At 30.3% G+C, this 120,929-nt stretch overlaps 2 protein-coding genes across 6 annotated transcripts; one reads left to right on the top strand and one right to left on the bottom strand.

Annotated features, from left to right (window-relative positions):
* Positions 1–8,455: 8,455 nt before the first annotated feature.
* Oga (O-GlcNAcase) lies at positions 8,456–49,038 on the bottom strand. Of its 4 annotated transcripts, none has more exons than XM_087163463.1 (15): positions 48,734–49,038; positions 47,111–47,162; positions 44,011–44,108; positions 41,447–41,577; positions 39,716–39,884; positions 37,552–37,650; positions 36,195–36,476; positions 33,847–34,758; positions 29,861–29,914; positions 26,656–26,741; positions 23,274–23,378; positions 22,230–22,321; positions 20,978–21,176; positions 17,209–17,371; positions 8,456–9,672 (listed from the first exon to the last, which is right to left on the bottom strand). In XM_087163463.1, the coding sequence occupies exons 1-15, from the start codon at positions 48,813–48,815 to the stop codon at positions 9,536–9,538; spliced, it is 2,661 nt and encodes an 886-aa protein (XP_087019589.1). In that variant the 5' UTR covers positions 48,816–49,038; the 3' UTR covers positions 8,456–9,535. The 4 variants fall into 4 exon arrangements, with proteins under 4 accessions (XP_087019589.1, XP_087019592.1, XP_087019590.1 ...); XM_087163464.1 differs by having other exon boundaries at positions 8,640–9,672; positions 26,656–26,729; XM_087163466.1 differs by lacking the exon at positions 29,861–29,914 and having other exon boundaries at positions 8,639–9,672; positions 26,656–26,729.
* Positions 49,039–54,626: 5,588 nt separating this feature from the next.
* LOC107442616 (uncharacterized) lies at positions 54,627–107,290 on the top strand. Of its 2 annotated transcripts, none has more exons than XM_071184850.2 (2): positions 54,627–54,840; positions 99,534–102,544. In XM_071184850.2, the coding sequence occupies exons 1-2, from the start codon at positions 54,756–54,758 to the stop codon at positions 100,127–100,129; spliced, it is 681 nt and encodes a 226-aa protein (XP_071040951.1). In that variant the 5' UTR covers positions 54,627–54,755; the 3' UTR covers positions 100,130–102,544. The 2 variants fall into 2 exon arrangements, with proteins under 2 accessions (XP_071040951.1, XP_015911711.3); XM_016056225.4 differs by lacking the exon at positions 99,534–102,544 and adding an exon at positions 106,034–107,290 and having other exon boundaries at positions 54,651–54,840.
* The last annotated feature ends 13,639 nt before the right edge of the window (positions 107,291–120,929 follow it).

Below are 120,929 nucleotides of genomic sequence, written 5' to 3'. Positions count from 1 at the left end.
GTTGGCATAAAAAATTCGTGGGGAAATTGTGAATGTTTGTGAGCATGCAGGGAATGTTGTTTAAATGATGCTTCAATTTTTTTGGTTCACCTTAATTCAGGGCTCGAAAAACCACCCGTCCACGGCTGTCAAAAATTCCCAGCGGACAACAAATTTCTCGAATCCGACGTCCGCGTGGACGGCCATTTTCCCGTTAATGTTCGTGATACATTTTCAATTTTTGTTATCTTACAATCTTTTTTGAAGGAGAAGATAAAGAAAACTTTTCTCAAGAATGGGTGTCATTAAAATTTAAGATACACAACATTGTCAAACACCAGAAAACTTCAGCCCTCAGAACCCAAGCTATTTATAAAGACCTAATGCAGCAAAATGACCCACACAGCAACATACTGCGCATGGTGGAATTGATAAACAAGAAGCGTTAAACGCAATTATGAAAATCTACTTAAATGGAAAACCCCTTTCAGATTTCTGTGCAGAAACCTCTGTAAATCATTGGCTTGATTGTGGAACTGGCAAACGTCATATTTGATTCATTTAAAAAACGCAGTACTCTCGGATAAATTGAAATTCCAGATAATTTGACCTTTGTCATTTAAATTATTTCATACAAGAAATAAATTATTTCATAAAAGAAATACTAGGCTACCATTAGTAACCAAGTATTTCTTTTATTACTGTATAATGTAATCCTAGTAACTACTAATTCATTGTGCAATTTATATAAATGTTTGTAATAAATAAGGGAAAATTATATTTTTATTTATTTAGAAGCTACGGGTTAGTTTCAAAGGAGGACGGGTACATTGTTGGACAAGCCGTCCTCTGGGACGGGAAAAATTTCTGAGTTTTTTTCGAGCCATGCCTTAATCTAAATATTTCTTAATACATAACAAAGAGTAAATCACAGTGCCAATAAACAATCAAAAATATTAAAATTCAGAAAAAATATATTTATTTACTAGATATGCTTTTCTTGCGCCTCCTAATAAAAAAGAAAAATTCAATGGCGATTTTCATTAAACACCCATCAAATACAATGCATGTCATTACAAAAGGTTACATTAACAAACTAGACAAAAGAAATTTTTTTTTTTATAAAAAAAAAAGTACACAATCAACAACAAAACATAAAACTACAGACTAGAATAAATATTTAAAACATTAATCAAAATAGCCAAAAGTAGAACACAGTTTGTTAAATTTTTTTGTTACAAAAAGTCAGTCTAACTTAGTAAAGAGGGACACGACAAAATATTTTCAAAGGCATAAATAATATTCTTTTTTCTTCCAATTAGTTATTTTGTTTCTTAGGTTTTAAAAAACTCTGTTAAATGTATTTTAAACATTATGTAAAAATCATAAAACATATAATTGTTGTTGCTTTGGTTTTTGTCTTATTAAGTTTAAATACTAAATGAGTAAATATAAGGTTAAAATTTAAATATAAATAAGATTGTTAAAATTTCTTAACATACATAAAACATGTTAACACATCAATTAAAAATAGTAGTTTTTTAAAAAGTTGTTTTTTTTTTTGCAATGGAAAATTTGCAGATGTCGGCAATATTTTGCAGAAACTCGAAAGTTATTTTTAAAATTCAGCAACTTTTTCATTTTGATACTTTAGTGTCAAATATTTTTTCTCTTTGGTGTTTGCCACATTTTACTATTTAAGTCAGATCCCTTAGTATAAAAAACAACTTGCTAATTCTTTTAAGGTCAGAACATCTTCATACTTTTAGAAATAAGAAAAAAAAAGTTTTGGGTGCACCAATTTATTTTACCCCAAAATAACCCCATGGTATTTATTATTAAAAGAAGAAGCTAAAATATTGCGAAAATTAATATTGGGATACTAGGATAGAGCTAAGGGACTACATTAGGTAAACTTATCCTAAGAGTAATTCATGCATTAGTAAACTTACTTATTCTTTCCACATTAATGAACTGAAAAATAAGCACATTTACTCAATTGATAAATAATTGCCAATAAGGAAATTTTTTTCCATGCAAATTGCTGATTAATTCCATTTTCTTCACTTTGCTGTGTTCCATTAATTTTACAAGTAGTTTCAAAAAATTCAATTTAGTTTCCATTAAGATCAAAGTTTAGTTGGATTACAGTGAAAAAAAGAAAGCTTTAGTTTAGGACTTAGTATGATTAAAGGCAAACATTTTGAAGTTTTCAAAACTTCATAATCGAGCTGTATAAAACAAAAATTATGAAGTGACCTAAATTCAAATCACAATTTATAATAATGCTAACAAATTACTGTAAATTTTTTTCTAACTCGAATATCGCTAAAATTATTCACTAAATTTCAGTAAAATAAGTCTCCATTACTCAGTTCGTCCTCCATTTAATTCCATTTTTTTAGCATTAAGTTAATCGTTTTTTTCAACTGAAAAAAAGTATAAATAAATTAAAAAATAAAGTGACAGCAACCATAGAGGCAACAACCATTTATTTTTATTGCAATCCATGCACAATCACCAACTGCTCAGAAGAAGTCCAAGAGAGTGAAAGAGACAACACCCGAGAGTAATGAGTAAATACATCTTTTTCTTAAAGATTGATTTGCATTGGTGCATTGTTGCAGATGCACACATTCTAATGAATAACATTCGTTTCAAATGTACAAAGTTCTTTATTTTTATTATTTGCTGTTAGAGTTTGAGTCGAAGGTAAGTTTATTGCCAAAGATGTTTAAGCATTGAAACATTTTAATCCTTTATAAAACTCAAGAGAGGAAAAATTATTATACGATAGAAATCTACGAATCCACCAACAAAAAGAATAATGGCAAGTCAAATTTTCGATAAGATGAAATTTTCTCTTGGTGTTATGTGAAAAAAGCAATCATCTTGCAATCTATTTTAAAGATGAAAACTAAAATTAATGGTGAATTCAAGTTTCTATAACGCAATGTTTTTCATTAGTGTTAAAGATACAAGTTATTTGTCAAAAATACAATTATAATTTTAAAAACAAAACTAATGATAAGTGAAATTTTTGATACGACAAAGTAAGCATAGGTTTTATGAAATGAGAGTAATTACGAAGTGACTGTAGTTAACTCTTTTCAAGGAAATTACATGCAGCTATAAAAACTTAACTTTATTTAGTATTACAGCACACTTATACATAATTATTTAAATCAATTAGATATATATATATATAATATTAACTTTCTGCTTGTTATTAAGTTAGAGACTTTTTAATTTGTAATTTAAATAATAAACACATCATTTTAATGTAAAAGAAATTTTTCAATAGCATGCTGAGGTGAAAATTACCCGATTACTATAATAAAGAGAAAAAAAAGGGATGCAAATCTGTTTAAGATATTTTTTGATAAAAAACAAAATTCACAAATCCAAAATTATAAATTTCAAAGAAATAAACATCGTGGAATGCAAATCAATATTAAGGAAATGAGAATTAAGTATTTTTTAAAAATAATTTAATAGTAGATTCTTGTCTGTTATAACATACATGATTTTTTGAAATCGTCTAAAATTGATTAAGATTTGAGTTAAGATCCAGGCCACAGGTTTTTAGCAAATAATAAATAGTTCAAGCTAAAAAAAGAATTTTGTTCCAACTTTATCCAAAATTTCATAGAAGGAATCTATTTGTGACATTTTCTATTTCAAATTGGGCAAATACATTTGGAATAATATATTAAATCAATTGATGTAATAACATAATTGTCATTTAAAGAGTAAATAAGATTGTTTTAAATCTCATGACAATTATTGCTTAGCTGTAAATATGCAATGCAATACAGTAATTATTAACATGTACAAAGCAGGGCATATTATTTTTAACACAATTTATTAAAGTTTGGATTTAATACAATACATTCAGGTCAGATTTAATGCAATACAACAGTTCTGATGTCATACAACATTTTGTAATGAACAGTGAAACAATTTAAACTTTATTTTCATAAGTATTAATTTTTTAAAAAAAATCAGCACAACTTTAATTTCTAATATTCAAATTGTTTAGATTTTAATTTTCTAGTAGGATCAATGATGTTAACTCTATTCTTTAAATTTGCTTATAGGATCCTTATAGCTAAGGGCAGATTTAGATGACATAAGTATTTTTTTAGATCATTTAGGGCACTTTTTATGCACTTTTGTGAACTCAGTAAAAAAATTTTTTTTTTTAAAAGCAATAATTTGATATCTATGTACATATATAAGAGGTTGGGAATAGCTACAGGGGTTGGACAAAATAATGGAAACACTTCTAGGCTAACACATTTTTTGATCTTTCTCAAAAAATACTAAGAGAATCATTTTACAAATTTAGGAATGTTTAGGATATGTGATTTCACATACTTATTAATGAAGCTCAGGAATGTTTAGGATATATGATTTCACATACTTATTAATGAAGCTCAAAGCTTTTAGACGTTTGAGGGACCAACAACAAATTACAAACAGAAAATAGTGCTTTTGAACACCCTATGTCAAAAAATGTAGCCGTAAATTAGTAACTTCTAACAAATATTTTGGTTATTATATGTAATAATTGCAAAAAAGTTTGTAAACCTAGCAAAAATATTTAAGGATATATATATATATTTATAAAAAAAATAAGTTTTTTGTCCTACATTTTTGTTGCTATAACGTTAAAAATAGTCAATAAAAAGAAACAAAATATTTGTCGTAATTTAAAATTAATTGAAAACTGCGCAAGATATGAGTAATTAACGTAATTCTTTTATGCTGCGCATGCATGAGAAAAATTTAAATTTGTTTTCTTAATTTTGAAGTAAATTGTATTTGACAACTAATAAAAAAAAAGTCCTATTACGATATCTTAAAAATTTAGTAAGTTTCAAAAAATTTTCTAACTAGTTTCTGTGCTTTAAAAAAAAAAACTGAAAATGAAAAGAGGTTTTCTAAATTTTATTTCATAATATTAAACAAGATTTATTAAAATGAAAAATGACACCTGCATCATTGGGGATCAGCCCCCATAAAAGTATCTGTTGTTTTGCATGTTTTCTTTCCTCACACAGTTTTTCAGTGCATAAACATTTATTGCAAGGTTTATTTGTTATTTATCTTATGATACAAAATAATATCTATAGAAAACCCCTTATATCATTTTGAGTTTCTTTTAACAAACACTAAAGCAACTTAGAAAATTGCTTAAAACTATTAAGATATTCAAACCGAATTTTTTTTCATCAGTAACCAAATACCAGATTTCTACAAAATGATAGGAAATTTTTTTTTTTTTTTTCTGCACATATGCAGTATAAAACAACTACTTCAATACATATTGCACAATTTCAACAAATGTTTTTTAAATTTTAAAGCAAACATTTTGTAATCAATTTTAAATTGCTCTGAACATTTTATTGAGTATTTTAAAGTTATAGTAAAAAAGCATAATACAAAGAAATTATAATTTTTTTAATAAATTATCCATATTTCCAAAAATATTTAAGTTAGGCTTGTGAAGTTTTGGGCAATCATTGCATATAAGAACCAAAATAATTGTTACAAGTTACAAATTTATTTAAAATTTTTTTGGTATATGATGTTCAAAAACACGATTTTCCATTTGTAATTTATTGTCGGTCTCTTGAACCTCTAAATGCTTTGAATTTTATTGATAAGTGTGAGAAATCAAAAGATCTAAACCCTTTTGAAGTTATATAATTATTCTTGGAATATTTCTTGAGAAACCGAAAAAAATATATTAGTGTAGAAATGTTTCCATTATTTTGATTTGTTTGATTTATTTATTTGATTTATTGAATAGTTTTTGTCTAATTTAGCATTTAACATTTATTCTAACTTTAATCAAAATTTGTATCTCAGCTTTTCTTAACATACATATTTTAATTATGAAGGGTTTTGCTAAAAATCTTGAGTTAAGGAATTTTTTTTTGTCACCAAAAGAGAAGATGAACTTATAGCAAATAATGGAATATTTTAATAATCACATCTTAGCATAAAGGCAATATTAAATACAGTTTCATACAATGGACTTAATGGAACTAAAGAGTATCTATGAACTCAGATTATAATATACTCAAAACTTTCAAATATCAGAAGATTTCAACAAATTCTAATTCACAATAATGCAAAGATAAATCGGACACTACAACGTCACAATACTAATAAATATATTGGCACCTTGCTTATTAGATGTTTCATAAAAGTAAATATCAAAATTTCAACAACTCTCAGATATTTATCTTATCCATAGCTGAGAAATGTGTAGCTGTCTTGTTCAAGTTGGTAGTTAATATCAGGAAAAATAAAAGTTATTTTGCAATGAGCTGAAATATTATGATTAAAGTATACACAATTTATACATTTATATACAAATGTAAGATTTAACATTAAAATTGCAACATTGCTTAGTTCCAGACAAAAAAAAAAAAAGTATATTTTAGAAATTGCTGAATAAGAACCTGATAATATAATCATAAAAGACAGTCAAACCCATTTAACTTTAAAAAAAAGGTTGAAAATTTAAAACTAGTCTATAAAAAATTTATTAATGAGAAATATGAATTAAAAATTGCGAGATTATTAAATATGTATAAGTTTAATATGCTATTTTCAAAATATTTTATAACACTCAGAAAAAAAATAAATTTTCACACATTTCCATGCTTAGTTATCTAGATTTTTGTAAAAGAAGGCATACATTTTATGAATTTTTTAGTTTGCCTTATTCTTATACTTAAAATTTATTGCAAAACACTCATATTTGTTATCAGAGTTGAAAATAACTTTTTTCTTTTTTTTTTATAAAAAATAATTATTACAAGACCGATTTTCTTTGGGGGAAAAATATTGGACTTTCTGGTACCTCAAATTTAAATTAAGCATTTTCTCTGACCCTTGATATTCCCCTAATTTTTACAGATTGATAAATTTCCCTAACTTTTCCCTGTTCTGTGCCTACCCTAAATATTTGAAAACATTTCTGAAAAATTATAATATAATAAACAAAAGTGTATATATATGTATACACACACAATGGAAAGTCCTGCATCTGGAATTGGCAACACTTAAGCAAGTTTGGACAATAGATTCCCAACAAAAACTAAGGTCTGAGTTCAAAACAAGTTTTGTACAATGAAAAAAAAAATATAATGTCAGAGGTTTTAGTAGTTCTATTCCTCACTTTCTGGTGATTAGTGGATTCAATGCATAAATCACCAGAAGCTAGAATTAGAGAACATATGTCAAATGACACTTGGTTCTCTCAAAACAGCAAGTACTTAAAAAAATAAAATTTTTATCTTTCTTCATTTTTTAAGGAAAAGGGGAAGATGTTTGCTCATTTTGATTGTTAAAGAATATCCCAGAAATATACATTTCCGAGAAAGTATTGCCTAATTAATTCTCTTCTTCAATCATATATATTTTGTGTGTTCACTTTTTAAAATAATCAATATGACAACAGGAAAGTCAAGCTCAGCTAAGTATAGTTTTCAAAATAAAAGGATGATATTAGAGAACAATTTCATGCATATATTTAATAACAGTAGCTGCCATTAAAAGAATCAGCTCCCTTTTAACACATTCATTACAAGCCTACTAAATCTATCATTAAAATGTGGTAATCTGTAAAAATAAAATCAAAGTGAGTTTTTGTATTTTAACAACCACTTTAGTTTTAAAATTTTACTGTCAGCTTATTTTAATAAACAATATGTTATTGAAAAGAAATAATTATTCTCAATAATAATTCCTATTTCATTCCATGAGACAGTCTTTTGATGTTTTTATGAATATTCTTTAGCTAATCAAAATCTGAGCTCTATTGACAGCAAAAATCTCAAAATAACATACAGCATATGTCTCGGTACATAAATTGACCAGTTGTATAAGCCAAACTTCTGTTTTTGATTACAAGATAGTAAATTTCTGGTATGTTTGGTGTATAAGTAAGCCGTTCCAAAAGAAAGGATTAAAAAAAAAAAAAGAGAGAGAACATTTTCATTTAATTGTAAAAACTTTTTGAAACCTTTGGATAGGGTGAAGTCATTGAAGAATATTTTTTGAGGTGCTTAGCCGGTGAGGATAAAGTAGAATCCATTGCAGAGTGGAATCTTTATGAAGGCACAGCTTACATCATGGAATCTGACACTGATGATGTTTTGAAAGTTTTCATTGTGCTGTATTTCGCTAAAATAATTTATTCAAAAGTATTTCACCTTTATTTTTAATGCAATTAAAAGTGTTGTTTCTAAAAAAAAACCTTTATGTGCAAAGAAATTATCAGAGAAAATGTAAAATTAACTGTATATATATATATATATATATATATATATATATATATATATATATATATATATATATATATATATATATATATATACAGGGTATCTGCTACAATATACATTTTCAAATCTATGACTAATTCCAAGAATTTTTCATGACTTAAAGAAGTTATTATTTTCCTTGACAAAAACACAACAATAAATTTAAAAAAGCATTATAATAGCATTAATTGAAATGATAAATTTAACCAAAACTATTATACTCTGTATCTTCATAGTTATAGATTTTAAATTAAAAAAAACAGAGTAAAGAAAGAGTTGAAGCAATAAAATAGCATAAAAAAATATAAAAGCAAATTATTTTTTTTTTGTAGAATTATATTCTTAAGACACTTTTCCATAATTTTTAAAAAGCATGATATAAACATTTTATATTTTAATAAAATATGACTGTGAGTAGAGATTTTGTTACAAATTCTGATATTCGGAACACCATGAAATTAGGATGGGGGGGGGATTCCATTTTAAAATTTAGATTTCTCGTAGGACCTAAATCCATGATTTTTTTACAAAAAAAATTAGTTAAAATCATAACATTTCATGACAAATTTTGTTCAAAAATCGAAATCGATGACTTTCTAGGTGCATGGATACCTTGTATATATTAAAAATAGTTTTTTTTATAGGGGTTAATTGATACGAAATTATTCTTATATGTTTCAATCTCTATAGTACCTTAATATTTCGCAATCCACGGATAACCAACTTTATTATCTGTATATAAATTAACCCTCCCGATTTTAGTAAAAATTTAGGTGTTTGAATACAAAGTCAACTTACACACCATGACGTATGGTAAATTGGTGAATAACTATTAATTTATACAAGCTTTATATTAAATGAGTTCGACTGTGGAGATTTACAGCATAAACGACAAATGATTCAATCAACATAAATTAGAAGATAGCAGATCCTTCTCCAATAGCAGCACAGCCACTAAATCAACAGCAAAGATATAAAATATTCATAAACAAGTTTAAAAAATGCACTCATGCTAAAGTTTTGTAGTGAAATAAAATATTTTGGTCCTTCAAAAATACAATATTGTCCTATTCGATATCCAAATAAATTACTTCCTATTTAGGCATTGCTGAAGGATGCGCAGACTTCCTTTCAGATTGTCTTTTGTGTGTGGTTTTTGTAAAATGAAGGCAGTGGAACTTCAACACAGCCATTTCCATAAGTAATGAAAAACCTCAAAACGTTCTTCCCATATAAAAAACATCTTCTACATGGAAACCAGGATGTGCGATTTCTAGGAAACCAAGCTTGGAAAAAAAGTCAACTATATTTTTATCACCAACAGTCACATCTACAAAAACACCATGCGAACCTAAAAAAGAATTTGATAAATGCTAAAATATGACATTCTATAAATAGCAAGCTCTGACAATAAAATAACAAAATACAGAAGTTAAACAAAATAATGTTAAATAATGCTATACCAACTTTATTGAAACAACTTTCTATAAAGTTGTTTTCATAAAGTCAGCTATTGTCACAAAGTTTGTAAATACTTCAATCACGGCTCAAATTTTATTAATATTTCAATGAAGAAAGCCTAGGAAAAAAGTTACATTGCGAAAATATGTTACTTTAAAAAGACCAGATTTATCTGAGCCATTTATTCCGATAAAACGATTTTTTACGATAAATATAATATTATTATAATGTCTCTGTTGTTGTTGTCGTGTCTATGCTACTGAAAAGATTAGAGTCCTCCAAAAGTCTTGATAACAAGGTTTGCAAGTTCTGGAGCCTGATGGCCATGGAGAATTTCGATGGGAGGTGCTCCAAGTTGAAAGAGGGAGCCGATAATGGCCTGGCAGACAAAAACATGGTCTGGAGTTAGTTGCAGATGAGGACAGTACTTGCAGATGGGATAGAATTTTATATGGGTGCATGAGATCTTCATGCCCTTGAAATGTCCAGTACGTAGCCTAGCTATTGTAGAGGAGAGGTTTCTTGGGCAGTTTAGATCGGGGATTGTTGCCTTGCTAAAAAGCTGGTTGTATATCATTCATCTGGCGACAGCATTCGCATCTGCACAGGTGACAGCTCGAGGTTGATCTTCGTCGCGTGCTTTCTTTGCAAGGGCATTTACGCATTTGTTCCCCTCGATTCCAACATGAGCTGGGATCCACTAGAGAGTGCAACGGATATTTAATGAATGAAGAAGGGTATTAAATTCTTGCGTTATTGATGCTTTACCGTTATGTATGGCTTCGAGTGCTGATTTTGAGTCTGAGAAAATCACAATTTCTTTCATTGAGTCATTTAGAGAATGGGAGCGACAATAGGCAAGAGCCTCTTTAATAATGATTAATTCGCTGGTGAAGTTCGAAGCAATTTGGCCAGTGGGTATTTTGAGTTTGACGTCATTTTCTAAGGGGTAAGTGATGGAGATGCCAGCACCACCTCTTATATAATGTCTCTCTAAAATGTATTTATAGAGATTTCATACTATAAGATTATATTTTAGAATAAAAAACAAAAATAAAAAAATTTAATCAAAGTTCGTAAATTGAAAAAATTGGGAAAAATTTAAAATTGGTATTTTGTCATTTAAAGTACGTCACAAAGAAAAAATAAAATGTTAACGATTTTTTCTTGATTTTTTAGGGTGTAAAAAAGAAGAAAATTCATTTAGAAATAGCGTGCACCCCCCCCCCAAATTTTTTTTGGCCGCCTAATTGGCGTTTATTTGTAGAATTGCTCATATTCTCTGTTGATTTCGTAAAAGACACTACTGGGACAAATTTAGCGAATGGGTTGATACGAAAACAATGTCTATGTACAGTCAGCAAAAAAAAAAAAGATATCACCCTGAATAACTTTTGTTATAATGATCGGATTTTCACGATCTAAGTGTCAATCTTAATGGTTCCCGGGGGTGACCTCAAATATGCTAATTAATTAGTGCTAACTATTAATTAAGTTACGAAATCTGACACAAAAACGTACTTTCTCTGAATAAACATGTATTTTTTTTTTACATATTTGGATTCCTAACCTTCAAAATATAGGGGGTAGCCGCAATCTGGGAAATGTGGTCCCCATAGTTTGGTCAGGAGAGCGATCCAAAGTTCGTACCCCTTAATGTTAATTTCGCTTTTTGCGTTTTCAGTCATATTTTCAAAACTAATGAAACAATTCAAAAAAAATTGCACCCACTCATAAAACTCATTTACCCAAAGATAATTTCATGAAAAAAATAATTTTTAATAATTATTAATTATTTTTTATTATTTAATTAAAGTGAGGATGAAAAAATATTGAATTATAAGGTATGAATTTTTTTATACCATAATAATCTACATATTTTTCAATAGAAAAATCTAAAGTTTCAACTGTTTTTATTTATTAGAAGCTGAAAAAAATTAAAATTAATTATTTTTAAAAAAATAATTTGGCGACAATAAAAAAATGATTAAATGGGGCGATTAATATTAAAATGTGATAAACTTGCGAGGAACTTGACTTCGCGCGCGTAGTGTAAAATTTCATTCATATTTTTTTCGCTAATAATCGTTTGCTAATCTTTTTATTTTTATTTCTTTCAAACTATAAAATACGATGTTTCTTTTTAGTCATTTAATAATGTATTTGTAATTTAGTAAAGAAATTATGAATAAAACATTTTGAATAAAAAACACTTTATTCAACGAATGTCTAGTTTTATAAAGGCGTGCTTCTGATAGAATATGATTATGCACCAGATTGTGCTTACTTAATGTGATTATTTTTTAATTTTTGATTTTCTTTTTCAATAACTGATACAATTTCAATAATATACACACGTATGCATAGATTTGGAATAATATATTTATCAATTTCTTGAATATATATTTTATAATTATTAATACGAATGCGTAGTCAACATTTTTAATCATCTTAAAACTTCCCCCGGTGGCTGAGCGGTAGCGCTTCGCCCTGTCGTTCCTCGGGCCGGGCAAGGCTGACTCAGCCTTTCATCCCTTCAGTGGGTCGATAAATAAGTACCAAGCATGATTGGGAACTAAACACTGGGGGTTCCGCGTTCGGCTGACCACCTGACCGGAACATCTGCTCCTGCACCCCAGAGCCCTAGGTCCAGAAAACTGAGATGGGCATAGTAGGCCTTGGCCCTCCATGGGCTGTCGTGCAGCTGAGTTTAGAGTAGAGTTTTTTAAAACTTCTTTACATCTTATATATCGGCTTAATCTTAAAATAAATTTGTAAATTACCTGTCTATGCGTGTTTCGCAGAATTATTTTTCTAACTTTTTTATTGAATTTTAATGCAATTTTTTTAAAAATTCTATTATGAATATTTTTTTCCAATAATATACTATTCAATTGTTTAAGTACTTTAATTTATGTTTTTCTTTAAAATAAAATTACTTTTTAAATTATTGCTAAGTTCTTATTGAAAGAAAACTTAAAATTATTGCCAGCTATCTGAGAATTAAATCTTAAGAAATTAAAAATATTCTACTGATCACACTCAATATCATTCGAAGCAGAACAGCTGACTATTTACTAAAAATACTACTGTTTACGAAAAATGAAGATAAATTATTAATTTAATTTTTTTTATTACTTCTTATTTATTCGAGAAATGAAAAGTAAATGCGTATGTGCGCACAGGGGAAAAATTTAACAGATTGTTTTGTTTTTTAAATGAACAAAAAACTATGGGCATGCAATTTTAATTCAACATTCAAAGTTAATCTTGTGCGCTAACCCTTTTGTCTTAAAAAGTTGAAAATATTTTCTTTAAAAGTTGTTTGTATAATTTCTCAACTTTTGCACAGTTCAAAAAAATATTGCTATATCAGGAAAATGTTCGATATGCCTTGTTTTGTTAAACAACTACTAAAATAAAAAATTGCAAAAAGATTTGAAAAATGTGCTATTTTTAGAATCATCATCTCAAAAATTGTTCTTTTACTCCATTTGACTTTTTTCTTCTTAAATAACTTATAATCATAGTTTTAACACACGTTTTGAAGAAATTATGTATACAAATTTCTCTTAATATTTCGTAATAAAAAAACAAGAATATTAATGATTTATTTATACAGTGAAACCTGCCAAGTTGACCACACTTGTAAGTTTTACACCTGAATAAGTTGACCTCAATTATCAAGAACGGAAATTTTCCTACATAATAAAGAAGCAAAACCTTTGTAACTTGACCACCTGTCTATCTTGTATGTTGACCACTGAAATAAGTTAATTTTGTCTAGGAGTATTATGAAATTCTATTCTAAAACCCTCATAAATTGACCAGAAAAAAAAATTCAGAAAATTTTCTGTCATTTCGCAATGTATGTTAATATTTCACTTGTTTGGTGAAACAGTGTAAAAAGCTAATCTAAACCTTTTTGTGAGTTGACCATCTGGGGAAACTGTAGGGAGTCAGCTTTTGACCATTTCTTTCATTCATTCATTGAAAACAGGTGTGTTAGTTGAAAAGTTGCTCTTCCAGTTGCAATAGTGAGCAAATAGGTTTGTATGCGTAGTAATAACAGAATAAATTTTAAAGTGTTAAAATAATTTTGTTTTGTTAAAGTTTTCAATGTTTTCGTGTTCTGATATTTTAAGAAATTATTTTTATTAAACACTTCACATGCATAACTAACAAAATAATTTTTTTTTAAAAGTTAGTTAAATATTAAAATTATTTCTGTGTAACAAATTGAAGTTCGTTTAGGTTTAAACACATTTCTTGAGATATTCATTTGGCCATTTGCTAAATCAAATTTTTAAGTCAAGTAAAAAAAAAAAATTTTAATGTATAGCAACATGTAGGAAACGAAAAAGTAAACAATGTCCCACCCCTTCTATAAGTTGACCACTTGTCTACGTTGGCCACTAAAACAATGCACATGAAGTGGTCAACTTACCCAAGTTTTACTGTAATTGTTTCATTGAACCAGAGTAGTTAATTGTTTTCGTAATAATCGGCCTTACAACTATTTAACTTAGATTCTTTGGACTAGGCGTCACTTCATGCATGTCTTTCGAGATTGAAATTTCAAAGATAAAATGTAAAAATTACAAGAATGCGAAAGCTGGTTTCAACTAACAAAAAAAAGGGACAAAATCGTTGGCAAAAGAAGTTATCTCATGAAAAGAGTGTCAGAGTTGAAAAATTATTGTAAAAACTGTAACAATTGTTACTCTTGTTTAATTAAGGGTATTATAAACCTAATTTTCGTTTAATCATGTTTTTTTAAAGAACTAACGAAAGGAGTGTGTAAATAACATCAACTCTTTTTACTGCAAACTAAGTTTACTTAATATCATTTGCAAATATTAAGAAGTACAAATTCTTGACTTGCTCCTTAAAATAAAGTTTTATTTTAATCGTAGTTGAAGAAGTACGGATATAGTTAAGGGAGGTATGCGACATTCGGAAAAAAAAGTCGTATGATAGAGATAGTTTTAAACAGAACGAATTAGTTCTTTTAATTGAAATGCTGACAATATCATTACAGCATTTTGGTTAACAAGTGCCATGAAAAAAGGTTCTGTACTTAAGATATGGATTTTAATATATTTTCCTATTTACATACCTCCTTGATCTCCGCACCGTTTTAATATTCTGTAAAGCATAAAATGAAATAATGTTGAATAAAAAAATAGATTTCAAATGAAATATTTTATTTTCCTTAATACAGGGTATCTGTTACATTTTAGATTTTCAAATTCATAACTTTTCATGTCTAATTCCAAGAATTTTCATGATTTAACGAAGTTACTATTTTCTCCGATAAAAACAGAATAATAAATTCAAAAAGCATTATAATCACATTATATAAAATAGGTATAACCAAAACACTGCAGTAAGAACGCACTTTAATACAAAACCCCTCTATTTAAGCTTTTAGCTCAATTTCCGCTTTTGGTTTCATATTTTGTAATGTGGCAATCTTTTTCGAAAATATTTTAAATAATTCTTTAAAAATTTCACGTTCATGTAATAAGTTCATTTGAATTCGCAGCTCGCTTTATAGATTTCGTTTCATGTTTTATTCTGTTTCTTCTTTATACTTAATTTTCTGATTTCGCTTGATATTTTTACTTATTGTGTTCCATTATGTTTGTAATTTTTTTGTAAAATTTTTTTGAGTGCTTCTCAAACTATTGCATTGATATATTTTACTTTGGCTATATTGATACAATAATAGAAAGTACTATTTTTTTGCTGATATAATCGTGTAAGCTGATGAAAAGATTATATCTTTTATTTTCCGGATATTTTTAGAATTTTTTTTCCGGTTTCTTGCTGTTTTATTTTTTATTATTATTTTTCTTCCCCCCTTTTTTATTGTTCCGTAATTTTTCCCAAGTTTTTTCTACATTTTGAACTTATTTACTTATTTTATGAGTTCTATTTACTTGCAGCTTATGCGCAATAAATAAAACTTATTATTTTTCGTAATTTTCTTCGTGTTTTTTTTGTTTTTATTTATTATGATATATATATATATATATATATATATATATATATATATATATATATATATATATATATATATATATATATCAAAATGCTTTTAAAATACCTTATAACATTTATTAAGTTTTACAATTTTATCGAAAATAAATACCGTGATTTCTATAAAATTTTGCGATTATGCATCAGAATAGCTATCTTTTTTCAGGTCCACCTTTGCTTGATCACTTTTTTTTCCTTTCCTAAGAAACTCGAAGTGCGGGGCTAAAGCATTTAACCCTACAACTCTTCATAAATTTATGATAACTTATGAAAATTTGGTTTTAATTCAAAACTGTCATACAAATTACATTAAAACAGCTTTACAAAAATAAATAATGTCAGATAAAAATTCAAAGATTCTATAATCTTGGAGAATCAAAAATAATTTATTAATTTATTTAAATTTCCTTTTTAAAGGAGATTTAAAAAAAAAAAAAAAAAGCCCAGAAAGCAACGTGAAAAATTCCTTTGGTTGCTTAGCAACGAGAAGCACTATCTTTTCCCATCTTGTCATTCATTCAGTTTCTTTATGGTTGTTATAAATTATTTCCCCTTCTATGGCGAGGTAATTTGGCATATTTTTAAACCATCGCCAGATATATAAATCCCTATTGCGACCTAATTTACAACCCATTTTTTTCGAAATTTTGTCTACCCCCCCTATTTTAAGGGTCAGGATTCCAAATATGTAAAAAAAAATACATGTTTATTCAGAGAAAGTACGTTTTTGTGTCAGATTTCGTAACTTAATTAATAGTTAGCACTAATTAATTAGCATATTTGAGGTCACCCCCGGGAACCATTAAGATTGACACTTAGATCGTGAAAATCCGATCATTAGAACAAAAGTTATTCAGGGTGATATCTTTTTTTTTTTTGCGGACTGTACTACATTTTGGATCAGTGTTCCCCCAAACTGCACGGGTTGATACGAAAACAATGTCTATGTACTACATTTTGGATCAGCGCTCCCCAAAACTGCACGGGTTGATATGAAAATAATGTCTATGTACTACATTTTGGATCAGCGTTCCCCAAAACTGCACTTAGTGGATGAATTTATTAACCAGATTTTTTGTTCAAAAAACTTTGGTTTTACCTTCTTTAAAGACATAAATTTCCATCTATCATAATTTTTATTTATTGACTACTAAACACTTAAGAAATTTTTTTTAGTACAAATTTTTTTTTTTTAATTGCACAGGTGTTTCATTCTTTTCTCTTTTCTTTGTGCAGTGTTAATACAGTGCTTTTAAACTGGACATTTTTATAAGGAGGGAAAAAAAAGCTAAGAAGAAAAAATTATTTCCTGAAACATAGAAACTACATGTTCATTAAAAATTGGATTCCAGTTAAAGTGCAATGATGAAATGAAAATTACCATTTGCTTTTAAAGTAGATAGTATACAGGTGAGCATTCTCTTAGGGACACTAGAGTCACTGACTGAGGGTAATATGTTCATTCTCAAGATGGATGGATGATGAAGATAAACAACATCAGGTGGACCATCTTTTTGTTGGTTGTAAAAAGAAGCTATGATCTCCTAAACAGTCAAATGTAAGAATTATTTTAAATGCATCAATCAATGGTGTAATCATTAAAGAATATAATTTATACATACATGATAACTTATTATAATTTTCATGAAGAAATATGTAAACACAGAATTTGGCAGTAATAAATTATCACCACACCACATAGAATGAAATAAATTATCCCCACATACATTAATGTATGGATTACACTTCAAAAAACAATGTATTTATTTCTAATTTTAATATCTTTTTTTTTACTCATAAATAGATCCAAAGCATTGGTATTTTCAGCCCTTTTGTAGTAGCTATGTAATATGCTGATTCATAAAATTTCAATTTTATTATTTTAAGAAATACAGTGAAACCTCCTGTTATGGACACTCCTGCAAAACGGACGCCTCTCAATAAGGACATATTTTTAATTCCCCGGAAATCTTCTATGAATAAACCATTATGTATATTCTCCACAAAACGGACACTCCCGTAACCGGACGCGGACAGTTATTTTGGCAATGAAACGTTATTTTCTATCTCTTCAAACCGGACATTACTTTTTCTAAACTTGAAAAAAAAAAAAAAATATATAAAAATTTTTTTAATTGCTAGGGAAAAAAACTTTTCGCCATTTTTTAAAACATGTAAATTTTTTGCCTTTTCCATAACTAAAAATATTGTTAAGCTATTTCACTACTGATCAATCTTTCTCCTGTCACCTTGCCTTATCGTTGTGAAGAAAGGAGATAAAATGATATTGCTCTCCTGAAATGATTCCGACAGCTGCATCTTTTGATCTGGACCACACAGGTTATGAGACACCTCAAGTTGAAATGACATCTTGCTTTCAATGCTTCTCCCCCATTGAAAATTTCTTTAATTTTCTTAGCAATTTGAAGACTTTATTTAACACAGCTGGGGTAAAAAAGAGAACAGAAATATAATCTTTGATGTGTTCATATAAATGAAATGCTTATTCAGACACTTGATAGATGATCAATTGTGAATAATTAACTCCATAGGTTCTCATTACTTAACTGTGAATCTTGGAAGGTTTACTTTCCAGAAGGTATTAACCATGTTCCCTATCAATGTAAAGGGATGTAAACTTAATAACTGAAACCGAATGAAGACTGAAAGCTCCTATTCGGTATCATACGTCTGACTTGAGTATCTATGCTAATCGGTAAATTATATTCATTTATCTGTAGCTACATCTAGAATTATGTATTTATATCAAACATATATTCTTTTTTATTTTTCCTAAAGTTTAAACAAATATCTTTGTTGATAGTTATTGTAAATTATTTAATTATTTCTACATCTTTGAAAACATTCTAAAAGCAATTAACAGTGTTGAACTTCGTTATTAGGGTACACTTCCCGTAAGCGGACAACTCTCATAAAAGGACAATTTTTTCGGTCCCTTAAAAGTCCGCTTAACGAAAGTTTCACTGTATAAAGATATATTGATTAGACAAATACTTTGAATTATAAAAAGAGCTCCAGGTAATTCTTTTGAATTTAAAATATAAGATTTTAGAAGAAAAGTTATAAGAATAACTACTACAGTGCCTGACCATGCATTGAAGTAACATTCATTCTGGGAGCATTAGATCTTCTAAAGTGGTTGATTTTATAAGCCAGTTAACCCATAATTGAAAAAAAAAAGTGGTTTTAAAATTAAACTTTAAAAATAAAAAAAAAGTTAAATTAATAACTACATTTACATTTTATTTTTAGTATTATAATTTACATTTATCATTTTGATTTATCATTCACAGACAGGTTTTAAAATACTGCCACATTGAAGTTCGGTTAGCAAAAATTGAAATTATAATACTCAACATTACTTGAATGATTATAAAATTTTTTCCCTTTACTACATCGAATGTCAAGGATAAATTAGAAAACATTTTGAATTTATCATAGAACTCAAATCTTTCCATTTCAGCAGGATGTCATTACTTAATTATAATGAAATTATTTAATTATACTGTTAATTATTTAATTAACTTTTATTCAGAACTGAATCATATTGGAACACTTCCTTCTCAGGAGAAAAATTTCAAAATACACACATTTATAAATCAATATTTTAATTACCACAGATAAGATAAATTTCTTTATTACAAATTACCAAAACCAAAATAAATAATGAAATAGGAGGAGTGATTTACAGCCAGGGCTCACGCCAGTATGGCGACATTGTGACAATTGTCGCCAAATGTTCTTAGAATGTTGCTAAAATGATAAGCATGGCGACAAAATTTTACCTTGAAATATGTTTGAAAATTACAAAATAGTAACTAAAAATATTTTTTTTTTTTTTGCATCAAAATCCATGTATTTGAAAGAAAAGTTGTTGTACAAATTTTATTCTATGCATAGGTTAGGTTTCAGTTTAGGATTTTTTTCAAATGGAATAACTGAATGAGCCTGGTTCAAAAAATTTAAATGCAGAAATTTTAAATTTACATGTTGTGCTGTGCTTTGCATTTATGTACTGATAGTGTAATTGCTCACCAATAAAACATAATTTTTGGATCTTTTAAAATTTACTTTATTCAGAATTCTTAATATATTTTGCTAGTTTTCTCAGTTTTCCTCATTTATTTATTTGGTCTCAACATTTTTATCTGTATGTTGAATCTATTTACTAACATTATTTAAAGCTTTTTAAAATTTTAATAAATTCTGATCTTCAATCATTATGGAATAATGAACCAAATTAGTTTTAGAGTGTTATGGATAGCAATTAACCCCTTAACTGCCGCGGGCGTATATATACGTCTCGGCCAGACGATGTGCTAACTGCCGCAGGTGTATATATACGCTTTCCCGAAGTACCATGCTTTGCATTGCGCTGCTATAAATAGAACTACACCCCCTACTTCAGAATGCAGTAAAATGGCCTTGAAAGTGTATGCTTTGCGAATGTATTACTAATTTCGGAGGAGGGGGAATGGGAAAAGGATGTTACGGAAAAGTGATATCGTATTAATCGCTTGTGTGTATTTATTTGAGTAAGGTCGGGTTTTTTTCGCTTTCGTTTCCCGTATGTATTTGGTGCTTTTTATTCTTTCCATCAACGTCTTCAAAGAAAAATGCATCGCAAAAATGTGCTGCTTGTTCAAGAAAAAAAAAAAAAAATCCCGCTATCAGTGCGATGAATGTGATGTTGATTTATGTGTCCAACCATGTTTCAGGATTTATCATACAACAGCTAAGTTTTAACATCTTTTATATTGTATTTTTATCATTTAATTTAAATTTTGTATTTTCTTTCTTTCCTTTTTCTTGTCTTGTAAAAGTAAATTGTTTTTAAATTGCAAAGCGTGCATCATTTTCCCGCACCAAAACACCGTGTAAGAAAGTGCACTTGAGCGAAAAACGCTGGCACTGGGGAGTGAATCACGTAAATTTTACTCGGCAGTTAAGGGGTTAATAAACTTTCGATGAGTACCATATCATGAATTATGCAAGTGTAAATTTTTTCCTTTAGTTTGTCTGCCACATTAACCACAAATTTTCACTAGTGAGAACCTTATTTATAACAGTTAAGTAACTCATAAAAAAGATAAACTCTTAGTTTCCAAAAAAAATTTCTCTTTTCATACCTCTGCCGGAGTAAGCATCTCTCCATTTTCCTTTTTAGGAGATGGATATTTTGTTTGTAAAGTAGGAATCCAGGCAGTCTCACATTTCTGTTTGAGCTGTCGTGCATCTAAAGCTGCCAAAGCATAACCACATATACCAGTTTCATCTTCCACAACAAAACAATATTCAGGACTTAAGCATAAGAAGTGGCCCACTAACCTAAGGAAAATTCAAAATTAGTTAGGATAATATCCATGCTTTAAAAGTCCCCTTTCAACAGAAAAGAAATTTAACCTACTAAAAACAAGTTAGATTAAAAATCCTTGGAATTTTTATTTATTTATTTTTTTTGAATATTTTTTGTTTTATTTTGAACTGAATGACCAAATTTTAAATTTAACAATATTATTATAATTTAGATTTAATTATGATCGAGGAATGTCTGACTTTATTACCACTGTATAAGTCGATTTACACAATGGGATAACTTGTTATTTCAAATTAGAGCTTTGAAAAACCCCTTTATTGTATAGTTTAAATTACTATTAATTCCTCTAAAATTTGTTATATGTTTCTTTTTAACTCAATTTTCGTTCCCCGATTTCATAAAGAAATATTTCAACTCCATTAAATATTCAATTTTATTTACTTAGAATAATTGATTTTCAAAGAAAGATAATAAATATGTAGAGTTAAAAAAATTGCACATCTAGGAAATGCTTTAGTGAGTTATCTCACAACAAAAGCAAGAGAATAGAATTGTGAGAAACAAAGCAATAGAAAAAGTATGATTTGCATTTACAGTTCATTTTTAGAGGCTCTGATACCCGATGGTCAAGATACTCAGTAGACACGTACTTCATATTAATGATAACAAACTTGTTCAGGAAATAAAGTCATAGAATCAGGTCATATTGCTCCCATCATGCTGATTGCGCCTAGCCTCAACATCCATGATAACAAATAACTGTTACAAGACTGCTTCACTTTTTATTTTATAATTAAAATTCTAAACAGCTCCCTCTTTATTCATTATATATTTTTTATTCTGCATACTTCATCTTGTTATATCGTACAGCATAAATATGGCTATATTATGGAACACAAAGATTTTCAAGGTAGATAGTTTGAAAAAGAAAAATTAAATGGATTAAGTATATGAGATATAGTTGAATATGTATTTAACTTGCATTAAAAACAAAGAAATATAAAAGAATTAATAGCTTCAAACGCATAGTAAATATAGAATAGATTAAATAATTAAACACATACTTATCTCCTATTAAATCAGGATATTCAGGAAAGACTTCACTTCCATCTAAGCCATCATCACAAGTTTTTCTGCATACATCATAAACTTGAGACTAAATAAAAAATAAAAAAACTTTTTAGCACAGAATCAGAAAAACCAAAAACACTGTGTAATTCCCATATCTAGAACTAAATAGATTATGATGAAAACTAAAAAAATAAATTGTTCAGGATAAGACCTCAACAAAAGAGGATCAATTGTTTTAAAATAAATCCTGTAATTGTAGTTATAACTCCTGGATATAACTACAAAAGGAGGTCAGGGCAGGGCCCAACATGGGCTATCAAGAAATTGTGGTGAAAAAAGATCAAAACACGTAATTCAATAGATAAATAAGTAATAAATAATAACATCATAAATGAAAAGAATGGCAGCAGAGATATTTAGGTAAAAACTAAATGATAAATCGGTAGCATTACAAAAGAAGAAAAAATAGTTTCCCAGTTCAATTTATTATTAATATAAAAAAAGAAAAATAGTTGAAAAACATTTCATTTTCCTAGAACAGTCCTAAAGTTCATTTTTTTTTTTTTAGAAATCAATAGTATTAATTTTTTAAGTATCAATAAAAACTAATCAATAATTTAGTTTTCAAGTTTAAAATTATAATATGGTTTTTAAAAATATAACAATTAAGTTTTAATAAAACTGCAAGAGATCTTAATCAAATTATGATAATAATCAATAATTGAATAAAAAAACTAACTTTTTATTCTAAAATAATTTCAACTAGAAGTTAAACAATAAAAATTACATTTCTCAAATTAAAAAAAAACAAACAATATATAACTAGACTACTATAACTGGATGGTTATAGTAATTAACTGGAAAATTAGACAGAAAATTTAAAATCAGATTGTGTAAGAAACTTAAGATCAAAACTTATGTAGATTAAGAAAATATTAAAACAAAAATTTCAAACTTTTAAAAGGCAAGAAGATTAATATGTGTTCAACAATGTGTTAAAAAATTATTTCTTATATATATATTTATATTTAATTTACCTCATCTGTCAACAAGTAAGGACGGATAGTATAAATTCTGTTGTTTGGAGTTTCAGGTGACTTATACAGAAACAAATCATTCACACTTTCCAGGGGTAACAAATGCTGAAAAAGAAATTCAATTACTACTGAACCAATTTTAAAACTGATATTTATTATTTTTCAAAGCAATTCATCTCATGCTTCACACAAAAACAATTAATTGCACTTAGACTTTCTAAGACTTTACACGATCATGATAAAATAACTACTTTCTGCCAAAAAACTCTTTTCTTGATTATATAAGCCACCATAAAAACAATTTATACATAATTTCAAATATATTCAATATTGAGTGGCTTATTATATATTTTAAATTATAAATACTTAAGGGGACATGGGACCTTGAAATCATAAAATTTTCAAAAAAAATTTTTTTTGTTAAAAATATAAAGATAGTCAGCCTGAATCACGTGTTGTTCAAATTTTTTCGATACGATGATTTTTTATGATTTTATAGCTATTTTTCTGAAAAGTGGGCGTGGCACTTTTGACGTTCCATAAGCTGTCTGTTTGTTTACATTGTAGTTATCAAGCTTATTTTGATTTTTTTTATGTTCAAATCTATATTTCTATAAAATATTTTTTAATTAGTATAGCATATAAATTAATTAATTAATATAGCATTAATAAATTAATTAATTAATATAGTATTAATAAATTAATTAATTAATATAAAGCATTAGTATATAAATTTTCTAGCATGTTATCGAAATTCTGCAATATGCTTTTCCTATGTCAAAGTCAATAATTTTTTTATTTATCTGGTATCAAATATATTATTTGTTTTATTAAAAATTACAGAGAATAATGTTTTTAGTGTAATTTTTATGCACACAAAAATAATCTTTTTTCTTTGTTTCAAGGTTACATATGACATATTGATATGATGCATAACGAACAATATTTTTATGTAAAAATCGTTTGTATTGGTAAAAATTTAGCATTTATTATATTAAGAATACACCGGAAGTTCTTTTTAAATTTTAAGCATGATATTATAGCTATTACAGTGAGTTTTAGTTAATTTACACAAAAAAAGTAGTTTTTCTCCGTTAACTTTTTTTGCATAATTTACATCTATAATTTGTCCCTTGTGTCTGAATAATTGAAAATTTTGCCTGAAAATTTTTCATATGCTTCATATGACTGTTATAAAGACAATGTAGCATTGTTTTCACGAAATATTAATTATACAGTTTTTTATACAACTTTAACTGTAGGAGGAAATGAAAATTTTCGAAAAAAAAGCGTCGGAACTAAAAAAAATTTTTTTTCTCAAAACCTTTTGAAGTGAAACAATAACTGATGCTAGAGAGTCTTTATATCATCATTATCTATCTATAGAAAAAATTTTAAATTATTTGGATGAAATTTCAGACACAAGGGACAATTTTTGTATTTTTTAAAATTTTCATATTTTATTAAATTTTTAAAAAAATTTTTGACCAAAATTGTTTTTACTTGGCCTATTTCCTAAAATATGCTAAAAAATAAATAAATTATGTTCATAATAGTAAAATTAAATTAAAAAACAAGTTTTCATAACTTTTCATTTGAAAGGTCCCGTGTCCCCTTAATTTAGTTAAGCAAAAAAAAGAAAAAATTCAAAATTATAATTAATTTAACTATAATTTAAAAAGGTTATCGAGTGTATTTTATTTTAGATTTAAATAAAAGTTATTTATAAAGCTAAAAAAAGCAAAAGCAAAAAAAGTTAGGCAAAAAAAAATAATAAAAATTTCAAAATTATAATTAATTTAACTATAATTTAAAAAGGTTATCGTGAGTATTTTTTTTAAAGATTTAAATAAAAGTTATTCATAAAATCATATTCAACAAAACGTTAATAAAATTAATATTATTGATTGGATAGACAGAGATCTGTCACTTTCGAATTGCAGGCTCAGAGGTTAAAATAATTATTTTAATTGCATTTATTAATAGGCTGCATTTTTGTTGACAAGCATGTAGCAAATTGCTTCTTAAAATAATTAAATGCTATTTACAGAAAAACAAGGTAGCAAAAACTGTTAGTAACCTTTATTGTCTTAGGCTAGAGACTGAATGGTCTGCTTGTGCCAATTGTTTTTTAGCATTTATTCTTTTTTCCTGCCATTTCTGTATGGTTTTTCAAATTTTAGTATTTCAATATGACACTATTACGATATTAGAATTGGTCCTTTTTGATGTGCTCAGTTTATAATGATCATGCTACAAATCATTTTTATTTTAGATAATTTTTTTGCCACTTCTATATGATTTTCCAAATGACTTACTCGTAATTATGACTCAAGGATTTCAAATTTTAGTTACTACTGGCTGACAGATGAACAATTTGCAACGGTTACATTATAAATTCACATTGTTGTATAGTTTTATCTAATTGTTTTCGCACCAGATATATATTATTTGGTCGGAGTAACCACTTTATGTTGTAAAATTCTTGTTTTATCAAATGTATTAAATTCAGTGCATAATTTTAATATAATACAATAGTAAAAAGCAGTTTAAACTTTCATAATGAATAAGCATTTAAATTATTTGTTCAATAACCATTTTATATTGCAATTCATCGCACAATAATAACTTTGTTGCATTTGTCACTAGTATAAAACCTGGCTTTGCTACTAGCATTTTTTAGCAATAGCAAACTCAGCTGCTGATTTTGAGAAATGAAATCCTACCTTGTTTATTAATATCAGTTAAAAAAAAATCATAAATTGCATTCTAACTTTGTAGTCACTTGATGAACTAGACAATTGTTATCAAACAACTTTATAGGTAATTTTTTTCAAGGAAATGTAAGTTTAGCAGTCTCTCTAGTTGGAAAAGCAAAACTTTATTATAACGTGATAGTTTTCTAAAAGCTCTTTTTAAGCGACCACTTCCTAGTCAATTCCTGCCTCAGTATTAAGAATTTTTTTACTGTTCCATAATAATAAAACAGAATAAATCATTTGCTGTTGTTATAATACAATTTACCGAAACATGAATTCAGAACCTAATATAAGCCTGAAAAACTGTGAGCCATTTTCCTAATTGCTGAATTTCTTTGCTCCACCCCATAGCCTTTCAAACAATCCATTAAAGATTTTCAAATATTCCATTAAAGATTGTTTTTTTCCTATCAAGAGGTAAGCATCCTAAAATTTCAAACTTCATTCATATTTTACCTAAACCAAAACTTTTAAAACAACTTTCAGATTTTTATTCTATATTCCAAATTCCTATTTGTTCCATAGAAAAAAAGATATATATATTATATATATATATATATATATATATATATTATTTACAGCTGTAGTAGATAAATTATAAGAAAAAAAGTTTTGAAACTCACTTGAAGTTCAGAAGTAAGGCCTCCAAGGAATGACCAGGGTTCCTGATCGCCACTCATGAATGCTTCTTTATAACCTTTAGAAAACCCTGTTAGTCACAAAGCATAATATCACTACGCCAAATACAGTGCATGAAACACCAAAATATATACACCAATACAATCTAAACTTTATTTTTGTAAAAGTCAATTTTTAAAAAGCACAAAATGAAATCTTGTGCAAGCAAAGATTCACAGATATAAGAATTATTTAAATTTTTTTTTAATTCCTTATGCCATACCAACTCTCTAAAAAAAAAAAATTCTTTTACATTATATATAACACAAATAACTTCATATGATAATTGTTTATATATTTGAATACCACAAATATACCAGTTTATTCCAGAATTGTGTAAAATCATATGAATTTCTTTCATTTATTTATTTTTCAAAAATTATTATTACACAATTTTAACAATGTACAAATTTTACTTCATAAAAATATTTCTAAAAAGTTATAGAAACTGAAACAAAGGCCATGATTTTGACAGGAATTTCAACCAAAATTAATACAATAAATGGGGAAATATTAAGCTATGAGAAATTTGTGCAGTCTTGGTTAGTTTGCAGTTATTGATGCAATACCCAGTTATGGATACAGTGCTCAGCATCATTCGTAAAGGAAAAATTTGATGGCAAAAAAAAGAAATTAAGAAAAAAAAAATCAAAATTTTTTCCAAAATATTTTTTTTTGCGACAAGAAACTTTGCTAGCACAAGAGCATACACTTATATTTAAAAATAAGACAAAGTTATATTTAATAAAAATTATCAACCAATAATAACAACGTAGACAATTTCAAATACATTAGTATGCATTTGCAAAATGTAATCGAAGTTAAGATCAAATCGAAATTTAGGAGCTGGCAGTCTTGAGTAAACTTATTGGTGTGATTCCTAAAATGTTCGCAATGGAGAAATTAAGCAAATTAGTATATCCATTGACTTATTCTATAGGAAAGAAAAGTTCACATTATAAAACCATGGCTTTACTGATATTACAGAAAAAAAAACTTCATACCTTAGAACAATTACACTGATTTTATAACTTAATTTGTTTACGGGGTTGGAATTATTGCTATTCCTAATAATTGCAATCTATTCATTCAATTTCCAAGAAAAACAAAAAGGAAGAACCACAAATTAAGTTTTATATTTTACAACAAAATAGCTTTACAAAAGAAAAAAAAATTTACGTACAATAATGTTGAATAATTTAAATTAAATGAAAAAGAAAAAAAAAAAACAATTCAATATTTCTATATATAACAGGGTTGCCACAGAAAAAAAATGAACAAAATAGTTGCTTTTAGTAGCCTAAAGCACGAAAAGCTGCCTAAATGAAAACAAAAATTTATCAAAAATATAACTATAAAATTATTAAACGACTTAACTGTCATATACCAGGATTCATTTAGTCAAGTTGGAGGCAAATATGTTAATTCTTATATAAACGTTAGTGTTATAGCACTAAATTTTTATAAAAAAATTTGTATATTTGCAGAAAATTAAATACTTTTAATAATTAGAATTCATCCGAAAAAATACTTTTTAATTAAAAAAACATAATTTTTCTAAAAAATTCCCCCATTTAACAATAATTGATTCAGCAAATGTATATATATAAAAACATATATTGTAAAAAGTTATTTCTTTAACTCAGAATTTCCGCATAGTAAATATTGAATAGAAAATTCTTTTCTTTTTAAAATCATGCAGAATTTTGTAACTATAATAGTGGAAAAGGCGACTGAGAAACAAAAAAGCCTTACAGTGGGATCTGGGCAAATTGAGTGAATTAAAAAGTGATGACTCAAATTTGCAAGTCGAAATTTTTTATTTTTTAAGAAAAAAAAAATTCATTGTGTTCAGAAGCTTTCGCAGGTTGCAAGTTTTCAACTCAATTATGCTAAAAAACAGCGCTAGGAGTACAGAAAAGTCTCTCAATAGTCTTCTTTTCCTGAAAATGTTTGCATTTTTAGGCAAAAAAAAAGTTGCCATAGTCGCTGCATGCCGAAAATAGTCACATTTTAGTCACCAGTTGCAGACCTGATATACATGTATATGAAGTTAAAGAGAAAAAGTTTGTTCAACTGTTAAAAGAACCAATATTTTTACTGAATTTTAAATTGCTTAATTAGCAGCTATTATAAATTACACCGTACTAAATATCGTAAGTTTTTATTTTATTTCTTACAAAATGCTATAATTTTTATTTTTGCTGAACCTAATTTGTACTACTAAATCTTAAGAATCATACAACTAAAAAAAAGTATATTAATAACCATCAAACCCAAATATCAGTGCAAAAATGTCTATGATAACTGCTTACAGTAAAAAAAAATCTTCTTTAAGAATTCAGTCAAAAAAAATCCTTTACAACCATGGATTTACAATGAGAATAAAATAACAGATTTAGAAACCGAGACTCGTTTTCATCTCCTAAAGAAGCAAAGTCTTATTAGTATATTGGGTTTTAAATAAATCACATAAAGATATACAAAAATTTTCATAAATAAGTAAAACCACAATGGCAGTAATGATAACTAGCAATTTTTCATTAATATAATTTTTTTATTCTAAAAATTATTTATTGTTAGTATAGTAGGGCAAAATTAATAGTCGCCACTGGCCTTGGGGTGTTGAAATACGAGTGGAATTAAAAATTGGTCTAACAATCGCCACTTCTTTTGTTGAAAATGCATTCCACGTACATTTTATTACTTTTCTTTTAATGAATAAGGAATTATTATTAATATTTCATAATAATCTGAAGATTATTTTATTTCACCCATGTCTCTTAAAATTTTTCTCCATTTTGGAAACGAACCTTGTAATGTTCAGCATATTTTGAGAAATGCTTCAAAAGGAATATGCCTGACATTATTAAGTTATTTAAAACTTTTGATTTTGGAAAAAGTGGCCACTGTTAAAAATGGCTAAATGTTAATGGCCAGTAACTAAATTTTATAATTTTGCCCCATAATTTTTTAGGAAACCAAACTAAATTTGGAAGAAAATGAACAGGATCAAAAACTTGTGTTGCAGAGGCAGAAATCCAGATTTTGAATATTTTCACTGCATAAATAAAAAATTGCTGTTTCTAACTGTAAAAAAGTATTCTGTTACCAAATGAAAGCCTAAAATACAAAAGCAGGGATGCGTACATGTGAAAGGAGCGGAAATGAAACTTGTCACAGGCAAAGGAACACGCCGCAGTGCTACAAAAATAGAAGAAAAAAAATGTCATTATAGAAACTTGCCCACTAAAACAAAACCATGAATGAACAGATAAAGAATGAAGAAATAAACATTAAGATGGCATGAAAAGAAAAAAAAACATATAAAGGGTCAGAGGCAATATAATGACAAGTCATATTTTTCTTATTCTTTGAGGTGACATTCGCTTTACATCTTGTTAGTGGGAGAAGAATTTACGGAGGCAACCTGCAGCACTGTCACCATCGATGCTGATTTGCTTGTAACTCTAATGAAGTCAGACAGTGATTATTGCTACAGTTCAGCATAATTTAATTAAATACAAAAACTTTATGTTGTTTAAATTCAATTTGTAAAAGAGAATAGCGAGGATCATCATTTCAAAAATAGAAATTAATATGCAGATAATGCGACAATCAGCAGCAGTCGCAACAATGCTGGAAAGATTCCAGTTCCAAGATCATAGCGTTTTTGAGTATTGTTTTCAGTTAGGTATTTCGCAAATTTCAGGAATTTTCATTAGAAAACAACATGACAGGTAGAAGCATTTTATTAGTTACATGGTAACTGACTAGGTTTTTAATCAGCAATGCTTTTTCGAACTATTAAAAATATAGCTAATCATTATATTGCTCAATGATTTTCATAAATAAATAAATATATATATATATATAGACAGAATAATTATAAAATAAATTTGGAAACATGAGATCCCTTGCCAACCACAAAGAAAATGGGCACAATTTTTGTGTTTAGATTAGTGGATAATCAATCAGTTCTCATGATTATAGAATTTCCTTAATGCATGTCTTTTCTTTCTTTCAAAATATGATCTCTAAAATAAAAAACTTAAAATGGAGTTAAAAAAATATTATTAGCCTTAAAAAAAAAAAAAAAGAAAAAAGAAAATGGTATATACATATTACCAGTTATTTTATACGGTATAAGCTAATTTTTATATTTTTTTATCTAAGCGATTTTTGTTAACTGATAGATTAGTCTACCTAATTTTAAGGCATTTTTATTTTATTTTACTTCATATAGGTTTACAGGTTCGTTTTCTGATTTTCTACTTTCCTCTTAAACTCATTTTCAATTGCATTTTTTAAAATTTTTCAGCAATGTAGATACATTATAAAGTTTGATTTTCATCTCTGGATAATTAGTCTTTAGTTCGAAATACCACAAGTCATCATTGTAAAGCAGTGTTTTCTAAAGTGTGGTACGCATACCCCCAGGGGTACAAGAACAGTTCAGCGGGGGTACGCTTTCTTATGCAAAATATCTTGCAACAAACGAAATTTTCAAATTTTTTTAAATTTAAAATCAAAGCCAGCCATGAAAATTTACAATTACTTATTTTTCTATTGTCAATTTTTTGCAGAGTTAACAGTTAATAATTAGTGGTGTCAACAGCTAGTTGTCAATTGCACTTTTGTGCAATTTTTTTACAGTAAAAAATCTATTCATTTTTTTATTAGTGGTACATAGCGTTATGAAAAATTTAGAAAGGGTACATAAAAGTCATAAGTACGGGAAACTCTGCTGAAAGGAATGCGTTCTTAAGAGACCTTTATGTTTTCCCAATAAAAATTTTTTTAAATTTTATTTTTATTTTCTAATTCTATTAGATATATATATATATGAGAGCGTGCTGAAAATATTAAATAAGTATTTGATTAATTAATCCACCAAAAATTTCAGAGTAAAATTTTCTATTTGAATTTCTTTACAAAATGTTTAAATTCTATGCAGGTAAAGCTACATACTTGAACCATGAATATAATTATTAGGGGGTTCTTAAGTTCGGACCATTAAATTTTACCATTTTTACAAGCATTATTGAGTATAATAAAAAGATGCTGGATTGAAAATACAAATCATTTGATTTTTCAAATCAATCCTATTAGAATTCACATTGTATTCTCAGAAAATGAGATCTTCTAAACACACTCAAAAATCAGGAATATCAGGAGAAAACAAATCTGGATAAATAATTAGATAAATTTTTTTTAAAATAGAAAATCATGACAACTATGGACTCTGTATAGTCAATAAAATAAAAAACTATATTACAATGGAAACTGTAAATTGCCTATAAGATTTTCCATTTATGATTGAAATTAAATGAATTTGAATATAAATATTTTTATCAAATTTATAGAACTCATAATTTTGAAGAGTAATAAATATTGCATTAATTTTAGATAGTTTTATGAACTGCAGCTTTCGTTGAAGAAAGGAAAGCTAAATGGAACTTACTGCATTATTCAGAAGTAAATGTTATACAGTGAAACCTCGGTTAGACGGACATTCTTGGGACTGACAAAATTGTTCGCCTACGAGAGTTGTTCGTTTACGGGAAGGATACACTAATAACGGATTTTAAAGCCATAAAGTTTTTCTACAATAGTTGTACAGATATAAAAATAATTAACTAATCTATAATTACTATTTACATTAATATACATTTTAAACTTTAAAAAAAATACTTTTTCCATGCAAAAAGAAAAAGTTTGATATATGTTCATAATTTTAGATGTAGTTACAGATAAATGAATATGTTTTTCTTTTTTACAAAGACATTCATGTTAGTCATATAATACCGATAATTTTAGTCATATGTCACTTTCTCATATTATTAGGTTAACACTCCTTACATCTCCCAATCACTTGATAAGAAACTGTGAAAAAACATCTAGAAGGTAAACCTTCTGTCATGCACAGAAAAAAGAAAGCAGCAATACATACCTGTAAGAATCTAGGTCTTATGAAGAGCTCTAATATTCACAATCATTATCAGAGCTTAATTTTCTATTGAATAATATTCACAATCACAATAATTCATCAAGCGCCTGAATAAATGTTTGATTTATATGAACACCTCAATGACTAGATTTGATTTTGAACCCGGCTGAGTTAAATATAGGAGTGAAATTGAAAGAAAGACATTTTACGTTGGGAAGAGGAATTTAAAGTATTTAATGTGGCATTTCAGTTTGTGATGGGGTCTCTTACAACTTGTGTTGTTCTAATGAAAAGATACTCCAACATATTTCATATACACAGTATCATTTTCCCTTTCTTTGCAAAAATAAAGGAAGAGGAGAAGAGGAAGATAAGATTCTTTAGTAGTGAAATAGATTAATATTTTTAATTATGGATATGGTAAAAATTTACATTCTTTAAAAATAGTGGAACGTTGCATAATTTTTTTTTCTTTTTGATTTTCAATAAATAATTTTTTCAAAGCATTCTTTGAAAAATTGGTTTATAGTTTTAAGAGACAGAAAATATCTTTCGGGTCATAAGCTATGTGGAGAGGGTACATAAGGGTTTATTCATAGAAAATTCACGGGGAAATAAAAACATGTCCACAATGAGAGCAGGGATGCCAACTGCTCCGCCTTCTGCTAAAGTTGTAATAAATTGGTAGTGAATTGAACAGTAAAACTTGTAGAATAGGGATAATTACGCATACTCTTTAAAGTGTCACCATAAGATACTTGCGATAAAGTTTCATATATTTTGAATTTTTCATTTTTAGTAGTCGGAAAAATACTAACCTAAAAATGACTTAAATTTCATTACCACAAGAAAAGACTTTTTTTCAAAGCGGAGCAAGATGGCAACTCTGTGAGAGGCATCCGTTCAGTAGGATTGTCCGTGATGTGCGGATTCACTGTATATTCAAATACTTAAACAAGCAATAATCTAAGTAAAAAATCTATTTTAATAGGTATTTCTTTCAGAAGTTTTCCTAACTGAAGGGAATTTGTTAAAATATGTAATAAAAATAAAACTTTTTATTAAACCAAGAGAACCTAGCAAAATCCTGTTGTCAACAGGAAAATCCAATGGATGAATTTTAGTTACCTAAGATTTGGACTTTTTTTTTTTACTAAAGAATAAAGCAGATAATCAAATTACTTACCAATCCACTTCAGGTAAGAATTCAGCATGGAAATAACACCTTTAATGTCCCAAATGTAAGGATAAAGATCATAGAGAAGAGACCGATTAGGACAGAACGTCAAGCGCATCAATAATTTCCCTACAGATTGAGTCAATGCATCAAATCTAGTTGCTCTATTCAACCACTCCTGAACTTCAGGATTATCAGGTTCATTCCTCTTTTTCTTAGGATTTTGGCATACAAGATATCCATGCGATTTCAACCAGTGAAATTCTTGGAGGATTTTCAGACCCTGTCTGCCGTGTTCGAAGGGCAAGTAAAACAAGTCTATCAATAGGCTAACGTCTTTTTCCGTAAGCTGTTTATCCTCCGTTTCACTTCCATTAGACGTGCCCGTTACATCGATGGGCTCAGTTTGCATCTCCTCAGCACCGTCATCTTTGGCGGTCGCTTCGACCTCGTCGGATTTAGGCGTTGTTTCGACACAAATTTCACTTTCCACCTCGACTTCCACAGGTGGTGAGGATTTTGGAGAAGGGGGCAAGGGGTTGCAGTCCATAGGCTCCAGGTTTGCTTCTTTAGTAGTTATTAAAGAGTTCACTAACTCACTAGAAAGGGGTTGAAAGTTTGAGTCTAGGCCTGGACTTGTCCTTCCAGATGCATTAGGAGTGGTCATGTTTGAGGTAGTGAAACAAGCTGTTATGACTGGAAGTGGACATGCTGGAATAGGAGTAGGAACTAAAGGGCCAGAGCCTAATAAGCGGCCAAGGGCATTTTTGGACTTGTAAAATTCTGGGAGCCAATCTTGCACAGCTACACGCAGAGCATTAGCAGGATGGTAAGTGTTAGGACTAAGGTGTGAAGGTATATCCTCCACAGAGCCAAACTCATTTTCAGTTTCTAGCTTTATATCTGCACAGACAGACTCACCTAGATAAAAAAAAAATAATGACATTTAATTTACAATGTGCAAAAAAGCTGGGAAACGGTCAAATATCTCGGTAACAGTACATACATAAAAAAAGTGAAGATAAACCAACTTTTTAAAAGCTTTCTAAAGATACCACATTTGACCTTCTGCCCCCCTGTGGGCAGGTTGGGGGCAACTTTGAAATATGAGCCCCTAATTTTTATTTCAGATTTGGGATACTCCAGAACAAAGTAATTCTTGACCAATAGGTTTACACAATTTTCTCCACAGATGGCGCTGTAACTGGAAAAATTAAAATAGACAAAAAAAAAGCCTTTAAAAAGGTAGTATTTTCTGACCAAGCATATTGCAAATATATATATATATATATATATATATATATATATATATATATATATATATATATATATATATATATATATATATGTTTTTAATCTGGTGGGCCATCTGATTTTAAGATTTGCCATTTTAAACAGTTTGTACCCAATTTTAAACTTTCTCAGTTAAAGTGCCACCTGTGACCTATAGATCAAATAGAGTGACCCTTTTTCTAAAGAATCCGAATCCATAATAAAAAAAATAGGGGTTCACACTTAAGATTACAAAAATGGCGCCAGGGGGTGGGATTTTGGTATTAGTGGATAGCTTTTTTTAAGAAAATAATGAATGTGTGCCTATCTACACTTTTTCGATCAGTAATTTTTTTTTTATGACTTATATAAACAGATATTTTTGGAAACTATGTGTTTTGAAAATGTAAAAACAGTAAAAGCTTGTCTTTTTGAAATGCACATGAATAACCAAATTTCTGATCTTTGAGAGCCGAAAATTTCAATTTTCTATATTACCTTATTTTTCAGAAAAAATGCAATGCCCCAATGAAAACTAAAGTTTATTTGAATTGGTGCTCATAAAGAATGATAATTGTTAATCGTCCATAAAAAATATTAAAATATAAAAAAAAAATCGGAAATTGCAAAATAAAAAAATAAAATAAATAATCGAGTCTCTGCTTATAGAGAAAAGTAATTGAGATAAAAGGATATAACACTATAGTTATTTATAAGAAATATTTAATGAAAGACTAACAACTACAAAAAAACTGCAAATTGCAAAGTAACAAGTTTTTTTTAAAGTAAGTTTCAATGCATTTATTTTTTTACTCCTTTGATATAACTAGTGTTGTGTTATACGAAAAGGATAGGGGACATAACCAGTAGAACTTTGATACATTTCTGATGATAGTCAAAAAGGTTAATAGAAACATTATTTAGGACAAAAAATTCTCTAATGTTTCTATTAATTTTATATTATGATGGTTAAAATTTTTTTACAAATATTATTTAGGGCAGTTTTCTTTATAAAAGTAAACTTAGCATTTGAATATAGAAAAATAAAGATTTAAGAAATGCAAAAAGTTATTTGAGTTACTTACTTAAATTTAATTCTCTTTTACCATCTACTGTACACTTGCTCCATTGAGATAAAGTATGAATCGGTATATAATTGGTTTCATACTCGCAATTAGGATTTGTTAATATTCCTCTGAGTCTTGGAATAAGTTCAGTAGACCTACCACAGTAAGGACCCATAAAGAGTCTCTTTTGGTCATAGTCATTGGCATGCAAGTTGTCCCAAATGAGGGGTGGACGACGGAGAACTTCCGATAACTCTTGTATGGATTCAACAGTGATATCTTTAGAGATTACCTTTGGTCCTGAAATTTATAAGACATTCAACAGATTACAAAACGAATGCAGCTTTTAATAAAACTTAAGTATAGCTTTTAATAAAATGTAATAAATAGAACATTTTTAAGATATTGAAATTGATAAGTACAGTTTATTTACACATTATTTTCAAAATGTAAGTTAATATTCTAGCTTCAATATAATGATAAAAAATTATCCATTTTTTAAATAATTATTACTTTAAAGAAAAAAAAAAAACTAATTTGCCATCCTGTCTTGTTCTGTTAGCTAGTGAAAATTTCAGAAAGTTGAACAAAACTTTGCTAAATAAAAAGAAAAATATCAACACCTAAGAAAAAAAAACATTCTGTATAACTTTTGATTTGATAATTGAATCTTCATGTTATAGGACTCAATCTTAAGGTTTCAAGGAGGTGATTTCAAATTATTCTAATCAATTAGTGCAGATGGCATTTTAAGTTACGAAATTAAGACAGAAAAACGTAGTTTCTCTTAATAAACATGCCTTTTTTTTCCTTTTAAAATGGATTCGAATTTCTGACCCCTAAATCTCCGCAATCTCGGAAATATGGTCTCCACAGTTTGAGGGGTCCAAACTTTTAATAGTTCCTCTGACCAAACTATGGGGTCAGAAATTCAAATCCGCTGAAAAAAAGATATGTTTATTCAGTGAAAGTACATTTTTGTGTGCGATTTCTTAACTTAAAATAATGTCTGCACTATTTAATTAATATTTTGGAGGTCATCCCCTTGAACCATTAAGATTGAGTCTAAAATGTAAAGATCTGATAATTAGATCTAAAGTTATTTAGGTTGGTCCATTTTTCTTGGCACACTCTACCTACCAGGAAACAAAAATAAGGAGCAGTTTGATGTAAAAATACTACTTCTGATACAGCATTAGCCTATCTGTAATTTGTCCCAAGCCTTTTAACAACATTTGATGTGATATTTACAATTATTAATCTGAATACAAAATTAAAATAAACCATTTGTTTTTGATATATTAAAGGTTATTGATTGAGAAAAATCTTCCTGCAATAAATATGTATCAATATTATAAAAGTAAAATCATTTTACCTGTCCACATAATGTCAATATCAATGTGTAATTTCTGACCAATTGTGTTGAGGTATTCTGAATTTTGGACATTAGGAATTGCTCTTGCAGCACAGTATTCTAAAAAATAATTAAACTGGAAATTAGTTCAAAATATTTTATTCAACAGGCGTTGAACAACCAACCCAATTCTGAGTTTAGACAATGAGTGATCAACTCTCTAGTTTTGTAATTTTGAGCTCAGTCCAGTAGACAAGGAAACTCCTGAATCAAGTATTGGTACAAACTAACCTTCATGGAGAACTGTTTGATGAAACTATCCTGCATTTGCATTACCATGCCGATAAAAACCATGGCTAGGTCAACACAACAAGGGAATTCTAACTCATGATCTATCTACCACTAAAAATTATTTACGTCAGCATGAGTCGGGAGTAGAATACTATCAACCAGTCGCTACTGGGATTCAAACCTGGATTCTTTCACGGGGAGGGCGCTCGGTTCAAGACACTAAAACAGATACTTTTTTTTAAAAACAAGTACAGTACAGAACCCGTTATCCGGAAATCAGAAAACCAAAAAATCGGAACGAAATTCGATAAATTTTCCCGCCATTTTTAAAATTTTTTTTTTTTCCTCATAAGATTTTTTTTTTAAAGATGTTTACCATACCATCATTTTAGAAATAATCATTGCTGTATTACTTCATCGTTTTTTCTTCTTTTTAAGATTATTCCAAATATTTATTATTTTTTTAGTTGGGCTTAACAATAAAAAAAACTGTGTTTTGTAGCGATTCAGAAAACCAGAAAAATCAGTTATTCGGAATAGCGATGGTCCCGATCGCTCCGGATAATCGGTTCCCTACTGTATTGAAAAAAATGTCTTAAGAATTAAAAAAGCAAAGCCTGTGTTGTATAGTTATAACTTTTTGAGAATATTTTTTTAGTTCTACCCATGGATTTCAAGATAACTTTAAAAATTCTGATATTTTTTAAATGGAAATATTATGACTCATTGCTCTTGAATCACACATACGAGCAATCACCTTTGGATTTTCGACCACCTAAATTTGATTTTGCACCAAATTCATTGTATATCCATGCGGTTTTAATGCAATTTTGCAGTTATTGCTATGCATTTCTGCATGATTTGAGGAACAATCAAAAGTGTGTATATAAGGAAAGATAAGATTTTTCCTCCGATGATTGTTGAAAACACGGAAAAATATATTGTTCAAGCTCAGTTCTCAGACAGATTTTTTTATATTTAAACATTGAAACCAAAATATCTCAGATCGTAATTGAAAAAAACCAAAGGTATATTCGCCACTCTAAATTTATTATACTTATTTTACAACGTTTATACGTGTTTAAGAATTTACGATTCTAGAAGAAAATAAATATCTGAAACACTTCATTTAAAATAATTAATGTATTATTGAAAGAAATATTAAAATTTAAACTTATATGCATGTATATACATTTAAAAGTCAACATATAAACTTAGAATTTATTTTAAGCTATTTAATATTTTATAGCTTAAATTTAATGATACTAATAAAAAACTTTTTTAATAAATTTGACAATTTTTACATTGCACCGGCTCAAGGAAATCAATCTATTTTATTTATTTATTTTCTGAATTTTCTTTTAAAAAATAGCTGCTGCATAAAAAATTCAAAAAGAAAAAATACCCCAAGTAAATTTGCACTTGGTGACTTTATCATCTGTGCAGTCAAAATGGAAAATATTAAAATTAATTATCGACTATATAAAGCTCTAAATACAATTTAACCTTTAAAAATGCTTAAAATTTCAATCTCTAAAAATATTTAATTTAAATTAAAAAAAAGGTGCTTGTTTAATAGAAGAAAAAAAAAGAAATAACGAAAATATTAATGAATAAAATTTATTAAAATAGCATTGACAAAAAGTGAAATAAATGTTAGTAACACTGGATACGTTTTCATAAGATATGATTACATGATTTTTAAACTGTTAATAATAAATTAAAAAGCACACATAGTATAGATATGTGTAACCATTATTATTACTGTCTGAGTCGATTGTGAGCTTCCTTAAAAAATTAAAATTTTTCACTGTTTATAGTCATGGTAGACACCCTGTAATAATAATTATAATAATAAAAAAACGAACTTCAACTTATAGTTAAATAACAATACCTGTAGGGCAAAATATAAACTTTGGATGTGATAGATATTCAAAGATTTCATTGGCAACAGCTACTTGGGCATGAGCAAACGACTGATAAACCTCTTTGTCAGTCTCACTAATTTCAGGTTCAATATCATCAAAAAGTAGTGCAAATGCCCTACAGCCAAATTGACAAACCTAAATATAACAAAAGAAAATAAATAAATAAAAATAAGTTTTAGAATTAAGTTAGATTCTGTAAGTAGACAGACAAATTATAGAAACATTATAATATATTTATTACATTAAATTTTATAATATTTATTACATTATAATTTTATAATACTTAATTATGTATTCATAAATAAAATATTATGAAAATAAACTACATAAAATTAATATATATTCCACAATTATACTTTAATTGTTATATTAGCCCGATGGCGGTTTTGACAATCTCATTTTTATTGCTTCCAGATGTTCATACTTTTTTTCTTTTAAATACAAGTGGGGACTAGACTGATTCACTTCATCTTCCAATCAGAAAAGAATGGTCAGAAAGATAATTTTTCTATTAACTAATTCTAGATAGGTGAGAATTTTGTCACTTAAAGGTCAGAAGCTTAAGCTATTCTACAATTTGAAAATAATGAAGCGAGGTTTTTTACAAGCACAGTCATTTGAAATATATATATATATATATAAATGAAATGCAGAACTATTTGAGATTTAAAATTAGTAATTATCAACAGTCTGAAACTGACGAGTAGAAGATTTTCAAAACTCTAAGATTTATAGTTGCAAGTTAAAACTGAATATTTTTTTAAACCAAATGTTCGTCCGGAAATTATAGGACAAAATTATTGGTCACCACCAACCACAAAGTGACCAAATATACAAATGGTAATTAAAAAATTGTCTGTAAATCAACACTTTTTTCATGAAAATGTGAAAATCAATTTATTTTATGCTTGTTTTGATTTTCTTAGACATAAACATTAGATGACTACAATCATATAAATATTTTAATGCATTTGCCTTTAAAGTTTAAAATAGACTTTTATATTGCCTTAAAGATGAAAATAGACTTTTATATAGTACTAAATATAATATGGTTTTCAAATTATCTCTTTTTCTTTTCTTTTGTAGCTTATAAATATTTTTTTCTCAATAATTTAAAGTTTTTTTTTTTTTGGTTTCAAGGCAGTTTGCAGTTTTTTTCTTAATTAAGATAATTCTTTTTTTAAGTGAAAGAATTCCATAACACTTTATTTAACACTCGTTCAAAATTTCAGGTGGGGAGGGTTGAATTAGGTTATTAAATGTTTAATTTGAGTCAAGATAATTTCAGATTACTTTTTTCCTTAAATTTATGGCCAACAATATTTAAAGGTAATCTAATTAATATAATTTCACCATTAAAGTTTCAATTATATTCTATTATATATATATTATATATATTATATATATATATATATATGTTTAGAATTTTTAACTTTTCAAAAAATGAAGATCAAAAAATGCAACTACTAGTTACCAGTTGGTAACAAAATTTCCTAATTTTGCTCTATACAGGGAGTAGATGTAAAGTAATTTTAAATAGATATGGATATCTGAACAGTTAAGGAAGAAGTCATTATAAACTGGCACATGTAAAGAACTAGCCAACCTTGAGTACAAATGAGAAAAACCAAATAATTGAAATTAATTTAAAAAGTGATAAATACAATAGTAAGAAAAAATTACAAAACTATACAAACTTGTTCTAGTTTCCGTTTTAAAGCCTGTATCTCTTTTGGATTTGAATAAGTAATATCTAATCCTGGAGAGAGGGCATAAAAGAAAATGACATCATTTTCTTCAGCAGCCTGCACCAGAGAAGTTAAATGTTCTGAAAACAAGACAAGAAACATAAGATGGTAAATTAGGATGCTTGTAAGGAAGTCTATTTTTATGATACGCAGTAAAATTATTTACTCTGACAACACTTTATCACTTTATTTCAGTAAATTCTAATTTTCGAAGGGAAAAAAATGTTTTCCACCGTTATCATAGCTAGTAGCAAAGAGGCAAAATTATATCCACAACTAAACTTTTGCTAAAAATCTCCATAAAATGGGGCTCAAAACTATTATATTAACTTAGATACATAATGTTTCATAGAAATGGGGAGCTTAATAGTTCTACTCAAAACATTATTCTGTAAGGACTCTGATTGCTTTTGAGGGGCTAGTAGAGGTAGCAATTAATAAATCTTCCAGATTTAAATAAGAGAATAATTCTTTAAACTCGTCTAGCTGTTTAGGACACTGATAAAAAAAAAGTAAAAGGAACCTTTAAATTTAAGAAACAAGAAAAAAAAATCTTAACATCACATAATTACATTGTTTTTGTTGATAATTATAAGTATCAACAGTTATTAATAATTTTCTTAAATTCAAGCATCCAGGCTGAAAAATTTATATTTCTGTTTCTCCCAACCTGAAAACTATATTACCTTAAAGAGTTTTTCTTATAAAGAACTTACATATTAACCTTTTTAAAAGAACAATGATCTTGCTTATATAACTACAACATATCAAGTCTCTACATAGAGATGTAAAATTCTCTAATATTCTTCTTAAAGAATATTCTCTAAGAGGCTACCTACCATGAGGATAAACCTTAACTATTTCATTTAATATTTTATTAAATTTTTTTATTATTTTATATAATTTTAAAAAAATATTCATGATTCTATATATGAAAATAAAAATAAAACTAAGAAAGACATAGTAAACTGAATGACACTGAATAAAAACCTTAAAATTGAGACTCTAGAACAATTTTAAGTGCACATAATTGTTCTTAATTATATAGAGCAATTCAGTACCAAATTATTTTAAAAACTTATTATTCACATTATAAAAAAGATCCTATTTTTTAATTATAAATATCTTTTTAATTATAAATTTTTTAATAAATTTAGATAGATTTTTTAAATATTTTTAATTAATAATAGATGATTAATACCTATGAAGAATTTTCCCTGTTAGTTAGTAACATTAATCATAATTACTAATTTTCTTATGCAATTTTTATTCTAAATGGAATTAGATTGAATAAAAGCTTTAACTAACAATTCTGTGTGTCCAAAACTTTTCTTATAAAATTGTTGCTAAGAGTTTTAAATAATTAATATCAAGAATAATTATAGATGATAAGAATAATATCAGTATAAGAATAAAGATTCTCAGTAATTTTTGCACATTTTGCATTCTAGATGAAGATATATTTTGCTTGCATGTTTTAAAAATTCATTATTTGTTGATTATAATGAAATAATATTACATCTAACAAGCTGACCATTAGTATGGCTGTTAATATTTATTGAAATTAACAAAAGCTAGTAAAAATTTTATTATCAGCTCGACTTGTGAAGAATAAGGACAAGCTGAATATCAGAACGAGGAGAGTTTTTCTGAAGGAAAAAAAAAAAAGGTAAATATCTTTTAAAGTCTGCTGAAAATATTAATCCAATAGTTTGGTGTAAAGGAATATGTATTAGGGACAAGTTGGCCAAACTTGCACTGATAGTACTAGTAGTAATAATGTCTTCAACAACAGCAACAGAGAAATTACTTATGGTTCACCACATTGGGTGGAAAAAAAAATCAATTGACATTCGAAAGAAATAAAAAGTTAGCATTTGTAGTCTATAATATTAAACTATTAAGTTATGGAACAATAATAGCTTGGCTGAGTTTGCAAGCGCATCTGATTCTCATGCAAAATATGCTTATATGTCAACTAAGGATACGTATAACGTGAATATAAGAGATATTTTCCGGAATTTTTTTAACGATATTTAATACAAAATTAACTTAATTTGCCACTTCAAGAAAAATTTTCTGCACTCAATGCTTTTCAAGAAATATTCACTTGCACGAATATGTTTTTCAAGAAAAAATTCATGCACTGAAAATAAAATCCATATTTGAAGAGAAATCAGGCACAAAATTTTTGTTTTTAAAATGCCTTATCCAAGAGTGGCAGAAGGAGCTTTTATGGATTGTGTGCACTTTTCATTGTGAGTCAAGATTTTTAATTTAGTTTGAAATGAAACTAATGGAACGGGAATAAATTTATAAGACGATGAAAAGGACAAGTATCAGCCTCGTTCACCACTACTCCAAGAATTAGCAATATAAAACCTCACCTGAGATCTTTTTATTTTGCCAACTTTGGATGGTTTAAATAAGTTTTTGATATCAAAAAGTCAAATATTGTTTACTTTGAAATAATATTTAGGAAATAAAATAGAAAAAAAAAAAAAACTACATACCAGCTTCTTCAACAGAATACATCTCTCTCCAATATGCACGATGCTTGAAATCATCTTTTGGTGCATACATGTAAGTGTTTAAGCCTAGCTTTTTCATTCTACAAAACATCAACGCATGAATTAAAATTCAATATCATAAATAAATATTTTTCAAATATTTGTCAAAACGGAAATAAAATGGAATGCAGATAATGTACGTGAATGCGTCATAATGTAATTTCAGAAGAGAAAACCTAACAATCAATTGGTATTCAGGGGTCTGTTTAGAAGAAATTTGGGTCCGTTAACGGACCCTTCACAAAATATCTTTTCATAAAAACGGACCCTTCACAAAATATCTTTTCATAAAAACGGACCCTTCACAAAATAATTTAACTTAAAAACGGACCCTTCACAAAATGATTTTTCTTTTAATTTAACTTAATAATTTAACTTAAAAACGGACCCTTCACAAAATGATTTTTCTTTTAATCGGACCCTTCACAAATTTGTTTATCTTCATTATTATTTTGTTAATCGAATAAACCTTTTCCAGGGCAGAAAACAAGAAAGATGGATGTTAACGAACTAAGTTTTGTCTTCGGCAGACGATTCTTCCATTATTCGTCCGAAATTAATATTCCGCGTTCAGCAGTATAGGCTAAATACCAAATATTTGTATGTTGCATCTCTAATTTAGAAGCAGCAATTGTTGTTTATTTTTTAAAATTTAATTTTTTTAATTATAATTTTACAGTGTTGAGCATAATCTTGTATGTCTTTACAATTTAAAAACTCCTTGAAAAAGTTTTTTTTTCTTGCAATAACGGACCCTATTTGCACAAATTCATAAAAGCGGACCCTGGTTGAAAGAATGTGAGTAATTTTTTCACAATTTCACGAAAAACGGACCTTTCACAAAATGTCTGGACAGACCCCTGGTATTCACAAGAGACGTACCTTGACATAACCTTAAATCCGTCGGATTGTTTTCACTCATTTTTTACAATTGTTATCCACTAAATTTGAAAATAAAAAACACTACCCTATTAAATTATATGTGTATCAAAACAAACTAAAAAAATATTTATTGAAAAACAATACTTTTTATGACTTTTATTATTTTTATGCTAGTGAGAACCAAAACAATATGGCAATGAATGAGGGAAAACTGGATCCTACCATGTGATTTCCTGGCCAATAAAAATGTAGCATTAAACGTTTAACGCAACCTTGTTGAAAGTCGCATAAGAAGTATAACTTCAAAAATATAATAATGGAATAAAATAAATAGAAGGACTCAAATTCTTCCCAAATCGATTTCCGATATTAGATTTTTGGTTTTATAAATTTTATTTAAATTTGTTTTGACCACTACGGCAAATAAATGGTTCAAACATAGAAATCCAAACAATTATATTTTTAGTAAGTAGCATTTCCTTTTAAATCTACTTGCTTTGTTATTTTTCAACCAATGAGAAAAATCTTTTGCAAACAACATAAAATATGATAGCTATATAAATAGAAACTACTTTATATTGTTATATTTTAAAGCAGATATGCATAACATGCACGAACGCATGATCAATGTTTGCAGAAAATTTGTCATTCTTGCAGAAACTTTTGATATTACTCATTATTGTACAATGTAAGTGATTGCGAGCCCAACTCAAAAATTCTGAAAATTTCTTGAGTAAAATCATTAATGATGCATTAAAAAAAAATGTTATGTCTTTATAAATTTAAATCATTGGCAATTTTAAAACATGGAATTCTAAATAAATTATATGCAGCATAATTTAAATGCATGTATAAGTTTATGTTACGAAATTAAAATATTTATATTTTTAATACGATCTTCTCTACTGTCCAAACTATAAAGAGTTAGATTAGTATTAAGAAATGGTGATACAGTTGTCCCCACTTAATTGCATATTGAATGAAATTTAATGGAACCAAATCATTTTATATGCAACAAATGTTAAACCCATTTAAATAGATATTTGTTGTTTTCTGTCCCCACCTAATTGCATAAAGGGGTACTGAAATGAAAAAAATTTGTTTCCTTTTGAGAAATGTTTGAACAGCTAAAATGGAATTTCCCTTTTTCAGTTAAGATAAGGATACAATAGGTGGTCACTTCAACAGGGGTGATTGTGAGTCCAAGTCAAAGTTCCGGAAATTTCTTGAGTTTAAAAAAAAGAAAAGAAAAAGAAAACAGTTTAAATTGAAAAACATTTAAATAAGATTCTTTTCCTTTTTCTCAATATTTCTGTTTATTTAAAATATATTTAAAATTTTACACATACCTATGATGACCTAGAGAAGTAATTAAAATTTACAAATATGTCTTTCTTTCTTGAGTTTATGATTATAATAATTATTAACTGATAAAAATGAATATTAATCATGAATATAAGCCCATAAAGTATCTCTCTGGCTCTCCCTTACAAACAAATAAAATAAACTGTGTTTTTAAGTTCCACCTTTGAAAATTTGATTTCCGGAAACATCTGTGATCAATGATTTTTTGAAACATCTGGACCTTCGATCTCCGGAAACTTCCGGATCACTGTCCAAGAAAAATCCGGAAATCCGTACTTTTTCCGGAGCACAATCAGCCCTGCTTCAATAGGGACATCCTGTTCAATAGTTGGTCTAAACAGGCTAAAGTTGAAAAATTAATCAAATCTTGCTGCCTATTGAAGTAAATGAAGGGGGCTTTACCCCTCTTTGACTTATTTCCCTCACACATCATTTAGAATGTAAAAAAGGTATAGAGTGATTTGTTTTGTGGTCCCTTTCTGGTGCTCTGTTAGCTTTGATAAGAAAAAGTTTCTAAACCCTAACACGCTAGTGTACAGTGTCTTTCTCTTTTCCAAGGCAAATTAACAGGTTTTTACGTTTTCAATTTCACTTTTCCCAGTACTTATGCATTATATTTTAAATGGCATTTTTGTTTCTCCGTGGCTTAATCATTAATTTGCAACTTTGAATTCGTCTGATTTTTTATTTCATTTTTAAGGATTCTAAAAATATCTTCACAAGAGTGTGATTAGGGAACATCAATATTCAGATAGTTTTTAACGAAGCTAAAAAAGTGTCATAATTAAGCAATTACTTGACAAATAGATCTCTTCTTTGTTCTGGAGTCCATGGTCTTCCATAAAATCCTAAAATAACATAAAATTCTATATTAGTAAATTTGTGAAAAATTCTTTTATGTACACTTTTTACTCTCTGTTGATTCTTTTAAATCAAGATTACTATAATCTATACTAGAATACATTTTATGTACAGATAATTGTTTTGCCAGATCTATTATCAGTCCATTAGTTAGTCTTTAAAATGCATGAAAAAGGACAACATTTTTTTTTTTTTAAATGTTTTGCAGCTCTACTTCCTTGCTATAAGTAAAAAGAGATAAAGACTATTTTTTGATGAAATTCTAAAAGTAACATTTATCACATAGAATGTTATATTTTAAATTAATGCAGTTTACATCATTAAATAGGAATTGCTAAACACGGTATAATCAATTTAAAAAAAAAAGCACAAATATGGACTAACTATCTGTATGAACATAATGCATTTCATGTTACATTCTTAAATATAATCGTGTTATGTTTTGTTTGCAATTATAATTGAAAATCCATTTAATAGCTCTTGTAAAACAGGTTAACCCCATTTTTGTGTCAATAATTGATATTCTTAATTACAGTGCTCTTAATAATAAAGTTTACATCTCTGCTACATGTCAAAAACTAGAAATACTGTAAAAATTTAGACTTAAGAAACATGATTATGTCTGTTACCAAGAATTTCAGAAATCACTGATAGCTGCGTATCGTTGGAAGCTTAGGAATAAATTCAGTTTTGGCAATGGCTCTATTATCTTCATCCATGTCACACCAGCTCATATTGATGCCCTAGAATCTTGTTCTATTCCTAAAAACGCTGATTATGACATTAGTTCCTTATCTGTGCCCTACAACGGCGAAGATGGGCTCTGTTCAAAAGGTGATAGTAATTGGAAAGAATATGGAAATATTTCCCAAATCACTTCAAAATAAAGGTGCAAAAACAAGTCTAAGACAGTAGAAGATGCGACATTATTATAATTAACAGAATTTGGCCCAGAATAAAGTTTCAAAAGGGGAGATTTTCTTACTATGATCTATAGCAGAATAATCGCTAAGTCTTGGCAACTTCTGCAAAGAGGTCCGCGAGAAACTAAAAAAAAAATACATCACAGAAAGGGACCAACTCAAAAGGTAAAACTCAAGCCCCTCACCCTCAAGCAAAAATCTACATGTTTTTTTTTCCTTTAAATTTGCAAGTTTAAAATCTAATTGGCACCTTGGCTAATGTAGTAGGCCCGACAGATAACGAAATATCGTCATTTCAGTAATGAAAAAGCGAAACGGGGCTTATTATGTAGTGAAATATATGGTTGTTTTATTTAAAGGGTTGTACCCGGTATAAGAGTACACTGTAATAGTCGTTTCTTAAAAAGGTGTAAATAACCTAAAAAAATTCAATTTACTTTCAAAAAGTAGATTTTTTTCTTTTTATTACTAGAAAATTAAAAATGGGATACAAAATAACATATTGGGAAAAATATCCATTATCATAATATGAAATCAACAGATATTTAACCTATTAGCCACGAAAATTCATATAATGAAACAATAGTAAACAAAAATGTATTTGACAGAAATATATAACGAAATATGTAACAAACCTTCAACAACACCGCAGTAAAATTCTTTAGCATTTTGTTTACAATCATCGGCGGGTTCTGCCACATCGCAAGCGTCCGCCATTTCTTATATATTGGTTTAGAATGAAATATAAAAAAAGTATCTCCTATAAATACTCAAAGAAAAATAGAAAGGAACTTGAATAAACTTAATTTTAAAAGTCTATGAGGAAAAATAAGTTTAAAAGCTCGATATTCTACTTCAAATATCACTGGCATATCACCTCTCTTGACAACAAAAATAAACAATTTAATTGATATAAATGTCTATTTTCTTTTAATCGATCATTTAGTATCGATAAATATAATGAAAATCATCTGGCAATAGTTTGCTTACAGCTTTCATATAATAGATTCAAATTGGGTTTCTGTATTTTATCAACAGATGGCAGCGCGAAATATTTCCTTAAATTTAAAAAAAAAAAAAAAAAATATATGTAAAGGTCACACTGGCTGAACGGTATCTCCCTCCAAACGATGTGTAAAGCGTGGAGGTAACGAGTTCGAATCCCAATACCCACTATTTATATATATTTACCATTATTCATTTTCTATCACTATTTTGAGCACAGTGTATGCAAATGTATGTTGCAACAATAAATGAATAAAATTCAAAAAATGTATTCCAATGCCCAGTAGAAATTGAATTAGATGATGTTGAGTTTGATTTTTGTAGTTAATGTTGTACTTGTACTACACTATAATTGGGTGGCAAACTGAGATTCAACATTAATGATGATCCGAAATGCGATTTTTTTGTGAATCTGATTAGGGGAAAGAATATTTTCCCACGAAAATCTCAGCATCATGTTCTCATTTATGTTTGGAAAAAAAAATCGCATTTGGTATGAATAAACCTTTAGGCTGGCCACACACTGATGAGGTAAGCAGTAAATAAGAGAAGCAGATTTCCATACTTTTGCATTAGCATGAGCACATCACCTCTACGCAACCTAACGCAAACCTATTCGCGATCGCAACACTCGAATACGTCATCTGGGGAGAGACCGGTTTCATGCCTTTAGCCCTTCTCCCTTCCCTCTCCTCCTCTTTTCAGTTATATATCAATGTACTACGATATTTTCCCTTTTCTTAATATTTTTCTTTTTTACTTAATAAAAATATTTTCTAAAATTTCCGTGATACTTTTCTTTAGAACTATGTTTAATGTAGTTTTCAGTTCCATATAGTTTTTCAAGTTAAAAGATTTTAATCTATATGAAAATCAAGAGAGAAACTAACGTACTTCCTTCCTCTATGACTCTCCACACGCTAATGGGGAAAGCATGTGAAGTGTTGCCATAGGAAAAGAGTTCTGCTCTACGCCACCTGCAGCCCATTTCGATCGCCAATAGTAATTCGCTACTTGTATGTCTCTTTCCTACCGATTGCTTTCTCTGCGTGAGACCTAGATCAACAAACAGACGATTGTAGTAATTACTCACCCTATGCACCACGTTTCCCATCAACCCATAATTTTCCCTGCGTTAAATGCTGTGCCGGTGCAGCAATAAATCTTATTTAATTTTCAGTTCTTTTTATAATATATTTATTTTCAATGGTAATTAATTTAATTGATTATTAAAATTAAATTTGCGCAGTAAAAAATTCACTCGAACTTATTTCTAGTGGTACTAATCAATATTAATGACTTTTATCATCGAAGGTTAATCTGGGCAAGAAAAAAAATATTATGCGTAAGACTATAATTTTTTCAACATGCTGAAAGACATGAAAAAGCTATTTAAAAAAATTATTTTTATGGCAGATAATGAGATTTTTATGCAAATAGCACCTTGAAAATTCGAGTGAAAATTCTGAAATTAATGAGCAAAATAAAAGTATAAACTTTGGTTTCCTCGTATATAAGCATTTTTAACCCTTTCCGGAGCAGTGTTGCCAGCCTAGCAACATTTAATCCGAAAATGTTACCAATCATTAGAAATGTAAAATTACTTGTTTTTAAACGCTCTCTGATTTTTAACGAAGAGATAAAATATGTCTCTTCAATAAGAATGCGCTAAAATTTGCTATTCTGCAAAAGGTTCAGTCAGTTAGGTAATGTTAAAAATAGATATAAATAATTTAACCAATTTAATTTTAAATGCATATTAATAGTCAATAAGTAATTTATGTGTCCATAATAATTATTTTTTAAAAAAAGAACCTTTGTCATTTATTTTAAGATTGAGCTTTATAGTTTCAGAGTAGAAGGCATTTGGTATCAAAAATATCAATCAAGACAACAACGAAATGTTGTCAGTTCAAATTTTAGTCCAATGTACCTTTTTGGTCAAAAGTTAAAAAGTCAATAAAATTTGAGCGGTATAGGATTTTTCTGGAACTCAGTCAGCTTAGTAATTTTCTAAAGCGACATTATAAGCTTTTAATATTTTAACAATGTTTTTCGCTTACCTTTCGCGTGCCCTCCATTGTTTATAAGACAGCGCACATAATGTCAAAATCTCCTTTGTGTCGAAAGTCACAAAACTTTAAAATTCTTCCTAAATTGTAACCTTTTTTAATTTTATTAATTTCGCGCGTCATCTTTTAAATGATTAAACGTTAATATAATTATATGTTATCAATGCGAATCAGTTGCAAAGCTTGCAATTGCTTCAAATCGTGATGATGTCTTTTTCCTTCTTCATTTAGCTCTTTATTTTTAAAGACATGTTAACAGTCAATGAGTACTATATGCGTGTATGACTCGTGTTCTATATGGTTTTTAACACAGTCTACGTCAGGGGTGGCGAGCCTTTATACACCAACGTGCCAATTTTTCTAAAAAATTGTTTAATGAGGTCATAGACGTGCCATCAAATAATTTTGACTTCGTCATTATTTGGAAAATAATAATACTAAATACTTATAAATTATAATAATCAGCTCAAAACTCTCTATTTACATTGAAAGAAAAATACATTTTGCCATGTCTTAAAACAACTTAAAGTAACATCAGTGTGAATTCTGTTGTTGCAGATTAGATGACAAATAACTTATGTTAAGTTGTAGGATGTTAGTTTAAGCAGGACAGTTATTATTTTTTTTGCTAGTTATTTATTGTTAGCTTGTTTTTTATGGTTATTAATTGTTTTTTTAGCCTTAATTGTTAATTCTTTTATTAATAATTGTTTATTATTTTGTTCGCTTTTGTGAATTTTATTTTAATTGTTACATATGCTTCATTGTGCATTAACATTTGTAATAACAATTCATAGTGTAATAACATTTGTGATCGATGGCGTGCCCAAAATATTGTGTCTCGTGCCATATATGGCACGCGTGCTATTGGTTCGCCATCTCTGGTCTACGTAATGTCAAAACATCCTTTTTGCCGAAAGTCGCAAAATTTTAAAATTCTTCCAAAATTGTATCCTTTTTTAATTAATTTATTAATTAGCGGGTCATTTTTTAAATGATTAAACGTTAATTTAATCATATATTATTAATGCGAATCTGTTGCAAAGCATGCAATTGCCTCTAACTTTGGAAATGCGTTTTTTATAAACATTACTATTTAACGAAATATTAAAAACCATCTTAAACTCGTCCAAATCCTTGTTTTCTATGCATTTAAAAAAGCCATTTTGCTGCAAAATCGGTCCAAATCTCTCAGATCGTTGCCATCTCCATTCTCGTAAAACGAAGCTTTTTGATCAAAAGAGTAAACTTATTGTTTTTTGTTTCGTGTTATTCTTATCAGTATCAAAATGTTTAATAATAAATGAGAAAAAGAGAAAGTGATTCCGAATAGCTTTCCTTTGCGAGGACACAAAACAAACGAAGCAAACTTTAGAGGCTGTGCTAAACTTTTTGTGTAGATTACGATTGAGAACAAATTTTTAGCATAGATCTTACCCAACTTACCCAGCGTACCTTGCCAACCTAATTAACCAACTTTGTAGATCTTACAAAAATTACCTTACCATCTTACCGAGAGCTTGATTTCTCCTGATTCGGGTGTGAGGATTTCAAATGTGATATTAGTTTTGCTTAAAAAGCTAAATTTTTCTTTTCAAAATTATATTTATAGTTAAGTTTATTTTAGTCATAATGTACAATGCGCAAAAAAAAAAAAAAAAAAAAGGGACAACCCTAAATAACTTTAGATCTAATAATCCTATCTTCAGGCCCTAAAACTTAATCATCTTTCGAGGGGGTAAATTAAATATGCTAATTAAATGGAGCAAAGTATGATTTAAGTTGCAAAATCAGACTCAAAAATGTACTTTCTCTGAATAAACATACCTTTTTTTTCGATGGATTCGGATTTTTGAGCACCAAAATGGATGGTGTTTTCAGTAGAAATGTAATCAATAACAATCTCGAGCTCGGCACCTACTCTAGTTTCGGTTAAAAAGTTTGCAGCTGCATATTATTCTGATAGGCGATTTTTTCAAACGGAAAATTTTGTTTTCAGTAAAAGAAATAAATTAGATAATTTCTGACCTCAAATCTGCCGTATTACATAAGATATTAATGTTATTTTGTAATTCTTGTGAGTTTGGAGTGAAAATTTGTTTTAGTTATTTTGTTATTTATTATTAAAAAAGGTGACATGGTTGCTAGATTTTGAATAACTCGCTTGTTTGGCAGTCTTGATTTGGCCTCTTTCCATAAGTTTACTACTGTTTGTTCTTGTTGCAAGCTGTGCACCATCTTACGTTAGTGTTAACACTTTTAGCATTGTAAACATAAGTATTGTTAGCATTGTAAACACAAGTAATAAGTAATCAAATACATTGTTTGTAAGAATCTCAAAACACAACGATGCCAAATGGCTTTAAAATACAGCGGAAACAGTGACCCGGAAATTTAGGCGGTACCGAGCTTGCAGCGTTCCCTAGTGTAGAAAACACCATCCATATAGGGGGTAGCCCCACGCTGGAAAATATGGTCCCCAAAATTAGATCCGGAGAGTGATTCTAAGTTTGGAGCCCTTAATGTTAATTTAATTTTTGCGTATTTTGCCATATTGCGAAAACCTTTGAAGCAAATTGAAAATTTTTTACACACAACTATAGAATTCGTTTATCCAAAGATAATTCACTGCAAAAAATAAATGTTAGCAATTATTTATTATTTTTCCTTACTTTATTAAATATTAGTCGAAAAATTTTGAATTGAATAGTATATAATTTTTTACATAATTTAAAAGTACGTCATTTTACATGGCAAAATGCAAAATTTGAGAAAAATAGGTTGAATAGTTCTTGAAAAAGTTCAAAAGTTCTGACCACAGAAGATTCTTTTAGAATCAATATTTTAAATTTCTCAAAATCTTACAAAATGTTTTAAAATATAAATTTTGTTCGGAATTTAATCCTAAAATTAGATTACAGTATAAGTCAAAATTTAAAAAGAAAAAAAAAGAAAAAAGGACATTGTATGCCATTTTCTAAGGATAATATGGTGCCAATTTGCCTATTTTGGTTGTCAAAAAAGGAGGGGTTAAATTTATCAAAAACGTGCTTAAGTAATATTTGACATTTTGATCAACATTCAGTTTCTCAAACGTGTATTTCCATTTTCTTGTACGCTCAATTTCAAATATATACCCCCCCCCCGAAAAACAAGAAAAGCTTTTCGACACACTGCACTACATAAGGCAATTAAGAAATAATGAAAACATTAATTAGCACTTTCGTATGTTCTGTAAATGGGAAACACATTGTTAATATCTAACAACATGGCATGAGTAACAATTGAAATAACACACCTTTGAATCAACGTTGAGCTCACAAACTTTCTTTTTGTAAAGAAATAAATATTACAATTTTTCATGAAACGAAAAAATAAAAAAAAGAGCAACCGAAGCATTTAAAGGATAAATGCCGATTAAGTATTCCTACGCAAAATGAAAGTCAATTGTGATAAATAAAGAAAGAAAAAAAAGAAGCCTTATCAAAATTAGATAAAGGGGAAAAAAGCGAATAGGTGTACCTTATAATATCGCAGATCAAACGACGTTTCTAAACTAAATATTACTCAAATTTTCAAAATGTTTTCTTCATGTTCTTATAAGTGTTTACTCAAATGTTCCATATTAATCATACTTTTAGAATGCACAACTCAAACACAAGCGGGTAAGTAATTATTTTTTTAAACTTCAATACATAATTTAGAACAATATGGTAACGTTTAAGTGATAACAGCTTCGGCATAATTTTCTATTATTGCTGCAATATTGATAATTTAATTTTTTAAGGCTTAGTACTTTTGTAGAACGAAAAAATGCAATGTCGTTTATTGCTTGTACTTAGAATACTTTTACTCATTAGCTGCCGAAGTTCTTATTTTAGAAATATACTGTGTGCTTTTATTGAGCTAAAAAAATACAATATGTACTGAATAATAATGTTTTGCACTTTTAACCATTACTTGCCGAAGTTTTCCCTTTAAAAACATTATCTGGGCTTTAATTGAATGATTACGTGCTCAATATTAAAGTTATGTACTCCGAGTACCTTAATCCATTAGCTGTTGAAGTTTTCCTTTTAAAAACATTATCTGGGCTTTTATTGAATGATTACGTGCTCAATATTAAAGTTATGTACTCCGAGTACTTTAACCCATTAGCTGTTGAAGTTTTCACTTTAAAATGATGATCTGTGTTTTTATTGAGCGAAACGAAATGCAATGAGTGCTCAATATAAATGTTTTATACTCCAAGTACTTAAACCAATTAGCTGTCGAAGTTTTCACTTTAAAAACATGATCTGTGTTTTTATTGAGCGAAACGAAATACAATGACTTCTGAATTTAAGTGTTTTATACTCCAAGTACTTAAACCAATTAGCTGTCGAAGTTTTCACTTTAAAATGATGATCTGTGTTTTTATTGAGCGAAACGAAATGCAATGAGTGCTCAATATAAATGTTTTATACTCCAAGTGCTTTAACCCATTAGTTGTCGAAGTTTTACTTTAAAAACATGATCTGTGTTTTTATTGAGCGAAACGAATTACAATGATTGCTCAATATAAATGTTTTATACTCCAAATACTTTAACACATTAGCTGTCGAAGTTTTCACTTTAAAAATATGATCCATGTTTTTATAGAGCGAAAAAAAGGCCATACGAGTTCAATATAAATCCTTTGCATTCTGAATCTTTTAACATGTTAGTGGCAGAAGTTCACTGGTGCTTTTGTAGGAACATGCACTTGTGCTTTAATAGAGCTGCAAAAAAGAAAAAAAAATGAAAAAATAAACAAATAAATAAATGAGTAATAAATAAATAAAATAATAATAATAACAATGCAATACGTGTTTATTATTAATTTATCTCACTCTGAGTACTTTTTCTTGTTAGTACAAAGAGTTGTATTTACACCACTTCAGCAGAAATTATATTTAACAAGTTAAAGAAACAAATATAAGGGATATTCTTTAAAAAATGTTACACCATGAGAGTAAAGCATGTTATATGTTTCATGCTCTATATGGTATTGATTAACATACAACATACTTTGGCTGCACTAAATATACATATTTGATAAAGACATAAACTAATATGTTAAGTAAAAAAAATCTTCAGTACAAATTTCAAACGAGACGGTTGTGAGACAGAAATGACAAAACGACGAAATATAGTTCGATGCATAAAATTAATAAGGCTATATTATTTCATTACGTGTTTCTTTCAATAAGCTCACAGAATAATGAATAAATTATAATTAATAATGATAAATTATAAACTGATCTATAAAATAATCCATTATATAGAAGGGTTACAGGGTGGAAACTCTATATTGAAAGACAATAAATGAATGAAGTGATGCTTGTCAGCAAAATTAATAAATTTTTATCCTTTTTCCAAAAAGCAATTTTTTTCCTTAATTACCACTATTTATTACCAACTACAACGTATTTAAACAAACCGTAAAAACCTTAGACTATGTATAACTTGCGATTTATTTTTATGTATAACCCAGACTTGATTTTATCAATTATTGTTCATTCTGAGATTTAACTTAATGTTAACGCAGCACCTCCCTTCCCTTCCACCACATATTCTTCAATTTAGATGAAAGAGCAGATATCCATTCATGGATAGATACTCTGAAAAACTTGATTAGTTAGTTAGTTTAGACTATGTTAACTAACTATAATAGATTACCCTATAATCTGAATGTTCATATGTATTTAAATATAAAGTGTAAATACATATATTCTACTTCATATTATATCTTAGCCTAATATCGATTAGATTTGCATAATGCAGCACGCTACCCAGTCGTTAACTGCCTTGATTACCCCCTACTTATTTATGCCAAAAGTACCAGGTGCCCTAGGGCAAAATTTCAGATTAAGAGGTTTGGTGCAATGAATTTTAGGAACTTGACTTGATAGGTGGTGAACCAGAATACCTGTCGAAGCTGGCATCTCACTCTTTCATCTGATAATATCACGTGTGGCTGGGACTAATGGCGTTTGGCAAAAAAAGATCAGAGTGTTGGCTGTGTAGCCTCTGTGCACTACAGTCGTATCTGAATTTGAATTTTAAAAAAATCTTTTGTTTTAAATATGATTAATTTTCAATGTAAGTTATGATGGTAGTTGCTATTGAATAATTGAATAAATAAAAGCGAGTTTTTATCATTTTTGAAATTTTTAGTCACCTGTGTCATACCTGTCATTGTTATAGCTTGCATTTACTTGAGTTTCTGTAACACATGCGTGCCAACTTGCTCTATATTAAAAAATACTTTCTAGTAGTAATAAAATTGAAGTTTTTTTTTTTTTTTTTTTTTTTTTTTTTTTTTTTTTTTTTAAATTTAGTATTTTTTATTTGAAGCGATTTTTCCACCACTACATATCAAAAATTCAAAGTATCATATGGTATGCAAGTTTATTGCCGTTATCTCGAGGTGACACTTTTATAAAGTGAGCATAATTATTCTTAATGATTAGTTTATTGTAACTTATGCAGAAGGCGGTTGTGGTAACTAGATCTGATATATAAAATTAATTTATACTAAAGACAATCCATATTTGTTAGCAACTGTAGCTTACAGCACTCTGTAATCAAAAATGAGTTTTGCTGGGAATTATTATTTGTCTTTGACTCTTAATGCCATGTACGTTACGCATAAGTAAAAGTAACATAAACGGTTAGCGTCCTAGAACTAGTATTTCTTATGTTATCTGAAACGACGTGTTTAGTTTATTCATAACTGTATTTTAAAACGTGTATCTATTAAACCTTATTTATTAGTATGTCAGTTACGGTAAGCATTCTTTAAAAAAGTGATGGCTAATTAAAATAAAAAATTTGTCTACAATCCAGGTCCTGTCTATATTTGTGTAGGAAAGTCTGTGCGCGGAATTTTCTTTTCAAGCCTGCTTAGGTGTCTCAAAAACTGTTTTGGACATTCGGCATCTTGTACATTTTTCGGAAATGACGTCATCAAAGACCATAACCACTTTTTCTAAATAATTCAAAGGCTTATTCGTTACGCCACTTTGTTACAGTTAAGTCTTGTTGAGTCTTTCAAAAAGTGGGCATGAGTTTAAAAAAAGCAACCAACAACCAATTTTAGTTCGTAGTTCTCTACAGTTTTTTAAAAATCCGTGTCGAACCCGTTGCAGTTAGCATCTCTGCTATTTATAAGCTGAATAGTAGTATGCAAAAGCTGAAAACTAAACGGGTTCTGGTTGCCCCGGTGCCTGAAATGCCGCATCTGGTGCCAACTATTTCTTTTTTAGTTTATCATTAAAAAAAGGAAAACAGGGAAGATTTTCGTTCTAAATATAGGACATGGATGACTTAGTACATGATTATAGTTACTAATAAATAGTTGACTTAGAAATTACACCATCATGCATTAAGTTTCGATTATTCTTTATTTCTTGGGCGCAGGTATCACTAGGGACTAAAAAGCAAAATTAACAGGTGAAAAATGCTTGATCACATGATCAATAGCATAATTATTGGCGCTGAATGATGATGAGCATAATTAATCTTTATCTTGAAGAGGTTGAACTTCTTAAAACGCGCTTTGCTTCTTATTAAAACGTTGTCCTAGAAAAGGACGAATAATAATAATAATAATAATAAAATTTAGATTTATTTTAACATTTTTAATTTTGTCGGTATGTGCCTTTAAGTTTAAAGTTTTGTGCATGATGTCTTCGAAGTGTTAATTAATAATGATATTATTAAATACTAGTGGGCTGCTCCCCCTGCTCGCTAACGCTCGCCAACCCCCGAAAATTGCTACGCAATGTTATATGATTTGCTTTGCAAACCAAGCTCGCATCGCTCGCTACTAACTTAGGTACATTGCAAATGCACAAAATTCTAAGAATTCAAAACAATCATTCAAATCCATATAACAACTTTTTTTTCTAAAAAAAATTACATCTTTTTAGTAAGTACTGAGTCCTTAAAATAAATTTGAATTCAAATAAATGACATGTAATTCGTTAAATCTGTTAGAAATGTGCTATAGTATAAAATCTTAAGATAAAATTTCTGAAACTGATATCTCTTTAAAAAGATTAAAATTTCGACTATAATTAAGTCTATTAAAAATTTAAATAAGTGAATTGCAATGGAAAAACCTGCATAAACAAATAAATTCTAGTAAAACAAATAAATTCGTGATATAAATCAAAAATTGTCAAATAAATTCGTAATACATAAATTCGTGAAAAAAAAAACGCTTTCGACAAAAAACCAAAATAGAGATCTATCGACAAAGACTTTTGCCTAACTTATGCTCTCCCTGGTTATTTCAGTTTCCTTTTTTAAAAGCGCTATATGTTGAGCCATCTTAGCTAGATTTGGCATGTGACATTTTTAGCGGCAATCATTGGTCAGTATTCTAGCGTTGCCATTCGGGGAGTTGTAATGAGGCTTTTTTTTATCGCCGTGTAAGAGAAATATATATATAGATTGCATATTAAATAATGAATTACTCAAACATATTTAAATGATATCACACGTCGATCAAATAACTAATAGTTAAGTCATGATTATCTTATCTCTAAAATTAAATAATCCAGAGTTGTTTTTCAGAAACTAAAGTGACAAAAATTATCAAAATCTTTTGAATTATTGTTTTCCAATAGTTTAAGCTTTTGTTGTTACGTCTCATTGTCTGAATATCAACAAAAAGAAAAGAGATAAGAGAGTAGATTCGAGGTTATGGGGAATCACCCAACTGACAATTTATTTGCTCTCAAAATATGATAGGCTATTGCTGTAGTTTTTAAAATTATTTTTTTAACCTTTGAATAGCTGAGTGTGAGTTTGTTTTGGACACGAACTTTCTATTCAAATTCTTAAAAAAAAATTTTAAATGTTGATCCTCTTAACATGCATGCGTTTGTTAACTTGTTTTTTTTATATTTCCGAGATATATCTTTGCCGCTCAAAAAAAAATAAATAAATAAAATTTAATGCATTATTTTTACTCGCAAAACTACTTTCCATAATTGAAAGCCTCCACATAGTTTTTTATAAGTAGTTTGATTAGGAGACCACTATGAAGGTTAACCAGTTCAGGAAAGAGCCATTTTATATAAAATCTAATAGAAAGAAGAAGGTGGTCGAAATATATGTCTAAAAATTTGTTTAAATTATGAATATTATTGGTTTGCTTTATTTACTTGACAAACACAGAGATGCCAACTTGCTCCGGACAGCAAATATATATTTTAAAGTGGTAGTTTATCAATTGTGTTTCTTGGTTTAATAAATTCAATTTAGTAGATTTTTATCCACCACTATTTCTAAATAATTCGTAGGCTTATATAATTCACAACTTTATAGAAGTGATGTAATGCTGTACCATTTAAAAAGCAAGCAAAAATAGTAAAATATTTGCAAAATTAACTTTGTAGTTATCTACCGTTTTATTAATTATTTTGGCTTATCCGGAGCAGTTGGCATCTCTGCAAACACTACAGATTCAATTCTCAAATATGTATGAATTTATCTAAATTACTTTTAAAACAGAATTGGGGTTCAAGCACACAATTGGTTCATTTTTTTAAATAGTCTACGCAGACTGCTTATAAGAAACTGTGTGGAGGCTTTCTGATGTAAGAGGTGATGCCCGGGGTGAAAGCGAGATGGAAAAGAGGAAAGGCTGGTAGTAAAACCATTTCAGTTATATCTAGTTTTGGGGAGGAGTTTACTTATTCTTTTTTTAAATTTTTCAACAATATCTACTTTATCTTGGAAAAGAAGCAGTTTTATATATATGCCAGAATTATAAAAGAAATCTTGATAGTTACATATATTTCATTTTTTTCGAAAAAAATGCTGGAATGAAATGTTTTACGTACCAGGTTTTTCTCTTTTCCGTCTTGCTATATAAGGGCTTTCACCCATGGGTGATGCATCTGGCCTGAACGGAAATGCGGAAAAGTTGGTGGTAAAAAATTAATGTTAGATGATTATACAGCAAATTATAGACGATTTCCGGTTGACTCTTATAATTATTGTTTTAAAATAGTAATTGCTAAATCAGTGATTGTTTCTCCCACATAATTTGTTTTTCTTAAAAATTTATATTTTCCACGGAAACAAAGAGCATTTTGTTAGTGAAATAGGCAAGTATCGTAATTTTGTGTTGGCAAATTTTATTAATCTGTGTTAAACCTATTGAAATGAACGATTACCTAGATTTGAAAAGTTATCAAAGAAATTTCCTTTGATACAACAAAACCCTTTATTCAAACTTAACAACAAACACGACCAGCTCGTTCACTTATCAACATCTATTGAAAAATAAAATAAAAGAGGAGAAAATAACAATTTAACGTCAGCAATTTATAGCAAAAAAGCTTGCTTTCCTTGTTTGTTACTTTTAACTTGAACTCAAGTGTGACCTATAAAATAATAATTTTTTCTCCATCAATGGATAGTCGTTATAATTAGTGAGAAAAGATTCAAGAAAAAAGTACATAAATTGCATCAACTTTCACAAAAAATTGAGATTTTGGAAAAAATTCGAGCAATTTTGCAAATAAAATTCGCGTCAAATTTCAACTGTGTGGAAGCATTTCTGCGGGCTGCAGAGCCGCGTATATGGCACTTTTTACAATAGGTTGAACTGTAATTATTCCTCGAACTAACTATCAAACGTTAATTTTTTTATTCCTTCTTAATCCCTGAACATTTTTCTTCATTTCTAAGTTTTTAAGTCTTACATCAGCTTTTCGCGTAAAGTTGTGAAAAGCAAAAAAGGAGAAAAGATTCGAGAAAAAACAAACAAACAAAAAACACTTAAATGTGTAATAAATTTCGAACAAATTGAAATTTTGAAAGGTGTCTTACATTAGTTTCATAAAAAAATGCTTCAATTTCGCACTTAAGTATGACAATTTTCATTTTTGTCATTGCATTTCGTCAGCCAACAGAGAGACCCGCATAGTGCATGAATAGTCATTCACATGGTACTAATAGTTTAAAATGTACATTAAGTACGCATGATAAATCAAAGTTCTCGTGGAACTTATCGAATGGTAAGTTTTTTATTCCATCGTTCTCTTTGTATATTTTTTCTACACACTTTCTTGATTTCAAGTTTCCAAGACAAACAAAACGTAAGGTTGAACAAAGCTTTTTTAATGATAAAAACGTTGCGTACGACTTTTTAATTTAGTGAGAAAAAAATGTGTTCTGTTATGGACCCGACTTGGCAATTCGTAGGAACGGAAAAGTTTCCCTCTCTGATTGTTAATTGAACTCTCAATTGTAATAAAATAATAATATTCTCAATCATAGATAAAAAAAAACTTTTTCCTCTAAAACATTTTGCCGTCGTGCTCTCATAAGTAGCAAAAAGAGATTGAAAACTCGTTTTTCCTTGAAAGAATTCAATTTTACCATCAAATGATTGTGAAGTTGTACAGTCCGCAAAAAAAAAACGAATCACCCTGAATAACTTTCGTTCTAATGATCGGATTTTCACGAACTAAGTGTCAATCTTAATGGTTCCTGGGGGTGACCTCAAATATGCTAATTAATTAGTGCTAACTATTAATTAAGTTACGAAATCAGACACAAAAACGTACTTTCTCTGAATAAACATATAATTTTTTTTACATATTTGGAATCTAGACCCTTGAATTAGTAGGGGTAGACAAAATTTTAAAAAAATTGGGTGGTAAATTGGGCCGCAATAAATGTTTATATATTTGGCCATAGTCCAGAAAACCGCCAAAAAAAGTCGCCTGCGCAAATAAATATTTTAAGATAACCCATTGACTAATTCAAAAGGGGAGTGCTTAATTTTACTAGGTTGCTACGCAACCAAACTCTGATAGTAAAAAAATTGAAATAATGTTCAGTGATTTCTCGGAGGGGCTTAATTTATTGCTAATAGAAAATATCTCGAAGTTTTCAGGCCATAAACAATTTTTTTAGGGGATTTCTGTCCAAAAAGCAAAAAAAATATTATTTTAATCTCCTTTGAAAAGTAAATTTGAATCGATTTATAAATTATTTATGATAGTTTTTAGAATTTAAATACATTAACTTTTTATCAGATATTGTTTAGATTACACTGTTTTTACTATATTTATTCGAGGATTTTATACTAAAATAAAATGAGCGTAACTTATTATAGCTATATACAAAATTTTAGGGATAATCATTTTTACAGTTTTAATCGAGTCTTCTAGGCAAGAAAATTTGAAGAAAAAAAAAGTGCTTGAAAAATGAAATGTAGATTGTATAATAATTCTAATGCACATTCACAAGGCTTTCTATAATTTACGATATTTCTTTTTTCTATAACTCAAGGAATTGCTGAATGTTTAGTGGCATTTTAAAAAGATTGAAATATGTTATGTTTAAGAATAAGATATTGAAATAATATGTTGCAAATTGTAGGATTCATTGCTTAAAAAATCGCTTTATTCTACTAGATATTTAGGTTACATCGTTTCCTTTGGATAAAGATGATTAGCAAATAGCATCCTCATGTTTCGATACATTCTGAAACTTATACGTTCGCAAATTCACCATAAAATGTCGCACAGCATATTCTTCAATTACGATAAGCTACATTTACCACCAAATACTGCTACTATGGTTATTTTTGCTTTCTTATATATATCTGATGATCTCTTTTTAAACAGAGCTCGTAAGATCCTTAAGATACTGAAATGGGGGCACAAAAACTTAAGAGATAAAATATTTAATTTCATTAACTCAAAATATCTGGTGTCAAAATGTTAATTTTTAAGTTAAATATAACTTTTACAATATTGATGTTCTTACATTTTTAAAGACCATATGAATCCTGATAAAAAATTAAAATGCATATGTTTACTTTAAATAGTGTAAAATCCTTATCAAAATAATGATCAAGACAAGACCCAAATGTAAAACAGTATAATTGACTATAAAAACTCAACTGGCTTCAAAACATATGAAGAGGGAAGTAAAAGTCGACATGTTTCGAGTTTTCAAATATAATCGCCCATTCTCAAGACTTGTCAGGCATGGATAATTTGTGACTTTTATTATTGGACGCTCAAAACATGTCTATTTTTATTATCATCTATTATTTTTTAAAATCAATGAAGTTTTTATATTTTCGATTCAGTTTCTTGGGATTATCCATTTAGTTACACAACATATTAAATTATTTCACTAATTATTAAAATAAGTTTTACATATGTTATAGGCACAGGTTCTTAGATTGAAAAAATAATAATTCACTACTTTGTAAAAAAATTAATGCAGTAAAAAAAAAATTTTTTTTTTTTTGCTGCAAGCCTTAACATTTTAGTTTAAGGTCATAAAAAAATTCCGTTTACAATTGAAATTTCAAAAGTCGAATGTGAAAATGGAATGTTCCCTAGTACCAGGAATCGAAATTAAATAGTGACAAGGACAACTTTTTTAAACAAGTTAGCGTTTCCGTCCTACTCGAGGTTGTTTGAAAAGGTATTTTTTATATATCGATTCCAAAGTTTATTCTACATATATTTCAGGGTATACTTTCGGAGTATTTCGATCGAGTTTATTTTTACACCCTTATTTGCTTAAAATTATTAAATAATTTACTTAAAATAAATTATTCAAGCTACATGATTTAATGCATTTATAGTATAATAATAAACGGAGCTTCCGACGCATATCCTTAACCTTAATACCGCTATCATTAAATAAATGGAATAAGCTTAGATAAATAATAAAAGTTAATTTTTCCCTCGTGTAATTTTCAAGGAATAATATGTTTCGATCAAACAGATTTCATTCTGGAAATAGCGAAATTATTGAGTAGGTCCCTTGGAGCAATATCATTCTTATCCTCTTTTGACGAAATATAGGAAAAATTAGTTTTCACAGTTTCTGTAAAAAGTATGTTAGCCTACTTGCCCCGTTTTTTTAAAATTTTTTTTTTATTAAAATAAGGTCGGAAATTGTGTATTGTGTGCACAGCTTCGGAATCCTTACAAATTTCAATTTTTAGTATTTCCTGATTAACAAAATAAGGCATTTTCCTGATAACAAATTATACTACAATAATATCTTGGAAATCATGCTAAAGTAAAAAATTAAACAAAATAGTTTAGTATATTATCAGAAAAAAAATCTACTTGGTATCATAAAGAGTAAAAGATATAATGAAATAATTAGCGAATCAAACGTGGTCAGATAATTAAAAATTTAATTTCACAACTAAGATAGTAGGACGACATTTAAGATACTGAGATATTTTAAGACACTAAAAAAATTGGTTACGTATTCCACAGCTTTTTTTGTTCGGTATCTTTATCCACTTTGTAGTGACTTATAAAACATCAACACTATTTTAGATAATCTAAGTTGAAGTCACAAGAAACAAAAAAAAGAAGACAATCAATAATTTATATTCTTTTTTCAAAAAAATAGTATGCTAAGTAAATAATCAGCTGTTTTGCATTAAATAATTTTAAACTGCTGAATGTTTTTAATTTCTTTACAAGGTTTTATTCTTAGCTAGCAGACAATAATTCTTTAAAAAAAACTTGACTATAATTTGAAAAGGAAACCTAAATTAAAGAATATCTAAATTAAAATTCTAAAAAAATTATTAGTATATTAATGAAGAAATAATAAACGTAAAATGGAAAAGAATAAGAATTTTAAAATGTTAAAATTTTATTAAATAGTTGGTAAAATAGTTCTGCGATACACTTCCGGAAATTTCTTGTAAGATTAGGATGATATAGGGTAAACCAACAAATGACGGAGCATTTCATAGATATTTCTTAGAAATAAGATTTAAAACGTTTTAATTTAGATTGATTGGTAACAGTAGCTTACTACCTAACAATAGGAAGTCATCTAACAATGCATTTAGTTACCTGGTCTTTGAGTCTTCTCTGGAAAAAGTTCTGAATTTGTTAGTATCTGTTCAACGCCTTGTTTCTTTGACAAAATTATAAGGTCAGTGTTTGTTGTTATCCGTTTAAACTACAATTAATTGCATATAATAATGCTTTTTCTTTTCATTGTGAAAAAAAAGAATTCAAAATATGGTCATTGAAGTTACGTTTTATTTATTTTAAGCATCATAACATAAGCAAGTACTGAGATTAGGGGGTGTTTATTAACTGGATTACAGAACAATGAAAAACCAATGTATAAACTTCCTTTACTGGGATTTTTTCAAGTTAATGAAAATAAAAGAAAAATTTTAATTTTCTTGTACCTTTTGTCATATTATAAATCAAAATTATGTTAAAAATAAAAAAAAACAACTTCTAACCAGTGAACGAACAGGCATGTTCCTTCACTGAGAATAGATTTCCCAGTGAATGAATAGTATGTGTGAAATATGATTTTACTTGGATAATTAGTAGTTCAGCGACATAGAGGACTCCTAAAATTCAGTTAAATGTTGTATGAATAGTTCCTATAACTATTTCATTTAAATATGCAAATTTAATTGCTAAATTTATTTAAAGAATTATAATAATAATTAATTTATTATTTATCTTTATAAATGTAGTGATTAGTTATTACATCATACCTTAGACTCCTTAATAAACTTATGTTTATTAACTAAATATAACAACTAAATATAATAATAAAAGCTTGAATGGAATCTTTGCAGGATTTTGTGCCAATAATTAGCTAAATTATTATCCTATTGTCGTCTTTAATGTCCTAACGGGAACTGGTAGGAAAAATCCATTTAAAGACAATTATCTAGGTGAAAAATGGGTGAAGTTTTTTTAAGGTGACATCCACCGATAACTCAGTGCAATGCGAAGATAATTTCAAAAGGCAAAACTTCCCTTAGAGAATAATATTCGAAATACTGGTTTTAAGAACTTCAGAGAATATTTAGGAGGGAAGTAGCCCTGGCATCCTTTTATAAAGTGATTGCATTTACAATGCGAATGAAACAAGAGTTGAATACTGTCCTTAAACGGGAAAAATCTGCGGCCTTAAAAATTATAAGGATTTATATTCTAAAGTACCTAGGAAAGAAAAAGTACCTCCATTGGTAGTTTTTTCTTACAGAAGAATTCGTATTATATTACAGAATCAGTCCCTGCTACATATTTCATTGGAAAAAGCTATTCATGAAATGAAACGATGAACGCAGCAACATTTTACAAATATATTGCAAATGTTTCTACCCATGGCTAATTAAAAATGCAATCAAATTCCTAATTTTGCTTCTACTGGATAGGTATAAATCTCATATCAATTTGAAACTGAGCAAGTTTTGTTCCTCAAAACAAATTTTCTGGTTTAGTTTTCTACGTAATTCTTGGAAATCTCGTTAGATCTTGAAAACAAAAGAATTGTAAGACAATATGTCTAGAAAATTTTACATCCATTTTTAAATAAGATTTGAGGCATCAACTGATGAAGTTAAAATGCTTTTATGAAATGCGATATTTTTTCATTCGATGTAGAAAACGCTGACTGTAACAAATGCATGCAAAACAGACACCAAGAGTTAATGAGCAAGACAACTTATCAACAAAACACATGCTTCGAGAATAACGATGCGCTATTTTTTCAAAAGCTTGAGAAGGAAATCTCACAAGTTATGTTGCAAATTTTTGAAGGAACATTGACAGAAAAGTTTAATCTCCCAAATATCCAATAGCCTGCGCTTTTCTCAATATTGAAGAATTTATTTCAAAAAGAACAATTGTATAATCAAATTTTGGCTCTGAAGCTGAGACAACTAACATTAATAATGAAAGTATCTTGAAAACTGATTTTGAGATAAGTCCTCTTGAGGCATTGTTAGTTGCAAAAACGATTGGTTTCATAAGTAACTACTAGATATAAGTCAATGAGAGATGGGTTTTACTCAAACTTCGAAACTCCTTTTTCTCATTTATTATCCAGTGAGGAATTCTGGAAATGGAACTGGAAAATCAAAAGAAATTTCGAAGATACATTTACATTGGCCAAAAATTTGGAAAAAAGAGGAAGGTTAAATCAAAAGAAAAAGATATAAATTACTCATGACAAAGAGAAAAAAAACACTTAAAAAGATTTAAAAAAAAGCTTAAAAAATATGAGGAAAAGATTAAACAAAAAAATTATCGAATTATAATAATAATAAAAACATCATCAGATTACACAATGATAAACATTCATAATTTAGAACGGACTATTAAACTGTGAGAAAAAAATGAAAAACATTTTTTTAAAATTATGTATTCAAACATATTTTACTTTCCATTCCACGACTGAAAAAAAAGTAAAATTTTCCACATTAACTATGGTTATATGTCGTAATTCCAAGAAAAATCTTGTTTTTAGACATTTGTGTGGCCTATGGATTCCTAACGAGCATCAAACATTATCAAAATTAAGTGTTCATTCTCTGGAAAATTTAGTGTTTATTCACTGGTAAGAACTGTTCCTTCACTTGGTCATCTTACTACTTATTATTTAAACCACCAAAAGCTTAAAACAATATTATGTAAGTTATCTAACTTTTTTTTACATAATTTGCATTTAATAACAAATATGTCGAAACCATCATTTAGCTAAAATTCCAAATTTTGAAATTTTTATGAATTTTTTTTAAAGGCAAGCTAAGCTTAAGTATTCCTTCATTGTTTAGTTTGCCCTATAAGATGTTGAGAAATTTGCGATGTTGTGAGAGATGTTTAAAAATGTTGACTACGTATTTTTATTAATATTTATAAAATATATATTCAAGAAATTGATAAATATATTATTCCAAATCTATGCATATGTATGTATATTATTGAAATTGTATCAGTTATTGAAAAACAAAATAAAAAAAATAAAATATAATCACATTAAATAAGCACAATCTGGTGTATTCTTTCAGAAGCACGCTTTTTTAAAACTAGACATTTGTTGAATAAAATGTTTTTTATTCAAAATTCTTTACTAAATTGCAAATAAATTATTAAATGACTAAAAAAGAAACATCGTATTTTATAGTGTGAAAGAAATAAAAATAAAAATATTAGCAAACGATTATTAGCGTAAAAAATATGAATGAAATTTTACGCTACGCGCGCGAAGTCAAGTTCCTCCCAAGTTTATCACATTTTAAGAAAAATCGCCCCAATTGGTTATTTCTTTATTGTCGCCAAATTATTTCTTTAAAAATAATTAATTTTAATTTTTCTCAGCTTCTAATAAATAAAAACAGTTGAAACTTTAGAATTTTCAATTGAAAAATATGTAGATTAATATGGTATAAAAAAATTCATACCTTATAATTCAATATTTTTTCATCATCACTTTAATTAAATAATAAAAAATAATAAATAATTATTAAAAATTATTTTTTGCATGAAATTATCTTTGGGTAAATGAGTTTTATGAGTGGGTGCAATTTTTTTTGAATTGCTTCATTAGTTTTGAAAATATGACTGAAAACGCAAAAAGCGACATTAACATTAAGGGGTACGAACTTTGAATCGCTCTCCTGACCAAACTATGGGGACCACATTTCCCAGATTGCGGCTACCCCCTATATTTTGAAGATAAGAAATACAAATATGTAAAAAAAAATGCATGTTTATTCAGAGAAAGTACGTTTTTGTGTCTGATTTCGTAACTTAATTAATAGTTAGCACTAATTAATTAGCATATTTGAGGTTACCCCCAGGAACCATTAAGATTGACACTTAGTTCGTGAAAATCCGATCATTAGAACGAAAGTTATTCAGGGTGATTCGTTTTTTTTTTTGCGGACTGTACATTTTAGCGCTTTCTGAGAAAAAAGTTGGTCAGTAAAGTGACCAGATGTATAAACCATGATTTTAGGACAAACCAGAGGTGCGGATCCAAAAAGTTTGAGGACACCCTTATATTTTTGGAAAATATCAATTTCTATGAGCAACAAAGAGTTTTTTTTTTTTTAAATTGATAATTAATATTAGGTGCAGATTTATTCTCATCAAACTTGGTTTCATTACGAGGTAGTTTTGAGATATCATATAATATTCTGCATTTGAATACGAGCAAAATAACAGTACTTAATTATCAAAATTTGATTAATTTTTGATGAAATTGAGTATGGCGCTTTTCATCTGTTAGATTTAGGATTGTGTATTTTTGCTTTTCGTTTGCATTAAGACAAAACTATCTAAAAACTATTAAATGTTTAAAAAAACATGCATATTTCTGATAAGACAAATTATCATACGTTTAAAAAAACATACGAATTACCGATTTTTTGATATTTCCTTTCATATAAATAAATAAAAAAAATATATGTTCTTGAAGAAACTTTCATTTGAGTCCTCGTTTTGAGGTCTCAATTGAGGGCTCGTTATTTGAGAACTCGTGTTAAAATTTAGGGACATTTTCGTCTCAAAGAGTTGGAATGTGTTTGATGATAATGAATGAAATTCGATAACTGTCCTCAAGATTTGAGAACATCTGGTTCCTTCAGCGATAGTACACAATTTTTTAAATGGGTCATTTTTACTTCAAGTTGTCATATATAGTATTGTTTTTTAGTAGGTTAAAAATTACTTAAAATTAAAAATGCTAAACTAAAAATAACTTTAATTTCTTACTCATAAATACTTTATTAATAACTCATAAATACTTTTTCACAAAGCGGAGCAAGTCGGCATCTTTTTATATGTAATATTATTTAAAACGTTGAAGGCCACGCTAATTTTACATGGCTTGACCGTCTGGCCACAACGGTAAATAACTACAAACTAAATTTGCAAATATTAGACAGATTTTGTTAGTTTTTTAAGAGGTTTAGCATGACATATCTGATTCTGTTCCGTTTAGTCTAGCTGGGCTCCTGAGGTCAATAATGGCCCTTTTCCCATTCATCCTGTAATGAGAACTGAAGCAAAAACAATAGACAGATTACATGAAATGCAACAATTAAATGGCACATGTTAAGGTAGAGAAAAGAGAATGGCACTTTGCGATGGTAATAAGAAACGAATAATTGAATGTATAGAAAAATACAATACATATTTATAAGTAGGGGAACAATATTTACAAGAAGAGTAACTATTTACAAAAGATGAGAAGAGTTTGAAAAATTCAAGATTAGAAACGACAAGATCATAAAAAATTTAACAAAAAAGTGTACCTCTGTTAAAGTAGAGACCCGACCGTCCTGGTCATTACCACTCGTGTCGGTTTGCTCTCTACTCTAAAAATTACTCTGATTTATCTCGCCCTGATCAGACCCACAAGGGGTTGCTTTTTCACAGGGTTTCTACAATCTGTGTGTTTTTACTCAGTGCATGTTTTTAAGTGTGACTGAACATCAGAAGTAAAAAAGTGAGCCAAAGGTCTGATATTAGCATCTTCAACTAGGTTGATGCTATCAAAAATTTTGTTGAAATCGGCTGCGTCACAAACTGCTTTTTCCAAGATAAGTAGATCAAGTAGATTTTGTTGCATAATTTAACTCCTCCCGAAAATAAGCTATAACTGAAATAGTTTTACCACCAGTCTTTCCGTCTCGCTTTCATCCCTGATGCTGTTCAATGTTACTAACCGCAATTTGCTTAGTAGCAGCCAACGAGCCTATTCAACAAAGAACATTTTCAAGCATTAATCATGCTACCCGTTTCAAAATCACTCGTAAAACGACGACATTTATCTTTCCTTTCCTACAGCAGGCCAACGACTTCGTGAGCATATGGCCTTTAAATGAATGTACAAAACTATACACGATTTTTTATTATCAATTATCCAACGAAATTTTTTATTACATTTATTATTACAATTATAGTGGTTCTTATAGCAAACTGTAAAAACGTTTATATAGCGGATTTATTAACAAGGTTCTCACCGTCTGGAATTTTTTTTAAAGAGTTAGCAAAAGTTAGATAAATCTATATGGTTTCAGCATTCAATAATATATATATATATATATATATATATATATATATAATAAAATACGATTCACTACAAAAAGAAGAAAATTGAAGGCGATCACAATTTTATCCATTTTATCCATTGGCAAAATGGTTGTTGTCTAATTTTTTTTGGAAAAGAAACTTCATTGTGTTGTTTTGTTGTGTGGACATCTTTAACTTTTAATCCTGCACTGCTCGGTACACAATTTATCAGACATATTTAAATGCAGCTCAGACACATTCTGTGTAAATTCCTTTGAATACTGAATAGACATTGAACAGCCAATCGAGATCAATATTAATATTTTCTGATTGGTACAATGATGTTTGATGGAGATTGTAAGCTGCACCATACACCCGTTTCGGTTTCACAAGTTTTTATTTATAAAATATGATTTGAAAGCTAAGCTTTTTTTCAATTTTACATGAATCATGTATATTGCGTGGAAGAAAGTCTACGGTCTTGTGCAAGTTATTGGATGCGTTGACAATAGATCCTTTTATCCCTAACTGGTAATCAGCATCCAGTTCTCGTATTTGCATGAAAGGGATTCGGAGAGTCACCTTTCGCTCTTCGGTAGGGTTCGATTTTCTCTGCCACTTTGGTACTTTTGTAAGGGACGGGCTTCATGCTTGCGTTTGCGAACGGAATCCTTTCGTTTTTTTTGTTTGTGTGTAACGCTTAAGGTATTCCCGTCTACGTTCTTTGGCTTTTCCAGCCTCGGGTAAGTTTAAGCCTTGGCATCGTTTTTTTCTTGCTTCAACTCTAACTTTTGGGACTTCCAATTCAATTTGGACCCTCTTTATTGTGATATTCACCTGAATTAGTATTGAAGACTATCCAGTTTGAACTGTAGGTTAGAATTTCTGATTCTTAATTAAAACAATAAAAACAAAAATATCGCCCGAATGATGAAATTTTTTTTTATTCACAACTTAAGAAGTATTTATGGGATCTCTCTTGTCCCATATCTCAAAAATAAACTCACCAACTTAATGCATAACAAAATTAAAAGTGAAGAAAAGAATTCTAAAAAAATTATCAAACAGCAGAGGTCGCCATAGCAACGCATGCGCACTGTTTACTATTACTCTTGATTATTGTAGTTGAAAAGTAAGAACGCCCTGAAATCCAAAGATCCATTTTCCCAATAGGTAATAAAATAAAAAACAAATTTCAAATTATTCTGATCATATTCATGTAAAGAATGAAACTTAATACGTTATTGTTTTATCATAGTATACGTTTAACAAATTATTGGTTTTTATATCAAACAGTTGAATTCACAGGCCTGAAATGGCATCTAGTCTATTTTTAAATTTTTTTTGAAGCATACATTTACTGAAATTTTAATAGCTTAATTATGGTTTTTGGAAAAGAATTCAAGTAAATGAGGAGAATGATTATCAGAGAAACAAAATTCTTTATCGTATATAGTTATCAGGGCCTATGTACCTGCGTGTACCGTTTACCTAATTTCCAGTCGTAAGACGGACTTTGAGTGTGTCTGGGTTATGAGTAAAAATTGCCGACACACGTTTAGAGTTGAGTGATAAAAAGGAAAAAAAACAAAAAAAAACAATAGTTTCTCGAACTGCGATTCAGAAAATTAAAATTACGGTCTCAACCTCTCCAGCCTCCCCCCCCCCCCGGGGTTAAACCCCAAGCACATATGAGACGTTGTACATATGAGATTTCTACCAATTTTACTGAATCTTTTCAATAATACTCCGTCCTTAAGGCCTTCATAATCATCATCGAAATTTATCTGGGCGTCTGACGCCGTTAGCTGCCCTTTTCCAATCCATCCTGAAATTTTATCTTTAAGGTGGCTCTTTCTGGTAATTAGAATGCAAATTAGAGTGAAAAGAAAATTAAACATTTTATATTTTAGATAAAGTTGCGTCGCTTCAAAAAATAAGCTGACATCAGCCTGAGGATTATGTCTTCTCTCATTTTCCTTAAATCCGGCGGTGTCACAATCACTAAAAAGCATATATATATATATATATATATATATATATATATATATATATATATATGCTTATCATATATATATATATATATATATATATACATATATATATATATATATATATATATATATATATATATATATATATATATGCTTATCATATATAGAAAAATATCAATTCAACAGCGGCCTTTTAAAGCATTCTCACTTCAATTAATTAATTAATTCCTAATTGAGTTTAAATTAAATATTGTCATGTTTTTAGTGCATGAATCTGAATTGAACAACCTGATAATGCTCACTCTGGTTATTGTTATCTGGTTGCTCACTACGTGCTCTTGCGCGCCGAATCCAATCAATTAAAAATGAAAACTGCTGCCAGCGCGAGAAAAGAAATATCATCGGTTTTATTGATACATACATGCATACGTACGTATTAGCGTTTTATATAATATAGATAGATAGATGACTGGTTTCAAAATTCATAACAAGTTTAAAAAAATTAAACTCTAGCAACCCTTGTGAACCTTCCTCGGAACACGATTTGAGAACAGCCATCACCTCCTACATCAAGAAGCCTCCACACGGTCTTTTATAAGTAGTCCGCGCAGACTGTTTAAAAGGTGAACCAGTTGTGCGCATGAACCCAAAACCTTTTATAAAAGTAATTGAGATAAATTTATCTTATATATTTGAGAATTGAATCTGTCGTGGTTGACAAGTGAATAAGGCAAACCAGTAATATTCATAAATAAAATAAATTTTTTGTCATATATTTACTACCACTTTCTTATTTTAACTATAATCTGTATTAAGTGACTCGTTCAGTTAGTGGATATCCTTCACAGTGGTCAGATCGGACTACCTATGAAAAACTGTGTGGAGGCTTTCACGTTGGAGTTGGAACAGCTCACTAACTAATCAAGTTTTTCAGAGTACCTATCCAGGAATGGATATCTGCTCTTTTATCTAAATTGAAGAATAAATGGAGGAAGGGAAGGGAGGTGCTGCGTTGACATAAAGTTAAATCTCAGAATGAACAATATCAAAAAATCAAGTTTGGGCTGGGTTATACATAAAAATAAACCGCAATTTGTAATAAATCGCAAGTTGAGTCAGAGAGATCTTTCTTTTTCTTTATTTATAAAAAATTGGGCACCTGGGCCATATCCCATACATCATGAAATAGAATAAAAAGTTAAAATAAAAGACAGTTTGAGTTCAGCAGTCTATGGAGTGGCTATTACTGGGTGTAACGAGCCCTCACCCCCAGATGTCATCCCCCCTCAGCCGAGAAAACTATCCCCAGATGGCGCCGCTGGCGCATCAGAAGTAATAACATTTTATTTTTCGCACATCACTAAATGTAACTAGAGACGCACCATGCAGCGCTAATACCTAACTCAATGTTTTGATCACTTTATAATTATCATTTACCATTTCATGTAAATTCATCTTCATCTATTTGTAATTAAAACCAATAAAGGTTTATGAATCATCAAATTTTCGGTCTAAAGGTAAGTGGAACATTTTCCACTATTCATATTGAAAACAAGAATTCATTTAGATTGAACACTGGGAGACAAGCACCTTGCTTGTATAACTGAAAGAAAATGAAAATAATAAGAGCAACTTGCTGTAATCTGTGGATGGCTGTAGTTTGATTGTCAACGTGAAATAACATAGGTCAGGATTCCAGTATTGGTAAAGTGTTCGATGCTGTGGACTATTGATGCTTTGGATTATTGATGTAGACTATAGATGCTGGAATTGAAGACTATTATTTGTGCTGATAGTTGTGGTATGAGTCGTCGGAGGAGAAATGAGCGGCTATTGGTCTCAGTTTTTCGTCTTTTTAATAGTTCTCGAAGTTAAAAATTTGATTGAAGTTGGCTGTGCTGCATTCTATGGCTTGGTCGTAGAAGTCTGCATTTAATTTGTGTATATATTCGGATAGGAACGGAATTTTGAGATCTTTATGGATATTTGAATTACGTATGAACCATCTGGCACGGGTGATTTTTCTGAGTATTTTATTTTGACATTGGTTGAGCTTTTTCATTAGGTGTTCGGGTATAGTAGTCCAGGCAGGTGAAGCATATTGCTGGTTCAAAACCAAAACGACACATCTGCAAACGTATTATGCCTGCAGATATGTCGTTTTAGTTTTGAAGCAGCGATATGTAAGTATAGGTCGGATCATGGAGGTGTATAGTAATTTTCTGATTTTTAGTGAGACGTTTTGGTTATAGATGAGAGATTGGATGATATCAGAGAGATAGCTAACCGGTTGTTAATATGTATGTCTAAACTCTTTTAATGTTGTGGTAGATAAAAATTTTAATAATTTAACTTTTTTTAAAAACTGGAATAAAGCATAATTGCAATTATTTTTTCTATCACATTAAATGTAAAGTCTTATGAAAAAGTTGGCAAATATAACAAAAACCGTTAAGTAACGATAACCATAAATTGAGCGTATTGCACCCGGTAAATGTTTGATTAATATGTTACAATATCTGTGTATTACTGATTTAGTAAATACTACTTCTATTCAATAGCCCCCTTTTATACAAGTTACCATTATTTTAGATAACAATAATTATTCGATTTTCAATAAAATAATGCTGTTGCAATTGTACTTGATAAGATAATATTTAAAATAAAAGTAGTAGCTATAGGCAAATTTTATAATAGATTATCTTTTAAATCTCGAAAATATTCAATCTCGGTCAAAACCGAAAATGATATTAGCTCACACAAATTTTATGATCCTCGTATTTCTGTAGTTTTCATGCAAACTGTAGGTAGGGTTGCAAATTTGTGGCAGTAGAAAAAAGGATCGAAATTCGCGGAAGATTCGCTAGAAAATGTGAAAATTTCGCTGTCAAATATAAGAAATATACATTACAGAAGCAAAGGGATATAGGAAATATATAATAAATACATCTCTCTTGCCATTTTGATATTGATATAGTTTCCTAAATGTTTTATAACTTATAAATTTCCGATTCTGCAGCTTTAAAAAAGTACTTATTGTGTTTAAATGTGAGCATGAAAAAAATTCTCACATTTCAAACAGTTTTTGTACAAATCGGGACAATTTAAAAAAATTCGTGAAATTTGGATGCCAGCTAATGACGTCTTCGAAAGTAAATCGTGGCATTTGACTATTCAGAAGCCAGGTTCGACACAGACGCGAGACGTCACTTACAGATATCCAATTAAATCTGATTTAAATCACATAGTTAGGCTTCACTTCACTTCTTTGCGAGATGCAGATATCCAATTAAAGTTTGGACAAACTTGTAACCCTATCTTAAGCAATTTGATTGCGTAGTACTCAAATCGGGCAACATTTTAGAGTCACCGTTGGTTACATCAGATGTCGTATCAATTGTCATTAGCTCATTAAAGTAATCACATCATTTACGAGGAATTTCTGGAGTTGAAATTTCATCAGTTGGTGCAGAAGATTTGACTGACGCAACCTTCTTCCGCAATCAAGTAGAAAAGATGCCAGAATTTAAAAACAGATTCTGTGTGTAATGAAGTATGATGCTGTGTAGAAAGTTCTATTCATTTCTGTAAATGTGTTGCCCTTCGCGAAGTTTTATTATGTAGGTAGCACGGTTACACGGATACATGATGAAGCGATAAAAAAACATGACAAACCATGATCAGAAATATAATTCCATGATGCAATACGGTGCTCTGCACGAAATCACAGGAGACGGATCGGATTTGATGGACTGCTTTCTTGGTCCTTGTGAACACTTGATTTAACGCGTCAATTTTTTTCTCTGGAGAGCTCATTTGTTGCGTTTATCACGAGCTTGTAGGGTAGGTGGGCTGAAAAAGTCGTTAAGTATTTTAAATATTTCAGCGGCAGTGCTGAAAAGTTATCAACTTCCAGCATGAGCAAGAAAATCAACGAAATTTATGATGTTTTGAAATTTAAGCTCTTATAGTCAAATGTTCAGAACTTTTGTTCCATTAAAGCAGCAGAAGATCTTGCATGCCATTTAATGATGTTAGTCGATGGTTCAGTGACGGTAGTTCACAGCTGTCTTTATAAAGGCAAAAATATTTAAGGGATTGACTTTTTCTGCCCAGTCTACTGTACAGTCTGCTGCAGGTCTAGCAGAAGGACTGGTATATACTGTTGCTATAATTAGATAAACTGGGGGTAATAAACTCAATCGTGTCTGGCGATTGAAGTTCCATCGGTACCAAGCATGTGCAACACATGACTTGCAGCATTTAGATGTAAATTTTGATAATTTCGATCAGTATCTTTTATATTTCGTAGTAACTGTATTAATCTAGTTCACCATCTAGTAGACCAATTAACCACTCTTTTGGGTCCACACATCTTTCCTACTTTTGTACCTACATTTCTCGGACAATACCTGTCGTCGATAGCTGTGAAATTCTCGATTTTTATGATAGACTTTACCTACTCTAAAGGTTTCGAAGATTCCGTTTATTTTTTAAGCTTTCTGCACTTGATCACCATATCTTTTTGGTATAAATCTTACTCTAAATTGAAGAAACATTTTTATGATACATTCGCCACATAATGAAAAATAAATCTATTTCGGTACTACAGTCCATGTTGGAGTCTCCTAACTCTTCTAACGTTTCTTCAAAGCAATTTGTCTAGTGACTTTATTTTTCTTATGTCACATCTGCAGTTAAAAATAAATTTATTACTAAGTATTATAAATAATTTAATTTTTTAAAGTAAAACTTAATGAACAAGTTTAAGTTAAATAAATATGAGTGCTGCCTTATGTAGTTCGCAAGAAATACTGAAATATTTCTTCTCTTCTTTTATCTAGTTGAAAGATGGGTCGAGGACAATCATTTTAATTCCGGAAGAAGACTTTTGGAATTTGTAGATGACACGTCAGACGCAATGGTGTTTTTCATTGTGCTCGCGGTCGGGGCATTAATCACAATTCCGTTACTTCGCTACATGTGCAAGAATGGATACTGTGGTGAGGTGACCACCTCTGATCCGGACATCTCCGCTGTTGTACACCCTCCCCCAAGACACCTGACACAGCAACCGCAACTGCATATGCAATTTACAAATTCTGGATTTGTTCATTCACAAGTTGTTTTAGCAAGTGCACCACCGCCACAAAGTACTATCGTCATTGATGATAAGCCACCTGATTATTCAACAGTGGTTCAGGGTGATTCGGCTTATGCTGCCAATCAGACTCCTTATCCGAGAGTTGTGACAAGAGTTGAGACCCGCCCTTCTGATTCGAACTAATGTCCAATATTTCATGACTGATTGCAACTAAGTTTTGTTCATCAGTATTTTATTTAATTATCAATTAACAAACATGAATAAGTTCAAAACATATTTGATGAACGGTGAACTCCTTCATAGCAACTCTTACCCAATGATTTGACTATCTTTTGTGCAACAGTAATTTTCTTAATTATCACTTAACAAACATGAAAATTGAATTGATTCCAAACATATTTATGAAGTGAGAACTCTTTCAGTGCAAGTTTTATCAAATTATTTGACCATCTTTTGTGCAACAGTAATTTTCTTAATTATCACTTAACATGAAAATTGAATTGATTCCAAACATATTTGATGAAGTGTTAACTCCTTCATGGCAAGTCTTATCGAATCATTTGACTTTCTTTTTTGCAGCAGTAATTTTCTTAACTATCACTTAACAAACATGAAAATTGAATGCATTGCAAGCATATTTGATGAAGCATGAACTCCTTCATATCAAGTTTTACCCAATGATTTGACTATCTTTTTTGCAACAGTAATTTTCCTAATTATTTTTAACAAACATGAAAAGTGAACTGATTCCAAACATATTTGATGAAGTGTGAACTTATTCAGTGCAAGTTTTATCAAATCATTTGACTATCTTTAGTGCAACAGTATTTTGCTTAATTATAGAGCAAAAAATAGATTAAAAACATACATGATGAACTCCTTCAGAGCAAGTTTTATCTATTTATATAACCATCTTTTGTTGATTATTTTGTCTGATATCATGTTGTAAACTTGAAATTTGCTTTGCTTTAATGCATGTCTGATGAACTCTGAATTTCTACAGCTCAAATTTTGAATAAATATTTTACTTACTTTTTGAGCATCAGTATTTTAGTTTTATTACGTAACAAACTTGTGAATTGTGTGTTTGTAATTTTGAGTAATCAAACATGAAGTTCAGTAACGTATAAATGGAATTTTAACCGTCATCAGTTTGCTTTCTAATTGAATAACAAGACAATTTCGCAATTAATTGGGCTGAAAAGTTGCTTTTTGTTAAAGAAAATAACTAAAAATTTCAAACGTAAATGAGCATGCTGCCAACTTTCTACGCTTTCTGGGAAAATTTCTTTATCATATCCAATCTCTCTCTGACTTTCCTTTGTTCTTACTTTTAATTTGAAATCAAGTGTGACCTATAAAATAATAATTTTTTCTTCATCAATGGATAGTCACTTTAATTAGTGAGAAAAGATTCGTGAGAAAAGTACATAAAATTGCATCAACTTCCACAAAAAAATTGAGATTTCCGAAAAACTTCGAGTAATTTTGATAATAAAAATAGACCTTTCTTCGCGTCAAATTTCAACTCCGTGGAGGCATTTCTGTGGGCTGCAGAGCAGCTTATATGGCACTTTTTATAATAGGTTGAACTGATTAAATTATATTCGAACTGGCTATCAAACGTTTATTTTTTTTTTCTATTACTCTGTACTCCTTGAACATTCATCTACGTTCCTTCGTTTTTAAGTTTTACAGCTTTTAACGTAAAATTGAAAAAAAAAAAAAAAAAAAACAGGAGGAAAATGAATGGAAAAAGGCCTCAGTTCCAGCACGGCGGATGAAATGTTTTGTAGCTTTAGCCTAAATTTACTACCACAACTAAAACTTCTCAAGGATCTCGGAAACCCTGATCTTACGCTCTTCGAGAGAGTTTATTTCTAGTGGTTGGGCAGGGATGCAAATTGCACCTCTCTCTCTGCAATGGCAGAGTTCATAAGCACTTGAATAAAATTAAGAAGTTGTATTTATATTAATATATTTTTTTAAATATATAATTGCGTTTGTTGGAACCAGAATATTTTATTTTCTCTAAGTAAAAATATAAAGATTCAATGGTGGCGGATTTGAACTTAGAACTCCAGAAAAGTTTTAATAAATTGGTAGAGAATTAACCCTTTCCACTCGAGAGGTGACTGCCAGCCACCACTGTCACCTGTAAATTACCCACTACTCTAATTATGAAATTCTTTTTATCTTAATGTTTAGTTACCACTTCATTCAGTTATATCCGGGTATTATAAGGCAATTAATAAAAATTCTTTCAAAATGGTTGCATCCACTTTTTTGACTCTTGAAAGGTCTTCGAATGCAAAGGATTAATACGATAGTGGATACTAGAAGTTTTAGCTTCTTCGTAACGAAATTGATGCTAGTTATTAAATTTTTTAAAAGTGCGCCTTATCCAGAAAAGTTTTAATAAATTGTTAGAGAATTAACCCTTTCCACTCGAGAGGTGACTGTCAGTTACCACTGTCACCTGTAAATTACCCACCACTCTAATTGTGAAATTTTTTTCATCTTAAAGTTTAGTTACCACTTCATTCAGTGATCCTCGGATTTTATAAGGTTAGATGGCAAAAATTCTTTCAAAATGTTAGTGCTTGCGTCCATTTTTTTAAGAGTTGAAAAGAATTCGAGTGCAAAGGGTTAAATAGCAAAACTTTTAGAATAAGAATAATTTCTTGAAATTATACCACGAAATAAATGCAATAAAGAAGTATTTCTTGAACTTTAAATTTTTGATACGTAGTGGAGGACAAATTACCTAAAATGAAAAATACAAGTCTAAAAATAGCCTAAATTTCCTTACAGCTTGAAAATATTTTTTTTACGAAGTGGAGCAAGTTGGCATCTCTAATATTGTGGGTCAGCGGTTTTCAATTTTTTCGACTACGATACCCTCCTTACAGAAATTAAATGTATTTTTGAGGTTTATTTGAGATTGTTTTGAGGTGTCAAGGTTGATTTGAGGTTTATATGACGTTGATTTCAAAAACAACCTTAGATCAACCTCCCAAAATGTGTGAAGTTGTTTTATTCACACTGGAGGTTGTTTCAGGGTTGATGGAAATCAATTTTAGAGCAACTAGCTTGAGGAGGTTGTTTTTGAGGTGTACGAATTATTTTTTCCTCACTTCTAGCAAATACGTTTATTTGAGGGGTGAATAATTTCACCCGATCTAAACTAAAATTATTTCTAAATTATATAAGAGGTTGATTCTGTGAGGTGTAAATGAGGTTTAAATAGAGGTTTAGGTTACTTTTCGTGCAAAAGATAACCACATTTTCTACCTCAGGTGTATTTTTTTACATCTGTCAACCTCTAAACAACCACAAAAGACCTTATTTTTTGTAAGAGCCTAAGTGATTGAGTATGTTTTTGCAGAACCCAAGTTAATAGACAAAATTAGTAGTTCTCAATATGCTAACAAAAAATAAATAAATAAAAAAAAATCGAATTATATATATTGTATATACGAAAACAACCTTACTTGTTTTGTTTCGGTTCATCTGAACATTTCTCTTGCCATTTTGATATTGATATATTTTCCTAAATGCTTTATAACTAATACATTTTTGATTCTAAAGTTGTAAGAAAGTACTTATTGTGTTTAAATGTAAGTATAAAAATAATATCTCACATTTTAAACAATTTTTGTACAAATCGTGAAATTTAAAAAAAATCGTGAAAGTTGGATGCCAGCTACCAGCTAGTGACGTTTTCGTAAGTAAATCGTGGCATTTGTCGATTCAGAAGTCAGGTTCGACACACACGAGAGACGTCACTTACTGATCATCTGATTTAAATCACATAGTTAGACTTCACTTCACTTCTTTTCGAGTTGCAAATACCCAATTAAAGTTTGGACGAACTTGCAACCCTATCTTAGGCAATTCGATTGCGTAGTACTCAAATTGAGCAACATTTTAGAGTCACCGTTGGTCATAACTCTATTTCTCTTTTACCATTCACAACACACATTATATTTTAATGTCAGACATTCTGTAATTGATGGAAATTGATAAAGAAATTAAAACGGGAGAGGTATTGTTGTAATACGACAACTATAACACATTTTATTGCATAATATAAACAAAGTTCTAAACACTAAATATACGTTCTGCACCTTACTTTAGGGAATCGTAATTCAATACTTTATTGTTGTTTTTAAATTGTAGTAATTTTTTAAAAAAAAAAGTAAAAGCGCGGGCGCATCACAGTTTTTATATTATGTGATCTATTTTTATTGAACTTAGCCTTATAATAACTAAAAAAGACAGAGACGAATATAACTAAACATGAACATAACTAAAAATGACAGTGATGAACAGAACTAAAGATGGCGGAGATGAACATCTAAAAGTTGAAAGAGATAAACGAAACTAAACACGAACTTTACTGAAAATGACAATGATGAACAGAACTAAAGATCCCTAAGATCACTCTATCTTAAAATGACAGTGATGAACATAACTAAAAATGACGGAGATGACCATAACTAAACATAAACTTCTCTAAAAATGATAGTAAGGAGAGTAACTAAAAATGAGTTTTGAGTCAAATACTTAATAAGATTTAAATTGTACTTTTACAAATTCAAGATATACACTCTATAACAAAAAAAATCGACGCACCAAGAAGGAGTTGTCCGATTGAAACGATTGGTGGATAGGAAGACAATGCACAGAATAGTAAATAATTAAAATTTCAGAACAATTGAATAATTTATTGCAGAGTTACAGTAACAAGTTCAATAAGGTGTTGACCCTCCTCTAGCCTGGATACAAGCTGCCACACGGCGTGGCATTGGCCGATAAAGCTCCCGGATGGTCTCTTGCGGTATTTCCTGCCAAATTCGATCCAATTGTCGAACGAGGTCATCAACATTCAGTGCCAGATGCAATCGCCTTCCTATCATATCCCAGACATGCTCGATGGGAGAGAGATCTGGTGATCTGGCAGGCCAAGGAAGAGTTTGACACGCTTGCAGACGGTTCATAGCAACACGTACCGTATGTGGTCTGGCATTGTCCTGCTGAAAAACCAGCCCAGGGCGCTGTAAAAGGAACGGTAGCAAAACAGGTCTTAGGATGTCGTAGACGTACCACTGTGCAGTAAGTGTACCTCTAATGACGACCAAAGGGGTCCGGCTGTCAAAGGAAATGGCACCCCAGACCATAATGCCTTGTTGAGGGTCGGTGTGGCGTGCAATAGTGAAGGCAGGATCCCCCCCCCCTCTGCCCTGTGCGTCTCCAAACACGTCTTCGATGATCGTCAGGACACAGTCAGAAGCTGGATTTGTCGCTAAAGGCTATACGTCTCCAGTCGGCATCATTCCAGCCTTATCTGTTCAAAACATTCATGCATACGAAATTTCAAAGCAATCGGATAATTGCTTCTTGGTGCGTTGATTTTTTTGTTATAGAGTGTATAAAAAATTAAACAAACGAATACCTATATCCTAAAACTACAAAAAAAAGAAGAAAAAAAAGAGCACGAAAAAGATTTTAGGTGGATGGGAAATACCACAATGCAAAATGACAACGATAAAAAACTATTACATATTATATACTCAAACTTGATGAGACTCAAAATAAAACATTCTAACGATTTTGCTAAGTAGGGATGCTTCTCACATCATGTCCTATGGTTGCTTCCTGATGATAAATTCGACGATCTATAACGTACATAATTGTATTTGCTGTTACATTCGTACACCCAAGATTGGATATCGGCAACTTATAACCGGAAAACTGCAAAACGAATAATTCACCCAACAATAATCGGAAATAAAAAAAAGAAAAATACTATAATCGGTTTCCAGAGAAGGAAAAGCACAAAAAACGCATTTCAGTTAAACTAATGGAACTCAACGAATTTTTGTGGCTTCGGCAGATGCCCATTTCAGTATTAGGTAGCAAAACAACTTGTAACTAAATTTCACTGGAAAACCTGTAAAAAAAAGCTTATATTCATAAGTAGAATTATAAGTAACAATCATAAGTCGAAAATATCCATACAAAAAATGCCATTCGATTTTTTTTTTGAAACTTAGGAGCTATTATACTTTGTTTCCTCGTTACATATTTAGGGCTAATGAATATTTGTTTTGGGAAACACTTACTGTAATTAGTGTGAAATGTTCAGTAAATATGCAATGTTAATTGAACAGTTGTGGCAACCGAGACTCACCTTTGCATGTTATTTTGTTTCTTATGTAAAGCAGTTTAAAGTCAAATAATGGTAAGCCTTTCAGGCAATATTTTTTCCATTTGTTTCAACATTTATGATCATGATTATAAAAATATTTTTACTACTTAAAATTATTATTTCAACAAAATACTCAAACTTGTATATAAAATCTATTATTGTCAAGGTTTTAAGAGCTAAAAAGTGTCACATTAGAGCAGTTGGAAAAGTCTTTCGTGAAATACATTAAAAACGTTTGTTGTGCAATTAATTTATCAGCCATGTTCAAAAGTTTCGGTCTTCTTTAATTCTTTTTTACATCTCTAAATGTTTAATCGAATTTGTGATTTTCAGTTGAGAAATTTTTCTTATGATATAGAAATATTCCGTATCATTTCACCCAAAGATATAGATAAATCTTCTGTTACTGCAAAATCCTAAAATATGCATCACAGAGAAAGGCAGAGAAATTTCAAATATCATTAGTTTATAAAAGTAATCACATCATTTGCGAGGAATTTCTGAAGTTTAATTTCATCAGTTGGTGTAGCAGATCAGACTGACGATCCTTCTTTTGCAATCATGGAGTTGAAATTTCATCAGTTGGAGCAGCAGATTTGACTGATGATCCTTCTTTCGCAATCATGGAGTTGAAATTTCATCAGTTGGTGCAGCAGATTTGACTGATGATCCTTCTTTCGCAATCATGGAGTTCAAATTTCATTAGTTGGTGGAGCATATCAGATTGATGATGCTCTTTCGAAATCATGGAGTTGAAATTTCCTCAGTTGGTGCAGCAGATTTGACAGACGCAACCTTCTTCCGCAATCAAGGAGTTGAAATTTCATCAGTTGGTGTAGTAGATTTGACTGACGATCCCTCTTTCGCAATCATGGAGTTGAAATTTCATCAGTTGGTGCAGCAGATTTGACTGATGATCCTTCTTTCGCAATCATGGAGTTGAAATTTCATCAGTTGGTGTAGTAGATTTGACTGTCGATCCCTCTTTCGCGATCATTAAGTTGAAATTTCATCAGTTGGCGCAGCAGATTTGACTGATGATCCTTCTTTCGCAATCATGGAGTTCAAATTTCATTAGTTGGTGGAGCATATCAGATTGATGATCCTCTTTCGCAATCATGGAGTTGAAATTTCCTCAGTTGGTGCAGCAGATTTGACTGTCTCAACCTTCTTTCGCAATCAAGGAGAAAAGATGCCAAAGTTTAAAAACAGATTCTGTGTGTAATGAAATATGATGCTGTGTAGAAAGTTCTATTCATTTCTGTAAATGTGTTGTCCATCGCGAAGTTTTATTATGTGGCTAGCACGGTTACACGGATACATGATGTAGCTACAAAATTTTCGAGCAATTAGGGCACATCATAAAACATGACAAACCATGAACAGAAATATAATTCCATGATGCAATATGGTGCTCTGCACGAGATCATAGGAGACGGATGGGATTTGATGGACTGCTTTCTTGGTCCTTGTAAACACCTGATTTATCGAGTCTATTTTTTTACTCAGGAGAGCCATTAAAGTTGAGTTTATCACGAGTTTGTAGGGTAGGTGGAAAGTCGTATGTATTTTTGATCTTTCAGCGGCAATGAGAAAAGTTATCAACTACCACCATGAAAATGTAAGCAATCTCCAAAATTTTGCTCTATACTGTTGCTACCATTAGATGAGCTGCCGGTAATAAACTCTATCGTGTCTTGCGATCAAGTTTCCATCGTTATCAAGCATGTGTAACATATGACTTGCATCATTTAGATGTATATTTCGATACTTTTGAAGCATTTTTTTTTATAATTTGTAGTATAACTGTATTAACCTAGTTCACCATCTATTTGACCAATTAACCACTCATTTGGGTCCTCACATATTTCTTACTTTTGTACATGCATTTCTCTGACAATTCCTGTCCTCGATTGCTGTGAAATTCTCGATTTTTATGATAGGCCCTACCTACCCTAAAGATTTATTGCCCTATTTCGGAGATTCCGTGTATTTATTAACTTTCTACACTTGATTACCATAGCTTTATGGCATAAATCTAACTCTAAATTGAAGAACCGTTTTTATGATATATTCGTCACATAAAGAAAAATAAATTAACTATGGAACTACAGTCCATGTTTGTCTCCTATTTTTTCTAGTCTATTAACGTTTTTTCAAAGCAATATTTCGCTAGTGACTTCATTTTTTCTTTGTCACGAACGCAGTTTAAAATAATTTTGTTACTAAGCATTATGAACAATTCGAGTTTTTTAAACTAAAACTTACTGAATAGGTTTAAGCTAAATAAATATGAGTGCAGCCTTATGTAGTTCGCAAGAAATACTGAATTATTTCTTCTCTTTTTTTATTTAGTTGGAAGAGGGGTCGAGGACAATCATTATAATTCCGGAAGTAGTCTTTTGGACTATGTAGATGAGATCAGAGACGCACTGGTGTTTTTTGTTGTACTCGTGGTGGGGACAGTAATCTCATTTTGGTTACTTCGCTACATGTGCAAGAATGGATACTGTGGTGATGGAACCACCTCTGAGCCGGAAATCTCCGCTGTTGTACACCCTCCCCCAAGTCACCTGACACAAGAACCGCAACTGCATATGCAATTTGCAATGTCTGGATTTGTTCATTCACAAGTTGTTTCGGCAAGTGCACCATCTCCACAAAGTGCTATCGTCATTGATGATAAGCCCCCTGATTATTACACAGTGGTTAAGGGTGATTTGGTTGATGCTACGAATCAGGTCCTTAGATTTATGTCAGGAGATGAAGCACCCCCTTATTCGAACTGATGACCAATATTTTATGCCTGATTACAATTGCTTTTTTGTGCATCAGTATTTTGTTTAATTATCACTTAACAAATGGAATCGATTCAAAGTATATTTGCTGAAATCTCAATTTGCTCAGTGCTAGTTTACGAAATTATTTGACATTAATTTTTTGCAACGTTTTTTGCTTAACTATCAATTAACAAACATGAATTGGTTCGAAACAAATTTGATGAAGTGTGAACTCCTTCATAGCAAGTTTTATCAAATCATTTGACTATCTTTTGTGCCACAGTATTTTTCTTAATTATCACTTAACAAACGTGAAAATTGAATTGATTAAAAATAAATTTGATGAACTCCTTCAGAGCTAGTTTTATCTAATTATATAACTATCTTTTGTGGATTACTTTGTTTGAAATCATGTTGTAAACTTGAAATTTGATTTGATTTCAAGCATGTTTGTTGACCCTTGATTTTCTTCTGCCCAAATTTTACATAAATATTTTACTTACTTTTTGGCATCAGTATTTTAATTTTATTAAGTGACAAACTTGTGAGTCATGTGTTGAGTTAGCAACCATGAAATTTAGTGACAAATAAATGTCATTTCATCTATCACCAGTTTGCATTTTATTGATTAAATTAGACAATTTCGTAATTAGTCGAACTTTTCGTAATTAACTGAAAAATTGCTTTTGTTAAAAAAATAAACAAAAATTTCAAATGTAGATGAGCGGGCTGCCAACCTTCTACGCTTTCTGGAAACATATCGTCGAGTTACACTCAGGGATGAAAGCGAGACGGAAAAGAGAAAAGGCTGGTAGTAAAACCATATCAGTTATGGTTAGTTTTCGGGAGGAGTCTACTTATTCTTTTTTAAACTATTCTACAATATCTATTTTATCTTGGAAAAGAAACAGATTTATATATATATGTTAAAATCTTAAAGAAATCTTGATAGTTACAGACATTTTATTTTTCTCGAAAAAAATGCTATAATAAAATGACTTTCGCACCAGTCACCCAGTTCAGTTTTTCATCTTTTCCGTCTTGCTATATAACGGCTTTCAGCCATGGTTAGACTCAAAGTTTATATTTTCATAAATGATTCTTTCTTTAATAAATTTGATTTGAAGTTATTTTTCTAACCAAAACATTTTAATGATTCAAAAATTAAAATATAAGAAGCCACTATTTCAGTTTTTAACCTAAAAAAGCTTTATTAACCCCTTGGGGACAGGTGATTCAGAAATGCATTCGTACAAAATCAGAATCAAGTTGTAATTAAATAAAAAACGGTAACTTAAATGTAGTCGTAGCTGATTTGACAGACTTACTTTGATTTTACTTTAATTATTGTTAGTTTAATCATATATAAAATCAATGTTAATACAAAGTATAACTAAATAGTTTTATTTTGAACAAAGTAATGGTGATTTAAATAAATCAAACAATTATAACTCCGCCCACAAATAAACTGCTAAAGAAATACTTTGATTACCAGTTTTATATTTTTACCCTGATTGATACGGTTTTATGCTGTCACATATTTGTGACAGTCGGCGCGAAAGGGTTAACGATGGTGAAACGAATTAAAATTCTGGAAAATTTGGTTTTAATTGTCTTTATAAAATATTTTTCAAGAAGAGTATCGTAATAGTTGGCAGTCTTAGATTTGGTTGCTGGCAATCAGAGAATATATAAAAAAAGTGATAATCTGATTCTACCTCATCAATTTATTTATGTGCTGAAAAACAATGATTTGATGTATTATATTAACCGCTCTTTATTTCAAAATAAAAGTCATACAAGTGAATCACAAGCGCATCAACAGATTGGGTTCAAAATTACAAGGCCAAACTCAAAATGGCGTCTGCTGTCAAACGCCGGTTTTGAAATAAATCCTTATTCACGCTATTTCAGGTCTTAAGTATTTGTTTAACACTAGGTTTACGGACGTTTCTTATATACCTATCTCTACGTTCAATTTGACGCATGAACAAATACGTATAACAGCACTTACAGAGATGCCAACTTGCTCCGGATAGAAAAATATATATTTTAAAGTGGTAGTTACCTGTGAGCAACTAAATGATGATATACAATAATTTGACCACCACGATATGATTGATCACCAGTTAATGATGAAAAGCTGTTAAGTATATTTTAGTTTTCTCCAAAACTTGTTATAAATAAAATGGCTTTTCTACGAGCGTATCCCTTTTGCCGTTTTTTATTCAGGCATGTTTCATGCTCAAAAAAGTTTTATTGAAAATTTTAGAAGAGCAGCATATCGGCAACTGTAACCGTTGATTGCGAATTATACAGAGATAGTAGTTGGTAAACTACTCCGAACTCGACAAGATATTTTTAAAAACGGTTGAGAACTGCACCATTAATTTTGCCAACTTTTCATAAGATTCAACTGCAACAAAGTGGCTCATCACATATGTCTTTGAATTACTTAATATTAGCGGTGATGGTGAGTAAAATCCTATAAATCGAATTTATTAAACCTAAAATCATACATTAGAAGACTACCACCCTAAAATATTTATTTGCTGTCCTCTTAACTTTACATGTAAAAAAGATATACCTAGTCTCTACGTTATTTACTCCTAGAGTTAATTCGAGCGCGCTGAACTGGCCAAACTGTGCACACTTGAGATAATTCGAGCGGCGTTGTATTTTATGCTGATATAATTTTTCACACTCGAATATAATCGAGAATTGAAAATAACAATGTGAAAGATAAGAAAAAAGATCGTTTTATTGATATTTATCATTTACATAGGATTGTAAACTATAACACTTATTTATTCAAGAATGAAATATACAGAGATGCCAACTTAATCCGGACACCAAATATATATTTTAAAGGGGTAATTTATCAATTGTGATTTTTATCCACCACTATTTCTAAATAATTCTAAAGCATACCTGCCAACTTTTAATTCTTCCGAGGATGACTTTCCCCAGTGGTAGTAAAATAGAATGCAAATTCCAATTTTAGGCAGTAACTTACCTATTATTTTTAGAAGGCTTCTGCAGACTACTGCCACAGCATACCTGCCAACTCTTCCGGAAGATTTTATTTTCATATTTAAAGTGGTAGCAATACTCAGGTTATTCCAATTAACTTTTTGAATTATAATGATAATTATAAATGAGTCTGACCACCACTACATATAAATAATTACAATAAATATATAAAAGCATAAGAATTTCAAGAAAGCAAATTTCAACGGGATCAAAGTATAAATATATATTGTTGAATCAGATTGATTTTCGTTTATTGTTTTACAACCACTCTGAAAATCCATTCTCGGAAGGAGAGAGAGTTGGCAGGAATCTCTCTTCTCTTTCTCTTTATTTAACTAAAACTGGGTGCCTGGGCCGCGCAGCGGCCCCTAACCCATTCATCATGAAGTATTTACAAATTGAATTAAAAAACATTTTGAATTATGCAGCATTTAGGTAGCATTACAGAAGATCAAGCATATTTGCTTGATAAATTAAACATGATTTGATATTTAATATAAGTCATGATTTATGCAATAATCAGAAATTTTCGTGAATATAAAAAGCACAATTGATATTTAAGCATTAATTGGTATTAAATTCGATGCAATCATAGGTTGTGATTAAAATATGAATTAAATTAATATATAAACAATTACAATTGATATTTTAGCATTGAATGGAATTTAAATTTGATGCATTCATAAGTTGTGATAAATTATGAGTAAAATTAGAATATATGCAAATGCGATTGACAATTTAGCATTGAATAAAGTTAGAATTGTGTAATTTTAAGTTGTAAAACAAATATAACATGATATATGATAAATTTACAGAAGTTTTGTTTAATATTGGTGTCGTCATCTATCGGATACAGTTTGCAATTTAATTGAGCTGTTTTACTTTTTTCATTGAAGAAGAGTTTGATAATCTACATATTACTTTAATGCAAGAGTTCAGAATGAATAGTCCGGAATTGGGCATGACTATGACATTATGGAGCATTATCTCTAATGATTCTTTGCAGTAATTGGAGTACCTCTTCATTCTTTATGAGTTCTTGCAGTTCTTTTATTATTATGACAAGTCTGCGAGCCATACCGGCTGTTGTTGTGGGAATCGGGCGAGAGCCCTTCCTAGTGGGACGGGCTATGCACCCAGTGTAGTTTGCGGTGTGGGATTCACTACAATTGCAACATTTTGGTGGAGTGTGTCTGTCCTTTCTGCATTCATGGGAGCGATGATTGCCAGCGCATTTCACACATCTTGAGGCAGCGTTGCATGATCTTTGAGTGTGGTGGAATGCTTGACAATTAAAACATTGAATTGGTCCACGACCCCCCCTAAATCTCTCTATTCTGACTGGAATACTTTGAATAGTGGTGATGGAGTTAATTTGATGATTTTGCACTGTATTTTTAAGAATTATGAGAAAAAGTGGGAGGAGCCTATAGGCCTCGCCCACTTTTCTCTTAAACTGTATGACTTTATGAGTTGTAATGCCTGTTTTTGCCAGTTGATGGGAGATCTCATCTGTTTTGTATTCTGTTGATAGTCCACGGAGTAATACTTTAATATGTATGGTTGGATGTGCTTGTGCAGAGGTTATGGGTGTGTCTGTTTCTTCATTGGGAACTTCCATGGGTGGAGCTATGTCGGAGTTGACTATTGTTTCAGATAGTAGCAAGGAGGTGGCGGCATCTATTGGTGAAGACGAGGTGCTTTCTGTAATCATGATTTGTGTATCCTCAATATTTTTGGCTTTGTTTTGCTTTTTCTTCTTCCTTTTTCGCTTTTTTGTAGGAGGCTCTGCATTATTTTTAGCTGTATTTTCTGTATCGGTTGTCATTTCGCTTTTCTGTTCTAAATTTTGGCCTGCATCTTGAGTTTCCATAAGTTGAGTTTTGAGTTGCGAGCAATCCTGGAGCTCTTTCGCTGTTGTTTCAATTTCTTCGTTGGTCATCCTTATCATTTCCATCCATTCTTCATATAACTTTCGTTCACCTGGACTCATGCTTTCCACATTTACCGTTGGTTCTCGTGAAGTCTTTTCGGTTTGGCATTTTCCGCCACGTGGATGATTTTGATATGTAGCCATATTGCGTGATTTGAATTCTGTGGATTCCTCATCCGTCGTAGAGTCACTGAGGTTTTGACGCCCGGTAGGCGTGCTTGTCTTTCCACCACGTCCGCAACGTCGAAGACTCATTTTGCAGTACTTTAAAAATTGAATTGAATAAACTTAATATTTGTACTTTACTTTAAACTACGAGCTTCAAACTTTGCCACGTCCAGACATAATTTCGAGAGAATTATTAAGAACTACTCACCAAAAGGATTAAACATCAATAACTCAAAACATCAAAATTTTTTCCTCGTCAGGAACATCAAATGGGCTGATCGGAATCGTCAAGGATCTGAATCAACTCTCAAGTTCGCGACCAGCCAGGTTTTCAGATTTTCAAGGCAGGTATCTCACAGTATTTTATGTTAATATATATACTTAGTTTTCTTTAAAAATAGTGGTGCTCAAAAAAATTATAAATTTTGTTTATAAATGCAAGGAATGTATAGAAAGCATACATTTTACTACCACTTTAAATATGGAAATAAAATTTTACACCAAATGCGTAAAAGTTGGCAGGTATGCTTGTGTCATGCTATACCTTTTGAAGAGCAAGCAAAAATAGTCAAATATTTGAGAAATTTACTTTCTAGTTATTTACCGTTTTTTTAAAAATTATTTTGGTGTGTCCGGAGCAAGTTGGCATCTCTGAATATAGCCTTTTTCCATGAAACAAAAGCGCACTATATCTAAATTGTCCACCAAAAGAGAAGACAATGTTCTAAAGTGTGTTTTTTTACATTAAAAAAAATATTTTTTTTGGCCGGTTTTTTTAAAAAAATCTGCGCGCTAATGGGTTAATATAAAGCTGTGCTTTAAAACGTTGGATGCTTAGAAGCAAATAGTTTTTAATTTTTAGTGGTTTGCAATTTTTTTTTGTATAACAGGGTTCCCAAAGACTAGCCATAAATATTCATAGAAACAATTTGAAGTTTTCCGAAATTCGCTACCACTTAAATTTCGATATTCATCTGACTTGTATCAGATTCAAAGAAGTGTTTTTCTAGTGGTAGGGAATAGCCAATTAAAATAATATTGCATGCTGGTATTTCGTTAAAATTTGCCCAACATTTAAAATCAATAAAGATGCTGAATATTGGGGTTATCTCGGTGTTTGGCGCGAAGCGCCACTGACCGATTCGTCTACACTAGAACGGCATATGCTAGGAAGTCATATGTTAGAGTTCAAGTCATCATTGGAGTAGAGCATGAATGTGGTTAGATGATCATCATTCAGATGGGGAGACCCCATTAAGTAAAGTTTGAAGCAAGCTGTGGTCGGCTCGTGGAAAAGGCTTAGTTCTGGATGTTGGATTAGGCTCTGGAGAGGAGTGATTGCAGCATTGTCACTAGTTCGGCGTTTTGAAGGAGTTCTTGCATCTCTTTAAAGATGCGGAGAAGTCTAGTATAGCTCGTTCACCAGGAGTTGGCACTTGGCTCCGCCTTAATCACGTGGTATGCGACGATACTATTTCGCTATTTTCGGGAGAAGATTGAGAGCAATCCTGAACAAGGTTGCTATTTGGCGATCGTAGGGCAAAAATATTTATTTCGCAAACTTCATCTGCATTTTTTTAACATTAAATATTTCTAAATTTGATGATATTTCCCTCTTTTGAGTGAATAGTTTGTCCTTTTTGAGACATTTTGCTGGGAAAACAGCAGTTTTTAAATTTAAAATATATTGAACCATTTAGAGAAACGAAAGGTATAATAGCGGATGATAAAGCGAAGTAAGTGACTGGAAAAAATTCACTTTTGTGTTTGGGGGGCGCATTAAGGGTTGTCTCAATTTCCAAAGCGGAGATGTTTCTCTTCTTACTCCCGCGCTGAAATGAACTCTGCATCCAAGGAGGTGGAGCCAAGTGCCAACTCTTGGTGAACGAGCTATAGTCTTTTACCTGTTGATATATTTGGTCGTTCACTGCAGCCAGTGAAACAGGAATCAATAAAAAAATTTAAGCAAGATTAATATATATGTTTAAGTTTTTTAAATTTAGTGATAGTCAAAGTAATTTTAAAAAACATTTATTTAACGAGAATAAACAGGAATTATACAAATTTTGCCACCACATATAATATAAAAATAAAATCTTTCGCAATAACCAGAAGAGTTGGCAGGCATGGAATTCTTTAAATCTTTTAAGATTTAAAACCTTTTTGTTAAGCGAGAAAAATTTAATGTTCAAGTTAAAAAAAAAGAGGAATGTAAACTGCTGTTTGTAGAAAATGCAACACCATGAAAGAATCATCAGAATCAAATGAAATTTAATGCAGAAACGACTTGTACTGATACAAATAAATGATGAAATTTTCAAAACAAAAGAAACAAATTAAGCGTCCGAAATCAGTATTTGGTGCAGCCACCACGCGCTGCAATAAGTGCTGCTATACGACGTGGCATGGAGTCAAACAGATGTTGAATATCTGCTTGAGGAAGAGAATTCCATATCGCTTGTATGCGCAACCAAAGTTCGTCTTTGGAAACTGCAGGACGCGGATCACGAGTGAGACGCCGACCAACCATATCCCACACGTGCTCAATAGGCGACATATCCGGCGAATAAGCAGGCCAAGGAAGAAGTTGCATGCGTTGTGCTGAACAGAAGTCTCTAACAGTCCGCGCAACATGTGGGCGTGCATTATCCTGCTGAAAGATAGCTCCAGGGATGCCTTGAAGGAAAGGAACGACTTCGGGCTGTAGCACTTCACGGACGTATCTGTTGCTATTGAGATTACCCTCAATTCGTATCAAATTGGATCGTCCATGATACGAAATCGCACCCCAGACCATAACTCCGGGTGTTCGACCACTATGTCGTTCAATAATACACTCAGGAAGGCAGCGTTGACCGGCATAACGTCTAACACGAACACGGCCATCATGGGTCCACAAATTGAAGCGTGATTCATCTGAAAAGACAACTTGGTGCCAATCAGCTCGCCAGTCTCTGTGCTCAAGAGCCCACTGCCGACGCAGCCGTCGATGATCCGCCGTGAGGGGAATCCTGTATAATGGCACCCTTGCACGCAATCCACGGCGCAGCAGACGACGACGAATTGACGAAGCCGACAATTGTACACCTGTAGCAGTAGACCAATGTGCTGCCAGCTGCCTGGAGGAAGCTGTGCGATCATTCACCGCCATGCGGAGCAGGTGTCGATCATCGCGCTCTGACGTCACCTTCTGTCGTCCAGTGCCTGTTTTTCGAGTTGTTCGGTGCTCGTCGGTCCACTGCTTCCAAACTCGCATCACTGTGGAACTGTTCCGCTGCATACGAGCTGCTATTGCGCGATAGGAAAATCCTCCTTCTCGAAGGCCGATTATCCTCCCTCGTTCAAACTCCGTAAGTTGCTTGAATTTCTTATTCTTCCGTCGTGGAGGCATACTCAGGTCTCACTAAACGTTTGCCACTAACAAATAATCATAGACTATTTTCAACGTCCCGCTACAGCACTTTATTTATACGCTTTCAGCATCAATTCAGAGGGCGCTGCGCGCGCCACGCACGCGCGATGGCTCTGAAACTTTATTAATTTGCATAATATCCTATAATTGACATTTGCTGCGAATTTCATTTGATTCTGATGATTCCTTCATGGTGTTGCATTTTCTACAAACAGCAGTTTATTTGTAATAAATTTTGCTACCAGTTTAAGAGTTTCGGCGGTCCTTTGGAAGTCCTGGAATAAGTGTTGCCAGATTAGTCACATTGAGTTAGGAAAAGTTAGCTATTCATACATCGTGGTGGTCAAATTATTGTAAATCAACTTACTTTTATCAAAAATCAGATAATAAATAGTAAAAATTGGCACAACTTTAAAAACTCAAAAACATAATCTATCGATAAAATAAGAACAGTTGGAATCTATGTGTTTATTTGGATTTAAAATTAATTATTATAAAAATCTTTAAGATTATTTACTCAAGACTGCATTTTTAGACTAAAATTACAAGGCTCCACGACCTGGAAAAGAAATGAGTGGTAGCTAAGATTTTTCAAGACTACAAAAAAAAAAAAAAAAAAAAATAATAATAATAATTTTTTTTGCTTTTACTTCCGACTTTTTTTTTATTGCTCTCTTGCATTTTTACTTTATATTAAAACTTTATTGGTAGCCCAAAACATCTAGATTTATCTCACTTTTACCACCACTTAAAAAAAAAAAAATTCTAGATCGTTGGACCCTGGAGTAATTCCATTTTGATTTATTGTTGGTACAACCTACATTTGTAGGCTTGTGAGCTCAACTAAGGTTTATAAACCTTTGTAAAGTAAAAGGACTGATAGCGAAATTCAGAGAAGAACATATATTTAGCATAACAGTGCACTAACATATATTTAGGATAACAGTGGGATTCGAGCCCACGATGTTTGACGTGTGAAACCACTCGGCCAAAATGGCACCTCCATATTGATGAATACGAAGACGCTAGCCGTGATGGGTCGATAGAGCATTCGCCTTAAAAGGACGTGAACCTGGTTCAAATCCCAGCGATGGCTGTTCGACACGAATTCCGTATCTAGCTTGCATCGACCACAGTGCTGACGTGAAATATCCTCAGTGGTAGACAGATCATGCGTTAGAGTCCCCTTGCCGTTAGGCTAACCATAGGTGGTTTTCGCTGTTTTCCTCTCCTTGTAACGCAAATGAGGGTTGGGTCCAGGGGGGAAAGCGAGACGGAAAAGAGGAAAGACTGGTAGTAAAACCATTTCTGTTTTTGCTTGTTTTCTGTTTTCGGAAGGATTTTACTTATTCTTTTTTTAAACTATACAACAAAAAATAATTTATCTCGGAAAAGAAGCAGTTTTATATATATGCTAAAATTATAAAAGAAATATTGGTAGTTACAGATATTTTAGTTTTCTCGAAAATAATACACGAATGAAATGTCTTTCGTACCAGTGAGGTTTTCCATCTTGCTAAATAAGATGGAAAACATCACTGTTCGTCTTTTTCCGTCTTGCTATATAAGTGCTTTCAGCCAGAGCTATCAAAAAGTCCTCATCGAAGGCAAAATTTCCCCCAATATTTGATCCAGTATTTCCCTTGTCTTCTGGATTGAGTTAAAAATTACAAGGCTACGGAGCTGAACATTAGTAGTCGCAAACGCAAAATTAGGTCGGCTGTTCAAGGACGATAATAAAAAAATTCCGACTTTTGATAAATCTCATTAAACTATTTATACGTCATGATGGACAAAATTTCAACGATTCTAACTTATTAGAATATTAATGAATTACTTCTCTTCAACTAGATGAAAAACGTTTGAGACTATGGAAATTCCTATGGAAAAATTGCGTTATTTAACGCTAGTACTAATTGAAATTCAAAAAATGTTTATCTCTATGCCAAACTATATATATATATATATATATATATATATATATATATATATATATATATATATATATACTATAAGGATTTTGACTCCGCAGGATTTAATGAAGACATAATTAATTCTCAGGCTGATGGCAGCTTATTTTTGTAGAGACGCAACTTTATCTAAAATACAAATTATTGTGTGCTGCTGATGGTGTAGAATAGACTGGATATATAGTATTTATTGATTTTCTAGACTAGTGAAAAATAGCGAGTCAGTTCCTACACTGTTAGAATTTTCGTTATAAAATTATGGTAAAATAACCGACAGTTGTCTGTTCATCTAATTAACCGTAAAGTTTAAAGTAAGGAACACTTTTTTCTTTACGGTGTTAAAACCGTTTACAACTAGTATGGTTATAAAACCATGATTACGAAACTATGCTTTTTTAACCATTTACAACTAGCACGGTTTCAATACCGTAAAACAATTACTAGGCATAGGAGATTTCGTTTGATAATGGACATCAGAGAGTGCAGGACACTGGAAGCTCTACATGTAGTGAAGGGAATGGAGGAAATGTTGTGGTGTCAACACTGGAACTCAAACCCCAGCTCTGTCGGTCATGAGCCTGACAGATTAGCCCTCTCAGCTATAACATGTAAGCAGTTGTAAAGTACTGAGTGGCTTCATTAGGTGGGCTTAGTTTGTGCGATAAAATTCTGATTGTTTAACGTATTAGGTGAAAAACAGTTACTAAACGGTATCTCTCACAGATAACAGTTTTAATACCATCCTATTTATGGTTATTTCACTGTTTTGTTAGAATATGGTAAAATAACAACTAAATAAATTGTCATCTAACCATTTTTCCGAGAAATTTCTAACAGTGTAACGGGTTATTTTTCTATCTTTGTTTAGTGGAAACATGGAGTGACGAGGAACATGTAAACTCTAGAAGAACACTTTTGGAATACGAGACTTCTTTTGCAAGTGTGACTATAGAAGATTTCATAATTGTTGTTGTTTCTTCCATTTCGTTTATTCTGGTCGTGTTTGTGATTGGATTTTGTCGTTTCCGATTCGAAAAACAATGCATACAATATTGCGGTGAGTGTTGCAGAATTCCAAGGGAGCCCCATTCCAGCGAGAGTTTCAACCGACTGCAAATTGCCTCCCAATCTCCGCCATATGTTCGCTTCAAAAATTTTGGAGATCTCTCTACCGTATCCTTACCAGTTATCACTGAACCACAAAGTACAACCAGAATTTCATCCCAATTTAATATGCAAGATAACTTTTTACCTGATAATAGTCAATCCGCGCAACCATCTCATGGGAGAACCTGTGCCAATGCACAAAATGCTGAGCCTCTACTCAACATATCAAACCAGCAACATATCAACAGCTCAATATATCAACCAGCAATAATGCGTTCTGAAAGTGTTGATGAACCCCCACCAGATTATTTCTCTCTGGATCTTGTGGAGTTACCAATGGATGGTAGCCAAAAGTAATAAGCAAGATAGTCATTAAGAAATAAATCTAAACACTAATTCTTTTTATTTATTAAGAAATATCAACATGTCAAATACTCCAGCATTAATTGAACTGAAATTGTTAATGAACGCCGACTAGATTATTACTCTCTTGATTTTGCCTAGTTATTCGTAGCAAAAAGCCTAAACCAATCATCAGGACAATGATGCAACAACGAATCTGAAAACTCGTCTCTTTGATCTACCAAGAACTTTTTGCCAAAAAATTATGAATTTTATATTTGAAATTATATGATATTAAACGTTTATGACATTCCTATGTTAATTATTTGATTCTTTTCTAGAACAAGTAGCTTTATCTGCTTTATAATCACAAACCAGATATAAATTATTTAGATGACGGATATTTTTAAAGTGATGATTTATTGTTATCTTCGTAAAACCAAAACTCCAGCATTAAATGAACTGAAATTGTTAATGAACGCGGACTAGATTATTACTCTCTTGATTTTGCTTAGTTATTCGTAGCAAAAAGCCTAAACCAATCATCAGGACAATGATATAACAACGAATCTGAAAACTCGTCTCTTTAATCTACCAAGAACTTTTTGCCAAAAAATTATGAATTTTATATTTGAAATTATATGATATTAAACGTTTATGACATTCCTATGTTTATTATTTGACTCTTTTCTAGAACAAGTAGCTTTATCTGCTTTATAATCACGAACCAGATATAAATTATTTAGATGACGGATATTTTTAAAGTGATGATTTATTGTTATCTTCGTGAAACCAAAACTCCAGCATTAAATGAACTGAAATTGTTAATGAACGCCGACTAGATTATTACTCTCTTGATTTTGCCTAGTTATTCGTAGCAAAAAGCCTAAACCAATCATCAGGACAATGATATAACAACGAATCTGAAAACTCGTCTCTTTAATCTACCAAGAACTTTTTGCCAAAAAATTATGAATTTTATATTTGAAATTATATGATATTAAACGTTTATGACATTCCTATGTTTATTATTTGACTCTTTTCTAGAACAAGTAGCTTTATCTGCTTTATAATCACGAACCAGATATAAATTATTTAGATGACGGATATTTTTAAAGTGATGATTTATTGTTATCTTCGTAAAACCAAAACTCCAGCATTAAATGAACTGAAATTGTTAATGAACGCCGACTAGATTATTACTCTCTTGATTTTGCCTAGTTATTCGTAGCAAAAAGCCTAAACCAATCATCAGGACAATGATATAACAACGAATCTGAAAACTCGTCTCTTTAATCTACCAAGAACTTTTTGCCAAAAAATTATGAATTTTATATTTGAAATTATATGATATTAAACGTTTATGACATTCCTATGTTAATTATTTGACTCTTTTCTAGAACAAGTAGCTTTATCTGCTTTATAATCACGAACCAGATATAAATTATTTAGATGACGGATATTTTTAAAGTGATGATTTATTGTTATCTTCCTAAAACCAAAACTCCAGCATTAAATGAACTGAAATTGTTAATGAACGCCGACTAGATTATTACTCTCTTGATTTTGCCTAGTTATTCGTAGCAAAAAGCCTAAACCAATCATCAGGACAATGATATAACAACGAATCTGAAAACTCGTCTCTTTAATCTACCAAGAACTTTTTGCCAAAAAATTATGAATTTTATATTTGAAATTATATGATATTAAACGTTTATGACATTCCTATGTTTATTATTTGACTCTTTTCTAGAACAAGTAGCTTTATCTGCTTTATAATCACGAACCAGATATAAATTATTTAGATGACGGATATTTTTAAAGTGATGATTTATTGTTATCTTCGTAAAACCAAAACTCCAGCATTAAATGAACTGAAATTGTTAATGAACGCCGACTAGATTATTACTCTCTTGATTTTGCCTAGTTATTCGTAGCAAAAAGCCTAAACCAATCATCAGGACAATGATATAACAACGAATCTGAAAACTCGTCTCTTTAATCTACCAAGAACTTTTTGCCAAAAAATTATGAATTTTATATTTGAAATTATATGATATTAAACGTTTATGACATTCCTATGTTTATTATTTGACTCTTTTCTAGAACAAGTAGCTTTATCTGCTTTATAATCACGAACCAGATATAAATTATTTAGATGACGGATATTTTTAAAGTGATGATTTATTGTTATCTTCGTAAAACCAAAACTCCAGCATTAAATGAACTGAAATTGTTAATGAACGCCGACTAGATTATTACTCTCTTGATTTTGCCTAGTTATTCGTAGCAAAAAGCCTAAACCAATCATCAGGACAATGATATAACAACGAATCTGAAAACTCGTCTCTTTGATCTACCAAGAACTTTTTGCCAAAAAATTATGAATTTTATATTTGAAATTATATGATATTAAACGTTTATGACATTCCTATGTTAATTATTTGACTCTTTTCTAGAACAAGTAGCTTTATCTGCTTTATAATCACGAACCAGATATAAATTATTTAGATGACGGATATTTTTAAAGTGATGATTTATTGTTATCTTCCTAAAACCAAAACTCCAGCATTAAATGAACTGAAATTGTTAATGAACGCCGACTAGATTATTACTCTCTTGATTTTGCCTAGTTATTCGCAGCAAAAAGCCTAAAACAATCACCAGGACATAAATTATTTAGATGACGGATATTTTTAAAGTGATGATTTATTGTTATCTTCGTGAAACAAAAACCTGAATTTGGTAAGCCATTCATGCTTTTGATATTGTAATTTTTGTTTGAAAGTTCAATCGGCAGGATAATTAATACAAACTATACAATAATGCATTTTCAATCGAAGCCAGCCAGTGCAATTTCCTTAAATGTACGTACAGTGCTAAGAAAAAAAAACAGACCACCTAGAATAACTTTTGATCTAATAATCGGATCTTCACGTTCTAGGACTCAATTTTAATGCTTTGAGGGTGCAACCTCAAATTTGCCATTTAATTAATTCAGATGCTATTTTAAGTTACGATATCAGACAAAAAAATTTCTTTCTCTGAATAAACATACCCTTTTTTCCCCAACGGATTCGGATTTTTTAACTTCCAAAATATAGAGAGTAGCCGTAGTCTGAGAAGTATGGTGCCCATAGTTTGATCAGGTGAGCGATCTAAAGTTTGGACCCCTTAATGTTAATTTTACTTCGTGCGTATTTCGCCATATTTCAAGAACTTTTTAAATAGTCTTATATTTTCCAGATTCGGGGGTCAGAAATTTGATCCCGTTGAAATAAAAGGTATGTTTATTCAGGAAAATTCTTCTGTCTGAATTTCTTAACTTAAAATATCGCATGCACAAACTAATTAGAACACTAATAGCGTGGTCTCCTCCTCGAAGCATTAAATTTGAGACCTAGAATGTGAAGATCTGATTAAGAAGTTAGAAGTTATTCAGAATTGTCGTTGATTTTTTTCTGACTAACTGTACAAAGAAAAAAAAAGAATAATTAATGTAAATTTTATATACGTGACGGAGATATCCACTTGCTCTGGACAGCGGAAGAATATTTTCAAGTTCTAGTCTTTAATTGTATGGTTCTTGGTTTAATAAATTCGATTTACAGTTTTTGCCCATCACTATTTCTAAATAATAGAATGACTTATGAGATAAGCCACTTTGTTACAGGTAAGTCGTGATAAGCTTTTTAAAAAGTTGGCACAATTAACCGAAAATTTGTAAATTTTAGTTCGTAGCTCTCTACTGTTTCACAAAATATTTTGTCGAATCCAAAGCAGTTGGCATATCTGCCGTAAATAACTTCACCGTAGTGCTCGGGTCGGAATTTAAGATGCATACTAAAACATGTATCGCTACTATTTGAAATATTGTTGTTAGAATTATTAAGAAGGTTTGTGGTTTTAAACCTTATATGCTCCATCGAAATTAATACGATGACGACGGGATTTCCTGGTTTGCTGAACGGTGGGCTCGTGTTCGTGAAAACGTGATTTTGAATCCCGCTGGTCGAAGAATCCCTGTATTAAATTGCGACTGGAACACGTTAAAACTGTTTATGTCACAAAGTCTTCCAAGTTCCCATAAAAGAGTACTGGGTGTACTGAATCGGAGATTGATCTTACTCTGGTTCAGGTCAAAATTACGATCTGTGGATGAAGAATTGTGTCTTACCTCTAAAACGGGCTGCGAGGTGTATGTGGCTAAAGATCTTGGCCATAGATTACGCCAAAGAAAAGCAAGAAACACACACTCTGCCTCAAAAACTTGCCCGATTTCCAGCAGGCTTGCTGATTGACAAGTGGCATAAGTAACAACATAATAACGATTATATCGAAAGTTATCGCTCTAAGTCTTAAAATTTTTAGATCGCAAAAATTAGTAACCATGCAACTTTAAGAATTTTTGAAAACTTCATATGAATAATGCACTAAATAGTTTAAATCATTGTTTCTCAACCACCAGTCAGCGTACCGGTGCCTGACCCCTAATTTACAATCCAGTAGCATTCAACGACTCTCTTTTTTGGAGATTTTCCTCATGGCTGTGGTAGGTAGCAGTTATAGGCTTAATTTCTTTTAAAATTTGTTACCTAAACTAAAAGAAAAAGTCAAGAGTAATTTTTTTTAAAGAAAATGTCCATCAGGAGAACGGATAATCAAATTCCACAGGATTGTAAAATCGCTTCCATGCCGCAAATTTTGATTCACGGGTCCAACAAGCGCTATTACCTAAAACTAATGAATTTGTTATCTGCTCAATATCGAACAAAGACCTTTTTACCTCATTTATTGTCAAAAGTATAAAAAAAAAGACTCTAATCCGATTTCTCTCCCCCTTCAGTAGCTTCTTTAACATACAACAGATCAAATGACAATATGGTATTTTCTCGAACGCATGCTTTTAACTCCATAAGGTTCTGTTAAAATTTTATTGCTTTTTTCTTCAACTTATTTGTCTGAAAGTACATTTCCAGTTATGAGTATAATTTAATGAAAACATTCAAATCGACTCGATCTTGGTCCGCTTTTCGTGTTCATGTAACTAGGTTATAACATCTAGAATTGACATGTTTGTCTGCAATAAACGACAACAGCAATCAAATTAAATCGTTTCATTTATTATGTTTTTTGCATGCTTATTATCTTCATCTTCCTTACCTGAATAGCAAAAACAATAATTTTATTAGAATTTACATTAATTTTATTCATATTTAAATTGAGGATAATAATTTATTTTCCCTCGACGGTACCTGTATACCCTAGAGGGCGTGTCCCCAGGTGGCGGATCAGGGAATGCCTCCATTGGTTTCCCTTGGCTGGTAGAAAGGAAATAAAACACCTTCGACGGACCAACAGGCAAAAGTCCAACCTCCTAGGAGGCTCTGGCAACCTTCTTCTTCCGCTGTTTTAGATACTTTTGGACAAATTTAATTTTCCTTGCAGTACTCGACAAGACAACAACAACAACAATTGAGGCTCAAAATATTTCTCATTGTTAAGAGAATGTGAATGATCAGAAACAAACTGGTCAAAAAATTGCTTAAGCGCCACGATTTTGTAAAAATTATGCCGATTTTCCAAATTACTAACACTTTACTGGTCAACAATAAAACACTAGGACGCCAATATATATATATATATATATATATATATATATATATATATATATATATATATATATATATATATATATATATATATATATATATATATATATATATATATATATATATATATTTGTGTTGTTATTGTGTATTGTCTTGGAAATTGTGTCTTTCAAAGTTAAGTATGACACTAATTCTAATCACTCTTCATCAAATCATAATGTTAATTAGTGTAATAATCAATCAAATATAATTCAGCTTGTTGTAGGTTCATAATTAAAAACTGAATTCTTTCCGTTCTTTTGTTTAGTTGAAAACTTCAACGACGATGGTCATTACAATACTGGAAGAAAACTTATGGCAACAGGCATGAATGGTGGTGAGTTTGTAATTTACATCATACTGGTAGTCATATTCTCCATGATATCTATATGCTGCCGTCTTTACTGTCGACACGCCTGCAAAGATGAATGCGAGTGTTCAAACGACGATAACAGTGACTGTGAGGGATGTTGCTGTTGCGATGATCACTCTCTGGCAAATCCTAGTCATGCAAGAGCCCCAGCAACCAACACTTGGCAACCACCAGTTCAACAGCAACCTCGACAGTTCACCAATTTTGGAACTCTTTCAACTGAACGAAACACACTTTCGTTTTACAACAGAGCAAATTTTGCTGAAACGCAGAACACTGCAACCATATTTGCCCAAGACAGTTCTAATTTTCAAGCACCACTTGGAATCGCCAATGCTCCTCCGCGGTATGACTTTATGAATGCTCCTAGTGCCCCGCATCCATACAACGCACCCAATGAATCTCATATATATAATATACCAAGTATTCCAGCTGCAGTCCATTCAGTGAATACTGACGATCCACCACCTGATTATGCAAGTGTAGTTCTCGGAGATTTGCTTCAAGGAAATGAACACACACAATTTCCGAGAGTCACGCAAGACAAATAACATGTATAGCATAAAAAATAAATATTGTACTAATTTATGAAAACATATAATCTGTCAACTGTCAATTTTAACGCTTTTTGGGGAAGATTTTTTCCAAGGTTGACAGAATTTCATAGCTTCTTAAAGCTAAATAATTTCTTTTTTAAATTATGGCTGCTTTAACCCTTTGTGCTCGAGGTTCTTTCAACGGTTAAATAAAACGAACAAGTCTAGTCCTAGTTAGATTCTGTTTTGAGATCTGGGCTCCTGGACCGTACAGCGACCCTTATCCCAATCATCTCTTAATTATTTAAACAGTGAATCGGGAACATTTTAGTTAGCAGTCGTTGTGATTGATAACTACAAACTCAAGGTCTGTTATTTATTACACAATACCAGGAGACTACTAAACAAAGTGGTGACTAAATATTAAGACTTAACAATTATACCATTCAGAGTGACAGGTATTTTGTAGTATGCTGTGATGACAGACCCCTCCAACACTGAAGGTTAAATTTTCACTTAGTTCTTATTTAATTGCCAATGGAGAAGTCTTCCTCATAAAACTAAAAATTGCAGCTATGATACTTTTGTTTTAGAAATAAAATTTTTGTTAAAATTGTGGGATGCTTGTTACTGTGCACATTCTTTTTATGTTAACATTTAAATTAAATATTCGCACTAAAATTCAATGAAATAGCGCGTTAAATGTTGACATAGTCTTAGAAACGACTAGTTTTGGGGAAATTCGCAACATAGCATAAGAAATTGATATTTCCACTTCAAGGTTTCTCTTGAGAATTCATATTTCTTTTATCGAAAATTAGAGCACAATTTATCGTTTAGAAACATTCTAATTTCGAAGTTGCTGAGCTAATTTTTAAATTAGGTAGAAACGAAAAAAAAAATAACTGGCTAATAATACTGAATATTTATTAAATGTAACTCATATATGGACTAAAGAAAAAAACAACATGAATAAAGCACAAATAAAAGCATATACGTGACTAAGTTGTCTCTACAAAATGAATCTAAAAAAAGAAACACTTGGCAATAACCTTTCATTTCTTTTATTTTCCTTTTGAATAACAAACCCTCATTTTAAATGGTTTTTAGTAGGAATGCCACTTCCGACTAAATACGCAAAAAGTGGTGACTGATTCAAAATTTTATTTAACGATATTAAAATTAGACACAATTTTTAAAAATTACTATTCATAATACATAATGATCTGGTCTAGCTGGGCCAATAATGGCCCTTTTCCCAATCATCCTGTAATGAGAACATAAGCAAAAACAATAGACGGATTACATAAAAATGCAACAAATATTTGAATGTATAGAATATTTTAAGACATAGTTACAAGCAGTGTGGTGCAACTTTTTTTTTTATAATTGTGACTAATTTTAAATCTAAATCATAGTGGTAGTTAAAATTGAATAATTAAAGAGACAATTGTTAAAAATAATAATTTGAATTTATAACACATTTAACATTTTTTGTCGCTTCTGGCATCCCTGTCTTTAACCTTTTCGGGCCGACTGTCACAAATACGTGACAGCATAAAACCGTATCAATCAGGTTAATAATATAAAACTGGTATTCAAAGTATTTCTTTAGCAGTTTATTTGTGGGCGGAGTAATAATTGTTTGATTTATTTAATTCACCAATCCTTTGTTCAAAATAAAACTATTTAGTTATACTTTGAATTAACATTGATTATATATATGTTTAAACTAACAATAATTAAATTAAAAGCAAAGTAAGTCTGTCAAATTAGCAACGACTACATTTAAGTTACCGTTTTTTATTTAATGACAACTTGATTCTGATTTTGTACGAATGCTTTTCTGAATCACCCGTCCCCAAAGGGTTAAGGGGTAGGTACAAGTGGGTTAACTGTTCTATAATAAACCCTGAAAGGTTAAAAAAGAACGAACTTTTTTTTGTAGACAGAATTCAAAATTAATATTTAACATTACAGTAAAAATGGAAATATTTTTGTTTCAAATTGTATTTTATCTTTTACTAGCTTATGTTTAAAAAATAATTATATTTATAATACCTCTTAAGCGTAATACTCATTTATATAATTTTGTAGTACATGTCACAGTTCAGATCACTTCGAGCCAAATATTAAGTTAACAACAGTATACAGCATGAAAAAACTTTCCTTGCAGTGTTGGAATACACTCAAATTAAATCCTTTACTTGTTATATCCGAACTCATCGCCACGGACTGTTCAAAGTTGGATAATTTTACTGCACCTCAATGAGTGAGGGGAAAACGTTGATTGTTTTGATTTAATATTTTTACTTTTTAGTGTATTTAATCATGCCTTTAAAATTTAATGTTCCTTGAGCAGCCTGGTACTATTTAATCAACGGACGAGTCCTGGCGTTGCAGACCACTGTCATTGTCATTGAGCAGTAACGTCTATCATAGGATGACGGGGAAGTGAGATTGTTTTACACTTTTTACAAAAATAATTTTGAATTTAGAGATACTAAATTTACAGCAGGTGGTAACATGTTTTATTTCGCATTTTTATTCATTTTAATAAATCGCTCATGGGCTGCAATAGTGGCACAACTCAAAAAATCATGTTTTGAGATAAGTGTGATTAAAGTTTTCATTGTTGAGGAAAATGCATAAGAAATGCTTTACTTTACTTACTTTACTTTATTTATAAAAAATTGGGCACCTGGGCCGCGCAGCGGCCCCTATCCCATACATCTAGAAATTTACATAAGTTTAAAGTGATAACATTTTGAATTTAGCAGTCGATGTGGTTGCTAATACAAAATTACAAGCACTTTGCTTGGGTAAATAAACATTTGAATATCGAAACTAAATTTACACATATAAATATAAGCATATAAATATAAATATAATTTGAAATATATATACATAGGTTGACATAGATAAACATAGTAGATATAACATTTGACTATAGAATCTAAATTGACACATATTGACATATATAAATATAAACATAATTTGAAATATATATACATAGGTTGACATAAATTAATGTAGTAAATATAACATTTGAATATCGAATCTAAATTGACATCTGTTGACATATATAAATATAAGCGAAATATTGTTCATTAAATACAATAGAATTTGCAAAAGAATTTAACATGCATAAGTTAATAAATATATATGCATAAATTGGCTATATTATCAGAAAATAAAATTTGATGTAATTTAATGTAACATAAGTAAAAGTCTACTGTGAAAAGTTCAGTGAATTTAACTTGAGAGTCTTGAAAATAAGAATAGAACTCACTGTGTTTGAGATGATTCCCCGATGATCTCCCTTAGAAGACGGAGCACTTCTTCATTTTTGAGCAATTCCTGTAATTCTTTGATTAATGACACTAATCGATGAGCAAGTTCAGGCGACGAATTTGATGTTGCTCGAGGGCTCCTTCTGCTGGGGCGTGTCTCGCACCCAGTATAGTTGGCTGTGTGGTTTTTGTAGCAATTACAACATTTTGGAGGTGTTGTTCTGTCTTTGTTGCATTCATGAGACCTGTGGTTTTCAGCGCATTTTACAGACCTTGCAGGTGCATTGCAGTGGCTTTGCGTATGTCCATAATTTTGACAGTTGTAACATTGTGTAGGTCTTCGACCTCCTCGAAATCGTTCGATTTTGATCGGGATCTGCTGTATGTTGTTGACTTTGAATACTCTATGGTGATTCACCGTTGATGTTAGGATTATGAGAAAAAGTGGAAGGAGCCGATAGGCCTCTCCCATTCTCTTCTTAAACTGCACTATTTTAAAGGTTTCAATATTGTTTTTCTGTAATTCAGTATTGATGGCATCTTTATCAAAGTCCACAGGCAGGCCCCGGACCAAAACCTTAATAAATCTGGCTTGCGGTGTTATTTCTGGTTTGCTGGGCGGATCCTGTACTTTGTCGGTAACCTCCTTAGGTTTTGTTGTCGGCAAGATAGTGACGTCATCTGTTGAGTTATGTTGGCTAGAAGAAGGACAGCTGTTTGTAGACATGAGTGTAGAATTATCTTCAATTGTTTTGACTGCATTTTGCTTCTTCTTCTTTTTTCTTTTCTTTGCTGGTGGTTCTGTATTATTGTTAATATTGATGTCCGTGTCAGTTTCTGTATTCGGTGTTGTATTCAAGTTTTCATCTTTATTTTCTATGGTTTTGTCTGCAGTGCTTGGATTAGTTTCAGTCATTATTGATTCGACTTTAATGGATTTTTCATTCATCACCTTGTTTTCTTCTGCTTGAAATTTTTTCCGCTTCCATCTGACGTGATAAGCTGCATTTGTCAGTTTTAGTATGAGTATTCATAGTCTCCAGGGTAACTTGATCTTATCTGAATGAGCAGTTTGCTAAGTAATTTATCTAAGCGAATCAGCTCCTCTGTATCAAACTGAGAGTAAAACTCTACAAGATCATCAATATGTTCAAGTTTAACTGATGGAAAATATCTTTTTGAAATCCCACAGGTAGCAATGATTTTTTCTAATGACGTGGACTCTACGCAATGCGACGGTGAATTACGACCAGAGAATGAGACCTTTCCACCACGAGCTGTTTTATGATACGGCATGATTTGAAAAAACAAAATGGCGGGATCAAAATCCAGACATCAAAATGGTCAGTTATCAGTATTGTCTCTCTCGTCTCAGAAACCTGACGAGATCAAAATCAGCATCACTCACCTTGAAACTTTCAGGATAATCAGCATCAATTCTTCATGACCGACATCGCAAGGAAGAAGAAGACACCAGTAGAGCAAGACCAGCATCAGTTGTCGGCATCCTAGACCAGCATAGATCACTTTCTCGCAATTCTCCGATATCAGCAGTTGACCATATCATCCGATTGACCGATCCACTCAATCCTACAGGTCCGAGTCAGCATGTGACATTTCATGACCACTCGAGCCAGAAATGCTTTAGTTTGCTTAAAGGAAGATTACCTTCAAGTTAAATTATGAGTTGTGCTGGTATTGCTGATGAAAAGAATGGGTATTTTCTACTTACACCTGTTCTTAGTACAAAACGTGTTTTTTGAGTTATGCCAAAACTGCAGCCTATGAGCGAAATGTCTTATTGTCTAAGCTTTCTCACCTTTATAGAATCATACAACACATGCGTCAAAGCTCCTACTTTGAAACATGTCCTTTTTAAAAAAAGGTAATAACTGTTACCTCAATTATTTCATTTTTAGAATTTATGACGGAGAAACGGAAAATATGCTTGTCTGCTTCCACCTGAAATCATATGAAGGGAATACGATTACTTTAAAAATTACAAAGGTAGATAGCACTTGAAAAGAAAAAAAAAAGATTCTTATATGTACATTATTGCAGATTTGTAGGATTCTTGAAAAGGCTAAGTGGTAGTAAAAACATATTGCGATAAAAAGAATTTGCTTAACGTTAATCTTTTTCCAAAAGACATAAATGTCGAGCATACAGATCATATGTGCAGTGCTAAAAAAAAGAATAACTTAGTATAACCTTTGATCTAATGATCGGATTTTCACATACTAGGACTTAATCTTAATGGTTCGAGTGGGTGGCCTCAAAAATGCTAATTAGTTAGTGCAGACTATTTTTTAAGTTGCGAAATAAGACACAGAAACGCACTTTCTCTGAATAAACATATCGTTTTTACAACTGATTATGAACATAAATGAATTATTACTGATTAGAAAATAAAATAATAAAAAGATATAATCTCATCATCAGCTCACACGATTGTATGCGAAAAAATAGTGCTTTCCAATATTGCATTAATATAGCCATAGCAAAATATATTAATACAATAGTGTGAGGAACACCGAAAAAACTGCATCAAAAATGGAGCGTAATAAGCAAAAAATGCAAAATAAGTAAAAAAAACGGCCAAATAAAACAATCAAACAAAGAAAATAGAAAATTCAGAATAAATTTCGAGATGTAATATAAAAAGCGGTCAGCGAATTCAAACTTATCTACACTTACAAGCATTTTTCAAAAATGGCTTAAAGTATTTTCGTAATGCAAAATAGGAAAATAGAAGCGAATATGTAAAAAAGAATGTGTAAATAAAAGGTGAAGGTCGTCTATGTTATGGATGTCTAAAGCTCGAGCTTTACTTTATACAAAAGTATAGCGTTTAGGAGACAAGACTTTGATCTTGACATGTCTTATCTTTTACAAAAATGTTTTGCGTAAAAAGGAGACAAGAGTTTGATTATAACTCATATTTATTTTATAGAAATAAAGGTGTAAAAATTTGGTAGAAAATGAGGAAACCTTCTGATTAATTTTAAAAATTGATTCTAGCTTAACACTATACAAAAATATCTTGCGCATAGGAGACAAGACTTAGAAGTTAATGTGCATCAATTCATACAAAAGTAACTATAATTGCGCATTCAAACAAAAGTAAAGTAAATATACTTACATAAAAAGGAGGCAAGACTTTGGTCGTAACTTATATTTAATTTATCGAGATAATTCTAAAAATTGGGCTGAAAATGAGAAAACCTTCTGATTAATTTTAAAAATTGAAACAGTTTAACATTATACAAAAATATCTGATGAATTGGAGACAAGACTTTGATCTTACGTGTATTAACTTTTAAAAATTTTTTTTTAGGAGTCAAGACTTTTGTCATAAGCTGTATTTAATTTAAAGAAATAAATGAGTAAAATTTGTTCTTAAAAGATGAGAAAACATTATCTTTCATTTATTAATCAAATCGCACATTTGTTTGCTGAAACAGTTTGACATTATTGTATTTAGATAGATGAATTTAAAAAAAAAATTTCAGGACAAATGTTATTTCTACAAGTGGAATAATTTTGGCCATCTGATATTTTCGATTGCAAACTGTCTTTAAAGTAAATATATTGGAAATGTTTATTGAGCGGAGGTAGATAAGATAAAAATATACTGGAAAATAGCTGAAAAATAATTTAATATTATTTATTATCTTTATAAATGATATTTATACCAGACACTCATTAAATTGTTATAGATTCGTTATAAACATCTAGTAGATAATTATTGGGGAAAGTAAGTAGAAAAATGATGTATATACACCGAAGAGCCATTACATTATGACCATCCTGCTAATAACATGTAGGACCCCCTTTAGCCCTCAAAACTGTTAGCATCCAACGTGGCATTGATTCCACAAGTTGCTGATAGGAAGTCTGAGGTATCTGGTACCAAGCGCTCACCAACTGGTCCTGCAACATGCGAGGGGGTAGCGTGGCAACACGAGTTTGGTTTTCCAAGTAGGGTCACTAATGCTCTATTGGATTAAGGTCAGGTGAATTTGGGGGCCAAGACATGACTTGAAAGTCACTGGAATATTCCTCGAACCAATCCATGACGATTCGACCCTTATGACACGGTGCATTATCCTGTTGGTAAGCACCATCCCCCTCAGGAAAAACTGTTGGCATGAATGGGTGAACCTGGTCTGCAACTATGTTCAAGTAGCTTACAGACGTCAGGGATTGTTCCATGAGGATTATGGGTCCTAATGTGCCCCATGAAAACATTGTTCCTGGGCGAGAAACCATGAAAACCTGGGAGAGAACATTGTTATAGATGGAGGGTGGTCATAATATAATGGCTCTTCGGTGTATATGTTGCTAAATAATAGGGAACTCAAACTGTTTGAAAGAATCTTGAGAAATCTTCAGGAAAATTTGCCTCTTCTTTTCCTTAGATACGCAGTTTTGAATACAAATGCTGGATTTCTGAAAAGAAAATAAGGGCTTTTCTTTGTTTTGTTTTCTTAAACAGAAAATGTATGTTTAAAGTTTTTGACATTCAGTGCTTTAAGAATTATTTTTTTCCCAAGACATTTTGTAACTAGAAGGTCTCTTGCTTCTCATAATACTTTATTCGATGGAAATAGAAAACAAAAATCATGAGTTGAAGTCATGAAAGGTTTTAGTCATGTTCATGTCATAAGTAGGATGATCAGCAACTTCGAGTTCGTGTCGCGTACTTATTTCGACATTCTGTGACAGTTATTGATAAGTCGTAGCAACGTATAATCAAATTTCCTAAGGAAATTGGGCTAGCATTGCCCAACTAAAACATTATTTGAAAATTGAGGTATGAAAATTTCACAATCATTTCCTCCTAGTCGTGATGACTCATGAGATGGAACTCTCATGAGGTGACTCATGGTTCAAGTCCAAGCTGTGATTGATCGATACGAATTCTGCTCAAGCTCGCACTAATCGCAGTGTTAATGTAGAATATTCTTAATGGTAGGTAAGTCATGTTTTATAATCCCCTTGCTGTTGCACTAACTGTGCGAGGTCATGAAGTTTTCCCCTCTACGTGACGCAGGTGCGGAGATTAAACGATATAAGAAACTAGCCATAGTGAGGTACTTATCGGGAAGGATTAAAGCCATCGTTTTTAAGGGAACTAGACCTCCTGATGTCGGTTGGTTTCCTGAAAAAGTTCTCCACGACGGTTTGTTACGCATATTGCTTGAACAATTAGTTCCTTTTAGTTCTGGGTTGAGTTCAAAATTGAAAGGTTACCGAGCTGCATAGTTGAAATACAAGGTTGCTGTTGATATAATAAAGTAAAATAAAATATTCCCTCCTATGTTTAGCATGCATGACTCAAAAATAATTTATATGAAATATGTAGCAGCCACTAATAAGGAACTCAAATTGCTTGCTCAACAACCACTTAATGAGTTTTTTTTTTGACTCTGGTATATTATCATTAAATTGAAACACTTCAGTCTCAATAATGCCAACATTACAACAAGCACATAAGGTATTTAAAGAGTTTTCAAAAGCTAACCAACTAAAGTTTATCCACGCAAACTGTTATTTTTTTAGAAATGGCCAAATTCATCCCGTTAGCCAGAGTAATCTCATTTTACTGTAATACGATAAATGAATAATGTACCCGTGTACTAAATGCTTACTAATGCACTTTAAATCTATCGGGGTCACAATGTCCTCCAAGTTCCCTTAACAAATCGATACCTTTGGGAATACTGAGTTGGACATTCATCGTTCTTAGATTCGGGTCAAAACTACGATCTGAATGAATGGGTCCCCGATGTAAAGAGGCTGTGACGTGTGTGTGGCTGAATTTGTATTCTTGGCCATAGATGGCGCCACTTAAAAACAAGAAACGTACCCTCAGTCTTCAATTCGCTTGATTTCCCAAAGCAGGTTTGCTTTGGTAATGGCATTGGTGAATGGCATATATAGCAAGGACAACACGAATATTTCAATAAATCAAACTATGCCATTTACTTTGAAAAGTCCTCACTTTGGATAGAAATAATTATTTAAAATATTTTTAATGAGTACCATTCATCTTACCTAATTCAACGCATCAGGGATAAAACTTGGAGAGGGTCTCCTCAATAGATCCCAGGGTCCTCTAGGCGAACGCAGTTGCAGTTGCCTTTAGGCTAGACTTAGGCTAACTGACTTTTTTTGTTATCTACATAGGTTTGAATTGCTATTAAATCCAAATTGTATTTTATGCAATAGTAACTGTGAAGAATATTGTACATGTTGGAGCATGCCCAGCAGTCTCTGGCTCCAATTTTGAGTACTGTTGGGAGGATTAGAGAAAAATTACAGACCTTGTACTCGTTGACTTTTGTTACTTTTTTTTATTAATTTCATTATTACTAATATTGGATTCTATTGTTATTCGTTTCTCCGTTTGTGCTTGTGCAATATTTCACTCCGGTAAATGATGTATATCAAGTGCTACTGCTATAAATATAAAAAAGCCGAAAAAGAAAAACAATTGTCAAAACTCGTATTTTCACGTATAATACAGAATGTACGCACATGAAATTGTCACAAAGGTATAAAGTCACATTTATTGAAGTACTTGAATGTTCAAAGATAATACAGAACGCATACCTGCCAACTCTTCCGGAAGATTTTGTTTTCATATTTAAAGTGGTAGTAAATATATACTATTTTTTCTTTTATAAACTTAATTTTTAAATGATTTTGATCACCACTATTCTTACAAAAATTAAGCACATATATTAATATGCGTTACCGTCATGGTTGTCAACTTAAGTTTGCTCAAATACAACGTATTTGTTTGTTTAAAATTGAAGTTTTAATTCCATTTTAATACCAGTGGGAAAAATAATAATGGAAGGGATTAAAAGTTGGCAGGTATGAGAACGTACGATTACTTACATGAAAGTAAAATTTTACGTTTGAACAATCGACATATACATATATTTTATTAAAAACACAAATTTTTCTTAACTAACTTAAAATTACATTTTTGGAATGAAGCTGAACGAAAAATAAAACTTTTATGTCGCGCCGAAAACTTATCATAAACAGATATGCTGAGTTTCACGCTGGCTTTGAGTTATGCGCATTTAGCTCCAATCGCATGCATTGTAAGAATCAAATCTCGCTTTGTTGAAATGAGTTATTTGCGTTTTTAATACTTCCCCAAATGCCCAAATTTGGTGTTATATATTTTAATTTTTTTTAATTAATAAACTGGTAGTTAAATGTTTTGAAAATGTATTAATTTTATTTACTGGCAATTATTATCGACTGCTTAATAAGACTTCCATTAGCTTAAAAAAAATGTTGGTTTTTAAGCTAAAATTTAATTTTAGATCATTTTTAAGCGTAAATACGTGTCATTTAGTTACAGGATGTTTACCAGGTAATCAAATCTGGAATAAAGCTCACAAAATTTCCCGCCATATTAAAGGAAAATAGTTATGAAATCATTTAATATTTAACTATTTTTGCAATATTAACTTTTTCATTTATAGTTATTATATAAATGAAAAAGTTAATATTGCAAAAATAGTTAAATATTAAAGCACTAAATTTTTGTTGTTGGTAAAACAGAGCTATAAGCTAGCAAATATCACATACGTTATCGTTAAAATATTTGAAAATTGAATCGTCTAAGTTAAATTTAAAACAATGGCTTAGTCAACCAGAATATTTCAATTCGTTTTTCTCTCATCCTGCTCGTCATAAAATGTTTTAATGTCACCAGTAACTTCCCTTGTGCTTCGATCTATCTGTATGCCAAATTTCATTGATTTCGGTCGGACGGTTTAAGAATCTGTAAGGGACACACAGGCAGACATTCATTCGTTTATAAATACATTAATATTTATATTTGGATCCTGAGTCACTGCATAGTGCATTTTTAAGGGTGGAGCAATAGATAACGGAAAATTTTTTATTACATTTATGCACGTACTTTTTCTTACCTAATACGGGTATGGGGGGCATTTTTTTAAAGAAAGTATTTTAGTTCAGTTTAGTTTTTTTAGCCTCAATGTACAAGTCTATAAGGAAAGTACAGGTTTATATAAATACATACACTTGCCAACTTCTTTGAATACGTCATTTCAGACTAAAAAACACATGACTTTAGCATATCACATAATAAACTGAAATGTATTATCGCCTTCTTCCTTCTATTCCCTACATTGCTGAGTAGTATGGATTTTTAGTAATCACCTAATATATTTACCACTTATTTGTAATATATATATATATATATATATATATATATATATATATATATATATATATATATATATATTATATATATATACAGTACACTCTCGATTATCCGTGCTCATTCCGGAGTCACACAGAAAATATAAAGAGAAACATTTTCAAGATTAAAAAAATTTGATTCATGAAGTTATAACACTACCAAATTTTTGGAAACAATATTCGTTATTGGATTGCAGTATATTGAATATCAGCAGCATGGTCAAAGGTAAAATCGTCTACGTTATCAGGTTATCTTGGAGAAAGGTATGATCTTGGAGAAAGATCATACCGCTTGATGAACAATCCTCTTCAGATGTTCAAGAAAAATATGATAACAGTATTCTCGAACACGCAAAAGAAATCTAAGGTTTCGAAATTCTTGATGAAGAAAATTTAGAAGATAGGTTTCAAAGTGATGCATGTGAGTCTGGCTTCCCGTATTTGACTGATGAAGACATCGTTATGTTGTTAAATCAAATAGTGACGATAGTAACTGATGCAGAAGATGTAGTAAATGAATGAAATACTATTTCTCATTCTGCTGCTCTGTGGAAACTTTATTAGATTATATGGGAGGATTTGATTACGGTGGCATTACTGCGGCTCGTAAAATATGTGTATCGATATATGGCGAAGACGCATTACACATTTTTTAAAAAGGAAAATTCCTAGTTTGATGTTATGCATGCAAATGTCAGTAATTTTTATATTTTTTGTACTGATATTGAATTTTACTTTAATAAAAAAAGAAGTTTTCGGATTATCCGTGTTTTTCGATTGTCCGTGCGACCTGCCCCGGTGATTAACCCGGATAATCGGGAGTACACAGTATATATATATATATATATATATATATATATATATATATATATATATATATATATATATATATATATATATATATATATATATATATATATATATATATATATATATATATATATATATTACAAATAAGTTATACTTCATTAGCACTCTCTTCGTACTCTTCATCAAAAGAGTCTGTTTCTTCTGACTCAGAGTCTTCTTCAGCATGTATGATTATTTTATACAACAAATCATCTCTTTCCCAGTAATTATTCTTCAGGTTCTGAACATGCTGATAATGGGTTCGCCATTCTTCTGGATTAACAAAGTTAAGGTCCTCACAGAGAAGAGATTTCAAATTGTTTACGGTCAAGTCTATCCAGTCACTTTTCTTTCTCTGATGAACTTTTTAACTGTGGACCAAACTTACTCGATGGCATTTAAATCTCAATGGTAAGGGGGAAGACGAGCAACAAAATGTCCTCGATCGATTTATCAATAGAATAAACAACTTTCCTAGGACTATTACTTTCTATTAAGGAATATAATTCTGCCTTTCTCGTGTCGTGAGTGCAATTAAACCATTATGAGTGGGGCAGTCCATCACTACAGCTTCTGTGGCATACTTCGTTGGAGTGGGATTTTCAATTTTCGTGCAATATCGAGCACTGTCCATCACTACCACACTTTAAGGTTGCAGGTTTGATAGCACTTTTTCACGCAAATTTTACTAAAATTTTCACAATTCATCTGGTCATGGTAATCTAAAGACTGACTTGATGCTTTATACGCCAACGTAGCTACTGGAAAGAATCCGGTTAAATATCCAGCGTGTACAGCAATTAGTCTGTTTTTGAAACTCACATTCGAAACAGCACTAATGCTGTTGTTCTCATCCTGCCAGCATTTCTGGAATGTCGAATTGCTGTCAATCCAAGTCTCATCTATATAAATATCCTCCATCCATATCCTCCGATGTTCGTCTCATAAATTTATTTCGCCGAAAAACAATGTTGGGTTTTTAAATCAGCAATTTTCTTTGGGGATTGCACCGCTTCCATCGAAAGTTAATGAATGCAAAACTTTCCTCGGTGAATCTTTTTCCCTTTCGAAATTAATTCTTTCACTTGTTTATACAGACGAGGTACTCTTAAAAAAATTAGCTTAACTCAATATGCGTTTAGAGAAACGACATAATTTAAAATACGTTTTTCTAAAAAATAGAAAAATAATTTAAATTGGGATTTAATAATCATAATGAAATTATTTAATATATATATATATATATATATATATATATATATATATATATATATATATATATATATATATATATATATATATATATATATATATATATATATATATATATATATATAAAGTTCAAAATGAAGAATAAAACAAAGAAAAATTATAGACATATGAAAAAAAGGGGGTGGGAAATAATAAGTAAAAAAATAACAAACAACATTTTATTTAAAAAAAAAAAATTAAATGTTAATTAAAAAACCGGAAAAAAAAGATATAATCTTTTCTTCAGCCCACACGATTATATCCGCAAATCAGAGTGCTTTCTGATATCGTATCAATAAAGCCAAAGCAAAATATATTAATACAATAGTGTGAGGAGCACTCAAAAATTTTTTTTATAAAATAACTACAAATAAAATAGATCATAAAAAGTAAAAATAACATGTAAAAACAGATAATAAAATAAATAATAAAAATAACATGTAAAAACAGATAATAAAATAAAAAAAAAGAAAAAGCATTAAATAGGGGGGACTATAAAGCGAGTAGCAAAATCATAACAACTTACATGGACGGATATTTTTCAAGAATGATTTAAAAATGTTTTCGCAGAAAGATTGCCAGATTACAAAATATGAAAACAAA

The sequence above is a fragment of the Parasteatoda tepidariorum genome, chromosome 5, assembly GCF_982258835.1.
Source record: "Parasteatoda tepidariorum strain Cologne lab strain chromosome 5, Ptep-v5.0, whole genome shotgun sequence".
Lineage (NCBI taxonomy): Eukaryota > Metazoa > Arthropoda > Arachnida > Araneae > Theridiidae > Parasteatoda > Parasteatoda tepidariorum.
This window is presented reverse-complemented; position numbering and strand designations above follow the sequence as displayed.

What these genes read in the sequence shown, in the direction of transcription:
- LOC107442616 (XM_016056225.4), top strand. Translation starts at nt 54,756, where the DNA reads ATGTTTTCTTCATGTTCTTATAAGTGTTTACTCAAATGTTCCATATTA. An exon ending in CACAACTCAAACACAAGCGG is followed by an intron (nt 54,841 to 106,033) that starts GTAAGTAATTAT and finishes TCTTTTGTTTAG; the next exon opens with TTGAAAACTTCAACGACGAT.
- Oga (XM_087163463.1), bottom strand. Translation starts at nt 48,815, where the DNA reads ATGGCGGACGCTTGCGATGTGGCAGAACCCGCCGATGATTGTAAACAA. An exon ending in TTACTGCGGTGTTGTTGAAG is followed by an intron (nt 47,163 to 48,733) that starts GTTTGTTACATA and finishes ATGTTATTTTAG; the next exon opens with GATTTTATGGAAGACCATGG. An exon ending in TTCTTACCTGAAGTGGATTG is followed by an intron (nt 29,915 to 33,846) that starts GTAAGTAATTTG and finishes CTATTTTTGTAG; the next exon opens with CACTGCGGCGTGTTCCTTTG.